Raw genomic sequence first — 144,179 nt, 5'->3', positions numbered from 1 at the left:
CTCCCGGTATAACCACAGGCAGGTGGAGTCCGGTAGCATAACGGTGTTGTGCCACTCGTATGGTATCCAACCTCGTTGACCACGTGTGGATACGATGCTCTCACAAGACCAGAAGATGTTTGATCCTTTACAATGAGGAATTGTGGAAAGAAAGGGATCTCGGAAAACGTAATGATCGCTTGCCTCCAAGAAGCTCCTCTCTCTCTCTCTCTCTCTCTCTCTCTCTCTCTCTCTCTCTCTCTCTCTCTCTCTCTCTCTCTCTCTCTCTCTCTCTCTCTCTCTCTCTCTCTCCTCATCGAGAAGAGAGATACTCCTTGTGTCGTCCTCAGCTCCCTTGGAAGGGAGGCTGATATGCATGACCATTACGAGTCATTCACAACACTGGGACCTCTCATTCGTCATGCATGGTGACTGATCAAGGGTCCGTTCACGCCTTCAGGATCTTTCTCTTCTCCCTCCCCCCTCGTCAGATGACGATCACAGGGCAAGGTATTGGAGAGTTACCCACCAGGGTCTGTGTTACCCTCTGCCAGGTCGTGGAATGGCCTCCGCCGGTCACGGGAGTCGAACGGGGCCACTTGATGCTGTGTGGGGACCAGAGGCACGGATCGGTGCATCGAATATATATATATATATATATATACTGGGTCTCCTTGTCTCATTAAATCTTGCATGGCTCTGCTTGTCATATCATATACGATAATCAGGATGGCCATAACCTGTTATCATGAGGGGAGCTACGTCATAGTTGTCTGCCATCGCTTGATATCATTATTAAAAGGATCATTCCACTTCACTTGACTTGATGACGTCATTCCATGATGATGATGATGATGATACAGTCTTTTTTTTTCTTTTCCACTCACATACAAAGCCTCCGGCCCTTTGACGTCACTCTCATCCACAATGGCATACGACATAAAACATTTTATGGTTCACTCTACGAAATAAGGAGTATGATGCCTCCACCACACACACTACACACTCACTCCCCACACCCGACCCCATCCCCCACTGCTCCCTCTCCTCTGGTGCCTTGTGATGACGGTCCGCTGTGTGAGAGGGGAGGGGAGTGCGTTCCTGGAGTGTGTGAGAGGGGAGGGGAGTGCGTTCCTGGTGTGTGTGAGAGGGGAGGGGAGTGCGTTCCTGGTGTGCGTGAGAGGGGAGGGGAGTGCGTTCCTGGTGTGTGTGAGAGGGGAGGGGAGTGCGTTCCTGGTGTGTGTGAGAGGGGAGGGGAGTGCGTTCCTGGTGTGTGTGAGAGGGGAGGGGAGTGCGTTCCTGGTGTGCGTGAGAGGGGAGGGGAGTGCGTTCCTGGTGTGTGTGAGAGGGGAGGGGAGTGCGTTCCTGGTGTGTGTGAGAGGGGAGGGGAGTGCGTTCCTGGAGTGTGTGAGAGGGGAGGGGAGTGCATTCCTTGTGTGTGTGGGTAAGAAGGGTTATAACCAGGTGTGTGGAACAGACGTGTGGCTGTGTGTGTTCACAAGAGTGTCACGTAAGTTGACCAGGTTTGCATAAGGGGAGAGGGAGTGTGTGTGTGTGTCTTCATGTGTACCAGGGTGTGTCTGGTAACGGCCAGGTGTGTAGCAGCGGGGGTGTATGTGTGTGTTAGTGTATGGTGGATGATTGCTAGGTGGGTGACAGATAAATGTAATTACCTACATGTGATTACCTGGCTCCGCCAATAAGAGGCAATATCGCGAATGAAAAGTTACCTTTGGCAAATCTATGTCGCTGGCTATATAAAGAATTTCTCACTGTAAAGGAGTCTACACCTCCCTGCTGTTGGATAGGAGTGCGGAAGCCTTCACAAAAGTCCTGGGTAGGATCAGGTCCTTCTCACAGTAACTGGTCTTGAGGTAATAGAATTAATACGACGAGAGGAAGGAGTTCTGTACTCGTGAGGTCCCATCTCCTGAACTCTGTTATCATACACCTTCTCAAACTTCTGCATTCTGTCAACATTTGCTATCTTATAACTCAATGTATTCCAGTCATCCACAACTCTTATACTATAAAAGTACTTTTTCTTATACATAGTTTCTAACATATACCTTCTAAAATTTCATGTGATAGTCTTTGGTTATGTGTGTGTGTGTGTGTGTGTGTGTGTGTGTGTGTGTGTGTGTCCAGGTGTGTCTGAGTGTGAAGAATCATAGCAGGTGTTTCACAGAAGAGGGAGCGAAGGCACTTGATATGTGATGAATCGTGGTTACGTATATGTATACATGGTGAAGGAATTCTTTCTCATAAAGTACAACAAAAGATAGACAAACGCATGCATTAGTTTTGTCAGCTGACCTCCTCTGCTATTGTTGCGTGCAACAATGAGGCTTTGTTTCTCATAACTCAATTATAGAGAATTTTTATTCACAATGGTTGTGCATAATTTCTTCTCCTTTTGTAAGATGATGTGAATGTCCTAATCTCATATGATTGCAGTTATCATCATTAATTAAAGCTGTAATTCTAACGGGTCTAGGTGAAGTCATCCACTCACCCACTCATCTGTATGTGGATGAGGGAGGATGATATTATTCTTACCATTCTAATAATAGGAACTGACCTGCTACCTCGCACGTTGAGGTGTTCTGTGTTCTCTCTATTACCAGAGAGTAGTTATGGACCACTGTCCAATCCCCCTGTGGGATTTGAGGGGGAAGAAAAGAGGAAAGTTTTCCTCTTCGTTTATTTCAGCAAATTAATGTCTACGCTTCTCTCTCTCTCTCTCTTTTTCTCCTCTTTCTGGCAACCAAGATACCTAGAATGTCAGGTAAGTCCATTTTATTAAATGTTTCCTCATTGTATCTCGCAGAAAGAGCCAAGGACGTGTGTGTGGTTCAGAGAGAGAGAGAGAGAGAGAGAGAGAGAGAGAGAGAGAGAGAGAGAGAGAGAGAGAGAGAGAGAGAAAGAGAGAGAGAGAGAGCGATCGTAGAGGGCCTTTGCATTCTGAGGTGCTGGAGACTCCGTATATGGTCTGTGAGGACCAAAGACACCAACATCGCGTGACCGTAACCTCTCGAAAACATCCATCGCCCAAGAATGAAACGAAGGACATTCCGAGGAAATGACCGACGAGACTTGAGTGAACGGAGGAGAACGGGGTCATGAGGTCGTCAGGGAAGTGGGAACAGGTCAACAAGACCCCGGGGGAAGAAGGGAAGGGGTAGGAAGGCTGGAGGAAGAGGCGCTTGCTGAAGATATCGTGAACAAATTGAACACGTGAAAAGCTGCTGTGGAGGCAAGACCCCCGCAAGACGTTGAGGTACGAGGCAATATCCTGCCAACAGAAACATTATTACGAGGAAGTCTCGAGGCTGAGGTGAACTGTCCATCTGACCCTCGAGGGGGGGGGGGGGTGTCTGGAGGGACCAGGGGTGAGGGGTGGGTGGGGGGGGGATTGGGTGCTGGTTGGTTTGGCAGAACCATAGAGTTGCTTGCTGGTTGATCTGGTAGGACCAGGTCAGTAAAATAAAGAAACAAAGAGAGAGAGAGAGAGAAAAAAAAAAGGAAAAGAAAAACCTGTTTCTTTCCAAGGGATTATTTGAGAGACGTTAGATGGCTAAGAGTTCTAAAGCTTAGAGGCGTGAGGAAAGAAAGAGATATTATGATAGCTCATTCTTGACGTCCATATAGTAATCATATAATACAGTGGCTCTCCGTGTATCTAATGGTCTTACTGGTGACTCTCTCAATATTACAGAGAGAGAGAGAGAGAGAGAGAGAGAGAGAGAGAGAGAGAGAGAGAGAGAGAGAGAGAGAGAGAGAGAGAGAGAGAGAGAGAGAGAGAGAGAGAGAGAGAGAGAGAGTGTGTGTGTGTGTGTGTGTGTGTGTGCCAGATGAGTCTGGGTGGAAGTGAAAAGATGAACAGCTTTAAACTCGACCCTGTCAAGTATGTGTATACATATTCACACACACACATATAGGCATATACACTGACAGTTCCAATACCTGTGTACCCTTGTGTGTTCTGGAGAAAATTAAGGAGAAGATGTAGTTCATCTTAGAACTGTGGAACAGTTGAGCTGGACATTTGGAAGCGAGTTACATTCATGTCATAATTCCGTTTACCTTCTTCACATCTTGACCTCGTAGACCATCCAGCACACAGGCACTGGCCACATCAAGCATTACTGAACATTATCCTCTTCTATTACTGGTAGTCAGGGATTCTTATAATGCTCTCCCTCCCAGCTTATAAGTCTCCGAAAATGAGTATAGTTAACCAATACCCGAGTGTACGAGAACCAGCAGGCCGACCCCCTGAATAACCACCATTCCCGCCATCGTAACCTGTAATAGTAGAACCTTAGGGTCGTTACCATCGACTGGGTCACATATAATTTGACGATATGTATGCAGAGGTAGAGTCTTTACGTATCCGGACCACGACGAACACACACACACACACACACACACACACACACACACAGACGACGACGAGAATGAATAACGACGAGAATGACTAACATTCACCCATCTGCCATGTTGCAGATATGGGTTAATCTTTACGTCTCGCTACTTTACGACGAGTTGCGACGTCAGTATGGCCAGACACGTGAAGGGTCGGGAATACCCTTATCTTACGAGTAAATGAATGTTTGCCCGAACACAAGAATGAGAACAGTGTTGAAGTCTACGCTAAGATCTTGGGCTGTAGACTCAAATACATCTGTTTCTTAAAGTCAATCAAAATAAGGTTAAACAGATTAAAGAAAAAGATGATCAATGTGATTAATCTAAAGAATGATTATCATCATCTCGAGAGATCTACATACACACTCTGTGATCCTCGAGCAAGAGAGACATTGTAGGGTATTGTGGGTACAAGCTCGTTCATACTTTGACCCCTCGGATGATACAAAACCCACCAGAGAGAGAGAGAGAGAGAGAGAGCGAGAGAGAATATATGGATATATATACAGTACAACACGAACAACCCACATGGAAGAGAATTTAATAAACATCTCGCCTTGATTATACCTATTTCTGTTGTAAATGAGAAAAATAACTTTTTCATAAGAATGAAAAATGGTAGTCAGGTAGGCTTGGGGTGGGTGTGGGGTCACTATCACCAGGCAATTATCCACATTATCAGGGATTGCACAAGGCTTTTACACGGGATCTCTTGACAGCCCTGGTGAATGTATGAGACGCAATTACCCATTACCCTCCTTCTGTTCCTCCTCCTGTTTCCCTCCCTCCCTCCCTTCCTTTCCCCTCCTCCCTCCTACCCTCAGCTGAGTCCATTACATTCATCAGCGGCCCTGGGGGGGTTAAGGGGATGTTGACCTTACTTCGTCTTGTCTTCCTCAGCTACAACTCTCTCAGTTTCTCTCTCAGATATCCCTCCTTTGGTCTTGTTTTCCTCAGATGCACCTCTCTAAGTTTGTCTTCCTCAGCTACACCTCCCTAAGTTTGTCTTCCTCAGCTACATCTCCCTAAGTTTGTCTTCTCCAGCTACATCTCCCTAAGTTTGTCTTCCTCAGCTACAGGCCCCTAATATTTACGTCTTCGTTAAAAACCAAAAAATACACCCATGTCACATTTTCTTTCGTAACTCATGTACACAAGTGGTATTCGGCTGGATCAGTGTTCTGGTTCATTTCTACTCGTCCATCTTATTTTCTTACGTTTGATCTGTTTATTTACCTTGGTTTCCTTCCGTCGCATCTCCACCATCCTCTCCTCCACTGCTCCACCCTCCTTAGTCAGACGAAAACAGATACAAAACTTCTTAAGGAAGTACAACCCTCCTGACGTACGAGTGTTGAAGTGATGGCCAGAACCATCTCACACTCTCCGTGTTCGAATTACGAGTCTTACTCTCTTTTCTATGAAGACCCCCATATAGCTTGAGGGGGCCGTGTTAGCATCAACATATACCATACACCTCTCTTCGCATCCCATGTTCTCAACATGCTATATTCGTTTTCCTTGTATGAGATGTTATTTTCCTTCGCAACTATGACCTACTCCCTTTTTCTTAAAAAAAAAATATAGGGAAGTATTTTTCCAACTCCTCAAAAAAGCTCTTTAGATCAAATTTTCTGTTTTCTCCTTTCCTTTCAAAGCTTCTGCTCGAATAGGATTTTTTCTTCGTCTATGGAGCCTTGAGCATAAAGAGAAATATAGATCACATACCTGGTGGATAGGTCTTTTCCAGATGCAAAAGATGTGATTCCTGGAACCTTATGAACCTTTATGGGTATTTTCAAACGTATTTATGGCTTTGTATTCAACTCCTCTTCTTTAGTAAATGATCGCATCTCTTAAATTTCCTGTTCAACGGAATGTTTTTCGCCTCATTCTCGAAGTCAAACGTTTGCCCAAGAGATCAGGCATCAGAGAGGATTATCCTTCGTCTGTGTTCCAGTCGTATTGTCTAAATCCTCCAATAACTCGATCGTAAGACATAAAGTTGTACTCTCTATGTCTCGTTGTCCCTTCATAAGTTACGTCCGCATGGCCCACTATCTATACATCATCCCAGCTTATCTTATCATAAACCAAGAATCAAGATATGTTTGTCTAAAACCAGGATTTCATTTATCTTCAACAGGGTTTTAATAGCATCGTTGATCATCACCCATACAGCAGCAGTTCCTCGTTGATCACTTGTACCAAAGCGTTTTCTTCTCCTCTTGTATTGTTTATCCCATGATTTTATAAACAACATCCTCGTTTGCAGCTAATACTCAAGTCTAATGTATTTACGCCACGAGTTGTTTACTGAACGAAATTGTTTCAGGTTAATATGAAACATATCTAAGCATTATGAAACTTCTACTTCATGTATGGATATGTTACCTCTATTTCATTGGCGTAGGTGAGTGTGTTATCACATGCAAATTAATCTTTTCCTACAATCCCTCTATGAATACTTCATTTCAGATTTCATTATCCCTAGACACAGACTCTCATGCGTGGTGGCTTCAAATTACTATGGACAAAATGCAGCAGGTTCCATGTAATCATTATGACATTAATATGCTAACTCTAATATACACTAATTATGCATGCAAATAACATTAATTATACTCTGACGGTTAATTAAGGTGCTTTGAAAAAGTGAGTGTTGCTTTAATGGAATATTTAATCTTGCTGCACAGGGAACGCTTGTATCACTTTACGAAAAACTGTAATTGATTACTTTCTTCATGACTATACACATTATGTGCTACTCTACATCTCATTACGACATCATTATGCCTCGTCTATACACCCATGAATAAATGAATACAGATTTACATTGATGAATAGATAGGTTTTATCTCTCTCTCTCTCTCTCTCTCTCTCTCTCTCTCTCTCTCTCTCTCTCTCTCTCTCTCTCTCTCTCTCTCTCTCTCTCTCTCTCTCTCTCTCTGTATGTGTGTGTGTGTGTGTGTGTGTGTGTGTGTGTGTGTGTAATTCCCTATTTTGTGCTGTACGGGGAGGGAACTCTACACTCGTAGGTGCCCCATCTTTTGAACTCCCTGAATCATATAACTTTTTCAAGCATTTGTTCACTGTCAGTATTATTCACAATTTCACCACCACACAGTTGAATCCGGTCATCTGCTATTCTTATTCTGGGGGAAAAAGGGGGATTTTCTTGCGTCTTCCCTGACACATTTCTTGCTTGATCTCATTTTGGTTGTCTCATCTCTTCAGCCATCAAGGAACTGTTCTCTGGTCACATTATCAAAATGGTTTTCAAATTGAAGGTTGCGTTTAGACCATTTTCTCTCCTTACTCTTTTCTCTTCCACGATGGGAAAGGTTATGGGTTTTAGCTCCTTACTGTGACTCAGACTACCTCTGGACTTTATTGATTCTTTTGTGCTTCTCTAAATGTGTTGACCAAAAATGAAGAGCATGGCAGAAGACATACGCTGCGAATACATTAGTGACCACCTCCTCTTCCATTTCCGTAAGGGCCACCTTGATGATGGCCAGTAGACAGTAGCGTCTTTTGCATTTGTCCTAAACGTAGGACTTTGGCGAGAGGGTAGGGACAATGACGATTCACAAGCTCCCCTAACACACATATTCATAATTGCTTATTTCCTGATGTATATGTATCGAGACCATCTGTATTGTCTCTTAGTGAGGTAGTTTTTCTGTTCGAGGTAGTTAACAGTTCATTTACTGACTATCATCTCCATTACTTTACGAACCCGACTCGTCAGAGTGTGTAGACTAGTGGTTCACAGCAAATTTCCTAGTGTGCTGTCTCATGGACAGGCACGACATCAGCTCTCTTCCACTCCAGTGGCAACACAACCTCCGCCAGCAACATACTGACCAGTATTTCACGAGGGCTTGTGATGAGTATTCATGGCCCTTCTGAGGTAGTGACATTATTGGTCACCTCACCAATCCTTGATGTCTGCTGTCTCTTAATTCTTGTTTCTTCTTCTTCTTCTTCTTCTTCTTCTTCTTCTTCTTCTTCTTCTTCTTCTTCTTCTTCTTCTCTATCTCTTCTTCTTCTTCTTCTTCTTCTTCTTCTTCTTCTTCTTCTTCTTCTTCTTCTTCTTCTCCTCTCTCTTGTTCTTCTGTAGTTCTACCACCTCTGGTGGATGTCTAATTGAATTCCTCCTTATTTTCAGGTCTATTAGTCTATTCAAGTACCTGCTGGATGATAACAATAATAATAAATGTATCTACTCATTCTTCTTGTTCCCTTCATCTCCAAAGTTGCATTTGGCTCGTCTCTTGTCTCTTAAACTCTTCCAGGCACTATATCCATCTTCTTCACCCTTTTCTCTTCGCCTGGAATATACGTGGTCTCCCAATCCATGACTACGTCCTCCTTTACTAATGTACTTAATCCTCACACAACCCTCATGCCACATAAGTCTTCTCTTACTGATACATCAACCTCACTGCATCTAGGTTTGTTTTTCTAAATCCTTCATTGGCTCCAAGATGCACAGAGCCTGAATCCTCTGCACCAAGTGAGATCATGCTTCTTGGCACCAAGTGGGATCATACATCCAAGAAGCCATATACTTACTTGATTATTCCATCTTGAGCTGGGTATATCACCTTCTCTATAGCCTCAATCAGTAATTTACTGTCATTCTGTTTCAGAGCCCCCAGGTCTCACCACCTCTACGCCATTTTCTGTTCCCAGAATTACCTTCCGTTCTCTGTCCACTATTTTCAGCAATGTTATGGGCGTTTTCTCTCATTGATCTATCTCACGGACATCCTGAGAAGGTCACCCACTCTCCGTCTTCCTTCCCTGTCGCTTTCCACCGGATGCATCTGGTTTTCTCTCCTCAATTTCCTTCTGTTTTCCTTCAGTCTCTTTGAATATAGCACCAAGACCTTTTGTTGACGTTTCTCTGGTCCCTAACTTCATCAGCCATTTACTTAAGTTCTTCATCTATTTGTTCTAACTTCTGATCCTGTTTGTTACTGAAGATGTATTCTCCAGCACTTATGGTAACAGATGATTCAACCCTTTATTTCTTCCAGGTCAAAATCATCAAATGTCCCTTCACTCCAGCCTCCTTCATATAGATCTAATAGCAATTGCATGGGCAGATATATATACGGTCTCAGCTTTCAATTGCAAGGTAGAAATACACATTAATGTCTTCAATAGAGTATTTAGCTCAACAATGTTCATCTATTGAGACTCATATGCTGGTCACAGCCAAGCTTATCAGCTACCAAGATCATTGAACATATTCAGAAAGACTTGACTGTGTGTTTACGTATGTGTGTGTATAAGTATGTTTCGTATATGTGTGTGTGTGTGTGTGTGTGTGTGTGTGTGTGTGTGTGTGTGTGTGTGTGTGTGTAAGTGTGTGTGTGTTAACATTCAAGATGGAGACAAAGACACATTTCTTTCTTCATTTTTCCCCGAAGGCTGTGCATTAACAGGACATAAATCAAGACGATAAACGAGGAAGTAAGACCCCCTCCCTCGCAAGGGTGCGGTGGGGACAGGGGAGAGTAAGGGGTGAGAGGTGGGGGATGGAGTGGGTGGTTGAGGGGAAAAATGCCGATATAAATCAAAGTTTTGCCCAAGTTGAAATCAAGAATTGCAGGAGAAAAGCTTTTGAGAACAAAGGTGGAGACTTAGGGCAGGTCGTCCCCAACTTTCACAGTCAACGAGTCGAGGATTTTGCTGTCGACCCGAGCCTGCCTCCTGTGATGTGAGGTGGAGGGACAAGGAGACCTATGGAGGTGCCCTCCTAGATCTTTGAAGGCGGCCACTGATGCTATCAATTACAGTGGGGAGGCGAAGGAGCCACACCGAAGTTAACGTTACCACTGATGATCCCAGCCAGAGTGGTTGGTGCTCACCACAACCTCAAACAGATGTTCCCAACAACTTCTTTTTGATACTAACAGTGATCACACACACACACACACACACACTGGTGCTCACCACGATTCCAGGCTGGAGGTTACCACAGCTCCAGGTTGGCACTCACTACTAATGTGTGACGCTATAGCTAACTGGGTGACACTATGGCCAACTGGATGACACTATGGCCAGCTGGATGACACAGTGGACAACTGGGTGACACTGTGGCCAGCTGAATGACACTGTGGGCAACTGGGTGACACTGTGGCCAACTGGATCTGTGGACGGTGATGTTAGATAGTGTCTTATTAATTCGAAACGTTGTTACGGACCATTCATTCCTCTTTATATATATATATATATATATATATATATATATATATATATATATATATATATATATATATATATATATATATATATATATATATATATATATATATATATATATAATCACACACCACGTATTTTCTTTTTTGAATTATCACTTTCTCAATGTCAGTCATGAGACTTTAAATCAAAAATTCTAGAGCGTTTATTAACTCCTCATCTCTCACACACCTGAGGCAGCTGCAGTACCCACCGAAACGTGATCCAACCCCCTGACCATTGTGATGGGACACGCCTGTCGTGGAGGATGAGAGAGACGCAATAGGTTTCAATCCCTTTACGTGTACGAGACGAATCTTTTCTTGGTGAGAGTAAGTGACACATTGTCAGACATCTTGAGATTATTTTGTAAATCAGAGAGCAGGTGGATCCCATCCAGGTGGTAATCGTAATCCTTCTAACGCCCTAGAAGAGAGATGTTACCTTGACGAATTATATAGCAGGGGTAATCAATTACCTTGAAGAATTATATAGCAGGGGTAATCAATTACCTTGAAGAATTATATAGCAGGGGTAATCAATTACCTTGAAGAATTATATAGCAGGGGTAATCAATTACCTTGAAGAATTATATAGCAGGGGTAATCAATTACCTTGAAGAATTATATAGCAGGGGTAATCAATTACCTTGAAGAATTATATAGCAGGGGTAATCAATTACCTTGAAGAATTATATAGCAGGGGTAATCAATTACCTTGAAGAATTATATATCCATCGGGGTGATTACCTTGACGAATTATGTTTCCTTGTGGTAATTACTTTAACGAACTGTATTTCTGCAAGAGTAATTACCTCGACGAATTGTATTATCATGGCTGTAATTACACTGACGAGCAGTATTGCTACAGGACAACTACCATGACAAATTATGTTTCCATGTGGGTAATTACTTGACCAAAGTCTATATCAATGGGGTTAATTGCCTTGACTAATTGTATTTCCTTAGGATGATTACTCCGACGAGCTGAATTCCTACTGAGGCTTCATGTAATAGACTTCTATCTTCCTAATTTGATAAACTTGACTCTGTTGTCTGTTCAAACAGTCTATTCTTATCTGTCGTCTGTTGCACCCCGAATCCATGGGTCGAGCTAAACCATATTGTTTCACAGATATAGTTTCTTAAAACAGTGAGGTAGCGCCAGGAGACAGACGAAAGAATGGCTCATCCACTCACACACACACACACACACACACACACACACACACACATATATATATATATATATATATATATATATATATATATATATATATATATATATATATATATATATATATATATATATATATATATATATATATATATATATATATACGTAAACGCCCATACACGCACATATACATACGGATACATATCAATATATACATATATATACACACGATGAAGTAGCCATTCATCACAACTTTTGAGAACTCCCGCGATCAACTACATCTCAAATGAAATCATAATGGGGGTCCTTAGCGAACTCAAAATGATTCTCCCAACTCATACTCAACTCACAATCTTCATGACTCAAAATAGCCATCCAGGAGGTACTTGAAGTTGATTCTGAAGACGTACTTGAGGATGATGTTGAGGAAGTACTTGAAGTTGATACTGAAGACGTACTTGAAGATGATGTTGAGGAGGTACTTGAAGATGATGTTGAGGAAGTACTTGAAGTTGATACTGAAGACGTACTTGAAGTTGATACTGAAGACGTACTTGAAGTTGATACTGAAGACGTACTTGAAGTTGATACTGAAGACGTACTTGAGGATGATGTTGAGGAAGTACTTGAAGTTGATACTGAAGACGTACTTGAAGATGATGTTGAGGAAGTACTTGAAGTTGATACTGAAGACGTACTTGAGGATGATGTTGAGGAAGTACTTGAAGTTGAAACTGAAGACGTACTTGAAGTTGATACTGAAGACGTACTTGAGGATGATGTTGAGGAAGTACTTGAAGATGATGTTGAGGAGGTACTTGAAGTTGATTCTGAAGACGTACTTGAAGTTGATTTTGAAGAGGTACTTGAAGATGATGTTGAGGAGGTACTTGAAGATGATGTTGAGGAGGTACTTGAAGATGATGTTGAGGAGGTACTTGAAGATGATGTTGAAGAAGTACTTGAAGATGATGTTGAAGAAGTACTTGAAGATGATGTTGAAGAAGTACTTGAAGTTGATACTGAAGACGTACTTGAAGTTGATACTGAAGACGTACTTGAAGTTGATTCTGAAGACGTACTTGAAGTTGATTCTGAAGACGTACTTGAAGATGATGTTGAGGAGGTACTTGAAGTTGAAACTGAAGACGTACTTGAGGATGATGTTGAGGAAGTACTTGAAGATGATGTTGAGGAGGTACTTGAAGTTGATACTGAAGAAGTACTTGAAGATGATGTTGAAGAAGTACTTGAAGATGATGTTGAAGAAGTACTTGAAGATGATGTTGAAGAAGTACTTGAAGATGATGTTGAAGAAGTACTTGAAGATGATGTTGAGGAGGTACTTGAAGATGATGTTGAGGAGGTACTTGAAGTTGATTCTGAAGACGTACTTGAAGATGATGTTGAGGAGGTACTTGAAGATGATGTTGAGGAGGTACTTGAAGTTGATTCTGAAGACGTACTTGAAGATGATGTTGAGGAGGTACTTGAAGTTGATACTGAAGACGTACTTGAGGATGATGTTGAGGAAGTACTTGAAGATGATGTTGAGGAGGTACTTGAAGTTGATACTGAAGACGTACTTGAGGATGATGTTGAGGAAGTACTTGAAGATGATGTTGAGGAGGTACTTGAAGTTGATACTGAAGACGTACTTGAAGATGATGTTGAGGAGGTACTTGAAGTTGAAACTGAAGACGTACTTGAAGTTGATACTGAAGACGTACTTGAGGATGATGTTGAGGAAGTACTTGAAGATGATGTTGAGGAGGTACTTGAAGTTGATGTTGAGGAAGTACTTGAAGATGATGTTGAGGAGGTACTTGAAGTTGATTCTGAAGACGTACTTGAAGTTGATACTGAAGACGTACTTGAAGTTGATACTGAAGACGTACTTGAAGTTGATACTGAAGACGTACTTGAAGATGATGTTGAGGAAGTACTTGAAGTTGATTCTGAAGACGTACTTGAGGATGATGTTGAGGAAGTACTTGAAGTTGATTCTGAAGACGTACTTGAGGATGATGTTGAGGAAGTACTTGAAGTTGATTCTGAAGACGTACTTGAAGTTGATTCTGAAGACGTACTTGAAGTTGATACTGAAGACGTACTTGAAGTTGATTCTGAAGACGTACTTGAAGTTGATTCTGAAGACGTACTTGAAGTTGAAACTGAAGACGTACTTGAAGTTGATTCTGAAGACGTACTTGAAGTTGATTCTGAAGACGTACTTGAAGTTGATTCTGAAGACGTACTTGAAGATGATGTTGAGGAGGTACTTGAAGATGATGTTGAGGAAGTACTTGAAGTTGATACTGAAGACGTACTTGAAGTTGATACTGAAGACGTACTTGAAGTTGAAACTGAAGACGTACTTGAAGATGATGTTGAGGAAGTACTTGAAGTTGATTCTGAAGACGTACTTGAAGATGATGTTGAGGAAGTACTTGAAGTTGATTCTGAAGACGTACTTGAAGTTGATACTGAAGACGTACTTGAAGTTGATACTGAAGACGTACTTGAAGTTGATACTGAAGACGTACTTGAAGTTGATACTGAAGACGTACTTGAAGTTGATACTGAAGACGTACTTGAAGTTGATTCTGAAGACGTACTTGAGGATGATGTTGAGGAAGTACTTGAAGTTGAAACTGAAGACGTACTTGAAGATGATGTTGAGGAGGTACTTGAAGTTGAAACTGAAGACGTACTTGAAGTTGATTCTGAAGACGTACTTGAAGTTGATACTGAAGACGTACTTGAAGTTGATACTGAAGACGTACTTGAAGTTGATTCTGAAGACGTACTTGAAGTTGATTCTGAAGACGTACTTGAAGTTGATACTGAAGACGTACTTGAAGTTGATTCTGAAGACGTACTTGAAGTTGATACTGAAGACGTACTTGAAGTTGATTCTGAAGACGTACTTGAAGATGATGTTGAGGAAGTACTTGAAGTTGATTCTGAAGACGTACTTGAAGTTGATTCTGAAGACGTACTTGAAGTTGATACTGAAGACGTACTTGAAGTTGATACTGAAGACGTACTTGAAGTTGATTCTGAAGACGTACTTGAAGATGATGTTGAGGAAGTACTTGAAGTTGATACTGAAGACGTACTTGAAGTTGATTCTGAAGACGTACTTGAAGATGATGTTGAGGAGGTACTTGAAGATGATGTTGAAGAGGTACTTGAAGATGATGTTGAAGAAGTACTTGAAGATGATGTTGAAGAGGTACTTGAAGATGATGTTGAGGAGGTACTTGAAGATGATGTTGAGGAGGTACTTGAAGATGATGTTGAGGAGGTACTTGAAGTTGATACTGAAGACGTACTTGAAGTTGATTCTGAAGACGTACTTGAGGATGATGTTGAGGAAGTACTTGAAGTTGATTCTGAAGACGTACTTGAAGTTGATTCTGAAGACGTACTTGAAGTTGATTCTGAAGACGTACTTGAAGATGATGTTGAGGAGGTACTTGAAGTTGAAACTGAAGACGTACTTGAAGATGATGTTGAGGAAGTACTTGAAGATGATGTTGAGGAGGTACTTGAAGTTGATTCTGAAGACGTACTTGAAGTTGATTCTGAAGACGTACTTGAGGATGATGTTGAGGAAGTACTTGAAGTTGATTCTGAAGACGTACTTGAAGTTGATTCTGAAGACGTACTTGAAGTTGATACTGAAGACGTACTTGAAGTTGAAACTGAAGACGTACTTGAAGATGATGTTGAGGAGGTACTTGAAGTTGATACTGAAGACGTACTTGAAGTTGATACTGAAGACGTACTTGAAGATGATGTTGAGGAGGTACTTGAAGTTGAAACTGAAGACGTACTTGAAGTTGATGTTGAGGAGGTACTTGAAGTTGATGTTGAGGAGGTACTTGAAGATGATGTTGAGGAGGTACTTGAAGATGATGTTGAGGAAGTACTTGAAGTTGATTCTGAAGACGTACTTGAAGTTGATGTTGAGGAGGTACTTGAAGATGATGTTGAGGAGGTACTTGAAGTTGATTCTGAAGACGTACTTGAAGTTGATGTTGAGGAAGTACTTGAAGATGATGTTGAAGAAGTACTTGAAGATGATGTTGAAGAAGTACTTGAAGATGTAGAAGAAGTACTTGAGGATGATGTTGAAGAAGTACTTGAAGATGATGTTGAGGAGGTACTTGAAGATGATGTTGAGGAGGTACTTGAAGATGATGTTGAGGAGGTACTTGAAGATGATGTTGAGGAGGTACTTGAAGATGATGTTGAGGAGGTACTTGAAGATGATGTTGAAGAAGTACTTGAAGTTGATTCTGAAGACGTACTTGAGGATGATGTTGAGGAAGTACTTGAAGTTGATTCTGAAGACGTACTTGAAGTTGATACTGAAGACGTACTTGAAGTTGATTCTGAAGACGTACTTGAAGTTGATTCTGAAGACGTACTTGAAGATGATGTTGAGGAAGTACTTGAAGATGATGTTGAGGAAGTACTTGAAGTTGATACTGAAGACGTACTTGAAGATGATGTTGAGGAGGTACTTGAAGATGATGTTGAGGAAGTACTTGAAGTTGATACTGAAGACGTACTTGAAGTTGATTCTGAAGACGTACTTGAAGTTGATTCTGAAGACGTACTTGAAGTTGATTCTGAAGACGTACTTGAAGTTGATTCTGAAGACGTACTTGAAGATGATGTTGAGGAGGTACTTGAAGTTGATTCTGAAGACGTACTTGAAGATGATGTTGAGGAGGTACTTGAAGATGATGTTGAGGAGGTACTTGAAGATGATGTTGAGGAAGTACTTGAAGATGATGTTGAGGAGGTACTTGAAGTTGATTCTGAAGACGTACTTGAAGATGATGTTGAGGAGGTACTTGAAGATGATGTTGAGGAGGTACTTGAAGATGATGTTGAGGAAGTACTTGAAGATGATGTTGAGGAGGTACTTGAAGTTGATACTGAAGACGTACTTGAAGATGATGTTGAGGAGGTACTTGAAGTTGATACTGAAGACGTACTTGAGGATGATGTTGAGGAAGTACTTGAAGTTGATACTGAAGACGTACTTGAAGTTGATACTGAAGACGTACTTGAGGTTGATACTGAAGACGTACTTGAGGATGATGTTGAAGAAGTACTTGGAGATGATGTTGAAGAGATACTGGAAGATGACGTTGAAGAGATACTGGAAGATGACGTTGAAGAGATGCTGGAAGATGACGTTGAAGAGATACTGGAAGATGACGTTGAAGAGATACTGGAAGATGACGTTGAAGAGATACTGGAAGATGACGTTGAAGAAATACTGGAAGATGAAGTTGAGGAGATACTGGAAGATGACGTTGAAGAGATACTGGAAGATGAAGTTGAAGAGATACTAGAAGATGAAGTTGAAGAGATACTGGAAGATGACGTTGAAGAGATACTGGAAGAGGACGTTGAAGAGATACTGGAAGATGAAGTTGAAGAGATACTAGAAGATGAAGTTGAAGAGATACTGGAAGATGACGTTGAAGAGATACTGGAAGAGGACGTTGAAGAGATACTGGAAGATGACGTTGAAGAGATACTGGAAGATGAAGTTGAAGAGATACTGGAAGATGAAGTTGAAGACCTTGATCTATCTGAGACATTTGAAGTTGTTGTTGAAGTTGTTGTTGAAGTTTTTGAAGCTGAGACATCTGGACCTGTTGTTGTCCCAGTTGTATTGCCTGGACCTGTTGTTGTCCCAGTTGTGTTGCCTGGACCTGTTGTTGTCCCAGTTGTATTGCCTGGACCTGTTGTTGTCCCAGTTGTATTGCCTGGACCTGTTGTTGTCCCAGTTGTATTGCCTGGACCTGTTGTTGTCCCAGTTGTATTGCCTGGACCTGTTGTTGTCCCAGTTGTGTTGCCTGGACCTGTTGTTGTCCCAGTTGTATTGTCTGGACCTGTTGTTGTCCCAGTTGTATTGCCTGGACCTGTTGTCGTCCCAGTTGTATTGCCTGGACCTGTTGTTGTCCCAGTTGTATTGCCTGGACCTGTTGTTGTCCCAGTTGTATTGCCTGGACCTGTTGTTGTCCCAGTTGTATTGCCTGTACCTGTTGTTGTCCCCGTTGTATTGCCTGGACCTGTTGTTGTGCCAGTTGTATTGCCTGGACCAGATGTCGCACTGGTTGTTGGAATGGCCGTTGTGCTAACTCGACCTGTTGATAGAAATTTTGGACCAGATGTTATGATTTCCGTCGTCTTTGTCACAAGTCACAACAACTAATAAAGATAATCAAGGTTCGTAAGGAGAGGAAGACATTGCGTATACCTATTTCCCTTTCAGCTCAGCTGTGATATCCTTCATTCCATTGTCCTTCACCCATTTATCTCCTCAGCAACACAAAAAACAGTGGAAAATATTACTTTTGAAGATGAGAACTGTGCTGAAAGGTAATCAGAGTAGCCTAAGCTTTTGATACCTTGCATTAAATGATAGATGACGAGGCAGCTGCTAGAGTGGATGGAATTGCAGTTGATATTCACAATATGTATGGATCATGGTGAGGTGCCTGATGACTGACGCAATGCATGAATAGTGCTACTGTATCATAAAGGCAAGAGGGATATAAAGGTGAGTGTTCTAACTACAGAGGCATAAGTTTGTTGAGTATACCAGGTAAGTTGAATTAGAGGGTATTGACCGAGAGGGTGAAGACATGTACAAAGCATCAGACTGGGGAGGAGCAGTGTAGTTTCAGAAGTGGTAGATGATGTGTGGATCAGGTGTTTTCTTTAAGGAATGTGTTTGATGAATACTTAGAGAAACAGATAGATTTGTATGTGGCATTTATGGAACTGGAGAGGACATATGACAGGGTGGATAGAGATGCTATTTGGAAGGTCTTAAGAATATACGGTGTGGGAGTAAAGCCGCTAAAAGCTTTGAGAAGTTATCATCAACGATGTAAAGCATGCGTGCGAGTAGGAAGAGAGGAGAGTGCATTGCTCCAATTGAAGATTGGTCTACGGGATGGGTGTTACCATGGTTATTTAGTTTGTTTTTGGATGGGATGGTGTGGGAGGTGAATGCAAGAACCTTTGAAGAAAGTTCGAGTATACAGTCTGAGAGAGTGAGAAGTGAGTCTGTTGTTTTTTGCCGTGGGTTCAGCACTGGTGGCGGATTCAAGTGAGAAAATGTAAAAGTTGGTGACTGAGTTTGGGAAAGTATGTGAAAGGAGAAAGCTGAGAGTGAATGTAAATAAAAGCAAGGATATTAGGTTCAGCAGAGTTGAGGGACAAGTCATTTGGTATGTAAGTTTGAAGTGAAGTGTCAGATATCTAGAGTGGACTTAGCAGTGAATGGGACCAGGAATGCGGATGTGAGTCACAGGGTGGAGAAGAGGGCGAAGGTTCTATATCGCTGAAGAATGTGTGGAAAGAAAGACCGTTATCTGGTAGGGCAAAAATTGGTATGTTTGAAGGAATAATAGTCCCAACAATGATATATGGATGAGAGGCATGGGCTGTAGATAAGTCTGGGCGGAGGAGGGTGGATGTGATAGAAATGAAATGTTTGAGGTCAGTATGTGGTGTGAGGTGGTGTGATTGAGGAAGCAATGAAAGAGTAAGTGAGATTTGTGGTAATTAGAAGAGTGTGGCTGAGAAAGAGGAGGATGTGTTGAAATGGTTTCAGCAAATGGAAATAATGAGTGAGGAAAGGTTGACAAAAAGGATATATTTGTTAGAAGCTGAGGGAAGAAGGGAACCGAGGAGACCAGATTGGATATAGAGGGATGGAGTGAAAAAGATTTAGAGTGATCGGAACCTGAACATGCAGGAGAGTGAGAGGCGTGCACGGGATATCGTGCACTGGAAAGATATAGTAAACTGGGGTAGAGGCGCTGTGAGTGGACTGAACCAGGGCAAGTGATGCGTCTACGGCAAACCATGGAAAGGTCTGTGGGGGCCTGTATGTGGATAGGGAGCTGTGGTTTCGGTGCATTACACATGACAGCTAGAGAATGTGTGTGAGCGGATGTGGCCTTCTTTCGTCTGTTTCTAGCGATATATCGCTAACGCCGAAAACGGCGATCTCAAGTACGAAAAACAAAAATATGTATGGTAGTAAATAAAACGTCATTACCTGGTATGCAGCAGAAACATTTGCTATGTGGACATTTTCCATGTACTGTTCCCGCACACATGTGAACGTTCTTGACACAGTGGCCTAGGCCGTGAAGACAAGTCTTTGGACATTTCTTTTTCTTCTTTGTACAACATTTGCATTTTTCGCTTTCGCAAGCATGTCTCACTTCCTTCTCATTCTTTTTGCACTTCTTCTTACATTTCCCCTTTTTCTTGATGCATTTCTTCTTCTCTGTACCTTTGCATCCCTCTGAAAGATAGAGATTGCTGTGAGTTTTACCATTGTTCTCAAGGTACCGTTCTCCTCAAAGATGAGACATACACAGAAGGACTGCTAATCCTCACCACAAGTTGATTCGTCAATACCTCAACCCTGTTCATTATGACAATAGAAAAGTTCGGTTACTTCTCCTACTCACTGACAGATCTGACACTCATAGCAGGAAGACAATGACAAAATCTGACATAGCCATGACAGTTGTCATACCCCACACTAGCGATAACTACACAATACCATTTATCAAAGCCTCGAGTGATATTCTCTCTATATCCAGTCATAAACTATAAGTCAAGCTCAGTAGTACATGTCCAGACACATCGTTAACCACATGTCATTGACTTCACAAAGACTCACTTAGTCGCTTTATCATAGAATATGTAATGATGAAGTGCTCATCACAGAAAGACACACTTCCACTTGTGTACCTGCAGTTATACGCTGTGAAGAACTAACATACAGACACACATAACACAGGTACACTCCCAAAATACAAAAACAGACAGACACACAGACAAACAGAAAAACAGGTAATATATATATATATATATATATATATATATATATATATATATATATATATATATATATATATATATATATATATATATATATATATATATATATATCATGAAGGACCACCTGACTCACCTTTAGCAGGTTTGCAACACACACACTTCTTCCCCTTCAGTTTTTTGCAACCTTTCGGGACGAAGGTTTCTTCATGACCGCACTTATCCTTGCAGACACCGTGAACAGCGTGGCACTTGTTTTTGGTGGCCTGTGAACAATCTGGGGGTGTGGGGAGAAAAGATTTCTTTATCTTCTACCACGACTTTATGAGTTCCACATAGCGCGCGCGCGCGCACACACACACACACACACACACACACACACACACACACACACATCATACTCCACTTTCTCAGTCGTAATGACTCCTGGGTCTCTGATCTCTTCCACTACTTTTTCCTTAACCCAGCGAACCTCTATGAGAGGCTGTCCATCTACTGCCCCTCCTCCCAACAGTCAATACGCTCAAATGAATTTCCTCTGAAAACCAGATTCCTTTACACACACACACACACACACACACACACACACCACACACACCCCACACACACCACACACACCCCACACACACCACACACACAATAAATCTGCATAGAATTGTTGAGGAAGAAAGATCATTATTCAGTCAGGTTTTCTAAGAATGAAACAAGAGGAGGAGTTAAACCTTACCTGACGCAGGTTTGCAACACACACACTTCCTGCCCTTCACTTTTTTGCATCCTTTGGGGACGATGGTTTCCCCACGATTACACTTATCCCTGCAGACCCCATGTACGTCATGACACTTCTTTTTTGTAGACTGAGAACAATCTGTGAAGTAAAAGATTTTTTTTTTTGTTAGAGTTATGGCTGTTCTAGCACATCCAAGTGAAGAAATAACACCCAAAAGTATTTAAGGCGTTAAAAAAAAAAGAAACATTACACAAAATTTGAAGGTATTTGGACACTAGGAAGAAAATGATGTAGGTGGATTTGATCTATAATGATGTGTGTGGGGGAATCAGAAAAGATGGCTGTAACGAAACTGGAAGCAAAGAACTTGGATCTTCGTTCCAGACTGTCAGACTCCATGACACTCTCATGACATTCAGGGAAAATATGAGACGTTTATGACAGTGAAAAGAAAGCGGATAAAAGCCAGAGATTTGTCTATAGTGGAAGATAGAAGAGTAAAGGGTGATTTGGCTTTGACCCTCAAATTTCTCAAGTAGTTGAATGACAAAGATAGAACAACCAAAGGCCATATAATGAAATCAAGCGTGAGATTTGTAAGTAAAGATGTAATGAAATACTTTTGCAGTGTAAGAGTTGGTGAATGAAGTGGCTCATTCCAGCACCGACGAATGTTGACAGTAAAGTTCAAGAAGTTATACGACAGAAGAGGAAGACTAAGAGTTAGTGGGATAGGATGAGGGGCTCCCCCACGAGTGTAGAACTCCCTTCTAGCACAGTGCAAACAGGTCATTGCACACACACACACACACACACACACACACACACACACACACACACACACACACACGATGAGAAGGGCTCAAGATGTTACTGAGTAAAACGTCGTACAAATGGTTTAAGGATATGAAAAGTACTACCTGGCTTTGGCTTAGGCGTTGGCTGCGGCTTCGGCGGCGTTGGTTGCGGCGGCGCTGGCTTGCAGCACACACAGTTGGTGCCGAAGAGGTTATTACAGCCATGTTTGACCACTGTTTCCCCAGGACCACATCTGTCCTTACATACACCGTGCACAGCTTGACACGACTTAAGGGTGTTTTGTGAACAATCTGCAAAGTGAGGTTTTATCAGATGTCACTCTTGTACCGTGTCTAGAATACCTTAAATATTGAACACTTAGGAGCAAAGATATGGTCAATATACACAATGTTATGAGACGAGACAGCACAAGTGTAAAACCTCTCTCTGCCAGCAACGCAAATGGTAATTGCAAACGGTAATCACACACAGTGTAACCAGAAACCTGGGCAAATATCACTGGCAAGAAAGTTGTACAGTTTTAAAGATTCTAACATGAACAAATATCAATGAATTTCATAATAGCGAAATCAGTTTCAGATGAATTTACTTCCCGAATATCTGAACGACTGACACAATGTTAGAAGCTTTGAAATAAGTGTTTGTTGTATTGTAAGTATAGGAACCAGTACTAACAACAGTGTGCCTGAACTACAGTGTCGCAGTCAGTGTTGAGAACTACTTAAAGGTCATCTTTTTAACAAGAGATCATTCCTACTTGTACAATGAAGATGATCTACCATGATCAGTGTCCAACTGGTTCCTATGGCTGAAGGTGTGGCTAAAAGGAACATCTTCTGTGTTGTGACTTACCTTTGACTTTGGGGCAACATTCACAGAACAAACCCAAACACTTTTTAGGTAAAACTTTGGACTTGCAGGTGTTTTTCTGGACGCATTCGCCTCCCAGTTTTTGGCACAGACCAAACGGCTTACACACGAGTTTCTCCTCGTCCTTGGCAACACCAGTTTCTGCCTCCACCTGGCCTTCCTCAGGAGATTTTGTCTTCTTCGTTTTCTTCCTTAACTGACCCTTCTTACCACCTCCAGACTTCGTTTTCCTTCTCTTGCCTGATTTCGTTTTCCTTCTCTTGCCTGATTTCGTTTTCTTTCTCTCTCCAGATTTTAGTTTCCTTTTCCCTCCAGATTTCGTTTTCCTTCTTTTCCCAGATTTCGTTTTCTTTCTCTCGCCAGATTTTAGTTTCCTTTTCCCTCCAGATTTCGTTTTCCTTCTTTTCCCAGATTTCGTTTTCTTTCTCTCGCCAGATTTTAGTTTCCTTTTTCCTCCAGATTTCGTTTTCCTTCTTTTCCCAGATTTCGTTTTCTTTCTCTCGCCAGATTTTAGTTTCCTTTTCCCTCCAGATTTCGTTTTCCTTCTCATCCCTGATTTCGTTTTCTTTCTCTCGCCAGATTTAACCTTCCTTTTCCCTGCAGATTTTATTTTCCTTCTTTCCCCAGACTTCCTTTCCTTCACCTTTCCTTCTGTTCCTCTCGTGCCAGATGTCATCTTCTTCTTCTGTATAATCTTCTTACCTTTTCTAATATTCTTTTTCTTGGGTTTTCCAGCCTTCCTCTTGCCAGACCTACCAAACTTAGTCTTTTTATTCTTTTTGATTTTATTTTTGGCTGAGTCGGCGGACTTGGCTGCCTTCCCTGATGTGTGGTGGTCACTGGCCTCAGCCAAGGTCCGCTGAGACTTCTTCATCTTGTCCTGTCTGTTTCCTCCAGCATGTTTCCTCGTTAGGTCCTTGGGCTTTGAAATTCCTTTCTTCACTGTTTACGGGTCATAAACAAGTGAAAATTAACAAAAAATCTTCAATCTACACCGACAAAATAAGTAGATATATAAAACACATTTCTATTTTTATGTTATTTCTGCTCACTTTATTGCATCATCGTATGTGAATATATCAGACAAAATTCTAGTAAAGACATTTTATGTAAAAAAAAAAAAAAAAAATTTATGTTATAAATAAAAAGGTCGAATTATTTTGTTTATTTAGTAAGGGTGAATTGGTGAATGTTTCTAAGTGTAAGTTATCCAATAAGGTGTGAATGTCTTTAAGTGTGAGGAAAGCAGCATATGAGGTATGCTGGTGAGTATATCAAGAATATGAGGGGAGGGGCATGGTATATAACAGCTACTCCACCAGTAGATGAGTAACTTGAGGGGAGGGGCATGGTATATAACAGCTACTCCACCAGTGGATGAGTAACTCTAGCTGCTGGAGAACAGTATAACCAGCGGCCAGGAATTTCTCCACCACTGGATAAACAACAATATCTGCTGGAGGACATGGAATATTACAGTGTGATGAAAGTGCTACACGTATACGTTGGATAGTCGTCGTTTATTTCACCTGGTGTACACAAAGGGGTCTTAGTTGCTCGCTACTTCAGGAGGACAGCTTTTATTTGGGTGGAGCAGAAGGTATACAGGAGGATGGTGGTGACTGGCAGCGTCAGGAGAAGGAGAGACATACATAAACACGAAATAGGGACAGATGTGGATGATTTTGTTTACGTTGTTCTATAGATAAAAAGGGAAATGGTTACGGTGGATATAAGGACGAGGTCGTCCACAGGAAATAGGTCGTGTGGTGTGAAATGACGCCGAAGGCAGAACTTCATGGAGGTGTACGAGTTTACCTCTGTGAGTATCCAAGCAGCAGACATGGTCGGCCGTGCAGGGCGTCACCTTCGTCAGGACGTTCTTGCAGCGGGAGTCGTCGACGCAGGTGCCACCAGCCTCCTCACACGTCCTCCGACCCTTTAGTAGAGAGGATAAGGCATCGTGTTAAGAAAAAAAAAAATAAAGATTCCTCCGTCACCACACATGCGACTCACGTCAGAGGCGCCTGTTGCCCCACAGACAGTGCGTCTCCAACAAGGCCGAAGCCCTGGTCGTACATACCTAACCTAACACACGACCAGCCGAACACACGACCAGATACCATGTGGTGGATTCGACGAAAGAATGAATGAAGTAGAATAATACTCCAGCATTTGAGACATCAAGCGTCTTAACATTACATTAGCTCTGCTCATTCGACAAGGCATGGCCACCACATAAGATCCGGAACACAGTCAGTCGATCATAACCCTTCATATCTCCTTAACTGTTAAGCGCGTTCCCCACAAGTATAACTCATTGTGTCAGCTGTGTTCACCCAGCCAGCCGTGTTCCCCAAGCCAGCCGTGTTCCCCAAGCCAGCCGTGTTCCCCAAGCCAGCCGTGTTCCCCCAGCCAGCCGTGTTCCCCATAGTGTTCTCGTTTTACACATAAGACCTGCATCGTTCTTCCTCTGACTTAATATTGAGCAGACTCTCACGATGGAAGGCATTACCAACAGCTTTATCGTAATTACTTAAATGAATAAAAATATGAATAGTTATATGGATGTGTGCAATCAGTTATTTCGAACGTGTATAATCGGGAAATAATTTCTTACATTTATCACGGCCACCAAGGCGAGAGCAAGGAGCACCAAGACGTGGGTCCTCATCCTGAAGAGCTGCTGCTGCTGCTACACTAGAAGCACCACGGAGGGAGAACCTGCGACAGCCAGCCGGGCGGGCAGCACAAGGCTCTGGCTGGGGGAGCTGGAGGGGCTTGGCTCAGGACTACGACGAAGAGGAGGACGAGGCCGCCTGTCTCGTTGGTGGTGGCGGAGTGGGGCGGGTCCTTGTTGACACCGCGGCAGTAGGCGCCTGGGTACTGGTCTGCCGTCGGCACGTCCCCTCTATATAGTGGCAGAATGTCACTCAAGTGTTACCCGTACTTCCTAGTTGGTTCACATTGTTTCTGACTCGAATGGAAACACTTGCGAGTGTTATGAGAGAAGAACAAAACAGTTATCTTTATGGGATCTCGTTGATTGGGAGCGTAAATGACATTTTTTTTTTTTTCTATTTAGTTCCCCTAAGTAATTACTTTATGAAAAAAGTAAAATTTGAAAATTTGATGTGTGAGAATATATATGTTTCATTTTCCCCGTGGACTCATAGGAATATATATATATATATATATATATATATATATATATATATATATATATATATATATATATATATATATATATATATATATATATATATATATATATATATATATATATATATATATCCCTGGGGATAGGGAGAAAGAATACTTCCCACGTATTCCCTGCGTGTCGTAGAAGGCGACTAAAAGGGAAGGGAGCAGGGGGCTGGAAATCCTCCTCTCTCGTTTTTTTTTAATTTTCCAAAAGAAGGAACAGAGAAGGGGGCCAGGTGAGGATATTCCCTCAAAGGCCCAGTCCTCTGTTGTTAACGCTACCTCGCTATCGCGGGAAATGGCGAATAGTATGAAAAAAAAAAAAAAAAAAAAATATATATATATATATATATATATATATATATATATATATATATATATATATATATATATATATATATATATTCTTTTCATCTCGATTATGAATACGGAAATGCAGACATGTGTTTGAAATGGGTCGTAACAAAAATGTCACTTTCTGCTTGTTGATTTGTATATCAGAGAAAGAATTTAACACCAAACCACTGGGGTCTCTGAGATTATTCGTGTAGATGATAGTAATTACAAATACAAAGCTTAGTGTGATGAGAGGAAAGCATATAGCTGTTACGAGAAATATATAAATGTAATGCTACTGGTATATTACCAAATGACAGATAGAACACGTAGTTTAAATGTGTTAGTAGTCCCTTTTGTAAGTTACAATCGTATCGCGTTATCGGTAACATAGAAACTGATCATGATCGTCCAGTTTCCTATCAAACGATATCTCTGTTTTGATGTTTCTAATGTCAACAAGCACCCTACTCCAGTTTTCTTTGCATTTGTTTAGATATTTTTTCTACATCCCTGTGTTATTCGAAGTTTGAGGCCATTGTATCCAGTTGCAGAAACCCTATGTACTATCCCATAGTTTTGTAATCAGAGAAACCCTAGTTACAGAAGCCCTGTGCATTACCATAACCCCTGTGTACTACCATAACCCCTGTGTACTACCATAACCCCTGCGTACTATCATAAACCACATGTACTGCCATAACCCCTGTGTACTACCATAACCCCTGCGTACTATCATAAACCACATGTACTGCCATAACCCCTGTGTACTACCATAACCCCTGCGTACTATCATAAACCACATGTACTACCATAACCCCTGTGTACTACCATAACCCCTGCGTACTATCATAAACCACATGTACTGCCATAACCCCTGTGTACTACCATACAAATCAAGCCATCAACGAGCCTTTGCTGTCCTAGTGAAGTGTCCCTGGACATTTCTCTGTATAGATTGTTATTACGATCTGATGTTAATGTTGTTTACCACTGGATCTTCAATTCTAAACCAGTCTTGAGAGTGATCAGATCTGCATACACAAGATGTACTTATCAGTAGCTATACATACAGAGGATCGGTACGGTGTGTGAGACTTGATGATAACATGTTATGGGTACGTACACGACGCTTGATGATGAGATGTTATGGGTACGTACACGACGCTTGATGATAACATGTTATGGGTACGTACACGACGCTTGATGATGAGATGTTATGGGTACGTACACGACGCTTGATGATGAGATGTTATGGGTACGTACACGACGCTTGATGATGAGATGTTATGGGTACGTACACGACGCTTGATGATGAGATGTTATGGGTACGTACACGACGCTTGATGATGAGATGTTATGGGTACGTACACGACGCTTGATGATCAGACGTTCACTAAGTGTACCACAAACACTCCTGTCTGCCTCCTGCACGAGAGACTCACTCTGCTCAGCAGCTTCCTGGTTCGTTCAGTCAGTCGGTCAGTCACTCTGGCGTAAGCCATCGCCATAGACGCAAGGAGAAGCGGTTCCCCTGTGTAGTGCAATCCACTCACATGCTTCTTCTCCCCCCCCCCCCCTCTCTCTCTCTCTCTCTCTCTCTCTCTCTCTCTCTCTCTCTCTCTCTCTCTCTCTCTCTCTCTCTCTCTCTCTCTCTCTCTCTCTCTCTCTCTCTCTCTCTCTCTCTCTCTCTCTCTCTCTCTCTCTCTCTCTCTCTCGGCATTACCCACAATAATTCCAGGATTCTTCTTCTTCTTCTTCTTCTTCTTCTTCTTCTTCTTCTTCTTCTTCTTCTTCTTCTTCTTCTTCTTCTTCTCGCCCTGTGAGATCGCTCTCGTCCAAACGCTCTGGGTTCGTTCTCCAGAATGCGAAGCAAAAAAAATCGAGAAAGGTTGAGTGAGCTCTTGTGCCATGTCTTCCCTGCCAGCGTTGTACGGTTCCTCCAGATCACTGCAGGTGTGTTCAATCATTCTTGGATACTGATCTTTGTACCGTGGGCAAGTCTGGAGACTTAGGCCATCAAACCCGGTGCAAGATCCCTTATGTATGATATATAAGACGAAAAAGAAGAGGAATTGATCTCACTGGTACAACATTAGTTACTCGTAGGTATCTATATATCTTTATATCAAAGACATATCGTGTTCTGTTGACCCGCCTTTAGGGGAATTGCACTTCTCAATTCTGACACCGAGAATTTTTTTCATGTATTTTATATGATAATCACCAATGCAGAATTTCCACGAATCTTTTGTAAGACCAAATTCAGGATGTAAGGGGCTGCTTTTGAATGTTAGGGCCTCGCAAACTGTATGTATTTAGATGATACCAATAATTTGATAGCACAGAATATGTTGTGACGGGAACTATGGTGACGATTCAATTTGATCAATGGTTTTCATCATTTTCCCCAAGTATTGAGACGAGTTTACCTATGCGACATTTTTCTCCCATCTCGCAGTAACTACACAATTTCGCCCCCACCTGGTCCATCAAATCACACTCTCACGGCACCTACCCCTCCAGTACCACAACAACGCTACATGGAATAACTTATAAGAATTCTTTTCTTACCTTCCTCGGATATATTACCGTCTCTTATGTGGTCATGCTGCAGTCTCCGCCAGACGCATAGAAGAGATTGCTGTTGCGGGAATGAAAGCATTTTACCCCTCTTCCTCCAGGACGAAATCTTCATCCAATCCATGATGCAACCGTTCCTGTTCTGAAGCCATACAGGCATGGGATCAGGCATATCAAGCTTGGTAAAACTCTCCTTCCTCTGGCTCACATTCAGGTTTCATCTCTGCCCGTAATTGCTGCAAGCACGTTAAACCAGGAGGCAACGCGTTCCTTTATTCAAAGAGAGTGCCATAGCCTCTCCTCGTCATCCACTGATAGGTCTTTCCGGTCTTTAGCTAAGGGCATCTCTAACAACTTCTGTTGCTCTACCTTTCCCTCGCTTTTTTCGCTCTGACGGTACTATAACTGTCTCACAGACAAAGCAACTCTCTTTGGTTCCCGATTCTCCTCTAACTCCATCTTGGATGACTTTCACATTCCTTCAACTCCTGATGCTCCTCTTCCTATGGCCCTACCAGTAATCTCTTTTCGTACAGTCCGAAAAGCGCTTCTCTCTCTCTGAACACAAGCAAGCAAGGTTTATGGTTCCAACAATGTTAGATGGTTGCGAGGCGTGGGCTATAGATAGAGTTGTGCGGAGGAGGGTGGATGTGCTGGAAATGAGATGCTTGAGGACAATATGTGGTGTGAGGTGGTTTGACCGAGTAAGTAATGAAAGGGTAAGAGAGATGTGTGGTAATAAAAAGCGTGTGGTCGAGAGAGCAGGAGAGGGTGTTTTGAAATGGTTTGGTCACATGGTGAGAATGAGTGAGGAAAGATTGACAAAGAGGATATATGTGTCAGAGGTGGAGGGAACGAAGAGAAGTGGGAGACCAAATTGGAAGTGGAAAGATGGAGTGAAAAAGATTTTGAGTGATCGGGGCCTGAACATGCAGGAGGGTGAAAGGCGTGCAAGGAATAGAGTGAATTGGAACGATGTGGTATACTGGGGTCGACGTGCTGTCAGTGGATTGAATCAGGGCGTGTGAAGCGTCTGGGGTAAACCATGGAAAGTTGTGTGGGGCCTGGATGTGGAAAGGGAGCTGTGGTTTCGGTGCATTATTACATGACAGCTAGAGACTGAGTGTGAACGAATGGGGCCTTTGTTGTCTTTTCCTAGCGCTACCTCGCGCGCATGCGGGGGGAAGGGGTTGTCATTTCATGTGTGGCGGGGTGGAGACGGGAATGAATAAAGGCAGACAGTATGAATCATGTACATGTGCATATATGTGTATGTATATATATGTATACGTTGAAATGTATAGGTATGTATATGTGCGTGTGTGGACGTGTATGTATATACATGTGTATGTGGGTGGGTTGGGCCATTCTTTAGTCTGTTTCCTTGCGCTACCTCGCTAACGCGGGAGACAGCGACAAAGTATAATATAGAATAAACATATATCTATACATATATATATATATATATATATATATATATATATATATATATATATATATATATATATATAGAGAGAGAGAGAGAGAGAGAGAGAGAGAGAGAGAGAGAGAGAGAGAGAGATGAAAAGAGAGTGGTGAGAGCGAGTAAGCTTGGAAAGGAGACTTTCGTGTAGAATGGCAAAAGGTAAGATTAAACGAATCTAGGTGAGTGGGTGAGGAATGGGAGGTATTTAGGGGAGTAGTGCTGGCATTTGCGAGAAAAGCGTGCGGCACGCGTAAGGATGGAGATGGGCAGATTAGAAAGTGTGGTGAATGAAAGGATGGAGTAGTAAAGTTGCTAGTGAAAGAGAGAAGAGAGGTATATAGGACGTACTTAGTTGAAGGAGTGTAAAGGAGAATGCGGGAGGAGCTCAAATGGAGTGTGCAGGGGTTGAAAAAGAGGCCAAATAAGAGTTGGAGTGAGCAAGTAACATTAAACTTCAGAGAGAATTAAAAAGATGCTTTGGATAGAGGTTGATAATGTGTGAAAAACTAGAGAGCAAATTGGTACGTTGGTAGAGATGGTAAGAGGGGAAGTGTTAATAGGTAGCAATAAAGAGGAGATAGAGCGAGTATTTTGAAGGACTGCTGAATGTGTTTGAAGAGAGGATGGCAGATGTAGGGTCTTTGGGTCGAGATGGCACGCGAAGTGAGAGAGTCATAGAAGGCGTGTGTTTGGTGAAGAGAGAAGTAGTGGTGAAAGCCTTATGTGAGATGAAATGTGACAATACGGTCGGAGTTGATGATATTGCTGTTGACTTTATTAAGAAGATGGTAATTGTATTGTTGTTTGGTTAGTTAGGATTTTCTTAGTGTATGTATGGATCAGGTTGAAGTGCCTGAGGATTGGCGGAATGTATGTTATAGTGCCAGTGTATAAAGGCAAGGGAGATAACGGTGAGTGTTCACACTACAGGGGTATAAATTTGTTGAGTGTACCTGGAAAATAGTATGGGAGGGTATCGACTGAAAGAGGTTGAGGTTTTAAGTCGACACTGAAGTGGTACTTGAAGTTGACACTGAAGTGGTACTAGAAGTCGACACTGAAGTGGTACTTGAAGTCGACACTGAAGTGGTACTTGAAGTTGACACTGAAGTGGTACTTGAAGTCGACACTGAAGTGGTACTTGAAGTTGACACTGAAGTGGTACTAGAAGTCGACACTGAAGTGGTACTAGAAGTCGACACTGAAGTGGTACTTGAAGTCGACACTGAAGTGGTACTTGAAGTCGACACTGAAGTGGTACTTGAAGTCGACACTGAAGTGGTACTAGAAGTCGACACTGAAGTGGTACTAGAAGTCGACACTGAAGTGGTACTAGAAGTCGACACTGAAGTGGTACTAGAAGTCGACACTGAAGTGGTACTTGAAGTTGACACTGAAGTGGTACTAGAAGTCGACACTGAAGTGGTACTAGAAGTCGACACTGAAGTGGTACTAGAAGTCGACACTGAAGTGGTACTAGAAGTCGACACTGAAGTGGTACTTGAAGTCGACACTGAAGTGGTACTTGAAGTTGACACTGAAGTGGTACTAGAAGTCGACACTGAAGTGGTACTTGAAGTCGACACTGAAGTGGTACTTGAAGTTGACACTGAAGTGGTACTAGAAGTCGACACTGAAGTGGTACTTGAAGTCGACACTGAAGTGGTACTTGAAGTCGACACTGAAGTGGTACTAGAAGTCGACACTGAAGTGGTACTTGAAGTCGACACTGAAGTGGTACTTGAAGTTGACACTGAAGTGGTACTAGAAGTCGACACTGAAGTGGTACTAGAAGTCGACACTGAAGTGGTACTTGAAGTTGACACTGAAGTGGTACTTGAAGTCGACACTGAAGTGGTACTTGAAGTCGACACTGAAGTGGTACTTGAAGTTGACACTGAAGTGGTACTAGAAGTCGACACTGAAGTGGTACTAGAAGTCGACACTGAAGTGGTACTTGAAGTCGACACTGAAGTGTACTTGAAGGTTTTTGCGGACGATGAGGGACGTTAAATGAGAGAAGGATTTCAGCAGCTCGCAAGAAACGGCTGGAGAGAAAAAGCTCCAAAGTTGATCTTCCATACGGCCTTTAATACTTCCTCAACCAAGGATAAAAGGGAAATAGAGAAACAAGACTGCAAATCTTTTGGTGAGAAGGTAAGTCTTTCCCCAAGTGCCCCGTGTTGAGTTGGACGATTGTGTACCTTCGATATGCTTTGAGGGGTGAAAGTGTCCAACAACACGGACGATCTAAGGCATGGTATGGACTCAGACAGGGGACTCACACAGGGGACTCAAACAGGTGACTCATACAAGGACTCAAACAGGGTAATCACACAGGAGACTCAAACAAACAGGGTACTCACACAGGAGACTCAAACAAACAGGGTACTCACACAGGAGACTCAAACAAACAGGGTACTCACACAGGAGACTCAAACAAACAGGGTACTCACACAGGAGACTCAAACAAACAGGGTACTCACACAGGAGACTCAAACAAACAGGGTACTCACACAGGAGACTCAAACAAACAGGGTACTCACACAGGAGACTCAAACAAACAGGGTACTCACACAGGAGACTCAAACAAACAGGGTACTCACACAGGAGACTCAAACAAACAGGGTACTCACACAGGAGACTCAAACAAACAGGGTACTCACACAGGAGACTCAAACAAACAGGGTACTCACACAGGAGACTCAAACAAACAGGGTACTCACACAGGAGACTCAAACAAACAGGGTACTCACACAGGAGACTCAAACAAACAGGGTACTCACACAGGAGACTCAAACAAACAGGGTACTCACACAGGAGACTCAAACAAACAGGGTACTCACACAGGAGACTCAAACAAACAGGGTACTCACACAGGAGACTCAAACAAACAGGGTACTCACACAGGAGACTCAAACAAACAGGGTACTCACACAGGAGACTCAAACAAACAGGGTACTCACACAGGAGACTCAAACAAACAGGGTACTCACACAGGAGACTCAAACAAACAGGGTACTCACACAGGAGACTCAAACAAACAGGGTACTCACACAGGAGACTCAAACAAACAGGGTACTCACACAGGAGACTCAAACAAACAGGGTACTCACACAGGAGACTCAAACAAACAGGGTACTCACACAGGAGACTCAAACAAACAGGGTACTCACACAGGAGACTCAAACAAACAGGGTACTCACACAGGAGACTCAAACAAACAGGGTACTCACACAGGAGACTCAAACAAACAGGGTACTCACACAGGAGACTCAAACAAACAGGGTACTCACACAGGAGACTCAAACAAACAGGGTACTCACACAGGAGACTCAAACAAACAGGGTACTCACACAGGAGACTCAAACAAACAGGGTACTCACACAGGAGACTCAAACAAACAGGGTACTCACACAGGAGACTCAAACAAACAGGGTACTCACACAGGAGACTCAAACAAACAGGGTACTCACACAGGAGACTCAAACAAACAGGGTACTCACACAGGAGACTCAAACAAACAGGGTACTCACACAGGAGACTCAAACAAACAGGGTACTCACACAGGAGACTCAAACAAACAGGGTACTCACACAGGAGACTCAAACAAACAGGGTACTCACACAGGAGACTCAAACAAACAGGGTACTCACACAGGAGACTCAAACAAACAGGGTACTCACACAGGAGACTCAAACAAACAGGGTACTCACACAGGAGACTCAAACAAACAGGGTACTCACACAGGAGACTCAAACAAACAGGGTACTCACACAGGAGACTCAAACAAACAGGGTACTCACACAGGAGACTCAAACAAACAGGGTACTCACACAGGAGACTCAAACAAACAGGGTACTCACACAGGAGACTCAAACAAACAGGGTACTCACACAGGAGACTCAAACAAACAGGGTACTCACACAGGAGACTCAAACAAACAGGGTACTCACACAGGAGACTCAAACAAACAGGGTACTCACACAGGAGACTCAAACAAACAGGGTACTCACACAGGAGACTCAAACAAACAGGGTACTCACACAGGAGACTCAAACAAACAGGGTACTCACACAGGAGACTCAAACAAACAGGGTACTCACACAGGAGACTCAAACAAACAGGGTACTCACACAGGAGACTCAAACAAACAGGGTACTCACACAGGAGACTCAAACAAACAGGGTACTCACACAGGAGACTCAAACAAACAGGGTACTCACACAGGAGACTCAAACAAACAGGGTACTCACACAGGAGACTCAAACAAACAGGGTACTCACACAGGAGACTCAAACAAACAGGGTACTCACACAGGAGACTCAAACAAACAGGGTACTCACACAGGAGACTCAAACAAACAGGGTACTCACACAGGAGACTCAAACAAACAGGGTACTCACACAGGAGACTCAAACAAACAGGGTACTCACACAGGAGACTCAAACAAACAGGGTACTCACACAGGAGACTCAAACAAACAGGGTACTCACACAGGAGACTCAAACAAACAGGGTACTCACACAGGAGACTCAAACAAACAGGGTACTCACACAGGAGACTCAAACAAACAGGGTACTCACACAGGAGACTCAAACAAACAGGGTACTCACACAGGAGACTCAAACAAACAGGGTACTCACACAGGAGACTCAAACAAACAGGGTACTCACACAGGAGACTCAAACAAACAGGGTACTCACACAGGAGACTCAAACAAACAGGGTACTCACACAGGAGACTCAAACAAACAGGGTACTCACACAGGAGACTCAAACAAACAGGGTACTCACACAGGAGACTCAAACAAACAGGGTACTCACACAGGAGACTCAAACAAACAGGGTACTCACACAGGAGACTCAAACAAACAGGGTACTCACACAGGAGACTCAAACAAACAGGGTACTCACACAGGAGACTCAAACAAACAGGGTACTCACACAGGAGACTCAAACAAACAGGGTACTCACACAGGAGACTCAAACAAACAGGGTACTCACACAGGAGACTCAAACAAACAGGGTACTCACACAGGAGACTCAAACAAACAGGGTACTCACACAGGAGACTCAAACAAACAGGGTACTCACACAGGAGACTCAAACAAACAGGGTACTCACACAGGAGACTCAAACAAACAGGGTACTCACACAGGAGACTCAAACAAACAGGGTACTCACACAGGAGACTCAAACAAACAGGGTACTCACACAGGAGACTCAAACAAACAGGGTACTCACACAGGAGACTCAAACAAACAGGGTACTCACACAGGAGACTCAAACAAACAGGGTACTCACACAGGAGACTCAAACAAACAGGGTACTCACACAGGAGACTCAAACAAACAGGGTACTCACACAGGAGACTCAAACAAACAGGGTACTCACACAGGAGACTCAAACAAACAGGGTACTCACACAGGAGACTCAAACAAACAGGGTACTCACACAGGAGACTCAAACAAACAGGGTACTCACACAGGAGACTCAAACAAACAGGGTACTCACACAGGAGACTCAAACAAACAGGGTACTCACACAGGAGACTCAAACAAACAGGGTACTCACACAGGAGACTCAAACAAACAGGGTACTCACACAGGAGACTCAAACAAACAGGGTACTCACACAGGAGACTCAAACAAACAGGGTACTCACACAGGAGACTCAAACAAACAGGGTACTCACACAGGAGACTCAAACAAACAGGGTACTCACACAGGAGACTCAAACAAACAGGGTACTCACACAGGAGACTCAAACAAACAGGGTACTCACACAGGAGACTCAAACAAACAGGGTACTCACACAGGAGACTCAAACAAACAGGGTACTCACACAGGAGACTCAAACAAACAGGGTACTCACACAGGAGACTCAAACAAACAGGGTACTCACACAGGAGACTCAAACAAACAGGGTACTCACACAGGAGACTCAAACAAACAGGGTACTCACACAGGAGACTCAAACAAACAGGGTACTCACACAGGAGACTCAAACAAACAGGGTACTCACACAGGAGACTCAAACAAACAGGGTACTCACACAGGAGACTCAAACAAACAGGGTACTCACACAGGAGACTCAAACAAACAGGGTACTCACACAGGAGACTCAAACAAACAGGGTACTCACACAGGAGACTCAAACAAACAGGGTACTCACACAGGAGACTCAAACAAACAGGGTACTCACACAGGAGACTCAAACAAACAGGGTACTCACACAGGAGACTCAAACAAACAGGGTACTCACACAGGAGACTCAAACAAACAGGGTACTCACACAGGAGACTCAAACAAACAGGGTACTCACACAGGAGACTCAAACAAACAGGGTACTCACACAGGAGACTCAAACAAACAGGGTACTCACACAGGAGACTCAAACAAACAGGGTACTCACACAGGAGACTCAAACAAACAGGGTACTCACACAGGAGACTCAAACAAACAGGGTACTCACACAGGAGACTCAAACAAACAGGGTACTCACACAGGAGACTCAAACAAACAGGGTACTCACACAGGAGACTCAAACAAACAGGGTACTCACACAGGAGACTCAAACAAACAGGGTACTCACACAGGAGACTCAAACAAACAGGGTACTCACACAGGAGACTCAAACAAACAGGGTACTCACACAGGAGACTCAAACAAACAGGGTACTCACACAGGAGACTCAAACAAACAGGGTACTCACACAGGAGACTCAAACAAACAGGGTACTCACACAGGAGACTCAAACAAACAGGGTACTCACACAGGAGACTCAAACAAACAGGGTACTCACACAGGAGACTCAAACAAACAGGGTACTCACACAGGAGACTCAAACAAACAGGGTACTCACACAGGAGACTCAAACAAACAGGGTACTCACACAGGAGACTCAAACAAACAGGGTACTCACACAGGAGACTCAAACAAACAGGGTACTCACACAGGAGACTCAAACAAACAGGGTACTCACACAGGAGACTCAAACAAACAGGGTACTCACACAGGAGACTCAAACAAACAGGGTACTCACACAGGAGACTCAAACAAACAGGGTACTCACACAGGAGACTCAAACAAACAGGGTACTCACACAGGAGACTCAAACAAACAGGGTACTCACACAGGAGACTCAAACAAACAGGGTACTCACACAGGAGACTCAAACAAACAGGGTACTCACACAGGAGACTCAAACAAACAGGGTACTCACACAGGAGACTCAAACAAACAGGGTACTCACACAGGAGACTCAAACAAACAGGGTACTCACACAGGAGACTCAAACAAACAGGGTACTCACACAGGAGACTCAAACAAACAGGGTACTCACACAGGAGACTCAAACAAACAGGGTACTCACACAGGAGACTCAAACAAACAGGGTACTCACACAGGAGACTCAAACAAACAGGGTACTCACACAGGAGACTCAAACAAACAGGGTACTCACACAGGAGACTCAAACAAACAGGGTACTCACACAGGAGACTCAAACAAACAGGGTACTCACACAGGAGACTCAAACAAACAGGGTACTCACACAGGAGACTCAAACAAACAGGGTACTCACACAGGAGACTCAAACAAACAGGGTACTCACACAGGAGACTCAAACAAACAGGGTACTCACACAGGAGACTCAAACAAACAGGGTACTCACACAGGAGACTCAAACAAACAGGGTACTCACACAGGAGACTCAAACAAACAGGGTACTCACACAGGAGACTCAAACAAACAGGGTACTCACACAGGAGACTCAAACAAACAGGGTACTCACACAGGAGACTCAAACAAACAGGGTACTCACACAGGAGACTCAAACAAACAGGGTACTCACACAGGAGACTCAAACAAACAGGGTACTCACACAGGAGACTCAAACAAACAGGGTACTCACACAGGAGACTCAAACAAACAGGGTACTCACACAGGAGACTCAAACAAACAGGGTACTCACACAGGAGACTCAAACAAACAGGGTACTCACACAGGAGACTCAAACAAACAGGGTACTCACACAGGAGACTCAAACAAACAGGGTACTCACACAGGAGACTCAAACAAACAGGGTACTCACACAGGAGACTCAAACAAACAGGGTACTCACACAGGAGACTCAAACAAACAGGGTACTCACACAGGAGACTCAAACAAACAGGGTACTCACACAGGAGACTCAAACAAACAGGGTACTCACACAGGAGACTCAAACAAACAGGGTACTCACACAGGAGACTCAAACAAACAGGGTACTCACACAGGAGACTCAAACAAACAGGGTACTCACACAGGAGACTCAAACAAACAGGGTACTCACACAGGAGACTCAAACAAACAGGGGACTCACACCGGAGACCCAAACAGGGTACTCACACAGGAGACTCAAACAAACAGGGTACTCACACAGGGGACTGAAACAGGTGACTCATACAAAGGACTCAAACAGGGTATTCACACAGGGGACTCAAAAAATCAGTTATAACAACTTTCACAAAGATAAGACAATAGGAACGGATAGAGAAACTGCCACACAACAAAATGTTTACAGATGTTATATGAGAGTGTTACAAGGCAAGCAAGACCAGAGGTTAACATTATCAAAGAAGGGTTAAAGAGACTCAAGGATCAATTCCAAGGTTCATCAAGGATCTGGAAAAGATGGAAGAGGATAGATTAACGGACCATAACCATGAGGCGAGGGAGACCAGAGGAAAGAAGATGTAGATTAACTGACCATAACCATGAGTCATGCATGAGACGAGGGAGACCAGAGGAAAAAAAGAAAAAAGGTCAAAGTACACGAGTGACCTACCTGGAGTTGGCTGCGTCTTGGTGCAACATTCGCAGAATACACCCAGACAGCCTTTAGGAACAAGTTTCGTCTTGCATGTACCTTTCTTGATACATTGACCGCCCAGACGCTGGCAGGTATTTAGTGTCTTGCAGAAAAATTTGTCTTTGTTTTTATTTCCTTTAGATCCTGGTTTCCCTTTTTTATCCTTAGGACCTTTCGCCTTTTTAGTTTTACCAGACGTTTTCTTCCTTAACTGACCCTTCTTACCACCTCCAGATTTCGTTTTCCTTCTCTTGCCAGATTTCGTTTTCTTTCTCTCGCCAGATTTTAGTTTCCTTTTCCCTCCAGATTTCGTTTTCCTTCTCATCCCTGATTTCGTTTTCTTTCTCTCTCCAGATTTTAGTTTCCTTTTCCCTCCAGATTTCGTTTTCCTTTTCATCCCAGATTTCGTTTTCTTTCTCTCGCCAGATTTTAGTTTCCTTTTCCCTCCAGATTTCGTTTTCCTTTTCATCCCAGATTTCGTTTTCTTTCTCTCGCCAGATTTTAGTTTCCTTTTCCCTCCAGATTTCGTTTTCCTTTTCATCCCAGATTTCGTTTTCTTTCTCTCGCCAGATTTTAGTTTCCTTTTCCCTCCAGATTTCGTTTTCCTTCTCATCCCTGATTTCGTTTTCTTTCTCTCGCCAGATTTAACCTTCCTTTTCCCTGCAGATTTTATTTTCCTTCTTTCCCCAGACTTCCTTTCCTTCACCTTTCCTTCTGTTCCTCTCGTGCCAGATGTCATCTTCTTCTTCTGTATAATCTTCTTACCTTTTCTAATATTCTTTTTCTTGGGTTTTCCAGCCTTCCTCTTGCCAGACCTACCAAACTTAGTCTTTTTATTCTTTTTGATTTTATTTTTGGCTGAGTCGGTGGACTTGGCTGCCTTCCCTGATGTGTGGTGGTCACTGGCCTCAGCCAAGGTCCGCTGAGACTTCTTCATCTTGTCCTGTCTCTTTCCTCCAGCTTGTTTCTTCGTTAGGTCCTTGGGCTTTGAAAATCTTTCTTTCCCTGTTTAGCAGTAATATACAAGTGAAACTCAATAGGATATTGTCAGAAGAATCTTCATGATAATATATATATATATATATATATATATATATATATATATATATATATATATATATATATATATATATATATATATATATATATTTATTTATTTATCTATCGTGAGTCGTTTTGATTAATTTGATTCTCATGTGTGAATGTGTAAGATTTTATAAGAGAATTCATATCACAAAAACATATACAGAAATCTAAAGATGCCATCTGTGTTTATGTAGTGACGATGTACTGGTATGTGTTTTGGAATATGAATTAGATTGTGCTTTCTTTTTAGATGTAGGGAAAGCAGGACATGAGGTAGAAAGGCGAGGAACCTCTCACCAGTGGATAAGTAGCTGAAGCTGTTGGAGAAGAGGGAAGATAAGCAACTGTAGCTGCTGGAGAAGAGGGAAGATAAGCAACTGTAGCTGCTGGAGCACAGGTAAGAGATTGGAACAAAAGGGGAGTTGTAACTGGTCTTAGTTGTGACATATAACCTGGAAAAACCAACTGGGTAAAGTGGAAGACTTTGATCACATGAATCAAGGATCCAACACGGATGTGTAACTAGATTTAAAGTAGGATCTTGTAACCTATGGATACAGTATAGTCTTAATGTAAAACATACTAATTCATCACAGACTGAAGATCCTTTTGTTTCTTATATCTTGAATCAAGTGTACGAGATTATATTACCTCTGTGAGTATCCAAGCAGCAGACATGGTCGGCCGTGCAGGGCGTCACCTTCGTCAGGACGTTCTTGCAGCGGGAGTCGTCGACGCAGGTGCCACCAGCCTCCTCACACGCCCTCCGACCCTTCGGAGCCACCTCTCCACCCTGCATATGGAGGAATCAAAGGTCATCGAATCAGAATCCACGATGCTTTCAGAGAGCCAGCACGAGACCAGAAGGATATAAAGATATAAGTCAGTACATAAAACTTTTCAGTATCATAGAGATACCACCCAGAAGCTTGTATTATTTGACTACATAGTCGTGTTTCTCATTCTGCTACCGGCCAGACGTGTTCCCTAGCTCGCTTCTCTTACCTAAACCATTAAATTCACACATGACCTGCTCGCACAGTTAACCGGATTAGTTCCGAGTTATGGTCTGTTGGGTTCACTGCTAATCATTACTTCATAACTACCTGTTCTCCTAACGAGCACCGCTTCACTGCAGAACTATTCAGTAGATACGCTCTAGAAACTTTCACTGCCAAGCCCACATTCCTGATTTTTTGACGCCTGAAACTACATCCAGCATCCCTGGGTCCACTAAGCCTCCACCATCCATACCAAGGAAGTTCCTCCTTGAGGTGAGCCAAGGAAGTTCCTCCTTGAGGTGAGCTAAGTTCCTCTTTGAGGTGAGGAGGAAGCGTGGCAAAACACCAGACAAAATAACTTTAGCAAGAAAAGATTTGATCATACGTAAATGGACCACACAAACGTAGTTGATGATCCACAAGACATCGGATCATAAGACACAAATAGAAATGTATTTAAACAAGCAACAAGAACATTCTATCCTACTGAGGTATCTTGTGGCAGCGAAACAGAGTAGAGACTTTGGCTGAAGCAGAAGGACGTGCAGGTGTTCTAAGATCACAGAGAGACTGTAGAAAGAAATTATGAAAGTCAGTGAAAGAAAATTTCTCATTCTGTGAAGAACTCCTTTCTAATCTCTCCAACTCCCAAAGTTCACATACCACATGCAACTCTTGCACGTGACGGCTGCATTGCTGGGATGTGAATCTGAGAGAAAAAAAAAATTGGATGAAGTGAATTGGAAGTGAGTCGTAGGGTGAGGGAGGGAGTGAAGGTATGGAGGAGGGCGGAAGTCTTGGAAATGAAGTGGTTGAGAACAATATGTGGTGTGAGGTAATTTGATCAAGTGAGTAATGGAAGAGTGAGAGAGATGTGTGAATGATAAAAAGACTGTAGTTTAGAGAGCACAAGAGGGCGTGCTGAAATGGTTTGGACATATGGAGAGAATGAGTGAGGAAAGATTGACAGATAGGATATATGTGTCAGAAGCATTGGAAACAAGGAGAACGGGGAGGACATATTGTAGGTGGAAGAATGGAATGAAAAAGATTTTGAGCAATCAGGGCTTGAACATGCAAGAGGGTGAAAGGCTTGCATGGGATAGAGTGAGTAGGAACGATATGGTATACTGGGATCGAGGTGCCGTCAATGGGCATGCGAAGCGTCTGGGGTAAACCATGGAAAGCTCTACAGGACCTGGATGTGGATAGGGAGCTATGATTTCGGTGCATTAATTAATATATCAAAATAATTTCTTACATTTATCACGGCCACCAAGGCGAGAGCAAGGAGCACCAAGACGTGGGTCCTCATCCTGAAGAGCTGCTGCTGCTGCTACACTAGAAGCACCACGGAGGGAGAACCTGCGACAGCCAGCCGGGCGGGCAGCACAAGGCTCTGGCTGGGGGAGCTGGAGGGGCTTGGCTCAGGACGACGACGAAGACGACGACGAGGAAGAGGAGGACGGAGCCGTTGTGTCGCTGGTGGCGGAGTGGTGGCTGTCTGCACACCACTGCAGGTAGCCTGGTTACTTGTGCTGACACTTTCCCACTCCCTTATATATAATGACAAACTAGAGGCCAAGTGTTCCACTAATTCTGAGGTGGCTTATGTCGTTATGAGGAGAGTGACATTTATGTAATTATGGGTAATATATGTTATGACGTTTATTAAGGGGGCCTCGCCCGACGTAATTCTAATTATATATAAATATATATATATATATATATATATATATATATATATATATATATATATATATATATATATATATATATATATATATATATATATATATATATATATATATATATGTACACACACTAGTAATTTACAGATAGACGTGAAGCGATGATATAAGGGAACTTGCTGAAAAAGCGTAGACAGACGCTCAAAGCTTTCGACTGTACTTCAAGTCACACTCAAGGATGCTGTGTCAAGACGAACGTGCGTATACCAAACGACAACCTCACCCTAATTGAGGAACATGGAAATGCTGAACTGAGGAACATGGAATGGGTAACCCAAAAAAAGAGGTAAGGATGGGTATAAGTGACCCATCCATCCTACCTGGCTAGAGACATCAGGTCCTTCACTGCACGGCTTTGAGGCTTTCTTCATCATACATTCAGCCAATTAGCTACACATCTATACATATCTTCAGATAGGCTCATAGTAATGGTAACTCTTACAAGAGAAGATTCTGCAACTCGCCTTTATCTAAGCTACACTCATGAGCATGAGTCTTCTTGACTCACCCTAATTCACCAGATTCAGATGATGGTCCATGTTGATCGTGGACCTCAAGTCTCCACGCTTGACATCACATCCCTTCCAATTTTCGTCTCCCAACTACCGGGAGCTTTTTTTCCCCCCTTGGATATTGCTGATGGTCTCCTGGGTCTACAAACTTGATACTTCGACAGTTAAAATCTTTCCTACGTGTCGGCTACAGTCATTCCACCCTGTCATTTATCTACCAGATGTCGGCCTACATCGCAGGAGGGAAGAGCTGAGGGCCTCCCGCGCAGATGGTGGGTGGTTGAAGAACAGAAGGTTTCCCTCCTTGGTGATCTGGAACATATGACCAACCATCCTTTGCCCTTATACATAAAGGCTGTCGACGACCATCTCCATCTTCCGACACTCCGAATGCTTTCCTCACTATTTCTTTTACACGCTACAGCTTCAGAATCTCACCTATATATCCCCTCTCGTTTGTTTCGTCTGACACTCTGCTGCTGCTCCTCCTCCTCCGTCTGTCCCCTTCATAGCGGCAACAGCGTAACTCTAACAATACCTCAGACTTGCAGTCTATATTTGACAAAACATGCGTGTGTCTCTTTCTACCGAACGCATAGCAACAGCTCACTGTCTATACTGACAAATCGTAGCTGGGGAAGGGCTTCTGCCTCCAACGCTGATTCAGCTGCTTCGTATCCACCTGAGATCACTGCATGACGTCATGCGAGGCGCTCCTGTGTACAAGGGAGGATACAACGAAGCCCCATCGTTCAGTGACTGGTCTTACTGGCCAAGTCATTCCCTCACAGTAGCTTCGCAGCTTCATACGACGATGGTACAGCTGTCGCTTTTGTAACTCCACCTTACATGACCCCTAACATTGCCTGACTCTTTAATCTAAAGGTTTTCTTATGATTGTCTCTCTCTCTCTCTCTCTCTCTCTCTCTCTCTCTCTCTCTCTCTCTCTCTCTCTCTCTCTCTCTCTCTCTCTCTCTCTCTCTCTCTCTCTCTCTCTCTCTCTCTCTCTAAGACTGACCCCCTCCCCTCGTATTTACCTCCCATCACCACCCTGTTCACAAACATATTATACAGTCAAGCGTAAATCACATATCTTTAACGCAGACGCACCTTTACTGAGAACCATTCACCCTACCCTACCCTCCTCCCTGCTCACACACGCGCTCTCCTCTGTCGATAAAAATTCCTCAGTGCATTTATATATATATATATATATATATATATATATATATATATATATATATATATATATATATATATATATATTTTCTTTTTTATTATTATTTTGCTTTGTCGCTGTCTTCCGCGTTAGCGAGTAGCGCAAGGACACAGACGAAAGAATGGCCCAACCCACCCCCATACACATGTATAAACATACACGTCCACACACGCAAATATACATACCTATACATCTCAACGCATACATATATATACACACACAGACATATACATATATACACATGTACATAATTCATACTGTCTGCCTTTATTCATTCCCATCGCCACCTCGCCACACATGGAATAACAACCCCATCCCCCCCTCATGCGTGCGAGGTAGCGCTAGGGAAAGACAACAAAGGCCCCATTCGTTCACACTCGGTCTCTAGCTGTCATGTAATAATGCACCGAAACCACAGCTCCCTTTCCACATCCAGGCCCCACACAACTTTCCATGGTTTACCCCAGACGCTTCACATGCTCTGGTTCAATTCACTGACAGCACGTCAACCCCGGTATACCACATCGTTCCAATTCACTCTATTCCTTGCACGCCTTTCACCCTCCTGCATGTTCAGGCCCCGATCACTTAAAATCTTTTTCACTCCATCATTCCACATCCATTTTGGTCTCCCACTTCTCCTCGTTCCCTCCACCTCTGACACATATATCCTCTTGGTCAATCTTTCCTCACTCATTCTCTCCATGTGACCAAACCATTTCAAAACATCCTCTTCTGCTCTCTCGACCACACTCTTTTTATTACCACACATCTCTCTTACCCTATTATTACTTACTCGATCAAACCACCTCACACCACCTATTGTCCTCAAACATCTCATTTCCAGCACATCCACCCTCCTCCGCACAACTCTATCCATAGCCCACGCCTCGCAACCATATAACATTGATGGAACCACTATTCCTTCAAACATACCCATTTTTGCTTTCCGAGATAACGTTCTCGACTTCTACACATTCTTCAGCGCTCCCAGAATTTTCGCCTCCTCCCCCACCCTATGATTTACTTCCGCTTCCATGGTTCCATCCGCTGCCAAATCCACTCCCAGAAATCTAAAACACTTTACTTCCTCCAGTTTTTCTCCATTCAAACTTACCTCCCAATTTACTTGACCCTCAACCCTACTGTACCTGATAACCTTGCTCTTATTCACATTTACTCACAGCTATCTTCTTTCACACACTTTACCAAACTCAGCCACCAGCTTCTGCAGTTTCTCAAATGAATCAGCCACCAACGTTGTATCATCAGCGAACAACAACTGCTCACTTCCCAAGCTCTCTCATCCAAAACAGACTGCATACTTGCCCCTCTTTCCAAAACTCTTGCATTCACCTCCCTAACAAATTAAACAACCATGGAGACATCACACACCCCTGTCGCAAACCTACATTCACTGAGAACCAATCACTTTCCTCTTTTTCTACACGTACATATGCCTTACATCCTCGATAAAAACTTTTCACTGCTTCTAACAACTTGCCTCACACACCATATATTCTTAATACCTTCCACAGAGCATCTCTATCAACTCTATCATATGCCTTCTCCAGATCCATAAATGCTACATACAAATCCCTTTGCTTTTCCAAGTATTTCTCACATACATGTGTGTGTGTGTGTGTGTGTGTGTGTGTGTGTGTGTGTGTGTGTACGATGCATTTCCCCAAACACTAGCTCGCAGGTAATGCTGAGTGGGAATGAAATTCAGAATTTGAAAACTTTTTCTTTTATGCACAACCCATCCTGGTTCCCTCGTGTGACAGAAGGTATCAGAAGCTTCGTAAGAGTGTAAGAGACAGAAGGAGTTTCTGACCCCAACGTAAAGATGAAATGGAAGATTCCCAAGACTTCACGAGGTATAGGACTCCCAGTAAAAGGGGAACACGAAGAAGACTCCGACCCTGGCATGTATTCGGTGCTGCAGTTCCTCGTTAGCAACGAGAGGAGAACCTCTGGTCCTCTCAGACGGGGCGCCTCACTAGGGTGGATAAACTTCATCAGCTCAATGAACCGCACCATCCCATCACAACGCTGACCACACACACACACACACACACACACACACACACACACACACACACACACACACCTCGTATCTCTTGGACGTTCATGTTCTGGCTCTGGACACCAAGACCCGACGCTCATTACCATGACAGTAACATACCACTGAGGGGCCAGAAGATCCACTTCGTACGTAATCATGCGGAACATATGTCTCACTTAATAGGTCCTTCACCCCTGCTGGTTATCGATGGCTGGATCTAACCACCTGTGCGCCATATCATGTGTCTAGATACTTGTGCACCAGTGTGTGTGCGTTTCTCTCCATCCATCTATCTTTTTAAACTCTCGATTAACTGAGTTTATTGTCTATCTCTTTATGAAACATCAAACCTATTAAAACCTCCTGTTATAAGTTATTGATTAACTTCTTTGGCTACCTCGCTACCTGCCTGGCTATGTGGCTTTTTACCTGTCAGACCATCTGACTACACACACCTGTCTGTCTATCGTAGTCTGTATCTCTCTACATCTTTCTTTCCAGCCCTTTCCCTCTTCCTCTTCCTCTCCTTTGTTGTTCTTAAATCTGTTCAGTCCTGACGTTGGTAGCCGCTTCGCTGGCGTCTCCACAGGCCAACCCAGCGAAGGGCGTGGTGCCTGCCATACGTGTTTCCTACTGAAGAAAGAAAAATACATATATGATCTGTTGAGGCGCCGTATGGAATCCTGATATACACCTGATCATTAGGGCATCTAGGAAATATTGGAAAGATATCGGAGGATGAGGAAGGACCGATTACCTCAAAAGCAGTGCTTATGGAAGAGAGAGATGGTGTATTTGGTAACCTGGATGGCTTCCTCATAAAGATAATCGTGGCTATGGAGACTAAGATAACTTAGGAGGCTTGTCAATCGAAAGTATATAATTTCAAGCTACAGAGATGCGGGAACACAAAGGTTTCAGTCGACTAAATGATGAAATACATCATTGTGGTCGAACATTTCCTCGTACGGTATCAAAACAAGAACTCCCTTTGCTTGATAAGGATGAGAAGTGAATCATTTATTCTTTCCTATGTCCAGGATGGAACATATTCTCGAACACGTTAACGACATATTTGTGAACACATGTGAACAGACTATGTTCACTGTTCAAAGTGGGAGTTCGATAGATACGTCCACGAGTTCTGACAGTCAGGGAAAACTAGCTATATCAGAATAGCTGTCCAGCACGAAGGTGATTCTTGCATTTCCAATAGAAAACTGGCCGTCAACATCCAAGAAGGGTGTCTATGTAGAGTGGTGAAGAGGTTCATGTTGTAGATTTCTGGAATTTCTTCATTTGTGTCACAAGTGTTCACGGTCGGGAGCACCTCAGTCTAACCAGAAAAGAAACTGCAAAAACCTTGGCAGAATCTTAGATACAAAGGATTTCAAACAGCAACAAAGCCACTGGGTCCAAACGAGGTTGTTTGTGATGATGGACATTACAAACTTCTCTGACAACTTCACAAATCGTAGTGTGGTAGACAACAGAATTTCGTGGGTTAGAATGTTAAGAGTAGAAAGACGTGTAGATATTAAAAGAAATCATATAACAGAAGTGAAAATGATGTTATCCGGGGATTTGAAGCCAAGTATTTTTGAAGTCTATGCTGAAACGTGTGTATAGAACTACTGTCAACTACCGTAATTAGTAAATCATTCCAGTTATTGACAATCTTGTCTTCATTCGAGGCAGAATGTTTGACTACGAGTTTGTAACCATTTATTCGAGTGAAATCATACGAGGTTATCCTTAACTAGCATATCGTATAGAGATTATCGAAGCCTTTAGTCATTTCAAATACCTACGTATGATCATCTCTTAACCTTCCCTTGTCTAAGCTAAATAAACACAAGTCGTTGACTCAGCTTTCGTAGGATCTGTACCTCAGGTCGAGAATGATTTTGGTTGATTGGCTTTGTGCTCCTTCCAAGCTTGCTGAGTTTCTCTCCAAGTTGGGTCATCAAAACTGAACACAGTATTCAAGATCAGGATTCATCAATGACTTGTGTAGTGAAGATAATTTCTCGAGGATTACCTGGCTATAAGTAGCTCAACAGAATCTATACAGTAGCTTGCTTGCGCTTTCATTTTGACGACTACCATGCAAACCTTTGCACATATCATTATCTGAAACTATCTACCAGTCCATCAGTTTGTGTATATCAACGTGAAGCTACAGACGATCAAATTCTGCTGCTGGTTTGTTTCCCAGCGTAGCGTCGTCAGCAAATTTCGATATCTTACAATGCAGCTCATTGTCAAAATTTTCAATATATACGAGAAAGAGAAATGGTCCTAGGAGTGATCCTTGTGGCACGCCACTTGTTAGGTCTGACTATTCTAAGGCTGGACCATCTTTCGGCCAGTCAACCAGTTTCCTAAACATTGGAGAATGATTCCATTCGTAAAATGTGATCTAACTTTTCGTTAGGGACTTTTGATGTAGTACTTTGCCGAAAGCTTTTTGAAAATATATATATATATATATATATATATATATATATATATATATATATATATATATATATATATATATATATATATATCTCAACTGCTTTATTTACATATTACGTTCTGATTATGTTATGAGAAAAATCAAGCAGATTTGTCGACATAAATAGATTCGTCGAAAACCTTGATGAATCATTTATTAAGTGACGGTCCTGTAAACGGTTTACAATTTTATCGACTGATGATTTCCAATAATTTACCAATTACAGACGTTTAGCTCATTGCATGATTATGTCTGGACTATGATTTACCAACTTTTTTTTTTAAGATATCGGTGTTACATTGGCAGACTTCCCATCCTCTTGAATATATCCCAGAGCATGACTTGAATGGAAAGAGCAATCTAAGGCTCCAGTCTAGGTTTAGTCATCTCATTTTTCACCACTTATATATATATATATATATATATATATATATATATATATATATATATATATATATATATATATATATATATATATATACACCAGAAGTATCATATACAGGAGCCAGCGAGATAATTGTTCATATTTATAGACAACACTAGTGAGTCCGGTTTTCTCCAGCTCACAGTAAAAAGCCACCGGACTCGCAGGTGTCACCGACCAAGTGGACAAAGAATCCCGGTGACAGTGACACCTGTGATGGATGACCCGTGGTGGCATATGCACCTGTTACAGGTGTGTGCGCGCGCGCTCTCTCCCTCCCGTCCGAGTGACGTCACGACATTATCTTCGCTGTGTACCACCTCACTTCCGGTATGGCGTCCTCCTCCCCCATCTCTCTCCTCTCAGCTCTGGTTTTTAAATAGTTGTCATGAGACTTCGTGAATTACTAAAAGACACACACACACACACACACACACACACACACACACACACACACACACACACACACACACACACACTCCAAAGCTAACGGTGTGATGATGCAACACCTGTGTGATGAACTTCCACCTGGGCCGGTGTGAAGTAATGAGGGTGAGACATCGTGAATGAAAACCTTAATTTGAACATCACCGAAGCAGGATGTGAGCTGCAAGTTACTGTTGCAGAGTGAACTGACGAGCTATCATGATCCCTAACTCTTCACCAGAGTTCTACATCAGCAGTACAGTAGAGGAGGCAAGCTGTCTGCTGGTACATATTAGAATAACATTAAAAACTTCATCGAGAAGATCTGGGAGAAGGGGACAAAGATGATATCGGAACTATGAGGGCTGACTTCCAGGGAGAGTTGAGACACCAGGGAAGAGAGAAAATTGAGGGGTGACCTGATCATATGTTCTTTTTAACCAGATTGAGAACACAAAAAGTGAACAACAGTGTTTCGAAGAATTCAGAGATAGAACATCGTTTTTAGTGAAGATGTAAAGGAGAACTTTTATAGTAAATGAGTAATTGATAAATGAAAGAAACTGAGTTATGAGATCGTGAATAAGGACAGACTTCATTAAAGTCGTATCAGTGAGATGATCCAAGACCCGGGTCTCCTGGGGTATAGACCCCCACCTCCTCCTTGCATGATACAAGCAAGTAATCACAATTGCAAAGTTGCATTCAGAGGAACCTAGCTGGACCAACTTGGTATGGGACGTGACCGGTGAACTTCAGCCAGAGTGAATGCAAGAGGATTGTGGAGGGGGACACAGTGAAGGAAGGCCTCAGTAATGGAGGAATTGTGTGGCAAAACACATCGTAATTTCACCTCTCGTCCGAATCCCATCTCTGGGAATAGCAGGGGATCATGACATGACGGATGGTATGTAATGAATAGCATTCAAGTATATGGATAAAGGAAGTATCTTAGCAAGTTCCTCACTGGGGCAGAATTAAGATTTGCATCCCCCCTTCCATCATCTTTGATCACCTCTCTTGGAGAAGTACAAGAGAGTAATGAGAAGAGTCCTTGAGGAGAGCAACAATATGGCACCAGAGTTGGTAAGGAACTGAACTAAAATGAAAGGTTAGAGACCTTGTATTTGCCCACCATGGAAGAGAGAGGATTGCAGAGCGACCTGATCACAGCCATCAAAATTTTAACTAGTTGGGTGAAGTTAAAACTGAGGATTTCTTCGTAAAATTCAAGGACAGAGAAGCCAGTGGCCATACTATGAGATTCAGCAAGATTTGTGTGCGAAAAGATGCAAATAAGTACTTTTGAGTACAATATCTGTGGACTGATGAACTAGAAGAAACCGCAGGATGACACTTGTGTACAGTGTATTTTGATACCCTCGTGCATGGGTCGAGGCACTTCATGGGTGACTCCATCACCCTAGGCATGGGTCGAGGCAGTTCATGGGTGACTTGAAAGGCTGTATGTACCAGACATAACCCATGGAACTGGGGAGGGAGTAATTAGTGTTAGTTAAACCAAGGATACAAGTCAATGAAAAGAGGAATCAATTGTGATTATCGTTGGAAAACGTCCCAAACATTTATCATGAATACACATGGGTAAGAGGTAGAGGATTGGGGCCATATCAGGGGACACTTCCCTCCCCGTTTGGCCCCAGGTGTAATGCTCCCTCCCCTTTTGGCCCCACACGTGTAAAATTCCCTCCCTGTTCGTACAAATCTGAAACACAATATTCCATTACGAATACAGGAACAAATAGTTGATCACACAAATGATCTGATATTTCTAAGCCATAAGTCAAGATGACTCTATCAGCAACAGGTATAAAATCAGTTTGAAATTAGAACATCAAGTCTCGATGTATATCCTTTGGTACTGCATACTTAATGTTTATGTAACTAGTTTATATTCTTCTCGTCTACTAGGTTATATTTTCCTCGTTTACATTAATGGTTACTATTATACTCAGCTTTTTGATAACAGGTTTAAGTCATTACGAAATCATTCTTTATTGTATCTAGTTCATTTGTATTTCTATATTTTTGTTGCTTTTGGTTGCCATCAATCATTTTGAATGCATAATGAGGAGCTTGCTCTTGTTTTCCGTGTACCATTAATCATTTCGAATGTGTAATGAGTAGCATGTTAGAAATAGATACGTATGTATGCAACCTGTGTTATCATCACTGAGATATTACACAACGATTATGTATTTTCCTCAAAAATACTCAAACTTTAATTAATATATTAGTGTAACTTGAATTACCTACATTTTCTATCAGAAAAGAAATCGTTGTAGTCTAGGGATAGCTAACTTAAATTCCACGACAGGTGAATGTGTGGGGAAATGAAGTCTTTGAGGACAGTATCTGGTGTGAGGAGGGTTCGTCCAGTTAGAAATGATAAGGTTTAAGAGATAGACGTAGTGATAAGAAGAGTATGGTTAAGAAGACTGAAGAGGATGAGCTCAAATATTCTGGTCATGTGGAGAGAATGAAAGGATATATAATTCTCTTTCCACTGGTGATTGTTGCACACACACACACACACACACACACACACACACACACACACACACATATATATATATATATATATATATATATATATATATATATATATATATATATATATATATATATATATATATATATATATATATATGACTTCATCCAAACAAGTATCGTACAGGGAGACTGATAAAGACAAAATCTTGTTTCACTCGGCTGCATTACAGTCCGTGAAGACATTTATTGTGCTGGTGCAACTTAACGCTATCACAGACACTACAATTCTCACACGATACAGTGCATAAGATAAAAGATTGCCTAAGGGCCGATCATTGTTATCATAACAACACCGGATGATAAGGATACAGATAGATAAAAGAGGGAGGGATATGTTACCCCGATTTGTTGAAGTCTTCCGAAAACGGACTACTTTATTGTCCTTGCCCGTTTTTTCTCTTTTTTTTTTTCTCTTTTTTTCCCCCAAGTCTTCCGTGGCATAAGACTTTTGTTGTCTTCTTTTGGTTTATCCTCTGTTATCATCTTTTCTTCTGTTATTCTTATCTTAAGCAACTATTCACTCCATCTTTATCACAGAACCTCACGGAATGTTGGCAATTAACAATAGCCCCTAGGCCCATTTTCTATTTCCTTTAAAGAAAAAAAGGGATCGTGGGGAGAAGGAATCTTTCTCCATCCTCGAATTCTTTCCTACGTCAAGATTGCCTCAGGATCAGTTTGGGAGTGCAGTTCCTACATTCATCTAGGATGATGGTGTACTTGCAGTCAGTAGATACACACTTCTGACTCCGTTCCACTCTCAGTGACAGATTTCAGTATCATTTTCACTCATTATTTACCGTTGTTACCATTGTTGCCATTGTTGCCATTGTTGCCGTTGTTGCCATTGTTGCCATTGTTGTTGCCATTGTTGTTGCCATTGTTACCATTGTTGCCGTTGTTGCCATTGTTGTTGCCGTTGTTGCCATTGTTGCCGTTGTTGCCATTGTTGTTGCCGTTGTTGCCGTTGTTGCCATTGTTGTTGATATTGTTGTTGCCGTTGTTGCCGTTGTTGCCATTGTTGTTGCCATTGTTGCCATTGTTGCCGTTGTTGTTGCCATTGTTACCATTGTTGCCGTTGTTGTTGCCATTGTTACCATTGTTGCCGTTGTTGTTGCCATTGTTACCATTGTTGCCGTTGTTGTTGCCATTGTTACCATTGTTGTTGCCGTTGTTGCCGTTGTTGCCATTGTTGCCATTGTTGTTGCCATTGTTGCCATTGTTGCCGTTGTTGTTGCCATTGTTACCATTGTTGCCGTTGTTGTTACCCTTGTTGCCGTTGTTGCCGTTGTTGCCATTGTTGTTGCCATTGTTGCCATTGTTGCCATTGTTGCCATTGTTGCCATTGTTGTTGCCATTGTTGTTGCCATTGCCATTGTTGCCGTTGTTGTTGCCATTGTTGCCATTGTTGCCGTTGTTGTTGCCATTGTTACCATTGTTGCCGTTGTTGTTGCCATTGTTACCATTATTGCCGTTGTTGTTACCATTGTTGCCATTATTGCCATTATTACCATTTTTTTGGGTAGTAGTTGATGTTGAAGAGGTGCTTGAAGATGATGTTGAAAAAGTTGTTGGTGAAGATGTACTCGAAGATGTTGTTGAGGATGTACTCGAAGATGTTGTTGAGGATGTACTCGAAGATGTTGAGGATGTACTCGAAGATGTTGAGGATGTACTCGAAGATGTTGTTGAAGATGTACTCGAAGATGTTGAGGATGTACTCGAAGATGTTGAGGATGTACTCGAAGATGTTGAGGATGTACTGGAAGATGTTGTTGAAGATGTACTCGAAGATGTTGTTGAGGATGTACTCGAAGATGTTGAGGATGTACTCGAAGTTGTTGGTGAAGATGTACTCGTAGATGTTGAGGATGTACTCGAAGATGTTGTTGAGGATGTACTCGAAGTTGTCGGTGAAGATGTACTCGTAGATGTTGAGGATGTACTCGAAGATGTTGGTGAAGATGTACTCGAAGTTGATGGTGAAGATGTACTCGAAGATGTTGAGGATGTACTCGAAGATGTTGGTGAAGATGTACTCGAAGTTGAAGGTGAAGATGTACTCGAAGATGTTGAGGATGTACTCGAAGATGTTGGTGAAGATGTACTCGAAGTTGATGGTGAAGATGTACTCGAAGATGCTGTTGAAGGAGTGATCGAAGATGTTGTTGAAGATGTACTCGACGATGTTTTAGATGTGGATTTTGGACCTGTCGTGGTACCCGTTGTCGTGTTACTTGGACCTGTCGTGGTATTTGGACCTGTCGTGGTATTTGGACCTGTCGTGGTACCTGTTGTCGTGGTACTTGGACCTGTCGTGGTAGCCGCTGTCGTGGTACTTGGACCTGTCGTGGTACCTGTTGTCGTGGTACTTGGACCTGTCGTGGTACCTGTTGTCGTGGTACTTGGACCTGTCGTGGTACCTGTTGTCGTGGTACTTGGACCTGTCGTGGTACTTGCTCTCGTGGTCTTTGGACCTGTCGTGGTACCTGTAACATATATTGCTCATTAGAAAGTTTGTTTCTTGTTGAATGATACCATATATATCACTCAAATGATAAAAATCCGTCGACAGTATGAGACACGCCATTTTTTTTGTTACTGGTCAGGTCCAGCGTGGAAAGCTCTTCCAATTGTTTATCGCTTCTCCTGCGCGTATGTGGGCAGGTTCCAAGGCTTTTCTCTCTTGCTTGCTTAGGCCCTTCACGCATCATTCTAACCTCCTGGCAGATGTCGGTACTTGTCTACCAAGATGGCTGGAGGTTGAGATAACGCATAAAGAACTGAGCAAGCCAATGGGAAAAGCCTTGGATGCTGTTTCCCTACTCACACGAGAAGTGATCTACAATCGAGAGAGCTTTCTACGTTTGGCCGAACCAGCTACAAAAATAGCGGTAACAGAATGTACGGGGCCCTTAAGGAGACTGGGGAAGACAGCTGACAGGGGACAGAAGCTATAGAAGTTTGTGACTGATTTTGGAAGAGTGAGTGAAAGGAGAAAGTTGAGAATGAGTGTGAGCAAAATCAAATTTATTTGGTTCACAGGATTGAGGGACAGGTTAGCTGAGGTGTGAGTTTGAATGGAGAAAAATTAGAGAGGTGAAGTGTTTTAGATATCTGGGAGTGGACTTAGCAGCGAATGGAACCATGAAAGTGGAAGTAAGTCACATGGAGCAGGGAGTGAAGAGTCTGGAAGCGCTGAAGAATGTTTCAAAGAGTGAACGTTATCTAGGGTGGCAAAAATAGATATGTTTGAAGAAATAGTAGTTCCATCAATACCATATGGTTGCGAGACGTGGGCTATAGATAGAGTTGTACGGAGGAGGGTGGATGTGTTGGAAATTTGATGTTAGAAGAAGACAATATGTGATGTGAGGTGGTTTGATCGAGTAAGTAATGAAAGGGTAAGAGAGATGTATGGTTATAAAATGGGTGTGGCTGAGAAACCAGAAGAGGATATACTGAATTAGTTTGGACATATTGAGAGGAAAAGTTGACGAAGATGATATATGTGTCAGAGGTGGAGGGAACAAGGAGAAGCGTGAGACTAAATTGGAGGTGGAGGGATGGAGTGAATTGGAGCATTGTGGTATAATGGTTTCGACATGCTGTCAATGAGAGAACCAGGGTATGTGAATCGTCCGAGGTAAAACATGGAAAGGTCTGTGGGGCCTGGATGTGGATAGGGAGCTGTGGTTTCTGTGCATTACGCATGACAGATAAAGACTGAGCGTGAACGAATGTGGCCTTTTACGTCTAGTGAGGGAAATGGGATCAGGTGTGTGTGATAGTGTACAAAACGTCATTACCTGGTATGCAGCAGAAACATTTGCTATGTGGACATTTTCCATGTACTGTTCCCGCACACTTGTGAACCTTCTTGACACAGTGGCCTAGGCCGTGAAGACAAGTCTTTGGACATTTCTTTTTCTTCTTTGTACAACATCTGCATTTTTCGCTTTTGCAAGCATGTCTCACTTCCTTCTCATTCTTTTTGCACTTCTTCTTACATTTCCCCTTTTTCTTGGTGCATTTCTTCTTCTCTCTACCTTTGCATCCCTCTGAAAAGATGTAGGTTGTTAAGAAGGAAGAATCTAATCGTCTTTCTCAAGGCTCAGGTATATGCAGTAGGCGTAAATCCTTGCCAGAGACTAGCGCGTCAACACTTTATTTATGGGGTCGCCTTCTTTTTCTTCTTCTTCTTCTTAGCGATCAGTACCAGTTCTAACCTCAAAGGGTCCACGCGTTTGCCAAAAATAGGCTCTTAACAAAATAAAACATCGCCATCACCTGAAATGATATACATAATACAAGCTGGACAAGTATGTCAAAAATACAGAAGGGGATACACTCGTATCATCAGGAACACATATGTATACACACAATACAAAGGCAAGAGAATATATATATATATATATATATATATATATATATATATATATATATATATATATATATATATATATATTGCAACCTATTTGGTGAAAAAGATATTCTTTTAGATACATTTGAAATGACTTTTGCATCAGAAAGTTTTTAGATAAAGGTCAAATACAATCCGACTCGTAGTAGTACACAGCAGCAGCCACCCAGGGAAGTACAACCCTCCTGGCCTAGGAGTGTTGAAGTGATGGCCGGAACCATCTTCCACGCTCCGTGTCAGGCATGCTCGTCTTGCATTCTCTCATTGAAGCTAATTTACAGAAATCTTATCCTTTTTCAAGATCTTATTCCCACAAGGACAATTCAGGGATCCTAATAACGTTTGTTTCCTATCTTTGCATTCGTTTGCTTTCCTTAGCTCTCTTGTTAAAAAACATCTAAATATGAATATGAAAGACTCCAGCAAGCTTTTGGCGCAATATTTCAATAGGGTTTGAGCATCTCTTGCATTCCGCCTGTCTCTGTTGCCAACGAGAGGGAGGACTCACTCAGCACGGTACTGGTCACCTCAAAGACTCACGTTCCTCTATTAGAATCCAAAGCATATCCGACTTGTCAACTTTCCTAAGCTAAGCTTAAAGCCCCATTTAATTGCCGTGCTTCTTTTAGGTTTAGTTTTCTTTCCCTCGTTCATAAACATCACTTTAGTTTCATTTTTTTCAAGAATTAGCTGGAGGTGCTTGCCATCAGTTTTATCTCGTATTAATTCCTAAACCCTTTGCATTACACGATGACTGTGTGGCCGTCAATAGCTCGAGGTTGAGCCGTTGCGATATTTGTTTCTTTCCTTACATTGCTAAGCTCCAGAACAATGACTGAGAATATGATTAATGCAGACAGCAAACATACATTTAAGAGGCTGTCGGCTAGCACATAATGTACAACAGATGGGGACCCACTAGTGTAAAACTTCCTCCCTGTACAGTACAAATATATAATTAAGAGAGAGAGAGAGAGAGAGAGAGAGAGAGAGAGAGAGAGAGAGAGAGAGAGAGAGAGAGAGAGAGAGAGAGAGAGAGAGAGAGAGAGAGAATGGTCAGGTTGCTATGAAACAAAGATTAGAGAAAGCTTTACATGTTTTTCTAACACAAGAATTACCTGGCTTTGGTTTTGGCGCTGGCTTGCAGCACACACAGTTGGTGCCGAAGAGGTTATTACAACCATGTTCGACCACTGTTTCCCCAGGACCACATCTGTCCTTACATACACCGTGCACAGCTTGACACGACTTTAAAGTTTTTCGTGCACAATCTGCAAAGTAAAATCGTATCAGATGTTACTGTTGTACCGCATCCATGATAGCTTCAGTAACACACACACACACACACACACACACACACACACACACACACACACACACAGAATTATGATCAAATTGTTATGAAATAGGCAATATAGTGAGTCAAATGCGTCTAACAAGTTGACAAGCACGAATTTCTTTTTTTTTACCTTGCGGCGGCGCTGGCTTGCAGCACACACAGTTGGTGCCGAAGAGGTTATTACAGCCATGTTTGACCACTGTTTCCCCAGGACCACATCTGTCCTTACATACACCGTGGACAACTTGACACAACTTAAGGGTGTTTTGTGAACAATCTGCAAAGTGAGGTTTTATCAGATGGAATGGCCATCCACATCATTCTAAATACGCACACACACACACACACACACACACACACACACACACACACACACAAACAAGACATTTACAGTGAAACCCTAGGGAACATGGGTGACTTTAGCTATAGATACAAAGGGAACGTTGAGAAAGAGGGATGTGTGGCTTGACTAAAGATGGCAAAAAGGGAAGAAAAACTGTGATGTTCCGTGATGAAGATAAGGGCGAAACTCCAGCTAAGCAACATGGACAAGATAAGAGAGATCTTGGCAAATCGTCTTGGAAGGAAAGTTGTACAGATTTTAGGTTTCTAAAACAAGCAAAAGTCATTCCTTAGGTGACGAGAGCAGTGAGGCCTGTGGGTAACACTCCCGCAAAGACTGTAATATCATCAAGGACTATTGGTCAGAGCATTCACGGGGCTCTTATCTTATCCTTATGGACTGAGAACAAGATTAGTTTCACTTGAGCCCATCTCACAAGACCTCCCGAACTGAAACAAAATAGATAAGTCTTAGAATAATTACTAGGAACTACATAAGCATATGAATCAAGTGGTGTTGGTAGTTCCCTACGTATATGAATCGGTATTAGAACTAACGTCTCCGAACTACCTACCTCAAGTACAGCAGCGATACTGAGGTAAACCTCGAGAACTACTTAGAGGTAAGGATAAACTGATGAGTTCCATAAGAGCAGATTACCTGTGGCCCGGTCATAAAAGTGAATAGTAAGGGCACTTAAGATAATTAAGTCTTCGATGGTAAGGCATATATGTCTGCTGTGAGTTGTCTGAAGTGTCCAGTGGGTTTCTGTGGCTAGAATATCTGTGTAGACGAACGAAAAAAAAAAAAAATCTGTGTTATAACTTACCTTTGACTTTGGGGCAACATTCACAGAACAAACCCAAACACTTTTTAGGTAAAACTTTGGACTTGCAGGTGTTTTTCTGGACGCATTCGCCTCCCAGTTTTTGGCACAGACCAAACGGCTTACACACGAGTTTCTCCTCGTCCTTGGCAACACCAGTTTCTGCCTCCACCTGGCCTTCCTCAGGAGATTTTGTCTTCTTCGTTTTCTTCCTTAACTGACCCTTCTTACCACCTCCAGACTTCGTTTTCCTTCTCTCTCCAGATTTTAGTTTCCTTTTCCCTCCAGATTTCGTTTTCCTTCTCTTCCCTGACTTCGTTTTCTTTCTCTCGCCAGATTTTAGTTTCCTTTTCCCTCCAGATTTCGTTTTCCTTCTCATCCCTGATTTCGTTTTCTTTCTCTCGCCAGATTTTAGTTTCCTTTTTCCTCCAGATTTCGTTTTCCTTCTCATCCCTGATTTCGTTTTCTTTCTCTCGCCAGATTTTAGCTTCCTTTTCCCTCCAGATTTCGTTTTCCTTCTCATCCCTGATTTCGTTTTCTTTCTCTCGCCAGATCTAACCTTCCTTTTCCCTGCAGATTTTATTTTCCTTCTTTCCCCAGACTTCCTTTCCTTCACCTTTCCTTCTGTTCCTCTCGTGCCAGATGTCATCTTCTTCTTCTGTATAATCTTCTTACCTTTTCTAATATTCTTTTTCTTGGGTTTTCCAGCCTTCCTCTTGCCAGACCTACCAGACTTAGTCTTTTTATTCTTTTTTATTTTATTTTTGGCTGACTCGGCGGACTTGGCTGCCTTCCCTGATGTGTGGTGGTCACTGGCCTCAGCCAAGGTCCGCTGAGACTTCTTCATCTTGTCCTGTCTGTTTCCTCCACCTTGTTTCCTCGTTAGGTCCTTGGGCTTTGACTCTAAAGCTTTCTTCTTCACTGTTAAGCATCAACACACACGTAGAGGTTAGTCAGACATGAACAATAATATTAGTCATCACAAAGCACAAGTATTGATATACATATAATAAACACATACTTTTATTTCATGAGCCAATTGTATTGAGTTTCTTGTTTTCTCATGTTAGAATGTATCATTCTATATTCTAACGGAGGGAATTCAATTACAGAATGTCTTCAGAATGTCAAACTGTCGTGATATTACCAATGTGTGGTCAAGGTTGATGATGAAGTGATGAGTGAGTGTGGGTGTGAGTTCTACGTAAGAGGTACCGTAATGTTTTTATGTGTGACGTAAGCAACATAGGAGGTATATAAACAGGTGCTGAGTAATCCAACAGGAGAGCTCGCTTTTGGGGTGGAGCAGAAGGTGAACAGGACAATGGTGATGATCGGGGATATTAGGATAAGGAGAGATGTACACAAACATGCACTGGGGATGATTTAGGTCACCTGGTGAAATAGATAGAAAAGGATAAATATCACACTGGCCATAAGGACGTGGTCGTCCACAGGAAATAGGTCGTGTGGTGTTAGATGACGCCGAAGGCAGAACTTCATGGAGGTGTACGAGATTATATTACCTCTGTGAGTATCCAAGCAGCAGACATGGTCGGCCGTGCAGGGCGTCACCTTCGTCAGGACGTTCTTGCAGCGGGAGTCGTCGACGCAGGTGCCACCAGCCTCCTCACACGCCCTCCGACCCTTCGGAGCCACCTCTCCACCCTGCCGATGGACAAGGAAAAATCATTGCTCGGCTGCGTAAGATAAAGCAGACAGAATCTAATGTTTCATAGCTAGATATATGAACTGTCAAACGATAAGCAAAAAAATCATAATATCTAAAACATTTTAGTCTCACCAAATCCAAAAATATTGTTCAGTTCTCACCACAAAAAATTGATTAAAGACAAATGAAAACTAAAACTGATTCAAAGAACAGCAAGAAATCTAATACCTTCGATCCAAAAATCAACTTTTTGAAGATCTAAAACTATTGTCTTTAAGAATACACAAAAACTCAGAGGAAATAAAAACATAGACTCTAAACAATTTCGACAATGTATCTCAAGACAAATTTTTTACGATGGGTAAAGATACAATGCCAAATAGGTAAAGGCATTGAATTAGACGGACGAAAATGTAGAATATGCGTGGATAAAAAATTCTTGACTGTAGAGTTAACAAGACATTGAAATAGATTATGGCATATATTGCCAGGGAGAATAGTTTCTTACATTGACTACGGCCGCCAAGACGAGAGCAAGGAGCACCAAGACGTGGATCCTCATCCTGAAGAGCTGCTGCTGCTGCTACACTAGAAGCACCACGGAGGGAGAACCTGCGACAGCCAGCCGGGCGGGCAGCACAAGGCTCTGGCTGGGGGAGCTGGAGGGGCTTGGCTCAGGACGACGACGAAGAGGAGGACGAAGCCGCCTGTCTCGTTGGTGGTGGCGGAGTGGGGCGGGTCCTTGTTGACACCGCGGCAGTAGGCGCCTGGGTACTGATAGAACTTGTTTCTGTCTCTCTTTTGTAGGGACAGACACCATGAGGGGGACGTCCTCGTTGGTTTCGGATGGCTTTTGTTTCTGAGGACCGAACACTTGTGTGTGTCACGAAATATGGATGAATACTTCAAATAAATTTTTCTAGTCTCCCAACACGGAATTCTGACATATATACATCTATGATTCTTTTTACCCATACTTGATCGGTGTTTCCCGCGTTAGAGAGGAAGCGCCAGGAACAGGAGTGGAAAGGGTTTTATCAGAAGAGGTAGGGAAAGATGACAGGAAAATGAGAATTTTAGCGAGAGGTTTATTGTGATGAAGATGTCGTCTAGATCACTGCTCGTGTGGCATGTCTGTCGTCAGTAGATTAACGGATTCATCAGCCTAGAAAGGGTTGGGATATAGAGAAAACAGAACTAGGTGGTTTACTGTTAGAGGAGAAATGTGACGTGTATGGTCATGGGATGTGTGGTTGGTGGTGGCCAAGTTCTAGAGTCAACGGGAGGCGTTCTGGAGGGGTAGTGTTGTCTCCAGAGGTTGTTGTCAGTACTGACACCAGTGGCAGGATCGTCCACGTGCCACCATCGACCAGTTGCATCCATCAGGGATCATTTATATAAGGATGAGGGAACACAAGGGTCGCATCCCCGTGTCCTGCGGGAGGCCACTGGTGAGGAGGGAGTGGAGGGTGCAGATGGCTCCCCATGGGAAGCGCACAGCCAGACGACGCTCACTGAGGAAGTCTGCCACCCATGGACGTACCTCAGGAGCCCAGGATGGATCACTGTGTTGATGACTATGTCGCACGTGATGAGGTCGAAAGCCAAGATGAAGTTCGCAAGTGTGTTTGTTAACAAAGAAAAACAAATAGATTACAGTTTGTTTTGTTGTAAGTAACCATTTGGCTGAAAATATATAGTTAAGGTGTGACGGATATCAGAGAATTATGAGGCTATGATTGTTACTAGCTAACTGATCATACAAGGGCTTGAGATGAGTGTGAGCTGGATATCTCCACACTATAGATAAACAAGTGGATGAGGTACATTCAGATAGTCAGAGTGACAGATATACAGGGATGTTTACAGAGTTAATGGTATGGTTTATATAGTATATGAGCTTGAGTGAACATGAAGTGATGAATAGTTACAGCAATACAGCGTGTGTGTGTGTGTGTGTGTGTGTGTGTGTGTGTGTGTGTGTGTGTGTGTGTGTGTGTGTGTTTTAGAATGTGCAGACATGGGATTTCTGAGGATCCTTAACAGGCGTGGAATTTTGAATCCGGAAACCTAACCTTTCACACATCACCTGCCCTAGCTCCAGGGCAGAGGATGTGGTGGTGGGAGTAGACTTGGCCACCTACGAGGAGTCAAGAAAGGAGACTCCTGGGGCGAGGACAGCGTTCCTGTGGGGTATAATACGCACTAGCGCCAGTGTTACAGTTCATTGGAAACTACGCCATCCCATCCCAGCTTTGTCCCCTGGTCCCTTTATGCCTATTGGGTGTCTATATCCTGGTCTGGTCTGAAGCCCAGAGATCATTACCATGACAGTAACACATGTCAGCTTATACTCGAGGGATCCACGTCCCATGTAATCAGGTCGTAAATATCTCATACCATCAGTACACTCACCCTGCTTAGCATATCGTGCGCCCGCCCGTCCAGCACGCTACTGGCTGCTTATCTGTACAGAAATCATATATATATATATATATATATATATATGTATATCAACTGACTGTTATATTTCTCTCTTGTGTCTCCCCTGATGATGTGGTTATTACACGAAAGTGCACTTGGGAACTTTTCGTGTTTCATTTTCCCCCTTGGACTCATAGGAATATCTTGATCACGCGCAAAATTGTGATCCTTTCCAATAAATATATATATATATATATATATATATATATATATATATATATATATATATATATATATATATATATATATATATATATATATATATATATATATATATATATATATATATATATATATATATATATATATATATATATATATATATATATATATTGATTCCTGCAAACTCAGTAGAAAGTGAACAATTGAATAGTCTCTATATACATTAGGGAGACAAGAGACATGTTTACCCACAGATCTCTAATGGTGTCTGTGTTAGTGATCCAAGCTTCTATGTCAGGACTGGCCCCTAATGTGAAATGAACTGGAAAACTTACCTTGGCATGATTTTAGATGAGTCTATTGGTCGTATGTTAGATATTGATCTAGATATAGAACAGCTGGTCAGGCAAGGTGAGGTATGGTCTGATACAGACATCCAGCCAGGGAGATTGGAGTAGATTGACTTCGTCTGACTCAGTCTGATCAGGTCAGTCAGGGTTGGCTGACTAGGTTTAAGGAGGCAGGGTTTCCCCACCCACAGCACACACACACACACACGTCAGGTGAAACTACGACAGAAGAAGAAGAAGAAGAAGAAGAAGGATGTAGTACTATCAGAAGGACTTAGGCATGAAGATTGGGACCAGATGAATCTTTTCCAGTACCCCCCTCAACTTCGCGGAGTGATATTAGTTTTGAAGACATTTCTCTTAGGATCTGTTGGTGAGATTTTGAGTGGGGTTATTTGGAGGTTCCTCAGCTGTGTGTCGTGCTTAAGAAAACGTCAAGAAAATATGTATTTATAGATTCTCAAGATCATCCGAGCTGGTGTGATGCTGTGACCTTCAGTGTGTGTGTGTGAAAGGATATGCCAGGTCAAAGCCTGGCCCGAGAGTCCTTCTCAATGATGGCCAGTCCTTGCGATGCCATCTCCGACGCGTGTCGTACGTGTGCCATTACTGGCACAAGTCGGCTGTGTTTTGATTAAGGTCAGGCGTGTGTTCCCGGAGTTCCATTATTGGCACAGGCACGTATATGTGCGTGAGAGTCTATGGGTTCTTTGAGGTGGACATATGTGTGTGTGTGTGTGTGTGTGTGTGTGTGTGTGTGTGTGTGTGTGTGTGTGTGTGTGTGTGTGTGTGTGTGTGTGTCGTTTGGTTGGTTGATTGATTGGGTGGTGGTACATGACCCATCCATTCCCATGCTCATTGAGGACCTCAACACTATGTGACAGTCACCAGTCGAAGAAAACCTGAACACACAACTTTGTCCTCACTCCGTGCAAGGCTTATGCCTTTATGTATATCCGTTTAACTTTATTTGTGAGTAGAACTTAGTTACCCCTAAATAATAGCAGTTTATTCTTTCATAGAAAATGACACTATTGTAATATAGACTATTGTAAATGAGTCACCAACATACCCCTAATGACGAAAATTGATGTTCTGATTTCAAACTGGTTGTATATTGCTTCTTATTATCATAAGACCTGATGCCTCGAAGGAGAATTAATCCAGTCGATGTAAGGCACATCAAATAACCTGGAGAGAATGAGAAATAATATCTTAATGAGGAGTAATAATCTCAACTGAAACTTTGTGATGAACTGTGATCTATTCGTCATTTCTTATTGCAAGATTGTGGAGAAAAATTTACGCTGATGGTGCCCACCCCCCCTTCACCTACCTCTTACCCTTGTGTATTCATCATTAACGTGTGGAACGTTTCCAGTGTTGACCACGTCTGCTTCCTCTTTTCCCTGACGGGTGTCCGTGGTTTAATCCATCATCATTTACTCTCTCCCTGCTGGCATGGGTTACATCTGGTACATACAGCCTTTCGAGTCACCCATATATGTATATATATATATATATATATATATATATATATATATATATATATATATATATATATATATATATATATATATATATATATATATATATATATATATATATATATATATATATATATATATATATATGGTCCTAGGAGAAGAAGAAATAATGTATTTGTAAAAGTGAAGAAAATGTTAAAAGCAAGTGCGCTTCGAAACTAGGCCAGGGGGAGGTGGGAGATGAAGGCGGTGTTGGCGTGAGGTGTGGCAGGTATGAATACCTCCACAAGTGTCACTGTCAACAAAATTCTCTCTATACCTTCCTGTGCTTCACGAATCATCAACAACTGTAGACTGGCTGACTCTGGCTCGTCGTTCACCGCCATGTTGGACCAGCTTTAGCGCATTTCTCGTTTGTAAACAAAATCCTCATTTCCAGATTTCAGAGTTCGTGGAAAAGAGATTTTGAGTTTAAGTCAATCGACACAAAATCACATGTGTGTATATTAGTCTCTCTCTCTCTCTCTCTCTCTCTCTCTCTCTCTCTCTCTCTCTCTCTCTCTCTCTCTCTCTCTCTCTCTCTCTCTCTCTCTCTCTCTCTCTCTCTCTCTCTCTCTCTCTCTCTCTCTCTCTCCGTATTTGCATACGTTGTTTTTTTCCCGTACATGATCGCCGTTCCCTGTATACCATATTGCTGTAGTTCACTCCATCCTTTAAACGCCTGTTCAGGCCCCGAGAGAGAGAGAGAGAGAGAGAGAGAGAGAGAGAGAGAGAGAGAGAGAGAGAGAGAGAGAGAGAGAGAGAGAGAGAGAGAGAGAGAGAGAGAATATACGATGGACTGAATAGCTCCAAAAGTATCTTTACAGATAAGCAAATAGCAAAATAATGGATGGGTAGATAGCTAGATATGTTGATAAGCAGGAGGGTAAGGTGTTCTCACAGTGAGTTATATTTAGACATGACTATACAGTGCCGGGGACCAGCGGCTGACATGCGTTACTGTCATGGTAATGTTCGGTACGCCTCATGCCAGACCAGGATATAGACACCCAGTCGACAGAGTCGTGTCAATCGTTAAGGCGTTGATTGAGGAGTATTGTCCACTCAACGCTGACACCTGCCCTAGTTATGTACATACACACATACCTCAGGGGGCATCGTCCTCAACCCCTGTGGGAGAAGTGGAGGCTCCTCCTATCACTGGTTGAGGGTCGCGAAGTCTCTATGACTCTCACACACACACACACACACACACACACACACACACACACATACACACACACACGCACACACACACAACAGTAAGAGGACCATCAGGGGATGAAGATATGTTAGACTCATACAAGACTCATAGCAAGAGGAGAAACGAGAGCTGAAGGGATTACGACCTCATCACGTGCGACATAGTCATCAACACAGTGATCCATCCTGGGCTCCTGAGGTACGTCCATGGGTGGCAGACTTCCTCAGTGAACGTCGTCTGGCTGTGCGCTTCCCATGGGGAGCCATCTGCACCCTCCACTCCCTCCTCACCAGTGGCCTCCCGCAGGACACGGGGATGCGACCCTTGTGTTCCCTCATCCTTATATAAATGATCCCTGATGGATGCAACTGGTCGATGGTGGCACGTGGACGATCCTGCCACTGGTGTCAGTACTGACAACAACCTCTGGAGACAACACTACCCCTCCAGAACACCTCCCGTTGACCCGAGAACTTGGCCACCACCAACCACACATCCCATGACCATACACGTCACATTTCTCCTCTGACGATGTATACGTGTGACGCCTGGCACAGTCGTGAAGCTGTGGTTCGAGAAGTAGGAGGAGGAAGATGGATACCTACAAGACAGAAACATGAAACGAAGGTCGGAAAATAGATGATAGTAAGAACCAATCGCTTAGCAATGCCAGAGAATCTGGGCCAGTCGCTGACGGCGACGCTGACGAGGAGCCTCGTCATCTGAACATTTCGGCTTTAACTCCGACGATAGTGTTACATGACTGTTCCCCCTGCCATGAGAGGAGGAGACATATATAACTGCTTAAGTAGGATTCGATCCGCATTAGCAGCATATGCATGGAGGATGCAGCAGTACGTGAACGAAGGACCGAACTTGGGATGAAGAGACTTTCTCAACCACATCCACTGGAAGACGTCGCACCTGGCGAAGCGAAGACATAATTCTTCATTCCCAAGAGTACCTATGTGAGGAAGGCTCAGAGTAGCCAGGTTCAGAGAGAGACACACACACCTTGCAAGCGCGTGGTATGTTCATCTTCACCTCAATACAGGAAAGGCTTACTGCTGGCCAGGACCTGAAGCTTTCAACCTTTGCATGATTTCTTGTGAGTCTGTGTTAGTGTTCTCCTTGACCCAGAAGGGACTGGCCAAATTCAGCTTGTGAACCCAGCTGAAAATACATGTATGGGCTGTATTATGAATACGTGGGAAATGGAGTTAATATCAAGACATCCTAGACTGTAAATATTCAATGAAATGGATGTGACTCTTCTTTCCAAAGGAAGTTTCAGAGCTTCTCTCCTCTTGCCCACTTTAATTCTAAGTTTTTTTTGTTCTTTGAAACTTTCTTCCTTCACATGTTCCTCTCACACATCATATAAAGCAAACACGCAGTCCCTTTTTTTCCCAACTGAAACCTGAAAATACATTGTGTCATCATAAAGATCTCTTTCGAACATACTCTGAATACCTTCTTATATCTTTCGTATATACCCTGAATATTCTGTTTATAACATATCTTTCGTATATACCCTGAATATTCTGTTTATAACATATCTTTCGTATATACCCTGAATATTCTGTTTATAACATATCTTTCGTATATACCCTGAATACCCTGTATATATCAAATGATAAATGACGATCGGTTATTACTCTAAAATATGGGTCCCATTCACTGCCTGTGTATATTTCGTGAAATCATTCTTTCAAACGGTGAACTGAAATACTTAACAAGTGAATGATATCATAATACCGGTTTCTCCCACCAAGTCGACCTCAGCGCCCATCTAAACCATCGCACTGACTGCGTTCGTCATACCCCTAATGTTATCTGTGTAATTCCTGTATGAATAATGACCTAAACTCGGTCATTATGCCTTTCAATCTAGCTCATGTCATCCCCTTTTGCCAGATTACTTTTCTTTCGTCTTCCAGGAGTACGTACGACCAAGATTTATAATACCCCCAGGTTGGTTGGTTGGTTGGTTCCCCCAGACCCGAGGATGTGACGGTACAGAAGGAAGGTGACGCTGGTCGTTTGTGGCGGATGATACTGTTCATCACTGCCTGACCAGCTCCCCTTTATTGTGTTAAAGAGGATGACCCGTGATCAAGGCTGCCCCGCACCTCTCTCTCTCTCTCTCTCTCTCTCTCTCTCTCTCTCTCTCTCTCTCTCTCTCTCTCTCTCTCTTTCTCTCTCTCTCTCTCTCTCTCTCTCTCTCTCTCTCTCTCTCTCTCTCTCTCTCTCTCTCTCTCTCTCTCTCTCTCTCTCTCTCTCGCTGGTTCTAGGTTTCGCTCAGTCATTCATAGGATAATAAAATCAGTAATGAGTATTCCGATGAAATCTTTATTAGAACAACAAATGGTTATAATCTTATTTATGGATTTTCAAGCAATTGAAGATTTCTTATAATATGGAGAGATGAGATGATCCCAAACCAAGAGGAGGAGGAGGAAGAAAAGGAACTTTTAGAAAATAGAAACACTTAAATCTACTTGTTATTAAAAGAATATGTACAACGGGGTGATCAAATAGAAAAATAAATATGGGTTGTATATTTATAATTCTGGTTTCCTTAAAGGAGACGATTGTGGTCATCCATTACTGTGTACGGAGAACCATCTGCCTCACACAGCTACTACCCTCTGGTCTACCACCTAACTGTGGTACCAGCTGCTCCATCAGTGTCTTCCCAACCACCCAACCATCTGCACCCAACCATTGCCTCACCACTCGCTGTGCCTTCTTGCACCAGCTGTTCTATAGTGCCCCTATTCCACCATCTGTGCCACCGGTTGCTTCACCATCTGCTGGGCTGGGGGACACTGCCAGATGGTTGTAAATGGCCTCGTTTAACAAAATGATTATTCTTTACTTCAAAATGATAAAAGATTTATACCAAAAGAGTGCATTTCATAGTATATATATATATATATATATATATATATATATATATATATATATATATATATATATATATATATATATATATATACTTAAACCCTTCATCCGAAAGCATGTATAAAAGCAAAGTCTGAAAATATATAACGTCAAGTTTCCCACATTCACCAGTTTCTTCATATATTTTCTTTATCTCGATTAGAATAAACGTCTGATTACGCGTCATGTTTGAAGGAAAACCGACATTATCTTTGTTATTTAGAAAAGTATAGATAATAATAAGTGACAGTATCTGATCCTTCTGGGCAAACCTTTCATTCCTGAAGTTATATATATATATATATATATATATATATATATATATATATATATATATATATATATATATATATATATATATATATATATATATATATATATATATCCCTGGGGATAGGGGAGAAAGAATACTTCCCACGTATTCCCTGCGTGTCGTAGAAGGCGACTAAAAGGGGAGGGAGCGGGTGGCTGGAAATCCTCCCCTTTCTTGTTTTTTTTAATTTTCCAAAAGAAGGAACAGAGAAGGGGGTCAGGTGAGGATATTCTCTCTAAGGCCCAGTTCTCTGTTCTTAATGCTACCTCGCTAACGCGGGAAATGGCAAATAGTATGAAAAAAAAAAAAAAAAAAAATATATATATATATATATATATATATATATATATATATATATATATATATATATATATATATATATATATATATATATAGGTTCATAAGTGTCTATGTTTCAAAGATGAGACATTGTCTTATCCTGGCCATCATAGAGAGGCTTCGAAAGACCATAAGACAGACATGGTTTTAGAGTTGAACTCCCTCAGTAGTGTTGCTGGAAGATATACCTGAATACCTGAACATCTTAAGAATCCCTTATGCAAATAGTAATACAAAATGTCTTTCAGTTAATCATCATACTGAAGGAGAAAGAAATATGATTAAGTACTTATAGGTTCTATGTACTGACAGGCAACACTATAGACTGAGGTGAAAAGTGTTGGTACTTAACGATCGTAGGTCCTAATTACATACCCAGGAAGGTAGAGAGTGACACAGTGTGACTACTTCGAGTTGTAAGTTGTTCACACACCTCGTACATCGAGCCGGAGTCTGTGTGTCTGTGGCACCTTTTCTCTCCTCAAAAGGAACGAGAGAATTCATGGTACATTGCAGCCTCATCCTGTGCTCTGAACCACCATCATCCAATGCTGGTTCTTCCTCGCTGCTCAGGATAATGTCTTGCACAGAGAAGGCTCGCTATACGCCCATCACATCACAAGACTTATGAAAATAGTGAACTGATGAACGAACCACAGCGCACCACGAGCGAGAGGGGACATCGTCCCCGAACTAACTGGACGAAAATGAAATTTTTGGGGGCAGATATGATCAGATGTAGTCACACTGTCACCTTCGTCCATCAGGACTGACCTGGGGTGTAGCAAAGTGACCAGAAAGGGATTCAAAACTATGGGGACCGAGAGGATCAGACTCATGAAACGCACAGATATTTCCCATCTGTTTTTACCACGACGCTGAACTGTAAATAAACATTTATAGACACAGAAATTTAGTCTATATGTAAGAATATTAAAGAATTGGAATTCAATTTATTTTGGCGTATATCATTTGTGATCCGAATCTTTTTTAGTTATAGCAATGTAAAGACCAGAAGGATCGAGTCCTTATATGCTCTTTGTAAAAGTGATTATATATATATATATATATATATATATATATATATATATATATATATATATATATATATATATATATATATATATATATATATGAGTGTAAGATGAATGCACGTCTGTGAAACCGACCGTGCCTCCATTGCTACAGTGAGAGAATACTCACTATCAACAAGTGTTAACACAGTAGGACAACATCAGGTACTTGAATGTTGGACAACACCACCAAACTCTGTGATTTCCGGACCCTGGCGTGAGTGTGTGTGTGTGTGTGTCTGTGTACACGATCGAACGCCCTCCTCCCTCCCACAGCTTAGTGTTAACGACATGAAGAGCAAGCACTTGCTGAACCATAAACCATACCAGGACGAAATGTATTGGACCAAGGAAAAGAAAGAAGTTACTTTCGAACGATTATGAAGATCTTTTTTTCTTGTTTGCTTTTTTCGTGCCCTGTTGGGCTCATAGGAGATTCAGGTGAACCCAGTACCAGAGGGTAATCCCTCAGGCTGTGTAGGAATCAACAGGCTAATATGAAGTTGTGATATGGGGTCTATTGTGAGGCCTGAGCTGATGAAGGTCCCTGGGATTCCTGTGGTCTGTAACTCAACCTTGGGAGAGCTGATGGATCGCCCAGTCCTCCTGTGGGTTCTCTCTGTGAGGAGGGAGCCACCTGCAGCTGAGCTCCTTCATCTAGAGGTATATTTGTGTTCGATACAGACGGTGGCAGCTGAGGTGCTGTTGGTCGAGTCTGTGTTGAGTTATGTCTCGAGGATTGAGTCTGTCCTGCAACATATTCTGGGGTCTGAACCTGTGATGAGGTGTTTTCTAGGGTTTGAATCTGCGCTGGCTGTTGTTGCGAAGTTGCAGTCTGTTTGGGGATATAGTTGGCGGTGTGAGTCTGTGCTGAGTCGAGTTCTGAGTGATGAGTCAGCGGCAATCGAGACTCCTTAGAATGAAGCGGCGTTGCGGTGTACTCTGGAGGAGGAGTTTGGGTGGGTTGGCTTCCTGGAGTTTGAGACTGTGTCGGGTTGTGGTTTGAAATTTGCTTCACGAAGAAGTCTGGTGTCTGGATCTGTGATGAGTGACTTTCTACAGTTCCATTTTCTCCTGGACGAGTCTTTAGCGCTTGTGTCGCGAGGTGTTCTTCACCCTGCATGTTCTTTAAGTACTCTTCCGTTGGCTGGATTTGTGTTGCGTCGTACTCTGGTCTTTGTGTTGATGTGTATTCCGGGGTCTCGGGTGAATAACGTTTTGGGATGTTGATTTGTGTTGAGTAAGTGTGTGGACTTTGTGTTGAGTGGTACGTTCTAGTCCGAAACTGTGGTGTGTGTTGTTTCTTGCTTTCAGGAGAGACTGAATGGTGCTTCTTAATATCAGATGATGTCTTTCTATGAGTCTTCGGGTGCTGATTGGTGTCCTCGTCTCTAACTGCCTCTGGAGTTGAGGAACGAGGGGTTTCGTTGGTCTGGTAGTTCGGATATGGATCCATCGAACTCGCACTCAAAGCGGAGGATTGCTTCGAAGCTCCGAGATCTTTCACTCTCGTTCCATTCCCAAACGCCATCTCTTGAAGATGAGGCTTCAGAGTGTCGACCCTACCGGGTTCAGACGTGCGATTGCTTGGCTCTACAGCAACAACAACACTATCGGTCTCGTTCTGCGTGTCCGAAGCCTCTGGTTCTAACACTTCGCGAAACACTGAGGAAGTCTTCACACCCCCTGACGACGGTGATTGCGTATCTAGGTCATCAGAGGTGTTAGAATGGTTCATCTGCCGTTCCCTGTCATCGTCAGGAAGGTCATGAGACGCCACAGTAGGTAATGCTGAGTGAAGTTTGACGTCACCGGTCCATACAGAGCCATCTATACGTCGCTGATCATCAACTGTCGATGCAGAGGAGACGCTCTTCATGGGATCCGTGACTAACTGACCAAAATCAAGGGAGAGATGAGGGGGTGCGTTGAGGTGAACGTTGCCACGGTTCGTAGACTTGCCAAGGACTGGAGGTAATGAAGGAGTGGTGGTAGTAGTAGCAGTAGTAGCAGTAGCAGCAGTAGTAGCTGCAGTAGTGGTAGTAGTAGTGGTAGTATCAGTAGTGGTGGTCGTGTTAGTGGTCGTTGTAGTGGTTTCGGGACTCTCCACAGGGGGTCTTGGGGAATAGATCCTCCTAAACAGTGGCGGGATGGTGGTCGTGCGTGGGAGGGAGGCATCCGTATATAGAGATGACTTTCTAGTTTCAGCCACGATTCGAAACCCGGTGGATTTCCTGAAAGTTATGGGCTGTCTCGCGGGCTCCGACGGCCGACACAGGCTCAGGGCCAGGTTCGTCCTGCAAGAGGATATGATACATGTTTGTATGTATACATACGTATATATGAAGAGAAAGAGAGAAGAAGAGAAAAAGAGACTCTTTCATATACTTACCACTCACTCGTGTCGACATTTTTCGCAACATTTACGAAAGACAATAACCTTACCTGATGGCCACGTTGATGATGTCGTTCCCCCTGAAGAAATCAGAGGCCACAATGTTGGTCATGTGACCCCAGCGAACCCGCAACCACCTTGTGATGGCGTACTGCACCCGGTCCGCTAATCCCCGAACCCCCACGTGCGACCGAAGTATCAGATCCCAAAGGGAGGGAGTGAGGTGAGCCATAGCGGCCCACAGACGAGGGAATCCGACCCTTTTGTTCATTTGGGCGTCGAGGTAGACCCTGAGGTCCTCCAGGACCTGGGCGTTGGCCCATGCTTGAGCAAGGGGCGGCCAGACCCAGTCTTCTTGATCGGCGACGTCCGCGTCAGCGAAGGCAAATATCACGCGCTTTCTGATCCTCCAAATCTGATCGAGCGTGACGTGGGAGCCATAGCGGTTGTGGAGGAAATGCCCGCCCAAAGTGGCGTTCATCAGCGACAGGAGGAGAGGCACCGCCTCCGGTAGGTCGAAGCCGACGGGCGTCCGGTGGATGTCGAGGATGACCGGGTCCGGAGACATAGCTAGAAATCGCCTGACGGCGTTTAGCACCTCCAAGAGCGGCCGCCAGCGGACGAGGTCGTGGTTCACCCAGAGTAACTCGTCCGTGTCAGGGTAATAAGCGACGCGGAGATCCAGGTATCTGCGGGAGGAGAGAGTAAGAGGAGTCACCTTAGGCGAGGCTGAATCACTGTAGGCGCAGTCTCATCGAAGAAGAACTTCGCACTCTGAAGAAGTCTACATTACCCTGATACTGGAGGTAGCGCAGCCTTTAAGCCTTTTTTATCCGTACGTTCAGAAAGTAAAGATAGTGGTTGTGTAAGTGTTTGTGTGCATGCAGGTATTCATGCTTGTTGTGTGTCTATTCAATATTCATGCATGTATATGTGCTATAGTATATATCATCCGTGTGTGCGTGTGTGTGTGTGTGTTGTTCCTGTGCATGTGCTACGCAGTGAGCATATTTATATGTGTGTGTGTGTGTGTGTGTGTGTGTGTGTATTCATGACAGACCCCAGTCATACATGACAGGCCTTGTCGAGGCCACGCCATGTGTCTGTTTGTTTGTACGTACATCAGCGTCTGTTTGTACGTAAACGTGTATGTAAGGCACATGAATCTCTGTACACCTTTCCTGTGTGCTCTCCGTGCTTGTGTGAATATCTGACCACATCTCTATCACCGTAATCAATGCATGCCATTCTCAAGGTTGACTTGAAACTTAGGACGCTATCCTGAGTGTGTGTTATCTCTCCTCGTGTGAGGTGTGTGGTGGCAGGAGGCTTGTCATCTCCCCGTGTGAGGTGTGTGGTGGCAGGAGGCTTGTCACATCCCCATGTGAGGTGTGTAGTGGCAGGAGGCTCACCTGATGCCGTAGAGGAGCTGGGAGAGGACGTCCTCGTCCTGACACACGACCCAGGAGGACACCACGTCATCCTTGTCCCTGAGGGAGTAGGAGCCGGCGTTGTGGGCGCCCGGGATCACCAGGGATCTCAGGGACCGGCCACCTAGCACCTGCCTGAGGGAAGACAACAACCATTGTTTACCAGGGAAGAAAATAGGAGGTGGGGCGGACAGACAGGTCGCGTATTAAGTGCCTCGGGCTGTCTAAGGTCCGGCAAATCTTTAAACAGATCTAACGACCGATTACTTAAACGACGGTCGTACTTTTACTTACACTTGATCGTCTCTTTATACTTATATTTCTCAGGAATGGTAGTGGGTCAAGTGATCTTTCTGACACCTGTGATCGAAAGGCTTCTTAAGGATACCTCATGTCCTCAACCTGCTAAAGTAATTAGATTGTATAAGAATATAAGCTTGTTTCACTTTTCTGTTTATATATATATATATATATATATATATATATATATATATATATATATATATATATATATATATATATATATATATATATATATATATATATATATATATATATGTGTGTGTGTGTGTGTGTGTGTGTGTGTAGTGTCAAAGAGATGAGCTTGATTAGGCCATTCACTTAGCTGTGATGTCTCAACTAGCATAAGAAAAAAGTATAAAGTGTCCAAACATATACTTCCAAGCCAATACTGTACAATCAGACCTTCTGTGGATTCAATCGGCTTTTTCCTCAATCTTCATAAAACATAAGAGTAACTCACTATCGCCGACCCTATCTCTAACGCAGATCCCATTACCTGACGGTGCCCTCTTCATCCGGTCGTGGTCACCACCTCGATCCCTCTGGGATCAATGACAAGTCCTTCATTCCTTTAAGACGAAGGCAGAATGAACGTCTTTCTCACACCTGTACTCGAAACAGATGAAAGAACAGCAAAGACTGCGTTCGCTTTTACAAAGAAAAAAAAAATATGAGAGTCAATAAGGAGGTAAACGATAAACAACACCTGTGAGAGAAGTTCTCATTAAGGACCAAATGGATTAAATTCTTCCCATCGTTGGCATGTGTTCTGGGATGGAGGGATGGAGGTGGGGAGGACGTTACCTGTTGTCGAAGAGCCATGTGGGATGGGCGGCGACACACTCAGCAACCAGGGACAACCCGTTCCTGACGAATGCCACGTAGGGGCCCACACATCCGCCCCTCTCCAGCACGCTCAGCTGTGGCAGGCAGGTGTCTTGTCAGAGGCAGTGTCCAGGTGTGTAAGACACCTGTGGTAGGGGTCAGGGATAGTTCTCAGGTGTGAAAGACACCTGTAGTTGTAAAGATTGTACTCTGCCCAGGCAGGGAAAAGTCTGGGTAGGGAGCTATGCTGATATGAGACGGGGCGCTGTCAGAGACAGAGAGAGACAGACAGAGAAACAGAAAGACAGACGAAGACAGAGGCTCAACCATACATATATATATATATATGTGTATATAAATATATATATATATATATATATATATATATATATATATATATATATATATATATATATATATATATATATATATATATATATATATATATATAAATATATATATATATATATATATATATATATATATATATATATATATATATATATATATATATATATATATATATATATATATATATATATATATATGTGAAATCTTAACTACTAGGTATTGCTATCTGCAAAAGACAAGTATAGAAACACACCTTTGTATATACTCTACCATAACAAATTCGTAGCTCCGTCTCTTTGTAAACTTCTACCTAAAATTATTCAAATCATGCTTTCAAATTAAACCACATGTAGAGCTTCACATGCCTCCACGCCACTCCACTTAACACAGGGTTGATCCAAACAACATACATATGCATGTCACATAACGCATCGACTCCACATCACATGTATTTCCATACCTCGCGTCTCCCAGAGAATGCTTACTCAACCTTCCTCAACTCCACGTTTCCTCTCAGCACACACCTACTGCCCACAACCCCATATTTACCGTCTACAACACACATACCGTCCACAACCTACGAATCTGCTGTCCATAAGCTACATACCGTCTAAAACACGCATATTTACCGTCCACAATCTCACATCTACCATCCATAGCCCAAAGTCTAGTTTCTACAACAATGTATCTACCGCCTACAACCCTACATCTGCTGCCCACAACCCCACATGTACCGCCCACAACCCTACATCTACCACCCAGAACCCTACATCTACCGCCCACAACCCTACATCTACAGCCCACAACCCTACATCTACAGCCCACAATCCTACATCTGCCGCCCCACACATACGAGGGCTAGCCAGCACATCTGCTGGGGAGCTGAACCCACCTCAGTCCTGTGCTGCGGGAGGCTAGTGGTGACGGTGCCGCGGGAGGAGTACGGGGCCTCCCAAAAGAGAGGGCGCGGCATCTGCCAGAACTGTTGGACTCCGTCGGCGGGAGGAGGAGCCGCGGTGGTGGACGGGGCCCTCAAGTGAGGGGGTCGTGGGTCCTCCTCAAACACCCCGACCCAATCGCCCTCGAGGATCTCCTCCGCGTCCCAGTTAATCTGTCGCAATCATCCACATGAGAGAAGACATTTTGATCCACCTGCCACAATGTATGACGAGTATACAACACCTGACACGCGACCATGATCCATTATACATCTAAGACTGTATAGAAATGATGCGATATACAGTATACATTTATGGACTATATGAAAGATAAACCTCACCTGCAGGAGCCTGAAGAAGAACTCGTTGTCCTTCTTCTCGGGGGAGGCCTTCAGCGTTGGCCACACCCGCACGCCCGCGCCGCCAGAACCCACCAGGTCGGCACACACTTCTGCAAGAGAGACTCTGTGGTTAGCAGACCCTTCGACAGTGGCTGACGTCGCCCCCTCCCTCACACTAATGAGAGAGAAAGATGATCATGAAGAAAATAAGATGTAGCTGATATCCGCGTTGGTACGACCCTTGAGCATGATGGTACGGTCCTTGAGCACGACGGTACGATACTTTGAGCACGACGGTACGATACCTTGAGCACGACGGTGCGACCCTTGAGCACGACGGAACGATACCTGGAGCACGACGGTACGATCCTTGAGCACGACGGTACGGTCCTTGAGCAAGACGGTACGGTCATTGAGCACGACGGTACGGTCCTTGAGCACGACGGTACGATCCTTTGAGTACGACGGTGCGGTCCTTGAGTACGACGGTACGAGTGTAAGGTATGATGACTAGCGTTCATCATCCCCCAGGGTCGTGTCGCTATGTACAGAAGAGAGAAGCAGAAACACCAAGTGTATTCAACACTATGGTCTCCAGATAACACTAAGTGGCGGATCACGTACAGTAAGTGGCAGGTCACACACAGTAAGTGGCAGGTCACACACAGTAAGTGGCAGATCACACACACAGTAAGTGGCAGGTCACACACAGTAAGTGGCAGGTCACACACAGTAAGTGGCAGGTCACACACAGTAAGTGGCAGGTCACACACAGTAAGTGGCAGATCTCACACAGTAAGTGGCAGGTCACACACAGTAAGTGGCAGATCACACACAGTAAGTGGCAGATCACACACAGTAAGTGGCAGATCACACACAGTAAGTGGCAGATCACACACAGTAAGTGGCAGAGCTGAAGAAGAGGAAAATGAAGGTCTTACGTCTCCAGGAACAGTGTGTACGCCAGGTCCTCTACCCGAATGGCTTCACAACAAGATGTTTTCGATCCAACTTTTGATTTATGCTCTTTAGAAGAACACTAGTAAAGGGGAGATTACATTCTTCACAAAAAAAAAATAGAAAAAGGAATTTTAGTAGATTAGTTCAATCAGTGACATGAACGCGCTTATACTGGCGTTTAGAGAAGGCAAGAAAAGGCGTGGTGAGTTAAGAGATGTATACAAGCATAGCCAGATGATCCAGTTGGGTAAGTGATTGTATAGAAAAAGCGTAGACAGATTGGAGGTGATGGCAGTAAGGTCATGACCCTCTGGGCCATGAACAAAGGCAATCAGTTGCTTCCTTTAAGATTCTTAAGGATGGAAATAAACACAACACGAAGGCTTGAACTTACCCATCACATGTGTGGGAGGATTTCAGCCACTCCCTGCGGGTATAGTGTTGTTATAACCTGAGTATATGAGAACCAGCGGGTCATAGAATAGCAGGACATTATGGAAGGACTTTAGATGGTATGAGAAAAGTATATTGTCCGTGGGGAGAAACGGTGTAAACAGAGAGAGGCTTAAGAGATAAAAATCTTGAGTCAGGTAAGGTCAAAGTCTGGGGATGTGAGGCCCGTAACGTCGACCAACTCCTTGTGCGAGGATGAACAGTTGGGTCGACTGTAGACCAACTGCCACAAAGCAGGATTCGAACCCCTGCCGGCCCGTGAACAAGTCACGGCCAACAACTGTAATCCGTTGCACCAACCGTTGTGTTGATGTTGGGGTACGCCAAGACCCCCTTCTGTCTCTGAAGGTGGACGTGTGTGAAGGCTGTAGTCGGAGACGAAGAGGAGATCAAGATAAAAAAGATATCTATAGTCAGTTGAAATGTAGATACTATTCAGATAGTCTTGTACAGAAGAGTTTAGCAGATTTACTGCAAATATTGTTGACGTGAATGGAAACACTGTGGTCATACATAGACAGTGAGGAGAATAAAGAGACAAGACAACATATTTATTTAATGCTCATCGTATAATCCCGTTATACAACATTACGATCTATGCCATATGAGATAGTGGAGAGATTAGCTTAGAGAAGTCATGTACTAATTTACGGATTACAGAAATCTGACTGGCCAGCAATAGCACGATTCACTGATTCTAAACTCCTTACTTCATGTTCAAGAGCTCCCCATCCTCAGGCCTTACCATCTTCCACTTCATCATCATTAACAAAACCAACCAAAATTCGTACACGTCCCTAACACAGAGAGCAATAAGACAAGAACTCTATCCTCTGTAGTTACAGCTCTCACGCGAAACATAGAGACCAGCTTTGGGACAAATAAAACTCATGTACCATCAACACAGACCGTATGGAAATATCAGAAATGTAAATAACACCATTACAGACCAAACCAATGAACTCTTTCAAATGATAATGGGCAATTTGCAACACTCCATTACAACACCACACATAACCTCGACGGCTTCACCCAACCATAACCCTTCTCCTACACGTCACTAGTCACTATAGAAATCAACAAAGCATTCGACAATACATCCCCCAACATGTACTCACGATAACATGACGCCATCCCGCAAAAGGAAAAAAATGCATTGATACCCAGCTTCATAGGAGGCTACCACTTCACAGTTTCTTAGAAATCATTCACCTCTAAAATCTTGTGCCCACAAATCTTCCCTTTTCCAACAAACACAACATAGACAACACACACTCACGCGGTAGTAAATGGTTAAAAACACTGAGCGAATTAACTCTCCAGCTGAGTTTCAAGCTTTACCTCTGCAGATATAAGCCCATTTGAAACTGCACTCCCTAGGCATGTACGAGTCATACTTTCTCCTCTATGTTCTGCACACTTCCCATCTGCACTACTGTCTGTACCGCTGTCTTTTTAAACAATTGATGGACATCAATTTACAATTGATTTCCATTTTCTGAATATTTCATCATCGTTACTCTCTACTATAGTTAGCCATTTTTATACGCTGATGGACACATCGATGGCTCGTATTCCCTCACGCTAATCAAAGGGAGAAATCTGCTGCTGATATGTAAACACTGAAGGTGAGAATCTGGCCTACACACACGTGTGTTAATTTAGACGTCGTAAATTCACCTCTATTGCAACATCCACATAACCTGCCGATAGAACGAAGTCACTTGAGATAACGCTTATCTGTTGCCACCACCTGCTTCGCAGCCACCGCGTCACGTTGCGATTGACCTCGTCCGCCATGGTCCTCAGGCCACCGAGGTCATCCGTGACAACATCCAGAGCCAGAGGCGTCAGCTGACCACTCAGGGTCCAGGGTGGAGTGGGTGGACCATCCACCTGGAACACGTGGATCATATAATCCTCCAGACCTGCCAGAGTCTGGGCGTTAGCCCATCGACCAGGCATCGACGGCCAGAACAGTGGATGATCACTGGTCTGTCCGTTATCATACATAACGATAAGACTCGCCGAAGACTCCAGCAGGTTAGCGAGAGGAACCTGCCACCCGTGGCTCCTCGGAGCCATCATGTCCCCACACGTCTCCGTGATGAGGGCCACGCACCCCTCGTGATGCGCGCTGGTTTCGAAGAAGGTGAAGCCACCTACAGACACCAGCACCACCTCCCCTGTGTCTGAGACGAAGGACCGCACCTGCTGCAGTACGTCCCTGAAGGGGCGCCACACCGTCAAGCCATGAACCACCCAGTATGGCTCGTCGGGCTCGGCCACGAAGTAACCCACACGAAGGTCAATGTACCTATTGCCGTAGACTAGTTGGCTGTACACAGTCTCGTCCTGCGTGATCGCATATTTGTACAATACGGTGTTAGCGATGGCTGAGTACGGGGTGTACGTTCCCGCATCGTGAACCCCAGGTATGACAAGATCACGTAGCGACACCCCACCTAACTGTTCTTTGAACACAGACATCCACCTGGGGCGGACTTTGACACAGTCAGTGGCTATGGGACCGTCATGCCGCACGTAAGCGACCCACCAGCCTAAGCAGGAAGCTTCTGTCATGTTGGCGTGGACGGGTAAGATCGGCAGAGTCACGTCTGTAAGACGGTGGTCTGCGCTGGCTTCCGGGGTCACTCTGAACACTGGTGTCGACCAGTCCCCACTCGGGTCGTGGTCGAAGAGGCCGACCCAGTCACCCTCCCACACCTCAGGCACGTCCCAGTTCATTTCTAGCTGTCGCTGCGTGGTCATGCCCTCGGGGGACGTAGAGGCTAACGCTGACACCCAGAGCCACACGCGAGGCCCACCTGCCGGAGACAAACGTAAGTATTATTGAGGAACGTGCGTCGTGCCACCTGCAGGAGCAAGATGATCAGTGTAGTCATATCATCACACGGAAGTATAATGATGATATACCAGTGAAACTTACTTGGATCAGCTGCTGCGTCGCCTCCCACAGCAGTGTTTGTAGATGCCCACCACCGCTTGGCCCTGTCGGACATCTGTTTCTTCTTCCCCTTAGTCAAGCACCGACGCCTCATCTTATTCGCTGCTACGGCGATGGAGACAACGTCGGAGGCAGGGAGGTAGTCCATGGCGACGATGTTGACGAGGTCCCACCAGTCCTGTCGGAACCAGTTCGTCACTGGGGGGTTGGTGACGGCGGCGGCTCCCCGCAGACCTCCCCAGGTGTTTGTGGCCACGTTGAAGGCTGAGGGTGTGAACTCTGCCATAGCCGACCACAGCGACCCTCGCCCAGCCTGCTGGGGTATCCCAGTGTACAGGAAGGCCTCCAGTTCGCTCAGTTTGTTTGCGTCTCCCCAGAGGTGGTGGACATTATCCCACAAGTAAGGAGAATGGGATCCCATGGAATACGGGTACGTTACTATCAGTACGGATCTCCTTTCGTCCCACAGCTGACCCATCGTGGGATCCGGTGCCAAGTCCGCTGGCGCCATCCACTCCCGAAAACTAGACTCCAGAAGTGCGATCAGCTCTTTGTGACGCTCGGGGTAACCGCTAAAGCCAATCTGGGCCTCGTGTATATCAAAGACGACGACCTCCTCCGTCTGACTCATGAAATCGACCACGTCGTCAATATACCGCTGCAACGGAGCGATCTGGATCTCGCCGTGGTTGACGTAGAACTTATGCTCCGTGTGAGGGTAGTAGGCAATCCTCATGTCCACGTAGCGGGCACCCAGCACGAGCTGCTGCCACAGACTCTCGTCCTGGGTGAAGGTCCAACGGCCGACTAGGTCTCCGATGATGGCAAGGTTGAAGTGACCAGAGGCACCAGAGTCGTGAGTGCCGGGCAATACGACTTCAGTCAGCCGGGTCTCCAGCAGTTCTGACCTCAGGCCGGACATCCAGTGTGGCCGGAGCATCAAGCAGGCCGAGTGTAGCAAGACACCATCCCTCACGTACCCAGCCCAGTAGGGCAGGCACGAATCCTCCGCTCCTTCCACTGAGTTAGGCATGAGACTACCGTCCCATCTTTCGTCAGTCCTCGCCACTCCCTCGTTACCTGGGGCTGGGAACTGAGCCAGGGGATCGGCTAGGGACACTGCAGGATCCTTGGTCCACAATCCTACCCAGCAGCAGTCCTCATCGTGACCATCACTCATGCCATACCAGCTGACCTCCAGCCATCGCAGAGCTGTGGTGCCATTGATGGTGACCTCAGCCTCGGAACTGATGGACACGTAAACACCAGCAGACTCCAGCTGACATTCTGTAAGATGTAAGACACGATCATGACCTCTCGTGACCTTACCTGACCTCTGGCTATTGACCTAGCTCACACGGATGTGTACTGTGAGTGAGTCATCTTCTTGATGTGATGAACAATAGCAGACCTGTCCACACAGACTTATTCATCTCGTGTTGAATGTAGACAGACAGACAGGCAGACAGTGATGGCAGACATGTGTATCATGGGTCACAGACATGGGTATCATGGGTCACAGACATGGGTATCATGGGTCACAGACATGGGTATCATGGGTCACAGACATGGATGTCGTGGGTTACAGACAAAATGACCACAATTATACCACAGTGGGTCACGATACAGACACCATACCCATCATGGTTCGTTTACAGACGACGAACATCAGCCTAACCAAGACGTATGTTATAATGATCGTCGGTCATTTGGCCTTCTCAGATTATGCATAACTGTTGATCACACACAACATTAATCATCAAAGTGGACACCAAACAATCAAGGATTGTGAACGAGCACAGGCGACAGTCGCGCTTGAATGGTGATTTCAGAAGACTACGTACATAACATCACAGGTTATGAGGACAGAGGGTAGCGTCAGACATAGCCATTTGCCATACGACATAATGAACAGGGAGGAAGGAGAAGTTGTGGACCGGACACAAGGAACGATCCTTACAGTGGAAACTTAAAGGACAAATTATCTTCCATTTCTTTACGTGTTGGCTGGAGTAACTTAATGATGGTTGTTACGATGACAAGGAGGAAAGGAGAATATAGCCAAGTGAGGATTTTTCTTCTAATCCTCGGTCCTTTGTTCTTGAAGCTAACACGGGATATGGTGAACATGTAAAAACACATAACACAAAATAAACGCCACAAAATTGGTGTAAACAAATGAACATTGCGAATGAGGTTAGATATAATGAGTTATATGATCACAATGATGACAAGTATGATGGTTATCATAATAATGTAAATAATGATAAAGATAGTCAGGCACAAATTACCAATAATGATGATCCTGATTATGTTATTAATTATAATCATGATAGCAATGACGACCTAAAGAAAGAGGAGAAAAACGTTCAAAATATAATGAAACAACATTAGATCTTAAAAGAAAAAGTCAAAACTGTTGAAGAAAAGTAAAGACAGTAAAATGATAAGTACATAAAGAAAATAAAGGATGAAGAAAAAAAACTAGAGAGGGTAAAACAATAGACAGAATTGAGTTTTGTTATCATTTTTTTGTCTCTTCACTGCTGACACTGCCCGTTGACATGGCTTCACTTTATGGTTCACTGTAATCACTGTCAGGATCACCAAGTTTTTCTTGCACGTATATATAAACATAAATACCAAGAGAGATTCATAGAAGTGTTCAAGACCCGACCTGTGAGGAGGACTGATCGGTTGCCGGGATTCGAACTTTCTGCAGAACTTACCAGTGAACTTGGCTGCGTGTGTGACGGTGAGGCGATCAGTAATGAGGCACATGAGCGCCAGCCCCACCACAGCTCTTACCACGGCTTTCCACCACCACCACATCTGCCTGTGAGGGAGCGAGAGAAAGCAGGTGTTAGGAGGGCAAAATACATTCCGTTGAGAAAAAAAACTGTTTGGGGAGAAACTCGAATTAATTTTTGGGGGGAGGAAAGTTTATTATGGAGGATACGTTTTTTATGGGTCTTGTCTTGTAAGAGGTAATCCTGTTTGAGGAAGTGCTTGTTAGGGGGTAAAGTAAACTACTAAGAGACCTATCAATTTGTTAAGGGGGGGGGGGGGGGCAAACAAGCTGTCTGTGTAGAGCTAAGCGTTCTGTTATGGGGCAAAATAGTCCCCTAGGGGGGAAAAGAGCCTATTAGAAGGGAAACATCCTGCAAAAGGAGAAAGCAAATTGTTAAGAGCAAACAGTCATTTGGCGAGATGTGATCTCTTAGGTGGTGAAGCCAGTCTTTGGATGAGACAACAGTTTTAAGGAGGGAGATCCACTGTGTTAAACGAGGAAAACAGTTTCTCAGAAGTAAGACAAATATCTGTTCATCTCGCACGCACCAACGAACACTCCACACTGGGTGATAACCATTCAGTTAACCATCCTCTGCTGCCATCCTACATCAACTTAAACACAAGCGTGTAAAAAAAAAAATCAGGGAAATACCCTGCAATGAGGCACAGTCATGATGAACATACCCTGCCAGATGAGGCAAAATCCCACCACTTCTCCGCATCTTATGAGGCAAGTGAAGTATTCTTTTGGTTCCCAAGGTTGAGGAGGATAAGACAGACAAAGTGAGGTCAAAGTAGTCACGAAGGTGATGTACGCAAATTATTCAACGTACTCTTTGGTTTTGCTTGGGTAATAAAAAGGAATGTGTCGCTGGGTATGGCTGGTGCACTGACCCGGGGTGTTGGACGAGGATGAGGTGGCAGGCAGCCATAAGTGGTCTGTGGCAGAGGAAGAGGTAAGTGTGTGGTCTGCGAGAGAGAACGGTTGAGAGTGTGGTATAGTTCGTGGTGTGTGGGCGAGGACAGGTGTATGTGTGGTAGAATACGTGATCTGTGGAGAGGACGCGTAAGTGTGTGTGGTAGAACACGTGTTCTGTGTGAGAGAAGGCGTAAGAATGTGGTATAATATGTACTCTGTGGGAAAGGAGGAGTGTATGTGTGGTAGAACACACGGTCTGTGGGAGAGGACAGGTGAGTGTGTGGTAGAGCACATATTCTGTGGAAGAGGATGGGTAAGAGTGTGGTACCAACACGTGGTTTGTATGAGAAGGATGAGCTTGTGGTAGCACACGTGGTCTGTGGTAGAGGAGGTGGAGTGTATGGTACCTAACGTGGTCTGGAGAGGTGCAGTTACCTCTGTAGCCACCACACGGGGTCTCTGAAATACCCAGGTGGGTAAAGACACCAGCTGTTGGCCTCGTAAGAGAGGTCACCATCTGCCTGGGTTCCCAGCTTCTATACACCTCATCCCATCTTGGTTAGATCCGTCAACAGTAAACATTGTGACCTTCATCTCAGGAATCAAGGCACCTGGTGGGCGAACACCTGATGAATAATGAACAAATAACCTTTTTCTTCTACTGTTATATATAAGAAACTAGCATTCTGAGGAAAGACACGAGGAACCAGCATGCGTAATAGATTTTACCATTACTTTAATAAGGTCAGTTATTGACCATTCTGAACTAGCCATGACCATATCTAATCATACCTGAACTCGATAACTGATAATATGGACATAGTCTAAACCCTAAGGGACTGCAGACAGAGCTATACAACAAATATTTCTTTATCAAGATACTGTAATAAGGTAAATCTTTCCTTGTAACCCTGGGTATCTCTTAGAGCATTTAACAGGGTGTGGCATAAGTCTCTACTCTCTAAATTTCCTTCCATCAGCTTTTCTTTACTTCTCTCTGTTCTTCTTTACGTTGCTTCCTCTCTAGTTCGTCTGTTGCTGTAGTTGTTGATGGAGCGACCTTCCTCCCCTCTCCATCTCCTTCCTATCCTGTCAACGATGGTGTTCCTCAGTTATTGTCTTGTCTCCCTCTCTCTTCTTCTCTCCTCAACATCTATCCCTGTTCACTCTCACGCTGGTGATTTCCACTCGACAGACATTAACTCGTTTTCCCTCCCCTCATCACTGAAATACCCGTTCTCTTTCTCGTACTTAACACTCCCCCTCTTAACTCAAGCCTGTTCGTTGTTCAATATTTTGAAATGGGAACGTAGAAACCTGGTTAGATTCTACTTATATCGCATTCTAAATGTCGTTCGTCTTCGTCTGCTTAGTTTCAAACACCATAGTTCACCCTTTCATTGCCATAAACATTTGAGCTTAACCATATCCTTCACTTTTACCTGGAAACTTCACATGACCAACACTTCAAAACCTGCTTCCCAGCAGCTGGAAGTGTTGCACAGGTGCTGGAAATCATTTCTCTTGTCAGCAGCTATTTCACATCTCCAGGGATTATATTCTCTCTCTCTCTCTCTCTCTCTCTCTCTCTCTCTCTCTATATATATATATATATATATATATATATATATATATATATATATATATATATATATATATATATATATATATATATATATATATATATATATATAAAACATGTGCGTCCTGTAACCTTACAGGCCTTTTAGTGACAGACTTCTGTTGTGTATCCTTCCATGATCCAGTCAATTTTTCTGAAGAATTTAACATATTTCTGGAAAGCTTTTTCGCATGTAACTCCTCCATTGACAACCATGATCCTCTGATTCCTCTTTCATCAGTTGCTGTTCCAGGAGCATCCATCTGTGTCCTTAGATCATCAGGTGCAGTCAGGGACTTCAGAACCGCCCTCAGGGACAATGACAAAACCATCATCTGCGTCAGTCATATACAGTTCACACAGGAAGACAGAGTACAGCCTCACCTCCTCATCTCAACCCATTGTGTGTGACACTCCTGAAGATGAGGACGACTTGAGATGTCTGAGGGAGTTACGCACTTAAGTAAGCGTCACTTTCCAAGAACTTGTAATTCAGTTGAATTGAAGTGAGTGCGTGTGTGTGGGGGCTGGTTTTGCTTGATGGGCGTGGTGGATGACATTTTAATTTCATGGTCAGCGCCTCGGGGCTGTGGTGTGCTCTGGAGCTCAAACTTGAGCATGAAGCTGAGTCTAAGCCTGTATGGTGCAGGAGGCTGACCTGTTCTCTGGAGATAGATTACAAGTATTTGCGAAGTCTTGTGGATGGTTAAGATATGCCGGGATCATGGTCGAGTGTGTAGTTAGTTGTTGAGAATAAATATGGCTAATAGGATGAAGACTGATGATGTTATCCTTACGTAGCAAACTATCATGTAGGATGACATGATATCTGTTATCAGGGTACGTCCCCGCCTTATCTCAGGATGTTGCTCATCACCAACCAGTTAGTGGATGGGGAGATGGGGGAGCTTAAGGTAGGGAGAGAAGGCCTGGGGAGCTTGAACTCGTGGATGAACCAGATATCTAAGTGTATTATTCACTTTGCGGCGTAATTTGACACATTGTTGCATGTCAGGAGGAACAATGGAAGAAGACACGCGAGTTAAGCTCTTCTTGAAGTAAGGTGGTGACACGTGTGTGTGTGTGTGTGTGTGTGTGTGTGTGTGTACATTGCGACGTACACAATATCCCTGAATAACACCCACTTATGCAATCACCGCAGAGGACGTAGCCAGCCAGGCCGGCCTGTCCAACCCTCACCCCGACGGGCTGAGAGAGCTGATTCGTGAACTTAGTATCCATCACAGCAGTCGCCTCCTGCCTCCGACGACCGCAGGCAAACTCCTGACGTTACGTAGACCCTTCGCTGACGTTACCCGGCCAGTGTGGGAAGGGGAGGGTCGGTCTCTGCAAACACCACGCGTAGGGATCCCCCTCCTGACGCCAATCAAGAGGTCCCTGCTGGCGGCAGTCAGGGAGGCCTCTGCTGTCGCAACCCAGGTCTCCTTCCCTGACATGGGGTAGGGGTCCTCGCTTTTGCATTTAGTGGAGGATGGGGCCCTGTTGACGCCACCCAGGGCCACTACTAATACCATTCACCTCACCCAAGGTGTGCCTTCTGTTGCTGGCATCCGTGGTCCTCCACCTGGGGTCATATATCCTCGTCGGGATACGACCTCCAATACTGGTGATAACGGTTGCGATAAAAGCGGACACTTGGAGCTCTTGCGACACAGCCCAGTCGCACAGCGCACAGCAAAAACCCTCAGTGGCATCCATAAGAACAAGTCGACGCCGTGCACAAGTTCGTAGAGACCATAATGGTATCCCAATTGTGTTTCCTGCACCCTAATGGTCTTCTTATATACCAAACCTTGAGATCACGTTTGTTGATACGTGTAGCCAGACACAGAAAGGTAGGAGCTATCTAGAAAGAGTGACATAGACAAACACGAATTATCTGGGTAAACTGACACAGTCAGACACGATACATCTGCATGAATTGACACAGACAGACACGAATAATACGGATATGGTGGCACAGACACACACGAATTATATGGATAAAGTGGCGTAGACAGACGCGAATTTTTTGGACAGACTGACACAAGCACAAATCATATGGATAAAGTGACACAGACAAACACAAATTATACGGATTACTTGACACAAGGAAACATGCATTCTATAAATAAATCATACAAACAGAGACACAGTCTATGTATGTGTGTTTTAACGAAAGACTGAAGAAAAAGGAAGGAAGAGAGCAATTTATGTTCAACCAACAATAAAGACGTTAGAAATTTCAAGGATATCTTTGACACCTACGATGCAAGTCTCTCTTGCCCCGAGCCCATGACAACCGGAGCTAATGTGCATCCGTGACCGGATCTTTTATCATTTACCTCCTTGTTATTCTAATTCGGACGTAATGACCTTGAGTATACCACAATCACATGAGCTTGTGTGATGCAAGAATCTGTCTCTACACTGACAGGAAGTAGGACAGGAGGACCTGTTCCCCAGTCTGCCTCTGCTCTCGCAGGAGGACCTGTTCCCCAGTCTGCCTCTGCTCTCGAAGGAGGACCTGTTCCCCAGTCATAGTGTTGAAATTAATTTTCAGTCTAGCAAATCGTGAGTCCACTTTGAACCCATTAGTGACACGAGGTATCTCCTCGAGGCTTGGATAAAAGACTTTAACTCTACCATGTTCAAAACCTTGAACGATTGTTGGAATAGCCGTCAAACTACTACTTATCACACCTCTTGTTGAAATCACTGAAATATGGACGGTTTATACAAGAAAAAAAAATTGAAAGTGTCTTTCCGTATGAAGTAAACCTTATAGAAACCTATGAAGTATGAACTTGTGGGATCTTCCTACAAATATGGAATCTGTTAAATCTTATACAGAGAAACATGGGATAGCATGGCGGTAAAGTAAACTCGCATCACAAAAGTCCAAACTATGGTTAAGTTAGTTAAAGCACTTGAGTGAGGTAAACCTACAACACCTCTGAATCTTGCAAGGAAACCCACAACATAGGATCAGGTGAGGGATTCAGTCCTCCTCTCATGTGACACCACAGAACACAGGAAGCCTCTTGACCGCGATGAAAGGATCATATACGAGTATAACTTTCAAGTCCGTATTGGAGGAGATGACATTAAGACAGAAATTCGAAGAGTTCAAAGATAATTCCTATATAGAGTTAATGCTATACTCATATCGTGGGTTGGCACAGGTTAATGGCATAGCCTCGAGGTTACAGACGCAACTGAGTGTTCATAAAGAAGCTATTCCATGGGAACTTTGTTTAGTGAAGACTCTACTGCCTCACCTACTTCCTCATGCATTAGAAATAAACTGTATTCAAATCAAATATATATATATATATATATATATATATATATATATATATATATATATATATATATATATATATATATATATATATATATATTCCCCATATATTTTGAAAGGCGATACAAGGCTTAGGTGTATTGTAGGTAAAGGCATATGACGCTCACAGGGTGAAATCATCGCGCATCTGGTCGTTGAAACTAGTGTTTTTAACAATGTCAGCACCATCAACCCGCCTCAGTGTGCCTCAGGGTATCGTAAGGGAACAATGACCATTACTCCTCCAGAATGCCACCTCATTTTGGAAATTTCGCTTCTGGGTGCTATATTTCTTTCACCTGTGCTTCAGGGGGAATTAGGAGGAGTAGAGTGAGAAGATGGAGGAAGGTTGGAGGGGGGAAAGGAGAGAGGGTGATAGGGAGGGGGGGGCCTTCAGAAGGGGGAGGAGGAGGAGGAGGGTGATAGGGGATGGTAGAGGAGGAGGGGAGGGGGCTTACGGCGAGCGGTGGGGAGGGAGGGTAGGAGGTGTGGGGGAGGGGGATGGCCGGATACGGATAATAGAGGTAATCTCCCCGGGCAGTGTGGGTGTTCGGCCTCAGACGGTGGCCCTGGGGTGGGAAGACTTCCCTCCCTCCCCCACTCACTCTCCCTCCCTCTCTCCCTCACTCACCTCTGGGCCTTCTTCCCAATACTCATTTCATCACACTTTCACACACTTGAGTGTGACTTTCACGCATTGTCCTTGCCCTGTTACGCACACACACACACACACACACACTCTCTCTCTCTCTCTCTCTCTCTCTCTCTCTCTCTCTCTCTCTCTCTCTCTCTCTCTCTCTCTCTCTCTCTCTCTCTCAGCATCACACTCATAACACTCGACAACACAACTGGAAGATACCAAACAACGCCCAGGTTATCACCTAGTGCCCGGGGTGAGGGAGCGTCCACACTGGGGCGAACAACAAAGTAACAACACCTTGAAAAGACGAAGATGTGCCCCGTAGAATAGGGGTAAAGGCACCCCGTAGAATAGGGGTAAAGGCACCCCGTAGAATAGGGGTAAAGGCACCCCGTAGAATAGGGGTTGACTCAGGTGACCCATTAAATAAGAGTAAGAATGTCCCATAGAACTGAGGTGGAAGAACCTCTTGAAATAGGGATGCAGTTGCCCCCTTACGCAGAGGTATAGGTCCCCCGTAGAATAGGGGTGCAAACGTCCCTAAAACGGATAGAGGTGCCCCTTAGAATAGAGGTAGAGGTGCCCTTCCCTCCTTCAGAAGAAGGGTAGAGTTACCCCCTAAAAAAAAGGGGGTAGGTGTAAGGCAACCAACAGGGGTAAAAATGTCCACACAAGAATAGGAGTAGAAATGCCCCTTATAATAAGGGTGAACGTGTCCATTAAAACAAGGAAAACTGTTCTCTCTGGCAGAGGGGTAAAGGTGCCTAGAACAGGAGAAATACGCCCCCCTAGAACAGGGTAAAATGTGTCACTCTGTAGAACAAGGGTAGAAGTACCTGATGGGAGGAGGAGAGAGATGTGGTCTGGAACAGAGGAAAGATATGCCTCCTCGAACAGAGAAGCCTCACGTGCCCGTCTCCTCGTACCATCACATCGACCCACTCGGTCGGCGAGGAGGGAAAGGAGGCCATAGGCTGGAGTTGGGAGGACCTGGCCACAAAGACGTCATCAATCTCAGTTTCTCTCCTCCCACTGACACCCCCAGCCAGCCTTCCTCCCTCTGACACCACCAGCCAGCCAGCCTCTCTCCCTCTGACACCGCCAGCCAGCCATCCTCTCTCTGACACCACCAGCCAGCCATCCTCTCTCTGACACCACCAGCCAGCCAGCCTCCCTCCCTCTGACACCACCAGCCAGCCAGCCTCCCTCTCTCTCACACCGCCAGCCAGCCAGCCTCCCTCCCTCTCACACCGCCAGCCAGCCAGCCTTTCTCTGACACCGTTAGCCAGCCTCCCTCCCTTTATACCCTCACCAAGTTATGTACGTCTTGCTCTACCCTCACATCCTCCTCTCTTGGTCTATCTCGCTCGCCCTAACTTCCGTCTTGCCCAAATGAACCTTCACGTTTACCCAGCTTTATCCACCCCTGCCCCTTGCCCTCACCGATGCCCAGCCTTATCCACCCCTGCCCCTTGCCCTCACCGATGCCCAGCCTTATCCACCCCTGCCCCTTGCCCTCACAGATGCGTAGCCTGGTGTCATCCCTTTGTCTCCAACGCTAGACTCAGTCTTGGACGATTTCCAATACTGCTGGGTCTCTGAAGCAGTCAGCTCATTCATCTTCTTATATTCTTAACATGAGGGCTATAAAGTCAGACTCTCGTGACCTCAGGTTGGGGGAGATAAACAGAGAAATGCTCCTCGCTACAGTGCCTTAGTTAAACGCGGTGTACTTCACTTTTTCACGTCTATTTTTTTGAGTTATCACTCATGATCTTTGGGTTGGTTGAGGCTAGCATTGTAGGTAAGTGATGGGTAAGTAACGACAGTTTCAGTGTGGAATTCCGTTTGTAGGGAGGGTCCACAAGGAGGCTCTGGGTGTCCCTATTGACGTGGGTCGACCAAGACTTGACACTCCCATTGTACGGGGCGAGCGACCATCCCCTCCCTCACCATGGCCACTCCTCCGTCGATGACCTTGACGTGTCGAAGAGAAACCGAGTTTATGACCTCTGTGCCTTGTCCCGTGAGCAGCGACACCTCAGAGTTCTACCTGCACTACATCATAACCAAATCCAACCAAACCAAACCAAACCAAAACCTGACCAACTATATCTAGCCCATACCTAATGTAATCTGTGGGGGAGGAGGGGAGGGTTTTCCCCAGGCCTTCTTCGACGTCTGCGGGTGAGGTCGTAGGAAAGACTGGCAACCCGAGGTGTCAGGGACGTACCTGCCGATGATAATGCATGACGGAGGTGCCTGACTGAACACGATCAGTCATCTACAAAAGCAATGGATATTCCAGGTGGCTCGCGAGATCGTGTCATATATCTAACCTCTTTTTTGTTTTTGTTTCAGGGACCGATAGTCATCCGATATCCTGCTCCGTATTGCGGGTGAATGTCCTCCTCTGCCTCTCAGTGCTGGAGTGGTACTGAGCGTCGTAGATGCGAGTTTGTGAGATACGAAAATATGGGGTGATGGCACTGCCATCTACGGACTGATAGTAGAACTACAACACACCAACTGGAGAATTCAGACAGAAACTGATACACTTAAGACATCATATAAACACATACCAGATACCATCGCTGCCACAATACATGTATTTCAGTGAAAAACTGGACCACATGTAAGGTAAATATTAATTCCTTTTTTTGGCGTATATACAGGGACGCGACGCTGGCAGTCAATGCACTAAGGAAACAATGACACAATGGCCCATTCGACACCTTACTGGTGGGGTGGAAATGGTTACTCCCACCTGCTAAAATGCCTTGTAAGCCTTCTAACCAGTAGTACACTAAACCATACCTCACCACAAGGTTATATGAATGTCATATGCAAATCAGGGATGGATGAAAAGTCCAGCAAGAAATGGCGGAACGTCAATGTAATCTGTGTGTGGCAGACGATGTAGCGGTTGTGACTGTGGCGCTGACCTAAATTCTATCACAGACGTTCCCATCTGTCGAGAGAGAGAGAGAGAGAGAGAGAGAGAGAGAGAGAGAGAGAGAGAGAGAGAGAGAGAGAGACCTGGTGCATTAGTCTAATGATAAACACAAGGTCAGTGACCTCTGGTCTTAGTTCCGTGCAAAGTACCACAACTCCCACTCCTCCACCACAACTCCCACTCCTCCACCACAACTCCCACTCCTCCACCACAACTCCCACTCCACCACCACAACTCCCACTCCACCACCAAGACTCCCTTTCCTCCACCACAAATCCCACTCCTACACCACGACTCCCACTCCTCCACCACAACTCCCACTCCTCCACCACAACTCCCACTCCTCCACCACAACTCCCACTCCTCCACCACAACTCCCACTCCTCCACCACAACTCCCACTCCTCCACCACAACTCCCACTCCTCCACCACAACTCCCACTCCTCCACCACAACTCCCACTCCACCACCACAACTCCCACTCCACCACCAAGACTCCCTTTCCTCCACCACAAATCCCACTCCTCCACCACGACTCCCACTCCTCCACCACAACTCCCACTCCTCCACCACAACTCCCACTCCTCCACCACAACTCCCACTCCTCCACCACAACTCCCACTCCACCACCACAACTCCCACTCCACCACCAAGACTCCCTTTCCTCCACCACAAATCCCACTCCTCCACCACGACTCCCACTCCTCCACCACAACTCCCACTCCTCTCTGATGATGATATCATCTTGTGTACATCCTTGGTGGTTGCCAACAAATCTGGCTTACCTCACAGACGTCTGTGTCAACGCCTCCTTAACAACCCCAGACACAGACAACACCTCTGTGGATCAATCTAACTCTACCCCAGACCACAGATCACCTGTGTAGAAGACACTGCAGTCATCCTCAGACACGTCATATTTACGTTAGATCAAATCTTAAATTATCCGTCAGAGAAACGAGGTCACTCAAGAGTTGTTCTTACCCTTGTTATTTATTTCCTTTTTGCAAAATGTCACGAAGCAACATGATCACAGCCTTCAGTTCACTCTCCTGTTCGGCTCAGTAAGAAAGAAAACGGGACCGTTACTCTCTTTTTTTTTATCTACTGGTCGTGTGTGTGTGTGTGTGTGTGTGTGTGTGTGTGTGTGTGTGTCCCCCGAGGTTATATTATTGTGTGTGGTGTTGCGTAACGGGTTAGATCATTGGCCGGTGTTGTGACCCAACTCTTGGTGGATCCACACACACACGCCACCTGCTGCAGGTTCCTCGCTATTTGCGTCCCGTGTGCGTGTGTGTGTGTGTGTGTGTGTGTGTGTGTGTGTGTGTGTGTGAGTGTGTGTGTGTGTGTGTGTGTGTGTGTGTGTGTGGGTCAGTGAGGCGGGATATGGTCCCCGCCCAACATCATGGGAACGTCGTGAGACACATGTTAATAAGAAGGTTTGAGAAGATGTTCAGTGATGCAAAAAGGGCTTATGATACGACAGCAGGAGGAGGAGGAGGGGTGAGGGAAGAAAAGGATATACAGTGTTGCCGTCCACCCTACCTCACGTAAGGCCGGAGATCGCATCAAAAGACAGAGGATTCCCGTCCTGATGGACCAACGCGGGAGCCAAGGGGCGCTTACCACAGATGGACAACTGTAACACTTTTTTACAGCTGATGAAATTTTAGCCTCACCTGGTTTGTTTGTTTGTCTGTTTTATCTGGTGTTGTTTACTGTCAACACCAGAGCAGATGTTGGCTCGGATGTAGACAGTAAACAGACATAATCATTTCCTTTTTCTTCCAGTATTTCTTTGCAATCTCCCTCATCTACACGTGTAAACACGCACTCAAACGTGTATCTCTCAAGACAGAAATCAAAAAAGGACTGAGTATTTGGAGGATTAGGTGGGTGTGTATGTGTGTACATAGGTTGATCTTGTATGGGGATTGGTCATGGACACAAGCACGGACGAGGGAGACGCAAGCACGGACGATGGAGACGCAACCACAGACGAGGGAGACGCAAGCACGGACGAGGGAGACGCAACCACAGACGAGGGAGATTCAAGTACGGACGAGGGAGACGCAACCACGGACGAGGGAGACACAAGCATGGACGAGGGAGACGCAACCACAGACGAGGGAGACGCAAGCACGGACGAGGGAGACGCAACCACGGACGAGGGAGACGCAACCACGGACGAGGGCACGGCACAGCCATGGGGACTAGCACGAACAAGGACACGACACAGCTACGTCACGGGGCCCCTCAGGCCAAATTGCTGGTTTCACCACCATCTTAAATATTGACATCACACTTGTATTGAGGGAAATTATAAGATGTTTATCATGTCTTTTATACAATAAAAGATGTATTGGTGTATGTATATATATTCGGGAGATATATTATGGTATGTATATATATATTCGGAAGATATATTGTGGTATGTGTATATATTCGGGAGATGTATTGCTGTATGTATATATATTCGGGAGATGTATTGTTGTATGTATTGCTGTATGTATATATATTCGGGAGATGTATTGTTGTATGTATTGCTGTATGTATATATATTCGGGAGATATTTTGTGGCATGTGTATATATTCGGGAGATATATTGTTGTATGTATATATATTCAGGAGATATATTGCGGTATGTATATATATTCGGGAGATATACTGTGGTATGTATATATATTCGGGAGAGATATTGTTGTATGTATGTATATTCGGGAGATATATCGTGGTATATGTATACATTCGATAGATATATTGTTGTATGTATATATATTCGGGAGATATATTGTGGTATGTATAGGTATTCGGGAGATATATTGTGGTATGTATAGATATTCGGGAGATATATTGTGGTACATATATATACGTACGTTCGTCTTGTTACCACAAGGCCATACCATCAAGAGCAAGGTGGAAATATGTCAAGCAGAGGTACAATTGTCCGAACTAGTTGCCAAGTGGCGGAGGCACAATCCACTGGTTCCTCTTGCACCAGGAGCCATACCATGACAAGACGAGACCTGGCAGAACCTTCCTAGTGCAGGTAGGTGCGAGCATCAGGTTATCACAGCCCTGTGTCGGGCCTCAGAGGGCCAGAACAGCCCTGTGTCGGGCCTCAGAGGGCCAGGATAGCCCTGCGTCGGGCCTCAGAGGGCCAGGACAGCCCTGTGTCGGGCCTCAGAGGGCCAGGACAGCCCTGTGTCGGGCCTCAGAGGGCCAGGACAGCCCTGTGTCGGGCCTCAGAGGGCCAGGACAGCCCTGTGTCGGGCCTCAGGGCTAAGACAACCCTGAGACTTGCTGGGCGTGACTGAGCCTAGGACGTTCTTGTATCATTTCCTCACCCGCTACCACGTGAGGCTCACACTACCCTGTTGTCAACGCCTGGGATGTGGTAACTTGCATGTGATTCCCGCGTGGGTTTAGTTGCGTCACAATGATGTGCAGAACAGGAGAGAGAGAGAGAGAGAGAGAGAGAGAGAGAGAGAGAGAGAGAGAGAGAGAGAGAGAGAGAGAGAGAGAGAGAGAGAGAGAGAGAGAGAGAGAGAACACATAAGATGTCGAGGATTGATAAAGTTGTTGAACAACGTACCCCTTTAAAACTCCATAACTCAACTGCAAAATCCCTTGCCTTTCTATAGAACCACAGTAGAGAGGATGAACCTGCTATCTAGGTGCATATCAACAGACTCACTCATAATGATATCAAAGCTTCACTTCCTTAATGATATAATGTTAGTAACATACATAATATGCAGTAGGATAACATCAGGTAAATGAGACGAAGACAGGAATTAATCTCAAAGTCCAACATTACAGCTTAGAGAATTTTCTTTTGTGAGTGACCTAACCCCATTAAATTTTCAGTTTATTATTATTATTATTATTATCATTATTATTATCATTATCATTATTATTATTATTGTTATTATTATCATTAATATTATTATCATTATTATTATTATTATTATTATTATTATTATTATTGTTATTATTATCATTAATATTATTATCATTGTTATTATTATTATTATTATTATTATTATTATTGTTGTTATTATTATTATTATTATTATTATTATTATTATTATTATTATTATTATTATTATCATCATCAATATAGCCACCTTCAGCGATGCTGTATAATCCTATCCAGACAGACAGCACGGGACACAAAGCCATTGTTCATCTCCTCGCACCAAAGTAGTCCACCAAACCTGCTCCTGCGTGGAGCGCAGCAGCTCCACAGAAGGTGGTGGTGTCGAGGTTGTATAATGACGATACATTAACATGTATGGACGGAACATGGCGATTTCAAAGCGAGAACAGGTTTGATATATCTCTGCTGATCTCAGTATCTCGGACCCTTCAGAACCCAAAGAACGTTTCAAACGTTGAGTAAAGATGTACAAACGTTGCTCTCGCCCAGCAGTTGTCTTGGTTCTTCTGTTCATAATAAAGATAACGTTTCCTAAGCGGAACCTCACACGATGACTGCACATATATTCCCGCGCTTGTCATGCTCAGATAACAAAGATAAACACACACACACACACACACACACACACACACACACACACACACACACACACACACACACACGTGGTCTGTTTCCTGAGAGCTGCTTGAGTCTCATGAAAAGGGGATTTTAGAGCAGGAGGGTAAGATCAGGGTGTTACCGGACTCCACCTGTAAGTGGCTGCACTGCGAAAGCCCTGCCTTCGTCAGTAGGTGTAGCTGCCTCGCCAGTAGCCTTCTCGTTACAAAGGATTTCAACCACATCGCACCGGGGGTCTTCAAGGACGCCCTACCACCTCTCTTATTTTTTCCTTAGTCCGTTGACGATGATGCAGCATAGGTCAAGCTGACCTCCACCTCCTGGTGCTGACCTCGATATACCGTCATACATACACACGCAAAAACTTACAGTGTAAACAGAAAGTCAAAGTTTAAAATGTGTTGTATGACCATTGAAGGCTAAGAGATGGTTGGGGTCCACACGAGCGTAGAACTCCATTCCATTTATAGTAAACACTTATAGAAAATGACTGACACGACTCGACTGGGGTATCGGATCAGCTTGACCCGTTTGAGTCTCATGGTTTCGGATGAAGTCTCCCCACACTTGCTGAAGGAATGTACAGAGACACTTGATATATTGCTACACAGGACATTAGACGAAGACTTAATTCCAAAGGCGCGCTGAAGAGGGTAAATGTAGTGCCCCTGTTTAAGAAAGATGATGGGGAAATCATGCAAATCTACAGACTAGTTTCCCTAACAAGCGTGTCCCGGACAACACCAGGAGAGATATCAAAATGCAAATGGATGACAACCGCTTGGAAAGGAGACACCACCTCATTGGAAAACAACGCGAACTCAAGGCGAGTAGATCATGCATGACAAATTTCCTGAACCTTCTGTTGCCAGGACGATCTCCATCTTAAGCCAGCAGCTGGAGGGACCGACTCTGTGTTCCTGGACTGCTGGAAAGCTTCTGGGACTTTACCACGTCGGAGGCTGAATAAAAAGTTATATCTACGTACATGAATAATGGGTAGACTCCATCACTGGCTGAGGGGGCTGTTTACCTAAAGGGAGGGGGAGTTTCGCGAGCAGTTTAGAGAACACTTCTCGATACTGGCTGGAGGTGACAGGTGTGTGCCGCAAGGCCTGGCGCTGGGCCCGCTGCTGATCTTGGCATACGTAAATAACTTGCCTGATTGGCAGGATTCACTCCTTAACTTGTTTACGGACAACGCCAAGGCCATGAGGCGAAGCAATTTGAATAACGATGAAGGCGAATTCCAAAGTCAGTATGACAAATGGGTGATGACATCTAATCCAAGAAATGTAATGTACTTAGGATGATAGATAGTGAAAAAGAAAACGTCATCTGCCTGATCATTACCCACCGGGGAAAAAAAAGCGACAGGAATCTCTATGTGAAACAGACCCAGAGATCGACATCATTCCCTGTATGCACAAGCTGTATGAACACGACAAGACTAATACTGTAATTACAATGCAGAGTAATGACTATGTTTTATTCATCTGTCGCCAGAGATGAACATCAAGTGAACTGCAGGAGGGACAAAGTAAGCTAACAGATATTGGAATCTGATCTTCGTCCATGGGGTAAGGACATATTTGGGAAAGTATTTACGTCATATACTTGATCAACAGAGGCTTCGTTTCCTTAAGAAGTATAGAGAGCTAATTCAGACCTTCCAGACAAGGTCAGCTACGCTGGGTCGGTCTTGAATTAAGAGATCTGAGTTACGAAGAGAGGTTGAGGGTCAAGTTGTTACTACCCACTATAGAGGAGAGGAGGGACAGACCATCATAGAGGAGAGGAGGAAGAGACCATCATAGAGGAGAGGAGGGAAGAGACCATCATGGAGGAGAGGAGGGAAGAGACGTTTCTACGTCATTTGGACGAAGTCGACAATGAACCGTTCCAAGTCAGAGTAACTGGAGGCCATGACGGAGAGTTAGGTGAGATGCATGATAGAGAGGATGTCAGGAAGTTGTGGTGTCAGGCTGTGTGTGGACGGCGACAACATGCTAAGCAATGATACTGTGAAGACCAGCACTACATGTAGGTCTAAATGGCTACTTGATGGTAAAGGAGGATCAAGAGATGAGATCTCCCTCCTCGTACTGTATGAACGCACACACACACACACACACACACACACACACACACACACACACACACACACACACACACACACACACACACACACACACACACACACACACACACACACACACACACACACACACACACATGTAGATTTCATACTATACTTACTGCCCCATATATCTATGCGTGTGTGTGTGTGTGTGTGTGTGTGTGTGTGTGTGTGTGTAGCTGTTACCGGGCTCCGCCTGCAGCTACACCGAGATTGAAGTCAGCTGTTGCAAGGCTGTGTCATCGTCAGTGAACTAAAGCGGGAGTATAGTCTCGTTTTCTATACACATCTCACTCCAGATATGTCCAACATTTCCCTGCTCCTGATTGGAACGCAACCTCGAAGCGATAGGAGCTATAGGCTATAGGTCCTGGGATCATATAGTATAATCAAATATACCTTAAAAGTAAAGTCACACGTGATCTACTTGAGAAATAGTACTTTACATGCGATCAAGAACACAGGCAAAAACCTACAGCATTCTACAACAGGTTGCATAATACAGTACCATGTAGCATTAGAAGATATATTCAAATTCACAACAAGGAAGAGCAAGTCACTGTATTCGCCTGGATCAGTGCAGTTCGAAGCTGATTATGTATCCGGAAACGATAACATTATTGCTAGTCGAAACTGATGTGAAATATCCGGTCAGAGTCATTCAAACTTGATCTAATATCCGGAAACCGCTCAATTTCAATCCGATAGCGTTGTCATGCAACGCTTAGATTATTGTCATTCGAAAGAGATCCAATATAAGGGAAAGACGGTAAAGATGGTAAAGTTTACACAACACAGATGGACTCGTGGTTGATGACAATAATATGTGTACAATAATCCTACATCCTTCACAGTACAGGATGTGTTATGTGATATCCTGCATGTAACTCACACCTCCATCCTTCACAACATCCTTAATCGCTCGCAACAATGCGATGCTCCAACCGTTCACACGAACACACCTTCCTACATCAAGGCCAGCCATCACCAAGGTAAGAGCAATTCTCCTACACTCAGTAACGAGAAAACATAAAGTGGGTTTTTCCTTCTTTTAAATCAATGAAGTAACTCAAGGAATGACTGATATGAATGATAGACATATAGATATCATTATCGCGTGTTATCTCACACATCGCAAACGAAGGGTGATTATAAGGTTTCACAATACCTTGCTCCTTATCTCCAGTCTAAACTGATTTATTCTGTTCCCTCTACACCAGGGCGTGTGCAACCGCTGTCCAGTTCAACCTTGCATAAAACAAGGTGGTTAAGCAATTTACCTGGAGTTATGTTCGTGTATAACACAGAGTAACTACACTGCATTGTGATTATAGCATAAGTCTTCTCGCACACGCAGCGTGGGTCGACAAGAAAGAGATATTTCGAGTATTATCTTCATGAATGACAAGTATTGTAACAGTCATCTACCTCTCACTCTCTTGCCCCCCCCCCCCCCCTAATCATCATCAGGGTAGCACTACTCACCTGAGCTGTATATGCTGTGCTGCGATCACACGTGCAACACATCCACCCAACACACACACAGGCAACACAAGCCTTCCTCCTCCTCCTCCTCCTCCTCCTCCTCCCACTAGCAAACGTTTGTAAGGGAGTTCTATCCAACACTGGGACACACGAAGCTCTTTAGACTCAGCAAAGCAGCACACTCCCGAGAGCTAGCTAGACCCCTGTCCATCACCGAGACACTTCGAGTACCACCGCTACAGGAGTCGAGGACGACCCGGGCTGGGAGCACTGATTCCCTAAGGTTCGAGTATTGACTTGAGGGCGGGTGGGTCTCCCTGGTGCTGGTGGGTCTGGTGGCGCGCGGGCCAGCTCGTAGGGACGTTGGTAGGAAGGGAGTCAGTCCCACACTGCGCCGCCCTCTGCGTTCACCCTGGCCGACCGTCGCCCCTCCCTCCCTCCCTCCCTCACTCACTCACTCCCTCTCCTCCCGTACTCACTCCTCACTTCAGCCTCCCCAACTAGTTATCTTTTTTTCCTCTACCTTCAGTCGACTCCTCCCTCCTCTTAACGTCTCATATTACCTTTGTTTCAACGAGCGTTTACCATAATATATATATATATATATATATATATATATATATATATATATATATATATATATATATATATATATATATATATATATATATATATATATATATATATATATATATATATATATATATATATATATATATATATATATATATATATATATATATATATATATATATTGGAGAGGATCACAATGTTGTGTGTGATCAAGATATTCCTATGAGTCCACGGGGATAATGAAACACGATAAGTTCCCAAGTGCACTTTCGTGTAATAATCACATCAGGGGAGACACAAGAGAGAAATATAACAGTCAGTTGATATGCAACGAAGAGACGTAGCTAGGACGCCATTTGGTAAACATGTGATTGTCCAAGACAATCCGTCTTGGACAATAATATTGGGTGTATAGTGCTATAATGTTGGGTGTATAGTGCTATAATGTTGGGTGTAGAGTGCGATAATGTTGGGTGTAGAGTGCCGTAATGTGTAGGGCCACCGGCAAGCTGGGTGCCAGGGGTAGTGGCAGTGATGTGGAACCGAGGGTAATAGTGACAGAAGACTTAACGATTAACCACTTCCCTTCCCATGGCCGTCACTAGGCAACCACTTCTGGTATTCAGTAATAAGTAAATAAGTAGTGAAGCAACGGGTCCAACCAGTAGGTAAATAAGTGATGGTTAGGCACGTAATGATGTCATTGTTTCCGAATACCGTAATAAAGTCGAAAATCTCAGAATCACCTGCATTTTAACGACCATAGATCAGCCAGACGGGGGTTGAAATTGTTTACATCTAAACGCAACAATTGACGTATATATATATATATATCTATATATATATATATATATATATATATATATATATATATATATATATATATATATATATATGTATAGTACACTATCTTAAGGTTCCTCCCGCCCCAAAGGAGTCTACCTCACCCTCCCTCCTGCGTGGAGCGCACCAGTGAAGCTGCGTAGGTCAAAAGTGTGACTTTGGACGGACACAGTCCTTCAGAAAACGGATTGAAACCCTGAAATAGTCGGTGCTATTCAGGCTCGGTATATCCAGGTTAAGGAACAGACAATATCAAAATGGAAACAAACACGAGATATAGATTACTTCAAGACGACTAATCTAATGACAATGTCGATATATATATATATATATATATATATATATATATATATATATATATATATATATATATATATATATATATATATATATATATATATACATATATATATATATTGGCTGGAATGATACTTTAATGATATATCCATGTCTGATTGTATATCTATAACCCTTCATAATCCTTTGGTGGAATGGCAATAAGATGTTTAACATCAGAAGTCAACCTACCCTCAAGTGTCCGGCGGCTGGTGGCCACAGTTGACCAGAATGTGTCTATCATTCATCCTTTCCTATATACTTTCCACGGCAGTATATATTTTACAGGACATACAGTACTACATGGCGCTTCACCATAGCAATATTCCTGTTCTCTGAGGAGGTGATCTCTGCACTGGTGTCCTTCTTCTCTATATAGATTAGGAGTTTAGGATACTATTTCTGTCCTTCAGGAGATATCTAACGCTCTGTAGTTTCCCCTGTCTCTCCTATATTTGCTTGTCTTCACTGGATATTCACGGATAAGGGCAATGTAGAAGGGAGGAAAAAAGTAGCATAGATACCCCTAAACTACTTGGTGTTGAGGACAATTTTCTCTCACAATATCACCTGAGAAAATACATTTTGAAGAGAAACATCTAAGGGTATCTAATACTTTCTTAATACAAATCGTTTATAAGTTACCACCTACATAACAACACAACTACAGGCAATCAGGTAGCGGTGGAACATATTTCCTTTATTTTCTATATGTCTCTTTTATCTCAAATGAAATGATCCTCAATAAGGTACTAGCATCGCAGATTCTGATACAATCAAATATTGCTCTACAGACTTTGTAGGATCATTACCCCAAGTGAACCCCAAGAGGGAAGGATCGACCTTAATGAAACATATAATAACAAAACAGGGGCGACAATCACAGCAGATAGATCCCTAAGGTCTATAAATCAATTCCATTTATCTCAGAAATGGAAGAACATAACTACCTTTTGTTACTTAGACTTACAAATAGTTAGATCTAGCTATTTTGCCACACAGGGAGAAGCTTAGAAAACCAGTGTGTGTGTGTGTGTGTGTGATGGTATGTGAAAACTCACAAGTGAACAAAGGTTGAGTTAGAAGCCACTCAGCCATACGTCATTATTAATGAGGTTGATATAAGCTTGACAGTGTAATGATACTAGGCACATTTTACACACACAGACACAGACACACACACACACACACACACACACACACACACACACACACACACCCACCTAAGTGTTCTGTATAGTGTAGCTACACTACTACTCTATTGGCTGCTCAGATGGACAGATATTTCTCAAACTAATGCCACGTCTTCTGTGATATGTGACATGACACAGTCTAACATCTTAACAATCTAGGGCAGCGGTGGCTACGTGGTTTGAGACAAGGAGCCTACATCACCTGCTGCTTACAGGACTGCTGAAGGAATAGGCTGCTGGACCATCGTCAATTCCTTCTATTAAAAGGGAGCAGACGGCCGGGAACGGCCAGCTCCGCCTTGACCTGCCGTGGCGGATATATATATATATATATATATATATATATATATATATATATATATATATATATATATATATATATATATATATATATATATATATAAAGAACTCTAGAAGACGTTGACCTCAAGACACCGTGAGTAAGGCTTAGCATGTAAGACCCACTTGGCCAGTGTTGTCAGTAGAGCCTCCGCCAGACGTCCAACCTTATCTGTGGTCTTGCCTGACACGTCAGAGCTGCTGAGGAAATAGAAAAGAAAGTTTATACATCTCTCACTTCACTCCCGTCTCTCCCCCACCCACCACCCAGCTCTCCGGCTCACTGTGTATTATTGACTGGAGATGAGGAAAGAAAATAGAGGGAGGAGGGGGTAAAGTAGCGAGATGGAGGGAGGGAGGGTGGGGTTTATTATTTATAATTCATTCACATTTAGTTTCAAAGACGAATGGTTTATATGATGGTTTCATTTATAATGGACGTCCAGTCAGAGGTGTGTGTGTGTGTGTGTGTGTGTGTGTTTGTGTGTGTGTGTGTGTGTGTGTGTGTGTGTGTGTGTGTGTGTGTGTGTGTGCCTGGCTCATAACAACCCCACGCACGTGTGGCATGACGCATCTGATGAATGAGTTACCTGGACCACAATACATAATGACCCAGACGTGAGATATCATCACATACTTTGGCCAAGTGGTCTTACCTCTCCCCTAGGACGAAGTGAGGGGAAGAGGCGTCTTTTATAATAGAGTCTGGAATACAGTAAAACACCAGCTTTACCAACACACACACACACACACACACACACACACACACACACACACACAAGACGCCTTAACTTAGGTCCCCAACTTAAGTTTTCTCAAGTTTTTACCTCCGGACCCACAGCTCTCCTACCTACCTTTGCAATCTAATTTCCTGAAAAGAAATCTTAAGACGACGTGTTATTTTCTGCATTTGTTTACAGATGTGTGGCTTCTGCTCGACTGAGTATCATCAAGGGTCTATTTTCTGGTCCGTCATTGAAGGTTTTTCGTCATTAAGTGTTTCTCCCACCTCGGCAACATAGTGTTTTACGGTGTTGATGTCATTTCAAGAGGAAGGAAGCTGCAGGCGTCTCACTTACTTTAATTACTTTCGTCTGTCCCACACAAGACAAACAACACCACTGCAGCATTGTGTGGGGCTAATTGTGATTAACTGTTGTTTGTGTGAGAGAGAGAGAGAGAGAGAGAGAGAGAGAGAGAGAGAGAGAGAGAGAGAGAGAGAGAGAGAGATTTACACTCGTTTGCCCCATATATATATATATATATATATATATATATATATGGACGTGATGTCACATGAAAATCTCCCTCCTTTTTGCTTAAATTTGAATACCTGTTTTCTCTCGTACTGGCGTTTCGTAATATCTCCAGAATAATTCCCCCTCGTATAATGCTTCTTACTACACCATTTCAAGCTCTCGTGACGCCTAGGACTATTATTTACTGGTTTAACAATAGAAAAGAGATTTACCCCGATAGGCAAACGCTAGAGGATCGAGAACCATTTGAACCATTTAGCGTCTCCATTAAACTAATTATTCTCAGGTTAGGATGACTGTGTGTCGACACACGCACACGCCCGCCATTCAGACAGCCTTTTAGATACGAACTTTAAACCTTATTTAAACGTGAAAGTCTAGTCACGCGAGCGAGAGCTTAAACTCCATTCATTTAGGCTCTGTCACTCATTAACAAACCATCAAAACTACATCATTTCGAAGCTCCGCTCTGATATCTGTCGTTTAAACGCAAGTCTTGAAACTACGTCATCTAAAGAAAAACTTACGCAATCCGTTATCAAAACGCGAACTATCATGTTCCCGTCAATTTCGAGCTTAGTCAAACAAACGCGAACTTTTAAATTCCGTCAATTCAAGACAACGCCCTCAACCGAAGAATTTAAATGAGAAATTTGAAAGTCAGTCAATTTAACGGTTTCCCTTAAACGCCATCCACTACGCGTTAATATTTAGACTAGACAAAACCTTCAGATTTTCTAATTCCATATAAACTTTGTGTAAGTCATTAACCTTCATCGTTGAGCGCAAACTTATGAAATCATCCACTGCAAGCAGTCCATTTAACTCCGCGAACTTGTCCCACATCTGGCATTTAAACCCATTCATTCCGCCTCCGTCGTTTAAACTGAGTGTTTACAGCTGCGCGTTCATTCATAAGACGCTGGGGGACGACCCGTTGTTACGCTGCTCTTAATTCAAATTCCTTCGGGCAACTTCCCGCTTGTAATTACAATGTTGCTTTGTTTAAAGAACTGAACACTCTCTCTCTCTCTCTCTCTCTCTCTCTCTCTCTCTCTCTCTCTCTCTCTCTCTCTCTCTCTCTCTCTCTCTCCAGTGTTATTTACCGTTGCTTGTCTGTTAGGGAAACTGTTGCCTCTCTGGGAAGAGAAACGGAGAGGAAAAAAACGGAGGTAATATGTCTTGCAGGATTTTTAAAAAGACTTAGTGATCGAAATATAGATTTTGCAGCGATACGACTGAAGGAGGACTAAAGGAAACTAGCGGAAACTTTAACAAAAGACGGGTTAAAAAAAGGGAAATATTTGTTGATTAATAGAATATATGACACTTGGAATTCGTTCAAGACCACAGTGTGTGCGTCAGAGAGAATCCAAAACGTTTTCAAAACAAGACTGAACCATTACATGTGACTGAAGGACGGGGAAGTACACGAGGATTGGTCAATTACTCTAGTAATAGGTAATTACACACACACACACACACACACACACACACACACACCCGGGCCTTCCATCCGAACATGGTGAGTAATCGATTGGAAAATACAATCGGGTCCTTAATGGATGACTCTCTTACAGAGTAGCGAACCCTCTAAGCGAGGAAGAGACATGGTTTCAAGGAGAGAAGGTCGTACGTAACGAACCACCTTGATTTCTACGAGAGAGTGAACTCCATTCCACACAGAAGGAAAAGCCTGGATAGACTGTCAGTATCTGGACAGCCAAGAGAACACTTATCATCCAGTATGGCATAAGGTTGAAGGTTCTTTGAAGAACAGATGGTCTTAATATGAAGGGGAATAAAGCCGACTAGAAATGGGTCGAGATGCAATCAGTGGAGTACCCCAGAGCTGTGTCTTGGGACCATTGCTCTTCTTGGTCTATGGTTAATGAGTTAATGGTAAATGAGTTAATGGTTAATGAGTTAATGGTTAACGACAAAAATGGTGTAGGTCTTTAGTACAGGTGAACTACATATAAAGGATAGAGGCCTTGATTTTGCCCACCATGAAAGAGAGAAGATTAGGGAGTAACCTGATCACAGTCGCTCATAAGTTTTATGAACTATTTGTACGCCTTGGATGGTGAACAGTTCTTGGAAAGATGGTGGGATAGAAGAACCAAAGGCATTAACACGAATCTGAACAATAACCTTGTTAGAAAAGGATTTAAAGAAATGCTTTACTGTATCGAGACTGGTGGATGAATGGGTGGGATAAAGCGAGGCATGAGATAATGGATGTTTAAAAAGTAATATGAATATATCGTCCATGTGAATAATTAGCATTTGCATACGTTTGAACCTTGAGCCTCTGATTTCACAGAACGTTATGAAGGATCCCCGAGGAAGATATATCAACTAAGAGGTATTTCTTCCACACTGTGAACTGAAGATCGAGAAGTATCATTGTCACCTTCTGAAGCTTAGGAAATATTGTTATCGCCAATTGAAGCTGAGGAAATATTGTTATCGCCATCTGAAGCTAAGGAAGTATTGAAGAATTGCTGCATGGTAAAGTTTAGACTTCGGTCCTGAGGCTCAGAGGGACTTGTGGACAATCTCTAACCAGCAAGAGTTTGTCTGGAATTTCCTGGACACTCGCGGCGGAATTTAATTTCTTCCTCTCTGGAAAACCTTCAACTGAAAACGTAAATATATCTTAATATTTTTTTACCTCTTCCTTCCTTCCTCAGCTTACTGCTGGCATGATGACGAAAGAAAACTGGAATGTCATGTTTCAGATTGCAAGATGGCTTATGAACGAGCTTGCATGAAACAATTTTACTGAGGGGAAAACTAGATTTTGCAAGGATTGATTTTTAGTCCTTGGGACCAGCTCGCTCAGGTGGGAAGGTCAGACTATGAGGGAAAGACAAATGGGCAATAGAATGACACCCTTTTTTTTCTATGAAGGGAAGGAAAATGATGTCCTAACGGCTAATCCTCGTCTGGTTCGTCTGCACACAGTAACTATGAGAAGCAGCGGCTTCATTAGTGTCCCTCGGGTTCAGTTTCTGGGATGTGGAACACTGTCGGATGGATGACTCCCCCCAGACCCGTGGTGGGAGGAGGGAGGCGGCGACTCCACCAGGACTCAGGGCCAGCTGGCTCAGTGTACGTGTGGACGCGACGTGAGGCGGGTCTCGGTCCTTGATCTCTCGTTCTCTCCCCAGGTTGACTGACTCAAAAGTCAACCCTCGTGTCTAAGTGACTTATAGAAAAAATAATCACAACCAAAAACCGTATTGACTACACCAGATCTAACGTGTCCGTAAGATAGTATCTTATACTATCTTATCGTGATCTATCGAAAGGAAAAATAACTTTAAATGAGAAATAACCGTATCATTCTGTACCAGAAGTTTATAGACAAAGGGTATGAGTTATCAGTGTTGAATCTGTGACAACTGACATTATATCATTTTGCTCTGAAGGAGACTGAAATGTAGCACTTTTTCTCTCTTTTCTATCTGCCGTCCGTTGTGAAGTGTTCAAGGGAAAACGAAATGTATAATAGACTCAGAAACTTCAAAGAATTCAAGGAAAGAAGTGTGTTTCGGGATACATATTTTCCTCCTCATGTTTATATATATCTTAGAATTTTTTCCTTGAGAGAGTTGTTGTTGCCTTCCTCAAGTCTACAGCATTCGTATCTTCCATTCAACCAAGGGAAAGGGGATACGTGCGTCGCTTTACATATATTGAAAACGTGAAGGAAAAAAAAATATATGCTTCTCGCTTGGCAGAACTTGAATTGAAGATAGAGTGTGGAATGGATAACTTTTGTGTGTGTGTGTGTGTGGCTGTGGGTGTGTGGGTCTTGCACTATACAGCTCTGGTAGCAGTGCCTCAACACACACACACACACACACACACACACACACACACACACACACGTTAACACAAGCACAACAACAACACAACAACAACACAACTATTGCAAAAAAAAATTGTTTGTACCCATCAGTAGCAACACTGAACCCCATTTTCTTGCAGTGTATTTCATCAGTTGTCTCTTAAGGACCTGCCTTCTACATATCCTGTAGTTAATAGGTTACAGCTGTAGCTGCTTCTCTCCTTTAACAACAGCCCGTCCTTACAACCCTGGACGTATATGATGCCGTCTGTTTTCATACATGTTAAGAAGAACACAGACCCAGTACACTTTCAGAAATATAGTACGAGGTTAAAGGAGATTATCTGTTGTTCAGTGGAAGTGTTGATTGACTTATCATATCTCAAAGGACCACAAGAGATCAGTTTGGTCTGGATTTATCATAGTAATTCTGTCTTTCTTTCTGACTAGACTTTGAGGTTAACTTTGTCACATGACTTAGTAAGGAACAACAGAATAATGAGCAGCGAAATCATAGGTTTTTAGAACATGATATCAAAGGCTTCTGTCTTCCATGAAGTAGGGTATAAAAATAGAGAGTAAAGGGGAAATGAGAAGAGTTAGAGAGAGAGAGAGAGAGAGAGAGAGAGAGAGAGAGAGAGAGAGAGAGAGAGAGAGAGAGAGAGAGAGAGAGAGAGAGAGAGAGAGAGAGAGAGAGAGACAGACAGACAGACAGACAGAAAGTATAATAGAGAAACAAATGAGATCTTGAACTTATTTAATAGTGTTATAACATCATCCATTTCAAGACCATATAATCTCTATATCAGACAAGACAGAAGGGACGAGTCCTGAAGCATTTCTAACTTTCAAAGTGACTTAAAGTATTGTCCACTGACCCGCAGAAGAGAAATCTTTTTCCAGTTCCCATGGCCAATACATCCACGAGAAAATCCTTCTTTGGTGCTACAAATTCATGATCAGTCTTCAAGGTGGTAACTAGAGTGGTAAAGGGCATAGCTAAAGTTCCTATTGCTTATCATCATTACGAAACGTTAGGTCTAAGAGAAAGTAACGCTGCACAAGAATGAGTATGATGATGTGCAAGATCGATACACGGCTTGATTTTCATACTGAAAGGAATGTGTGGACAGAACGTTATCTGGGAGGGGAAAAATAGGTATGTTTGGAAGGAAGAGTCACGTGGTGTTATATGGACTATACATAAGATTGTTTGGAGGAGGGTGGATGTGCTGGAATTAAATGTATGAGGACGATATGTGGTGTGAGTTGGTTTTTGATCGAGTTAGTAATGGAGGAATGAGAGAGACGTGAGGTCATGAAAAGAGTGTGGCCGAGAGAGCAGAAGAGTGTGTGTTGCAATGGCTTGAGTATACTGAGAGAGTGAATGAGGAAATGTTGATAAAGGGGATATATCTATCAGAAGTGGAGGGAATCAGGAGAACGGGGAGACCAAATTGGATATGGATGGATGGAGTGAAAAAGATTTTGAGCAATAGGGACCTGAACATGCAGGAGGGTGAAAGGCGTGCACGGGATAGGATGAACTGGAACGCTGTGGTACACTGGGGTCGACGTGTCGTCAATGTAAAGCGTCCGGGATAAACCATGGGAAGGTCTGTAGGGCCTGGATGTGGATAGGGAGCTGAGATTTCGGTGCATTACACATGACAGCTTCAGAATGAATGTGAGCGGGTGCGGGCGTCTGTTCCTGGCGCTAGTTCTCTAACACGAGAAACTGCTAGTATTTATTGAAATAGAAGATAGACCATAAAGTGTAGTGTAACAATACTGTGTATTTGTCTCAGTGGGGACTGTACTGGGCAACTCAACAGTAAGTGTTCAGTCTGTATAGTGGGAGTTGCATCGTAGGCACGAAGGGTTAAGCTTAAGATATGCTGAGTCAGTGTCTATAGTGCTGGGTAATGTGCATACGGTAAACGAAAGTGTAACTCGTGTATGTCTGGGGAATGTGGTTTTAAGATGGGTGTATGATTAGCGGGATGGTGTTTAAATCCGAGTTAGGAGGGCGGTTCTGAACTGCTCCATAGGGTCATTTAGGTGTGCATATGTTTCGTCTGTGGTGTTCTTGTTTGGGTTGGGGAGGATCAGTGAGTATAAGTGGTTTGGTGGCTAGGTACGGAGTGGTTTCGATGGGAAGGATTTACCACTGAAGCATAGAATTAAATGCTGAACATGCTGACTTGGGATCATTGTTTTGTTTCGTAGCTGCTGGGGAGCTTGTGATTATTCTGCGTGCTCAGTTTTGTGTGGTTTGCAGCTTTGTTATATTTGCTATTGAGAGGGTAGGCTGGTGAGACTAAGTTTAGGGTAGAGCGGACACATTGTTTAAACAGGATGATAAGAATTGCTTTGCTTGTCTAAATCTGATCCTAATTTGTGTTTTGAGGGGGAGTTTAGTTAGTGTTCTGAGGGGGAGTTCAGTTAGTGTTTTGAGGGGAGTTTAATTAGTGTTCTGAGGAAAAGTTTAGTTAGTGTGTTGATTTTGTTTTGAAGTTACTGATGCGGGGAGTAAATATGATGTGTGTATCATGTGTAGCGCCTGATGTAGTGTTTTGGTCAGTGGGAATGACTCTCTACACAAGGTGGACTTGTGGGCGGCTGTGTAGGTTGGTTTCGAGTGTGGACATTCTCCTCTGGGTGAGCCATTCTTCAAGTGTGTAATGCAACGCTTCATATTTTTCGTTGTTGCTGCTGTGATGTCAGGATGTTTTGATGTGATTATGAGGTCGTCTGCTTATGAAGGGACCTTCACGTTTTATGGTTTGTTGTGGGTGATGTGAAGTCATGTAGAAAGTGAGTGAAAAGGAGTGGAGACAAAACTGCTCCTTGCGGAACCCCGGAGAAGAGTTTAGGGGATTTAAAGGTGAAGCCTTTGTGGCCGGCTATGAAGTTAGCAACCCATTTCTTATCATTGTAATGGCGTCATATATATATATATATATATATATATATATATATATATATATATATATATATATATATATATATATATATATATATATATATATATATCGCAATATAAACATCCATTCACTTATGTGTATATTCGTATGCGTGTGGTTTTCTGTATATAAGCATACACACAGTACCAAATATACGTATATTTTAGAAATAATAATTTCAGTTTCACTTTTCTTCCAGACGGTGAGTGTGAGAGGAGAAAATTAAAGAAGAAATATTAACAGTGCTCTCATGAGACATAGCCTCGTCTCTGGCGTTTCTCCAAGTGGGTGGAAACCTCAGACGAGGTGTCTGAAAGACTTGGGTTTCCAGGAATCCACTCCCCACTCCCCTTCAACCTTCCTCTGACAAATCCATCCTCGAGGATTTTGTCTCTCGTCACGACCCGAGGGAGAATATTTAAAGTCGTTCACGCGAGAAATCCGCCTCAGAGTTGAGACGTTGAGATATTTTCCTGTAATGTCTCGTGTACTTGAGGCGGTAGTCTGATAGACGTCCCCTTGGAGGAGGACGTAAGCACTGGACCAGTTGACAATGTGTGTTTAGACCCACTAGGTCTTCCTCCTGCTGGTGTCGTGTCTGGCCTTTGAGATCAACATGGGCTTCTACAGGTAGGTGCTTGTACATTGCATTTCTTTTTTATGTACTTCTTTTCTTTTTCATCATTTTTTTCACTTTTCATAAAAGTATGCGTAAAGAAAAAACGGATGTCGATAATGAACATGTGTGATGTTTTGACCTCCTTTCGTGTGATGATGTGAGCTGATTTTATGTGATGATGGGAGCTGATTTTACGTGATGATGGGAGCTGTTTTGATGTGATTGTGTGGCCCATCTTTATGTGATGATGAAACCTTTATATTTGTGATGATATGAATTTTTCTCATATGATGCCTTGACAAGCGACAGTAACAACTGTCTTAAGATGATGATGTGACATGTCTATGTGATGGTGTGTTCTGTCTTTATGTGATTGTGTTAACTGTTATCAACGATCATCCTCATTATAAGTGTAGTTAGCCATCTACCAAGTATCTGACAGCCAGGAGACTGTTACTTGTCGTTGATCAGTTGAATGGAAGCTCAGGTTTAATGGAAACCCAGGTTTTCGTCTTATGTCAGGCGTGGCTCTGTGAATTTATCCCACTTCGCTGATGGTCTGGCATAATGGTAGTCGATGAAGACGTTGTTTTGTGAGACGGCCAAACAATGCAAACGCTGAATACATCTTTCATCAACAAACACGTTATCTATTTCTACATTTGTTTGTTATTCAGTTATCTATTGTCTCCCACCGTCTTCTCGATTAACTCAACTGTGATCCACAAACGTATTTCTTTTTTTATTTTCATCAAGATGAAAGACATTGATAAAACGACACGAGAAGCGATTAAAGATAGCGCAGACTTGAAGGGATGGTATGTGAGGCCTTCCAAGGATAGGCTGAATGGATCTGTAGACAGGAAAAGAGATGGTAAACGAGAACTCTTCTCTGAAATGTCGATTTTTGTATAGAGGATCTGATGTCTGACATTAACATCTCGCGTGTTAACATGTGGCTGACCCATGTCAAAGCTTCAGCTGGGAGGAGGGGAAAAAAACAACTGATATATTTAGCTACTAACACACGCCTCTCTCTCTCTCTCTCTCTCTCTCTCTCTCTCTCTCTCTCTCTCTCTCTCTCTCTCTCTCCTTGGTATGTGGAATATTGCTGGAGGATCAGACAATACTCACCGCTGGCCAGTATCTGTCTCGGTGCTTCGTGAAGGCTTCGGTCCCCAGGGTTCAGACGGACTGCCAGAAACATAAAGACAAGATGGCGGGAAGGGTTTTTTTTTTCTCTTTTTCTTCTGTTTTTTTGGAAATGGAAGATCTTGAACGCGTCCGAAATTTCCTCCGGTCGATGGTACAACATACACGAGTGTTGCAATCATAATGATGATGATGATGACGTCATGGCGTTGATATAGAGGTGTTCCAATGTTTGGAAGAAGTGGTACTGAAATGCGTGTAAGAGAAAGATAGATAGATAGATAGATAGATAGATAGATAGATAGATAGATAGAGAGTTAAATAGTTAGAGAGAGAGAGAGAGAGAGAGAGAGAGAGAGAGAGAGAGAGAGAGAGAGAGAGAGAGAGAGAGGAATGGTACACCTATCGAATATCTGAATACCTGGTATGTGCATATATATGTGTGTGTGTGTGTGTGACTTGTTTGTTTCTCTGTATCTTTGACAGACTCGGGTGGCCTGCGGGAGCGTGGGTGGCCGGCCGTGGGTGTCTGGACGCCCATCATGCCGCCCTCATGGCCGCCCTCTACACCATCGTGAGTACCTACACACACACACACACAGTGTTACCAACACCCCCCAGTGTTATGAGTTTACAGTATTACCAACATGTTATCATACCCAGCTGAGCACCCTGGCCAGGTGGTTATAAACTGGGTTAGAAAGCATTGAGCTTGACGGCGCGTCCCCCGGGTTAACGATATAGCCAGTGTGTATACTGATGTATATAGATATAGCCAGTGTGTATACTGATGTATATAGATATAGCCGTTGTGTATACTGATGTATATAGATATAGCCGTTGTGTATACTGATGTATATAGATATAGCCGTTGTGTATACTGATGTATATAGATATAGCCGTTGTGTATACTGATGTATATAGATATAGCCGTTGTGTATACTGATGTATATAGATATAGCCGTTGTGTATACTGATGTATATAGATATAGACGCTGTGTATACTGATGTATATAGATATAGCCATTGAGTATACTGATGTATATAGATATAGCCGTTGTGTATACTGATGTATATAGATATAGACGTTGTGTATACTGATGTATATAGATATAGCCATTGAGTATACTGATGTATATAGATATAGCCGTTGTGTATACTGATGTATATAGATATAGCCGTTGTGTATACTGATGTATATAGATATAGTCAAATGATATAAAACTTCGATGAATAAGGCACAGTTTACTAGTGAGTGTGTCGTGAGTGACTGTAGGCAGGTAGTGAGTGGTGAGTGACTGAAGGTAGTGGCTGTGAACTGGCAGTGACTGGAAGTGACTGGTGAGTGACTGAATGTTGGTAGTGACTGGCGGGTTAACTGTCGTTGGTGACTGGTGATTTTCCCGGCAGTGGTCGTCGGCGGTGGTCGTACTGCTGTACCTGTGGAGGATCACAGTGAACGACCCACACCACCTCCAGGATGTGTATTACGGTAAGCCATGACCCCCAGCACCTCCTCCACCTGATCTCTCTACCATCTACTGGTCTGTTTCATTATCTGTCTATGTATCTATATTTCTATCTGTCTTTCTATCTATCTGTCGACCTATCTATCTGTCTGTCTACTTGTCTTTCTGTCTGTCTTTCCATTTAATCTATCACTCTTTCTAGTACAAAGTTTACTCTTGATTAATGATTGATAAAGTACAAAGTTTACTCTTGATTAATGATTGATAAAGTACAAAGTTTACTCTTGATTAATGATTAATAAAGCACAAAGTTTACTCTTGATTAATGATTGATAAAGTACAAAGTTTACTCTTGATTAATGATTGATAAAGTACAAAGTTTACTCTTGATTAATGATTAATAAAGCACAAAGTTTACTCTTGATTAATGATTAATAAAGCACAAAGTTTACTCTTGATTAATGATTAATAAAGTACAAAGTTTACTCTTGATTAATGATTAATAAAGCACAAAGTTTACTCTTGATTAATGATTAATAAAGCACAAAGTTTACTCTTGATTAATGATTAATAAAGCACAAAGTTTACTCTTGATTAATGATTAATAAAGCACAAAGTTTACCCTTGATTAATGATTGATAAAATACAAAGTTTACTCTTGATTAATGATTAATAAAGTACAAAGTTTACTCTTGATTAATGATTAACATTGAGCCTGACATTATAATACTTGCTGTTTGAAACATAAGAACGTTAATCCTGTTATCATTATAGTGATATCACCCTTGTGAGACGTTGATCCTTAGTTATGGGCAGTGTAATGACCTGGTGTAGGTCATGACCTCCATGATAGCGTGACCTTGGCCTGACCTATGACCTGGCTGCCCCTCAGGTGTGCAGATCTCCTACATCTCTACCCTGGTAACTCACGTCACTCTCATTGGTCTGAGTTCCTTCCTCGTCCTCGGCATACAACAGGTGAGGCATACAGCAGGTGAGGCATACAACAGGTGAGGCATACAACAGGTGAGGCATACAACAGGTGAGGCATACAGCAGGTGAGACATACAACAGGTGAGGCATACAACAGGTGAGGCATACAACAGGTGAGGCATACAGCAGGTGAGGCATACAGCAGGTGAGGCATACAACAGGTGAGGCATACAACAGGTGAGGCATACAGCAGGTGAGGCATACAACAGGTGAGGCATACAACAGGTGAGGCATACAACAGGTGAGGCATACAACAGGTGAGGCATACAGCAGGTGAGGCATACAACAGGTGAGGCATACAACAGGTGAGGCATACAGCAGGTGAGGCATACAACTGTTGAGGCATACAACAGGTGAGGCATACAGCAGGTGAGGCATACAACAGGTGAGGCATACAACAGGTGAGGCATACAACAGGTGAGGCATACAGCAGGTGAGACATACAACAGGTGAGGCATACAACAGGTGAGGCATACAACAGGTGAGGCATACAGCAGGTGAGACATACAACAGGTGAGGCATACAACAGGTGAGGCATACAACAGGTGAGGCATACAGCAGGTGAGGCATACAACAGGTGAGGGACGCTACGAGGATGATAAGTCTGATCTTAACATTTAGTGTATGAAGACATGGGTTCGTATCCCTTGTGGTCAGTTATCAGGTTCATAATGTTTGTACAATTCTGATGTGATTATCATCATAATGATTATGTTAATGTTAATTAATGTTAAAGTTATCTAACATTTTTGTAGAATATTTAAGTAGATATTATCAAGGATATCAACAAGAAATGTTAAGTCCTTTACGAGCAACAATGACCTTTGACCTCGAGTGTAATCCCGTACTGTGGTTGGCTGACACAGTCCTGACCCGTAGTTATGGTGCGCACAGACAGACAGACAGATATACAGACAGATAGACAGACAAACAGACAGACATATAGACAGACAGACACAGTCCCACCAAGCCCCTCCCCCTGGCTGACACTCTGGTCGTCAGGAGAGGCTGGGAGGGCGTCCCTCCCCCCTGGTCGTCAGGAGATGCTGGGAGAGCGTCCCTCCCCCCTGGTCGTCAGGAGATGCTGGGAGAGCGTCCCTCCCCCCTGGTCGTCAGGAGATGCTGGGAGGGCGTCCCTCCCCCCTGGTCGTCAGGAGATGCTGGGAGGGCGTCCCTCCCCCCTGGTCGTCAGGAGATGCTGGGAGGGCGTCCCTCCCCCCTGGTCGTCAGGAGATGCTGGGAGGGCGTCCCTCCCCCCTGGTCGTCAGGAGATGCTGGGAGAGCGTCCCTCCCCCCTGGTCGTCAGGAGAGACTGATAGCAGGTGTGTCATCCCCTGCAGGAGCGGTGCGGGCTGGTCACGCCCTGGGTGGTGGCCAACATCGCCTTCATGTCACTGGAGGGCGTCTGCTGCATGTACTCCAACATCCTCAGGGACCACATCAACAAGGTCAGCTCCACAACCCATCACACGAGTCCTCCTCAGGAACTGTTCTACTATGATGTTCATCTACCCATCTACTAGATCATCTACCACTCTCCTAACTGGCTAATTACTCCTTCCCTTTTGAGTGGCAATGGTACCATATCCCCATCCCCTTCCTCAAACGACCCTGTCTGCGTAAATCTACAGTCAGTCGCTCTGGGACTTCATGCGTCCACCACCCTCATTCCGTTTTCTATCCTCGTCCCTCCAGCTTTGCTATGGCTTTACCTTCTTTGCTTGGCCGTCTTTGTGGTTCGCTTTATTCCCAGGGCTTCTAGTCTGCCACCAAGATTCAAATAGGGGGTGTTCCCTCCGCTCGCTGAATCTCTCCGTATATTCGTCTATATATACTCTCTCTCTCTCTCTCTCTCTCTCTCTCTCTCTCTCTCTCTCTCTCTCTCTCTCTCTCTCTCTCTCTCTCTCTCTCTCTCTCTCTCTGTCCCCGGGATGACCCGTCATCAAGGGGTCGATGGCATGAATATTAATCAGAGTTGAGGAAGAAGTCTTCCTCTTATCGCCTACAACCAACAGTGTCCAGCCAGAGTCACCCCATTCAGCTCCTCTCTCTCTCTCTCTCTCTCTCTCTCTCTCTCTCTCTCTCTCTCTCTCTCTCTCTCTCTCTCTCTCCCCTCTCTCCTCTGAAATTTCCAGTGCTCATTTCCATGCAGTTGTCTTCCCCTCCTGTGCGTTTCTCCCCTCATCTTTCATTATAGTTCATTTCTCGTTGGAGCTTATCCCCTCGTCATTAGCCTTATCATTTCCAGTTTTCGCGTCGGAATATGACGATGCTGGAGACTGTCTTTGCACTCCAGGTACGACTACATGCTAGGAGGTTCCCTTCGTGTAATGCATACGTATCAAAATTCTTTGTATGACCCATGTTGTCTTCATGACCCACATATATACGGACCACAATAACGTGTAACCTAATGTTTTCATTATATATGTAATTCTCTTCTTGCACTATATTATGAACTACATATTTTTTTCTCTCTCGTTGCAGAAATTTGACGTTTTATGCAAAGCGGAAACGGCTTTCTTTTTAACTCGCGTCTGTATTAACGTAAGTCTTGCACAGAGAGATTTAATTTCGTAGATGGAGTTGCATGATGACAGATATTGCATGATTGTAAAGTAAGGTTTTCTCAGTGAGGGAATAAATGAGAGATGGCTCAACTAGTGACCAGCAGAAATGCACTTTCTAACACAAGCTGAATAATATTTTCATACTTTTATTCTCCATTTTTCGCTGATACAACAGTGAAATGATATCCAAATACACTTTTGTTAAATTGTAAACCAATTATACTAACTATTTTATAGTCCATTTATATCTTAAGCACCAGCTACAAACTGTGAATCTTTATTATTAAGAAATGAGCTTCTGTTCTCAACAGATTTATGAGTATATATATTGGACATGATCCCCTGTACGATGTCCTCTCACGGTCCACATCTTGTGTTGTCCTGCAGGTGTTGGCCTTGTGGGCTGTGATGCGATTCCTGAAAAACATCAGGGCCGGCAGGACCTACAGAGATCCAGAGGCTGTAGAGCTGTGAGGCGGAGGAGGTCATCAGGGAGGTCACTCACGCTGGGTCAGAGGTCAGAGGTCAAAGAGTGTTGTGACGTTTCAAACTGTGCTGTTGGAGAGGATTGTAAAACTCTCTCTCTCTCTCTCTCTCTCTCTCTCTCTCTCTCTCTCTCTCTCTCTCTCTCTCTCTCTCTCTCTCTCTCTCTCTCTCGGAATCGGTCAGTTGTCTACGTTCTAAAAAGAACAAATGATTAGTATTGGAAGAGATGTGGGGTCAATGTTGGCAGATAGCCACAGTCAAGAACTCAACGAGACATTTTGTGAGTTGGTATTGACCTCTGACCTCGCCAGATGTGTGTGGGTCATGTTTAGAAGTGATGTCGATAATGTTATTGTTAAATGTGTTAGAATCTTATGATAGTAAAATTGTGTGAAGTGTATTTGTATCTGTTACTGTATCTATGTGAAGTTAACTTTTAACATACACAAACACATACATATATGTATACACATATATATACACAAGCAAGCAAGCACACACACACACACACATATACACACATATGTACACTTGCCCACACATGTTTAAGAAAGAAATACAGGAAAATGTCGAAGAAAACAAAAGACCAAAGCCGATTACTGCCTCGCGAGTCGCTATCTAAGATTCATCGACGTTCGAAGCACCTGATCTTCCGCGAACGGACGAAACATCTTGAACGACTACGACCTTTGAATCATTCATGACCGAGGCGATCAGAGGGTCGTGTTGTGTCACGGTGTGGACGATCGACAACCTACAGGAAGAAAAGGAAGGCGCGAAGCCAAACCAAACTTAACTTCGTCTAGCACAAACCGAGACGCAATTTGAACCACTCGCGTCTCGAACTCTGTTCCGAACCATGAGCTGTTAAACGCATATGAATCAGATTGGGTTTATAAGATACTTTATATCATCTGGGAACACTTCACCGTTTCAGTAGACTCTTTGTGAATAAACAAGCGAATGAATGTTTTGATGTATGTTTGATAAATCATGTTTAGCTAATGACGATCACCCATTATGTATTATGTTGCTAAGGAGTTTAGATCATCTTTCTTCACATGTAGATATGAGTTATGTAGGTTGTTATAGAGGGGAAGATGCCTGGTTCCAGTTGAGGTTATGGGTTGTTATCAAATCCTTGCATTCATGTCCCTGTATCGAATGACGAGGCTGCGTTGGTCTCTGTGTTGTATGAATTTAGTGAGCTGGGAACATCTGGTAACAATAGATTCTACACCAGAGAAGATCTTGTGCGTAGTACGCATCGAGTTGCGTATATGTATCCTGCATGTGTTATTGGTGGTGTTCCTCAAGTGGAGGAGGAGGAAGAGGAGGAGGAGCCTCATGTTCATGAAGGTGTTCGAGGACGAGTCATTATACCAGAGACAACTGACTCCAGGTCGTCTTAGGGATCTGTGTGTCTGTCTGTGCCTCACCTCCCATCATACACTATGACCTAACCAACGCAGGTTGTCTGTGCCACCCAACTCCCCACCACATCCTATGATCCAGCCACCATGGTCGTCTGTGCCAAACCAACCCCCTACCATGTACTATGATCCAGCCAACCAGTGAGGGGTCTGTGCCACCCCACCCCCCACCATGTCCTATGTCTTACTCTCCGGAGTTCTGTGCCTCACTGGAATTTGATTACTGACGACGTTTCCGCTGAGGATGCCAGCCTTGAGACAGAGATCAGGCATAGAACCGATGCTCAGAAGAGTTATGATACACGTGACACATTCTCTACACCAGTAATCACACGAGCCGTTTTCTAAGGGCCAAACAACCCTCGAGAATGATACACAGAGAGATTAGCTTGTTTCCAGAGATTGTACGAGAATGATAAGACAGGAGAGTATAATCGATTGAGGGAAGATATGAAAATAGTTTGAAATCAGCATGACTTTCTTTAAAACAATGCGAAATTTAATGTTGGTGTGTGTGTGTGTGTGTGTGTGTGTGTGATGTTGTTATAGGTCAAGTTGCCTTAATGATTTATGTGGTGGTGAGATGTGTCAGTTGTGCTTCCATTCCAAATGATTGCTGAACCTTTTTCATGTACCGTACGAGTCAAATAAAGTGTCAGAAACAACCATTTGTTTGTCCTCTCCAACCACAAGAATGTTGTCTACCCACAGAACGTGTTCAGCGCGTCCACCAAACACAATAACTAACCTGGTACATTCTTCCCTACTTACCTACATCATAAACGAGGTCTACACCTGACAGACAAGAAGAACAAATCAGGAATAAGTCATTTGTCTTATAATTCTAGACTTACAGGTATTTATCCTTGAAGGAGCCGATGCCCCATGAACCGAAGCAGCTTGGCTGTTCCCTAGTTCACTATATGAACGAGGTACTAACAGGAGCTTGGTCTACTGTGCGTCTGTTTATACCAATGTCTCTTCAGGTGATGCCAAGCACCACACTTGGGATTTCACTCAATAGATGGCGCTGATGAACTATAGAACTGGTAACTTTACAAGAGAAAACCCGTATCATAGTAATCGTCTTACTTTCTCGTCCTTTATACCATAAGTTGACAATAGCTTTAGAGTTCATCTTCGAATTAAGAATGGAATGTGAATGAGCCTTATTGTCTTGGAAAGAAGAACTATAGATCTTATGTTTCAATTTGCTGGCCACGTATGCCCTTCATCTGCCGACCCAGCTGCCTATTATCACAAGCACCTCCGACTCATCTGGTCCCTCGAGCACCACCTGTCACTCAGATGGCCTCCACCTCCGATGGCTATACCTGGTCAATGAACCATCTGCTGCTCTCTCTCACCTTCCCCTCCCCCTTTTTAATTCTTCCCCCTCTACACCATCTGTCAAGTCACACCTCGACAAACCTCCTCACCATTGTCACCGCTGGTTACGGCGCGGTTAACGAGTTCGTTCAGCTGGTTACGACGTGGTTAACGAGTTCGCTCAGCTTGTTACGACGTGGTTAATGAGTTCCGTTAAACTTGTGGGATCTCCAGCTGTTACAGGTGGTAACTAGCCATGGCTGTCAGAACGCTTAGTATGGTTCCCCTTGGCGATAGTTTGGTGAGTAATTTGGTAGTTAGTGTTTTCTGGTGACGTGTATGTGTGTGTGTGTGTGTGTGTGTGTGTGTGTGTAGGGCTCCAGAATCGGTCTGTAGTCCCCAGACGTTTAACAAAACACAAATAAATGCAAAATAATTACAGGTCATAAAAAACGAAAAGTAATTGATAGAATAGAATACATTATACACACGTCAGACTTGAATGTAATTCATTGAGTTGTATTTCTGTACAACGTAGGAACCCTCAGTGTTGTGAGTGACATAGAAATCTTATTATACAGAGACCTCTGGATTATAGACATAATAATAAAGGTATGATGGGCAGATGATCCTCTTTTGTTATCAATAACATCTATACCTAACGTGCGCTAGGCTCTATCACTTCTAACTCAATTCTACTTCACTTGATCTAACACCCTTCTGTGTCTTTCTGTCCAGTATCGACTGCAGGACATTTAACTCCTACAGGACCTAGTCCTCATCGCAGGATCCCCAGAAGTGTATTGAACTTCGAGAGAGAGAGAGAGAGAGAGAGAGAGAGAGAGAGAGAGAGAGAGAGAGAGAGAGAGAGAGAGAGAGAGTCCTACGCTCCTGCTTCAAGGACCGACCCCCCCACACGCACACTCCTACACAACAGGTCCAGACGAGCAATAAGATCCTATACGAGAAGTCACTTCCATCCTTGAGATGCCTATCCCTGGCAAAGGAGAAGGGGGATGGGATGGGGATGGGTTTATGAGCCTCTCCTGCGATCGGAGAGGAGCGCAGGTGGGAGGGTAGAAGGACGTCTTTAAGTGAGAGGGTGATAGTAATAAGGGGATCCGTGAGGGCGTGAGTGGTAGAACACGAAGCTCCTTCACACCGGGCCAGAGGAGCCACTTGTGACATTATGACACGGTATTAAGTGTGCGGGAGGAGGAGGAAGAGGAAGAGGAGGAGGAGGAGGAGGAGGAGGAGGAGGAGGGGAGCGGTGTGGTGGGGGTCTAACTGGCCCCTGGGATCTCCAACAGGACCCCCTGTGTGTGTGTGTGTGTGTGTGTGTGTGTGTGTGTGTATGTGTGTGTGTGTGTAGAAAGATAAGTATTTCGTTTGATACATGAATCATGAAAGAGACTGAGATGTATATATGAGAGAGATTAAGCGACCAGAATGAGGAGTCCATCGGAAGGAGGAAGGAAGGAAGGAAGGAAGGAGGGAGCAGAGAGTGAGGGGAGGTGGAGAGGGAAACGACTGGAGAAGTATGGAGAGTAACACGCCAAAATTAGAATGATCAAATTTATGATGAAAGTCAACACTAACTACATCAAACGACGCGCTGAGGTCATTTGAGATACAAGTACATTACCAGGTCCTTTGAGGCCTGGACTACACCTCCCAGGTCCTTTAGGGAACTGAACTACACCTCCCAAGTCCTTTGGAGACCTGAACTACACCTCCCAGGTCCTTTGGAGACCTGTGGTACATCTCCCAGGTCTTCACAGTAAGGACTAACCCTCCCCTGATCTCCTCAGTACTCACCACAAAGACACCTAACCATCACAAACTGACGAAAGGAGATGCGCATTTTGGATATAACCCGAATATATTACCCAAAGTATACTCGTTCTACTAACTACACGAGTTTCGTTTTAGAGCAAAGATAAGGATGCTTAGAACTCTCTCTCTCTCTCTCTCTCTCTCTCTCTCTCTCTCTCTCTCTCTCTCTGCCTTTAAGGCGCATTATTTCATCCAAATTACGCTATCAATATAAGGCTTGGCTTCCAAACGGCTATTTACCTGCCCGGGCTCGGCAGTGGAAGCAACATGAGACCCCCTTAACCACAGATTTATAGCGAAGTCGTCATACTCCTGCACACTATAAGGAGAGAGAGAGAGAGAGAGAGAGAGAGAGAGAGAGAGAGAGAGAGAGAGAGAGAGAGAGAGAGAGAGAGTTACACAGATATACAGAACACACAGACCTAAGGTCCATGAGAGATACCCTTAAGAACAGGAGAAGAAAAGGACAGCAAAGCAAAGGCTCTCTCTCCCCTACCCTCCACTCCCTCCGGCAACATCCCGGACGGGAAACAGGTAGAAAAAAAATACCTTGCAGGAGTGATATGCCTGAAGGAAATGTTTATAGGAAAGTCATGAAGTAGAATGAACATGAATAGGTCATGCATCCCATCACCAGTGACATACATCTCTTTACATTTTGTTATAAAGACAATAATAAGGATAAACTTGAGCTCCAGCTTCTCAACTTCCCATGTGTATATTATCCCTGATACTGAAGAATGATACAATGATTCTTACTTACTCTCTCAAAGCAGGTGACGCGGGTAAATCAATGTTAGTATGTTACCACAGCAAGGCCAGGGAGAGATCAGTGGTTGAGAAGGTAGCATAATATACCACCAAGTTATGATAACTGATTCAATGAATATATCATAACTGGACAATCACAAGTGATGGCCAAGCCTAATTTTGGAGACATTAAGTGTGTTGCTCTGGAAGCTTATTCCACTCACCAGTGGTGTCGCTGGTCAAGAAATAGTTCGTATAGTCCAGAGCAACTCGGTGACCTCTAAGTTTTAGTCCAATCCCTCTCGTTGGTAGTGTTGGTGTTACCGTAAAGAAATTTTGAATATCGAATTTGTTTCGAAGGTTCCTCTTGCTTAGGGAGAACAAGTTTAATTCTCGCAATCTGTCCTCATATGGTTTGGTGCGCGAGGAAGAAACGAATTTAGAGGGGGAGACAGACAGACAGAACGAGGCAGAAGTAAGGTGGGGTTTTTTTTTTCCGAATTACTGAAGGTATTCAAACATCAACTAACCCAATGAGCCCTTTTCGAGGTTGTTTGTGACGATCGTAGAAAAGCGAAAACCCGGAGCTTTCAAATGAAGAAGAGGGAGGAGAAAAGGTGGGGGTGGGGTGGGTTTGCTTAGACCGTTAGTGTGGGTCTGGCGTATAACAGATAGCGTGGGTCTAGTGTGGGGTCTGGTGCAGCAACAGCCATGCTCGGTACAGAACGTCGCCAGACAATAACGGTGTTGTTTTATATTTGGTAACCATTAACGGGGAGGGGGAGGAAGACGAATAGTTGCTGGGCTGGGATGTGAGGGGAGATGAGAGATGGGGAGAGGAGGGAAGGGATCGGAAGGGGAGAGATACAGGGAGTAGACATGAACTGAGGAAGGATGGTGTTGGTGTAGTATGAATGAAGGGGAAGAGAAATTGGTGAAGGGAGGTGAGGTGTGGGGATGCTTGTATAAGTGAGGTGGGGAGAAGGTTGGGGAGGTGTGGTGGGGAGAAAATTTAAGGAGGTGTGGTGGAGAGAAAGTTGGGGAGGTGTGTTGGGGAGAAGGTTGGGGAGGTGTGGTGTGGAGAAAGTTGGGGAGGTGTGGTGGGAAGAAGGTTAAGAATAGAAGGATGGATGAATGAATGAAGAACATAAGATGGGTGGGAGAAAGGATAGCGATGGAAGGGATAGGTGAGAAAGAATGAAGGTGGAAAGAAAATGGAAAAAAAGGACTATGAAGGTCGGTCATTCTGACCCCGTGGTGAAGAAGGAAAGAGGAGTCCTGTGACCACGTGGTGAACCGAAGGTCCTGTGACCACGTGGTGAAGAAGAGAAGGGGGGAGGTCCTCTGAACACGTGGCGAAGAAAAGAAAGGGTAACCTCCGAATCCCGCGGAAAACCTGAGGTCCTGTGACCAAGTGGTGAAGAAGCCTCTTGCCTTCAGTCCCGACCCGCACATCACCAGGTGGTTGCCTCCGCCCCTCCTCCTCTCTCCACTAGCTATGTTATTAAAGACACGGTCGGAGGTCAGTGCTCAGGACGGCCCCATTAGCCCGGTGATAAATCATGACGCAGCCATGACTCGCTGGCCATTTTCCGTGGCGTTTTTTTTCTTCTTCTTCCTCCTCTCTCCTCCCGTGACAGTTGAGACTAATGTTTCAGGGCTTTTTTCTGACCGACGAGAGCTGCGTCAGTAGCGGCTGGAGGAGGAGGAGGAGGAGGAGGCGCGTGAGGGACGCCGTGTGTGAGGAGGAGACATCGTCGGTCGCATCCCGAGGTGGTGGAGAGAGAGAGAGAGAGAGAGAGAGAGAGAGAGAGAGAGAGAGAGAGAGAGAGAGAGAGAGAGAGAGAGAGAGAGAGAGGTTAAGTCCGACCAGCTCAGCTCGCCTTCTCTCATACTACGATGGATGAGCAGTCTCTCTCTCTCTCTCTCTCTCTCTCTCTCTCTCTCTCTCTCTCTCTCTCTCTCTCTCTCTCTCTCTCTCACACACACACACACACACACACGTGGTGGAGACGCTGTCCCCCCACCCCTCCACACATGCTTCCGCTCACGCTGGTTCTGGTGGTGAACGGATGAATCAATAGACCAATTGTCTGTCTGTCTGTCTGTCTGTCTCAGGGTACAGGTCCTGTCACCTCCCGTACGTGTCACACTATGACAGACAGGCAGGTGTTGCAGCGTAGTCTGGTTGTCTGTCTCTTACATAAAGCTTCCTGTCTCTCGCAAGACACGAGATGGTTCGAGTCTCACTTCGTCTAAAAGCTTCATGACTGGTGAACCGCCCATGAAGGCAGAGGACTGTAAAGTATATCTTAAGAAACGATGACGAAAGAGAAAAAAAAGTTTCATCCCGCTTTCAATGCTTTACACCTTCGTGTATGCAAATGAGATCATCGAACACTTAAATTGCCGACGAATATCTAGAGTACCACTTTTACTACCATAATAGACCATCCCTTCACAACCACAACCACAATAAAACAGCTTCTACTAACCCTGGCACCAATGAGAGGACCTCGCAACATTCATCACCTCCTCACAACACCACACACAGACACACACACACACACACACACACACACACACACACACACACACACACACAGGACAGAGAATTAGAAAACGCACATGACAGAGTAACAATTCTCAATTGGTATCATCTCTCTTTCCTCCATCATATGTTTGGTCTGTCCCTCCTTCTCCTTCTCCTTCCTCTTCTTCTTCTCTCTTTTGCACTTTCGTTTTACCTACTCTCTCCTTCCTGTACTTGAGATATTGCTCCCTCACCTCACACCACCAAAAATGAGCTAAACAAAGAAGATATGATGACCATCCGACCCCATGACAGCTAGCTTAGATCTGTAGGCCAAGGGTGGAGGAACGTCTGATTAGAAATATCTAAAACCATTAGACAGCCACATTTATCTGGCTCCTCGATGCTTGGGGTCGATGCAGCGAGTTAGGGAGGCCATAACGGTTAAATGTAATAGAGTTCCTGCACTAAAATGGTCTTAAAGTTTAATAAAAGTCGTCCTCTTATTTGGTGCCATGAAGACTTAAGTTTATAATCATCCCAGCTCCCATGCCTCCAGGGAATACATATATATATATATATATATATATATATATATATATATATATATATATATATATATATATATATATATATATATATATATATATATATATGTGTGTGTGTGTGTGTGTGTGTGTGTGTGTGTGTGTGTGTGTGTTACCAGAAGTTACATGGCGAGTGAAAGATCACCTTTCACGAGGTTGTATCACTAGGAGCACAGACTTATGAAAGAATTTTTCACTCCACGTTTATCGACAAGCTTTTCTTCACTTTTGTTTACAAAAGGAAGTACATACTCCCACTTATATCCTCAATTACTAAATCATCCGTCACTCAAATCCTTTACCACTAAGATTCCATCAAAGTACCATACTGCTCACTCACTTCCTCCCTAAAACCCACCCTTCTCTTTACTCCTCTCGCTTCCCGGTGCATAAACATTAACAAAAGCACACCTTTCGTCTTGCACTTTCATTCTAACCCACACTTGTGTTTATCCCCTGTATAGCAACATAGTCCCACAGTTCCATCTGCACACAAAGTGTCCTTCATCTCCTTTCATTAACCCATTTTATTGTCCCTTGTAGAAAAATCAATCTACCCAGATTTTCCCTGGACTTCGTGTCACTCAGCGCCAGAACATCTTGGTTCCTCTCATCATACATCTGCACTTAACTCGCCCTTCTTATTATTCCTAGCGTGAACACCTTACACACTCAGACACTCTAGCTTGAGAGCCTTTTAAGACAGCCTCTCTCGCATAGCTTTCTCGTTCGACCCTGTTTTTCTTTTCTCTCTCTCTCTCTTTCTTTTCTAAGATTGTGGTTATCTAAAAGCAAAGGCTTTCCAAGGGAGATAGACAGATAGATAGATACATAGATAGACGGATAGATAGATAGATAGATAGATAGATAGATAGATAGATAGATAGATAGACTACTTCAATAACGACTGTCTTAATGCTTCTGCTGATACGAAAGAGATAGACTCAGCCAAGAAATTAGGCCGCCCGTGTTGGCTGGCCAGCCCGCGCGGGCGTTCCTCCCTCCCTGCAGCGTTACAAGGACCAGCTGGAATGCCTAATACACGTAAGGATATACGACGGAGAATTGGCTAAGTGCGGAAAAGTGTTCCAGAATTTTCAGCGGCTTGGTTCACTTAGGGCCAATCGTTGGGGAGAGGGGGGTAGGTGTCTCTGCGTGTGTGTGTGTCTGTGTGTGTGTGTGTGGGTGTGTGGGTGGGTGTGTGGGTGGGTGTGGGAAAGAAAGAGTGAGGAGGGGTAATAGTCAGGAATTGGGTAGAGAAAAGAAAGAGAGAGAGTTGAGGGGTGAGAGCGAGGAGGAGAAGAGGCGAGAAGTGGGTTGGTAAGGGATTTGAGAGAGGGGGGTAAAAGAGATGCTGTGTCTTCTTACCAGAGTCTGCCGCGCAGTCTTGTCTTACTCTCTTTGCGTAAACTGAGGAAAGAGAGAGAGAGAGAGAGAGAGAGAGAGAGAGAGAGAGAGAGAGAGAGAGAGAGAGAGAGAGAGAGAGAGGTCACTCACTTCAATATAAACAGGCAATAAGCACCTTATAACTTTTTCTTAACTACTTTATCTGCTGAGGGTAAATCAGGCATCATTTCTACGTCTCGATAATGATAATGATAACTCACTGATAACAAACTTCTTTATCATCTTATTATCATATAATTCTGGCGCTTACAGGGCGTCAGGCAAGTCTTCGTCGCTACATTTACTGTATTCGTGAATGAGTACGGCCTTTGAGCACGACGGTACGACCTATGAGTGCGACTGCATGACTTTTGAGCACGACGGTACGATCTATGAGTGCGACTGCACGGCCTTTGAGCACGATGGTACGACCTATGAGTGCTACTGCACGACTTTTGAGCACGACGGCACGACCTATGAGTGCGACGGTACGACTTATGAGCAGGGCAGTACGACTTTGAGCACGACAGGAGGACCCTTATGCAAGACGGTACGACTCTTGAGCACGGAGGTACGACCTTTTAGCCAAGCCATCTTTCACCAAGGGCCACAACATCTCTAAGCCGTGCTTGCATCAGACACCAGCAAATCATAAATTACCATTACCAAATGACATTGAATTCATATCTCTTTTGTTCCCTCTTGGTCCTGTGGTTAGCGTACGGGTCTACCACCCAGGAGGACCCAGCTTGGAATCCCCCTGGTACCCTGACGGTAACACCGAATTTCTCTTGGGATAATTCTTGAGCAACTTCCTCACTCAGAGGAGGTAAAGGCACCCTCATTTGGCCTCAAGCAACACACCTGAATCCATTTTCCCTGTAATTCCTGTAATCCCTTTTACCCAGGAGGCTGTAATTGTTCAGTAACTGCAGGATTATGTAGGATTTGGCCCTGAAGTAGTGTGGGAAACCATTCCTTCGCTTCTGGCCAACCATTTGAGATCTTTAGGAAAGATATTTTTCTTTCTCTTATTTTTCTTCGCATGTCCTTCTATGTATATTTCTTCCCTCCTGTATTTCTACAAATATTCTCTCCACCTTATGTACTCATATATATATATATATATATATATATATATATATATATATATATATATATATATATATATATATATATAGATACATATTTTTCTGTCTTCCTGTGTTTGTTTGTTTAGTCATTTTTGCCTACTGTGTCATCTATATGTACTTTCATTCCTGTGTGCTCATATATATATATACATTTTGTCCCTTCCTTGTGTTCCTATGTACATTTCTTTCCCTCCTGTCCATTCCTGTGTTCACACACCTTCTCTCCTTCCCTCGCTTCGTCCAGAGAGAGAGAGAATATCTCTATCTTGGGAAAGTTCACTTTACCGAGAGATAGAGATTTGCTCACAAAAGACTCGAGATAGCTTTGAAATATGTCCAAGACAAAGTTGAAAATAGACTAGCATGAGAAGGAGTTCTTTCAGTGGACTGGAGTCTCACACAAGCCACCTCCTCCAAGTGGGATATCCCGTCCTTAAATCCCAGGTACACACACACACACACACACACACACACACACACACACACACACACACACACACACACACACACACACACACACACACACACACACATACACACATGCACACACTCTCCAATCCCAACGCACCTGCGCCTTCAGAGGCTCAGGTTAAGACATAGATTACCAATACGTGGATACGAAGTTCTGAGTCTTTTTCCCTAACCCTTTACCTCACACAGAAAACGTGCCGCGGAGCAGACCAGACTTTCCAATAGCGTCAGGGGACAGAGTGGGAGAGAAAAAGAAAAAAAAGAAATATGTGCTCTGTAGCCAAAGCCTCGGGAAATATAATATCCAGATTTCCACTTTAGGTATGACGTAAACACACACGCACACACACACACACACACACACACACACACACACACACACACACACACACACACATAAGCCTTGCATAGCCTCAGCAACATACCCGCCATCCTCAGAGACGTCCATCCATCTCATTAACATATGCACAGACACCACGTACGTGTGAGCTGGACCATCACTTCAAGATAAACTTCCTCACGTCCAAGTCATCCCATTTATATCAATTACTCGAGAGTGTTTCCACCAAGCAACGACTCCGCATCGGAATTTCATTATCTCGAAAATAAAAAAGAAAACTGTCTCAGGCAGCAGTGAACCAGCATTGTTCATCTAAGATCTTCATTACTACATTTAGTTGCTCTGGGTATAGTATTTGCTTGTACATATATATAGATACATGCATACTAATGTTCTTGGATTTGATATATCTATCGACAGCTAAAGGTCATGAAGCCAGAATCCCTTCTAATTCGAACCATAAAAAGCACAACGAAATCTTAGTTTTCTGTTCGAGACGTAGTCGACCATGTTCGAAGCCACGGGTGGGGTGAGGCAGGGAGGTATGTTATTCCCCTCTTGGTTCATTATGGAAGCCTGGCTTACTTACCCTTCCCTCTCTCTCTCTCTCTCTCTCTCTCTCTCTCTCTCTCTCTCTCTCTCTCTCTCTCTCTCTCTCTCTCTCTCTCTCTCCACACGCGTAATGAACAATTCCTACTCAATAAACGCTTTAGCTAATCTTTTTCAACGAGGTGTAGAGGCTTCGTCTCATGTTCATTACCACTGGTTATATAGAATGACTAAATCACGTACAAATGAATTTCAGATCTCACCATATTTATATACATATAACATCATCTACCCCATGTGTCTTCTTCATCTTGTACTTCTCCCGTTCACGTATTATTCCGAAGCTCATCCACTGTTCTTCAGAACACGATCGACATACGCGTACACACACACACACACACACACACACACACACACACACACACACACACACACTGTTCCAGAACATGACGAAGGTTCTGCCTCGCAGCTGAACACAGAGGAGGAGTAGGAGGAGGAGGAGGAGGAGGAGGAGGTGGAGGAGGAGGTGTAGTTATCCCCCATCGCTCGTGACCTGAACAAATAGCCTCATGCAATTTTCCACCGCTTCTGAAGGAGCCATGAATAACTTGGGTGTGAATGGGACACTAACTTTAGAAGGATCAGGTAGGATTCCCGAGCCAGATTACAGGATATGAGAGGAGAATCGATTCTTTGGGATTCTTCCTCAACCTTCGGCCTCAGAAACTTCGGCCATTGTGACCTTCTCTCGTCTGGATGAGCCGGGTATGTACTACCAGCCGTTAACGAGGTCATAAAGCTAATTACCTCCCTTGACGAGAGAGTCTCAGTTATGAGATTTTCTTTATATTTATCGTTTAAGAAGAATTGTAAGACTTGGTGATTCCATGTTACAGTTGACAATGGTGGTGGAAACTGGTAGAAGTCGGAGAGAGACGCTACGACCTCCGAGCGGGGCTGTACGACCCTTGAATTAGGATGGTATGGCTCTCAAACATAGCAATACGACCTTGAAGTATGACCTTTCACCTAACTTAATTGGTTAGGTCAAAGGCTAAGTCCATCGTAAGTTTAGGGTCACAAAGTCGTGTTGAAGGGTCACATCGTCGTATTCAATAGTCGTAACGTCGTGTTCAAGGGTAGACCGTCGTGTTCAAGGGTCGTACCGTTGTGCTTAAGAGTCGTATCGTTGTGTTCAAGGGTCGTACCGTTGTGTTCAAGGGTCGTAGCGTCGTACTCAAGGGTCGTAAAGTCGTATTGGCATATGATTCTTACATCAGTAGAACCATGGCACTTGACGTCATAGCTCAATTGAGCTGAGATTCTCAGCTCAATTGAGCTATGACGTCAAGTGCCTGAGAGCCGGCCAGGCCTTATGATGGTCACCACGGGTTAATCCTGAGACTTGTTGCTTCCCTTGTGAGCTGAGAGTTCTGAGTGGTGGTGGTGGTGGTGGTGGTGTGGGGAAAGACGGGGTGTATCAACTAAGGGAGCAGCTGAAATCTGAGGGACAGAGGCCAACGGGGGAGATAACAGGGGGTAAGGAAGGAGAGAGAGAGAGAGAGAGAGAGAGAGAGAGAGAGAGAGAGAGAGAGAGAGAGAGAGAGAGAGAGAGAGGCAAAGTCAGCAACCTGTGAGACAAAGGAAGGAAGCAAGGGAGGGAGAGGGAAGGTCTCCTCGGGAAATAAAAGAGAACACGAAACTTTCGCATATTTGACAAAAATTCGATAAAATTCTCTCGATATTAAGGACGCTTGATATTGGCCGGGGCCAGAGTGACAGACTTACAAGTTTGAGACTCAACTTGTCTCATTAGGGGAGACGACAGAAGTACCTGGGGACGACCTCTGGGGAGGTTAGTACCTGGGGACGACCTATGGGGAGGTTAGTACCTGGGGACGACCTCTGGGGAGGTTAGCACCTAGGGACGACATCTCGGGAGGTTAGTACCTGGGGACGACATCTCGGGAGGTTAGTACCCGGGGACGACCTCTGGGGTGGTTAGTACCTAGGGACGACCTCTGGGGTGGTTAGTACCTGGGGACGACCTCTGGAGAGGTTAGTACCTGGGGACGACCTCTCGGGAGGTTAGTACCTGGGGACGACCTCTGGGGAGGAACAATTCCTGTGGACGACTACTGTCGAGGCCTTCAGTGGTCGTCTTGGGGACGACCACTGAAGGTCAATGCCAGAAGACGACAACAGTGGTGTTCGTAAATGAAGACGACCACTAAGAAGATCAATACCTTGGGACGACCACTAGGAGGCCAATAACAGAGAACAACCACTGGGATTCAATAACTGGGGACGACTTGTGTGAGGTCATGACCTAAGGATGACCATTGGAGGATCAATAATCGGGAAAGCTCATTAGGGACGACCCCAGGTTATACACAGTGGGGAGACCACTGGAAACCATTACTGTGCAAGAACTAGAGACCGTCACTGCTGAAAGACCACTAGAGACCACCACTGTAGAGCTACCACTGAAGACCACACTAAAGACCATCTCTGGAATAAGATCACTTGCAACCGATCCACTGAGTGAAAAGACCACTGGATAAAACGACCATTGAGTGAAAAGCTTTACCACTGGATAAAACGACCACTGGTTTAGGTAGTACAATATAACTCGAACAACCATTAGCAAAGAACCACTTGGCAGTATGTTGAAGGCGTCACGAGAACACAAAACCCACACACTATGTATTGCCTTTCTCACACACACTACCTGCAACACAAGAGGTGATCATTACTGTGTTGCTTAAGGCTTCATTAACCCCTCGGTGTAACACACCAATTAATTCTTTAATTAAAAAGGTCAGTTTAGGCATTGTCCTCAGTTAACAGAAAAGATTTTATCTTAGGATGGCGAGAGAATGGAGAAGATGCAGGTGGATATCCATGCCTTTGAAAATACCACAGCATGTACTGCTTTAGCCAGCTATGTTAATTAAGCGAGTGAGTTATGCTAATTAATAAACTTCCCAAGGCTGTTGGGAAGAGCTGGAGAAGGCAATCGTACTCACCCACGCGAGGTGAGGGAGTGAGAAATAGATGGCTAGGGGAGTGAGCGAGAGAGTCAGAGAGAGAGAGAGAGAGAGAGTGAGTTACTTGGTGAGACATATCCATCTTCCTGTAGATGTGAGGTTGACACATGCATATTGCCTGAAGGCGCCCTGAACACCTCCAAGATAAACCACTGGGGATATTTCAAGTGGCGGAAAACTTTCGAGGAGGCGAGGGTAAACTCTAATATCAGGCGAGGGTAGAGCGGGGAGGGAGGGGAAGAGGTAAACTATATAGGAAGCAAGGGTGAGCTGATGAGCAGCCCAGGGTAAACTCATAAGCACCCCAGGGTAAACTAACACACAGGGTAGGGTAAACTCAAAGACAGGGGAGGGTAAACTCAAAATGCACACTAAGGTAAACTTACAGGAAAGCAATGTAAAAGCCGAAAAAGAGAGAGAGAGAGAGAGAGAAAGAGAGAGAGAGAGAGAGAGAGAGAGAGAGAGAGAGAGAGAGAGAGAGAGAGAGAGAGAGAAAGAGAGAGAGAGAGAGAGAGGGAGAGAGAGAGAGAGAGAGAGAGAGAGAGAGTAGAGAAAGAGTGCCCACAAAGGAACTATTATAGATACAACAGGATTACGAAACAATCCTGGAGACAGAAGACTTGAAGGAACCGTCATTAACATGTTAACATAAGGCATTTAGCATTTATTTACCCCATCTCCCTACCATCCACTTCAACCGTCAACTCCCCGTCATCCACTTCAACCATCAAGTGTTAACCCTCCCCCTCACACCACATCAAGTCGTCAGATCCCCCACCATCAACTCCCTCATGCAAGTAGTTCATCAACGCATCCATCTCCACCCACCATACCCCACCTCACTACACACACACCACAGGTTCTCAATACGTCTGTCGCCAGAACTCGTACACCATAATCATAAAGGAGTCACGGATCTAGAACACGGAGTTTACGATTCTCATTTGCGTCAGGCAAGCACGAAACGCAGCGTTACGTCAGTGACCCTAACATACCTAACAAGCACATGGGTTCAGGACTAATCAGGTGCAGAATTTATCTTCCGTCGTCTCCCTCTATATCAGGTCAGACGCGCCCGGTGATTAGGTCATTGAAATGCAGATCAGACGACCCGAGAATGTTGAGGGAGAGTGTATGTATCGTTGGCGTACAGACCGCTCATTCCGGTGCCCTTCGTGTAGGATCATTCTTCACATCCAGGAGCAAAGCAATTAAGGCGAACCATGAGCCTAATTAGAGGCAATAAATTTTAGGGAGCGGTGAAAGACGGTCCGAGGTAAACTGTCATGGAATAAATGACAGAGAGGTTAATTAGAGGAGGAGGAGGTGGTAGGAACGTTGTGGCGTGGGAGAGGTCAAAATGGTGGGGGATGGGGAAGGGGAAGGGGGGGAATGGGATAGTGAGGTCACATTACAGTTTGAGGGGAAGGGTGGAGGAGGTCAGAAGAGCGAGAGGTATGGTTGTAGACTGTGGGTCAACCTTAAGGTCATGTTGAAGAGGGTCACTTTAAGATGGAAGGAGAGAGGGAGAGAGAGAGAGAGAAGAGAGAGAGAGAGAGAGAGAGAGAGAGAGAGAGAGAGAGAGAGAGAGAGAGAGAGAGAGAGAGAGAGCTCTATCCGCCACGTAGTCAGGATATACTTGTGTTGCCCCCAAGGGTTCCCTACTGAGGTAATTGCCCATTACCGTCCTGCAGGAAGTAGGGAGCGGGAGCAGCCTCGGCTGACTACCTGGTACTGCTATTGTTGTTGCTTCTGCTGCAGCTCAGGACGGCTCTGTGAGTGACAGCCAGGACGGACTGGGCATGGCTGCTGGTGTTGCTGAGGGACAGACATGGCGAACAGGAAGGAGTTTCAGGAAGGAAGGACAAAAGACGTATACTTCTCTCTCTCTCTCTCTCTCTCTCTCTCTCTCTCTCTCTCTCTCTCTCTCTCTCTCTCTCTCTCTCTCTCACTCTCTCTCTCTCTCTCTCTGTTTCTTTAATTCCGTACACTTGCTGGTATTCCCATTCGAGGAGAACTACTTGTATAGACGGATACGTATAAAGACTGGAATAACATATGAAAGGCTGGAATGGGAGGGGCTCTACGAGTGAGCAACTCCCATTACATATAGTACACATAGAGAGCCACAATCTGGTTTGTGAAGATAATCACCCTTTTGCAACTTTGAGAGTTGGGTACTAATGCCCAATTACAATCCAGAAATTGGACACAGATGCCCCATTATAATCTGAAAATTAGACAGACACCCTATTATAATCTGGATCCTCATTCCATATACCTTAGTGAAACCTGGAAATTGGACTCACACGCCCTATTAGCTTCTCGAAATTGGATGGTAATGTCTCAAATAGGGGTTCCCCCATCGAACGAGATAAGGGAACGATCGACGGCTGTTATCTTTTATCAGATGGGAAATAAAGTGAATGTTATCAGAGTTGGGTCGACAGATGAGGGAGAGACGGGTGTACACTCATAACCAGACATGTTGCAAGACGTCAGTATAGCAGTAAAATTGCCCAGACCTTTGTGGCATCGATGGAACAAAATGAATGTAATTCTCTTTTCTTTCTTTTTTTGTACGCTGTTTCTCCTCCCCTCCCTCTCCTCCTCCTCCTCCTCCTCCTCCTCCTCCTCCCTTTTCCCCCACTTCAGTGATTGATGGAAATTCCATACCCATTTTTGTAGGAGTCTGCATCAGCAGTTCCGTGGAAGCTTAGCTGTCGATAAAGCTTAGCTGTCAATAAGCTTCTAGGAAGAGGACATTGAATGGTCGATCTGATTTTGTATAAGATTTTGTGTGAGAACAATTACCCAGTTTCCAAAATATACGCAAATTTTGTCTATCATTTTCCAAGTGATGGAATATTCCAATTTAGGACACGAGAATATGAGTGGCTGTTGAGAGTTAATGGTAGGATTCTTTTGAAATGTTCTGCTTCAACCCACTGACAGCATGCCACTCCCCCCATATAGCACATCGTTCCAATTTTCTTTTTCCTATGCACGCCTCTCAAACTCCATCCTTCCGTCTTCTTTTTTGGTCCTCCACTCCCTCTTGCCCCATCACTTCCGTCACGTTAAGTCAGTCTATCTTCAGTCATCCTCTCCATAAGTTCATCTCAGAACACCCAAGTCATCTCTCTCTCTCTCTCTCTCTCTCTCTCTCTCTCTCTCTCTCTCTCTCTCTCTCTCTCTCTCTCTTCTCTCGCAAGCGATACCGCTCCCACACACACACTCCCACCACCGCCTCTCATTCTTCCCACAGGCATTACCTACGTGATCAACCCTCATTATCACACAGTCATTACTCAAGCGTCCCCAGACGACACACTGTCCTTGAAGCACTGTATCCCCAGCACGTCCAAACACCGTCCGTTCCTCTCCATTCAGTGACTCAGTTCCACGAAGCAGCCGTCGGGAGTACTATGTCGTCGAACATACCCATCTTGATCCTAATAGACACACTGATCTCTTCCTTCACACACTCCTCAGTGCACACAAGGACCTTTCTCACCCACTCACCCACTCTATTGATGAAATACACACACACACACACACACACACACACACACACACACCAACTCGGGAGAGACTACACTCTTCCATCCTTTACGATTGCATGAAAAACACTCACGTTAGTCTAATGAAATTCTAAGTCATAAAAAACGTAACAAGTAAACAGACAGATTGGCTTATTCCACAGAATGAGAGAAAAGTTGGGAATATTTCCATCTTCTGTCTAAACAAATATCTAAATTCTTCTGTAATGTTTCGTGTTATTGCCATTGATTTTCGTGTTCCACCGGTGATCTCAAAACCAGCCGGCTGTCATCCCACACTATCCAGAAGACACTGGAGGAGGAGAAGGAGCAGAGGCGTCGTGGTGGGACGTACACTGTGTAATGGTGACATTGTGTTGTGGGTTGAGAGTGTCGTCAATGCGGCTGCAAATCAGAACACGTCTTCATGAACAACCAGCCTTTCTATTGGCTGATTCTCTCCTGGATTCCTTCTGGCTGATTCGTTCCTGCATTTCTGTTTCCTGATTCGCTCCTGGACTTCTGTTTGGCTGATTCGCCATTTGGAATTCTCTCTCTCTTTTTTTTCTTAAGTAAACAAAAGTGACCATCTATGGATAGCAAGCAGGCAAGAAAGCAGCCAAGCAGACGGCAGAAGCAGGCATATCTGCCTTGATCCTCATTCCCTCAGAATTCATCGACTCATGAATGAGGCCACTGCCTCGGTTCCCTGCCAGACACTCTAGTTTCTCTTCTTACTATATCAAGCAGGTCCTCCTGCTGCACCACCACTTCTCACGGTGAGCGCCACGTCCCCATCACGTCCGAGGGGGTTACCTCTCTCGCTTCGCCAGAGTGGAAGCCCGTGCGCGCCCTCAGAGAGGAGCTGTGCCACATCTAGAAAGCCTGGGGTTCCTCTCGTCTATAGGATGAACAACACAACATCCACCCATCTTAAGCGTGGGCATCAGAAAGACTGATGACCCGTCTTCATGCCAAGATAAACCAACTATACGGACAGACTTTCATGATAAAAAAGTGTGAATACGAAAGTCAAAAGCGTGAAGAAAATATATATTGAAACGATAACATACGCGAATCAGGGGAGACAAGGTCATGAAGACCATTTCCTGACCTATCTCGACCTCGCATGACCGCTCCTGGACCCCTCCCCTCTCGCCTTGTAATGGTATGGAAGGTGGATCCCATGAATACATTGCTTATGATAAAATACCACATGAGGAGAGCAAGCGAGAGAGAGAGGGTTCGATACCACATGAGAACCGAGGGGGGCTTCGCTCGGGTTTATGACAGTGGAAACAAAAGAAATATTTCTCTAACTTTTACAATAAATGTTAGAAGAGGAAAATATATGGGATAGTGAGGTTCAGAAAGAGGGAAAAAGAGATAAAGATGTTGTAAACATATACATGGAAAGATGTTAAGATTACATTTATATCTTCGTGACATCTCAGGTTATTCCCTTCTGCAGTAGAACTGTACATGGATTACATAGTCTTGTTAGGTTCGAACTGATTCATATGACAAGGGTTTGCATCCACAGTGGATCTTGGTCGAGTTGGATACTGTTCACTTAATCCTGTACGTACACATTGCCCTTCTCGTGGACAGTAGATTAGATAGCTGAGGAGTGCATTTGATTATCTTCTTTCACCCTTGTGCATTGTATGACTAATCTCCATTAAAAGGATTGCAAATGAGTCCCAAACTTTTATTAGAAGTTCATTACCATACGAGCTTTGAGGTGTTGAAGCTTCATTTACATAGGGCTTCATTGGGGATTTCTGAGTGTGAATGAAACTGCTTCACTCATTGTCTCATCACTGAGAGTGTACCATTCGTCCACTACCTCGATCTCTTCACTGAATTTCAAACCTTCCTCCCGTCCAGTGTCCTCACTGATCACCTCTCCCAGGAAATGATATCAAATCTCCCCTTCTCTTTCTCTCTTCCATCGTGGACTAGTCTATGATCACTGTCCTCTTCCTGTGGTTCACTTCCCTTGCTTCAGGTGCTACAAAGCCTATTCCAACTTTTCAAGTCAATAAATGTATAAGGCTCATGAACTCAGGTTACCAAACTGGTGACGTATACTCGAATTAGGAGGGTTTGAGCTAGGGGTATATTCATGAACACGTCCGTGTCATTAGAAGTATATGTAACACGAATAAACCCACGTATTTGACATCCAAATTAAATACGTGTGTAACCCGTTCTGTACCAGGTGGTTGACGCCCCTTTACAACTTGGCCCCGATGTCACTGTGAGCCATCTTCGCTACTCGACCATCTGGCTGGGTCGGGATTTATCGAGCTCGTCCCCAATTACAGCTGGGGGCTGGGGCCTGTTGAACAGATAGATGTCTCTACACGGTGACACAATTACGATCACGCCTCATTTTCAGGTTGAACTTCGGTATGACGGCCGGATAACACACCCCCAATTTGCATCCGTTGTCCAGCCACTGACACAAACTAACACTGGGCCACACCAGCACCTACCAGAAGCCATTTAACAACTACCAAAACACCATTTCATTTTCAACCCAAACCAGCCAGTACCCAACCAGACCCTAACATCTCCACTGCCAACATTACCAACACTCCGTAGCGTCAGCCAACCTCCGTCAATGCCTTCTTCCACCCACCGCAAACCCCCACCGTCTGCCACCAACCCCCCCACGTCAACTTGCCATCGCCCCGGCAAGGTGCAGGACAGAAGATTGAGCTGTGCAATGCCATTATGTATATCCTCGCTCGAACACACTCGGGTTGCAAATATCGATATGAATTCTGGGAACAAAGAAAAAAAAGTGTGTGTGTGTGGGAGGGGGGGGGGAAATGTGATGTTGTAACGGCATGAGAAAAGAGAGAGAGAGAGAGAGAGAGAGAGAGAGAGAGAGAGAGAGAGAGAGAGAGAGAGAGAGAGAGAGAGAGTTTCCTCAACGCCTTAAGGAAAAAGAGAAGTCGCAAGTCGACCTGCAGTGAGGACAGA

General features: G+C 43.8%; 5 protein-coding genes and 1 long non-coding RNA gene across 7 annotated transcripts; 2 read left to right on the top strand and 4 right to left on the bottom strand.

The window, feature by feature from the left end:
* Positions 1-6,062: 6,062 nt before the first annotated feature.
* LOC139759632 (uncharacterized) lies at positions 6,063-26,057 on the bottom strand. The gene is made up of 9 exons (XM_071681998.1): positions 25,785-26,057; positions 24,983-25,103; positions 23,147-24,106; positions 22,396-22,584; positions 21,473-21,613; positions 20,882-21,022; positions 19,952-20,203; positions 16,620-18,023; positions 6,063-6,178 (listed from the first exon to the last, which is right to left on the bottom strand). The coding sequence occupies exons 1-9, from the start codon at positions 25,836-25,838 to the stop codon at positions 6,063-6,065; spliced, it is 3,378 nt and encodes a 1,125-aa protein (XP_071538099.1). The 5' UTR covers positions 25,839-26,057.
* Positions 26,058-39,389: 13,332 nt separating this feature from the next.
* On the bottom strand, positions 39,390-43,205 carry LOC139759625 (uncharacterized). Its single transcript, XM_071681985.1, has 4 exons — positions 42,956-43,205; positions 41,345-41,486; positions 39,571-40,612; positions 39,390-39,420 (listed from the first exon to the last, which is right to left on the bottom strand). Exons 1-4 carry the CDS (start codon positions 43,007-43,009, stop codon positions 39,390-39,392), a joined length of 1,269 nt encoding a protein of 422 aa, XP_071538086.1. The 5' UTR covers positions 43,010-43,205.
* Positions 43,206-53,960: 10,755 nt separating this feature from the next.
* Positions 53,961-62,653, bottom strand: LOC139759619 (uncharacterized). The gene is made up of 7 exons (XM_071681971.1): positions 62,280-62,653; positions 61,626-61,767; positions 60,103-61,020; positions 59,061-59,207; positions 58,710-58,862; positions 56,978-57,229; positions 53,961-55,657 (listed from the first exon to the last, which is right to left on the bottom strand). Exons 1-7 carry the CDS (start codon positions 62,331-62,333, stop codon positions 53,961-53,963), a joined length of 3,363 nt encoding a protein of 1,120 aa, XP_071538072.1. The 5' UTR covers positions 62,334-62,653.
* A 7,176-nt stretch (positions 62,654-69,829) lies between these two features.
* LOC139759612 (uncharacterized) lies at positions 69,830-103,997 on the bottom strand. Its single transcript, XM_071681959.1, has 10 exons — positions 103,590-103,997; positions 85,862-85,968; positions 83,115-84,419; positions 81,832-82,992; positions 78,752-78,861; positions 78,365-78,583; positions 77,101-77,216; positions 75,976-76,128; positions 74,614-75,252; positions 69,830-74,465 (listed from the first exon to the last, which is right to left on the bottom strand). Exons 2-10 carry the CDS (start codon positions 85,962-85,964, stop codon positions 72,686-72,688), a joined length of 5,586 nt encoding a protein of 1,861 aa, XP_071538060.1. The 5' UTR covers positions 85,965-85,968; positions 103,590-103,997; the 3' UTR covers positions 69,830-72,685.
* Positions 88,584-90,714, top strand: LOC139759910 (uncharacterized). The gene is made up of 2 exons (XR_011715166.1): positions 88,584-88,928; positions 89,628-90,714. It is a non-coding gene; the product is annotated as an uncharacterized lncRNA (long non-coding RNA).
* A 7,250-nt stretch (positions 103,998-111,247) lies between the features above and the next one.
* Positions 111,248-124,427, top strand: LOC139763777 (uncharacterized). Of its 2 annotated transcripts, XM_071690055.1 has the most exons (8): positions 111,248-111,308; positions 115,157-115,587; positions 117,215-117,302; positions 118,139-118,220; positions 119,090-119,175; positions 120,531-120,638; positions 121,678-121,737; positions 122,148-124,426. In XM_071690055.1, the coding sequence occupies exons 2-8, from the start codon at positions 115,574-115,576 to the stop codon at positions 122,232-122,234; spliced, it is 525 nt and encodes a 174-aa protein (XP_071546156.1). In that variant the 5' UTR covers positions 111,248-111,308; positions 115,157-115,573; the 3' UTR covers positions 122,235-124,426. The 2 variants fall into 2 exon arrangements, with proteins under 2 accessions (XP_071546156.1, XP_071546157.1); XM_071690056.1 differs by lacking the exon at positions 121,678-121,737 and having other exon boundaries at positions 122,148-124,427.
* Positions 124,428-144,179: the final 19,752 nt, after the last annotated feature.

Source organism: Panulirus ornatus, chromosome 3 (genome assembly GCF_036320965.1).
Source record: "Panulirus ornatus isolate Po-2019 chromosome 3, ASM3632096v1, whole genome shotgun sequence".
In the NCBI taxonomy this organism is placed as follows: Eukaryota; Metazoa; Arthropoda; class Malacostraca; order Decapoda; family Palinuridae; genus Panulirus; species Panulirus ornatus.
This window is presented reverse-complemented; position numbering and strand designations above follow the sequence as displayed.

Bases quoted from the DNA above. Each gene is read 5' to 3' on its own strand.
- LOC139759632 (XM_071681998.1), bottom strand. From the start codon at position 25,838: ATGAGGACCCACGTCTTGGTGCTCCTTGCTCTCGCCTTGGTGGCCGTG. The intron at 18,024-19,951 runs GTAATGACGTTT...TTCTATCAACAG, and splicing joins ATGTTTCTGCTGCATACCAG to GTCGAGTTAGCACAACGGCC. The intron at 6,179-16,619 runs GTACCTCCTCAA...ATAAGGTTCCAG, and splicing joins TTCCTCAACATCATCTTCAA to GAATCACATCTTTTGCATCT.
- LOC139759625 (XM_071681985.1), bottom strand. From the start codon at position 43,009: ATGAGGACCCACGTCTTGGTGCTCCTTGCTCTCGCCTTGGTGGCCGTG. The intron at 40,613-41,344 runs GTAATATAATCT...ACTGCTAAACAG, and splicing joins CTGCTTGGATACTCACAGAG to GGAAAGAAAGATTTTCAAAG. The intron at 39,421-39,570 runs GTACTTTGACCT...CATCTTTTCCAG, and splicing joins ACTCCAGGTAGGTCACTCGT to ATCCTTGATGAACCTTGGAA.
- LOC139759619 (XM_071681971.1), bottom strand. From the start codon at position 62,333: ATGAGGATCCACGTCTTGGTGCTCCTTGCTCTCGTCTTGGCGGCCGTA. The intron at 61,768-62,279 runs GTAAGAAACTAT...GTCCATCGGCAG, and splicing joins TCTTGGCGGCCGTAGTCAAT to GGTGGAGAGGTGGCTCCGAA. The intron at 57,230-58,709 runs GTAATTCTTGTG...ACATCTTTTCAG, and splicing joins AGCGCCAAAACCAAAGCCAG to AGGGATGCAAAGGTAGAGAG.
- LOC139759612 (XM_071681959.1), bottom strand. From the start codon at position 85,964: ATGTGGTGGTGGTGGAAAGCCGTGGTAAGAGCTGTGGTGGGGCTGGCG. The intron at 76,129-77,100 runs GTAACGTCCTCC...GTCTTCCCTCAG, and splicing joins ACATGGCTCTTCGACAACAG to GCAGGTGCTAGGTGGCCGGT. The intron at 74,466-74,613 runs GTAAGGTTATTG...ATCCTCTTGCAG, and splicing joins ATCATCAACGTGGCCATCAG to GACGAACCTGGCCCTGAGCC.
- LOC139763777 (XM_071690055.1), top strand. The intron at 120,639-121,677 runs GTCAGCTCCACA...CTCTCGTTGCAG, and splicing joins TCAGGGACCACATCAACAAG to AAATTTGACGTTTTATGCAA. The intron at 121,738-122,147 runs GTAAGTCTTGCA...GTTGTCCTGCAG, and splicing joins TAACTCGCGTCTGTATTAAC to GTGTTGGCCTTGTGGGCTGT.